Here is a 144179-nt window from a genome sequence, read left to right as displayed (position 1 = left end):
ATCATTAAACATAAAGGAAATTATCATATAAATGTAAATATGTAAATAGTAAATATCATATTTACATTTACATAATGGAAATGAGATTATAGTTTGCTCACAAGCCAGAAGGGCATAGAAAGTAGTTATCCTGGATAGATCAATGTGCTGCTTAATGTCAGAATCTACTTCCAAAGGGGAAATCTTTAAAACTGGGGCAGAATCTTTGCAGTATGTCACTGTTGTTGGCACTAGGATAAGCTCATGCCTCAGCCATTCAGAAGACTCCCTGGAGTCTTCCCAGAGACCCCTAAAACTATAGGTAGAGGTGGGGGATTGGGGTTGGGGTTGGGAAATTTTAATTTAATTTCATTAAACTTTTACTGAAATTTAGAACTCTCAACTATTTCAAAGGTGTGTTCTGATAAGGGGTTTATGGAATTCAGCAAACTTTCTACCAGGAAGTTCCACAACATACCAAAGTATAAGATTTTGAGATTCTCCATGCAGGCAGGTCTCTCCTGACAAGAGAAAGGTAACTACTTTCTCTTGACTCCTTCTAATTGCTGCTCTTGCTCCTGCTTTCTTGCCTCTGCCCCCATTCCACATGCCTATTCATTCTCCAGAGGACAGAGCAGATTCATTAAGAATGTTTAGAAGATGGGGTATATGGGATAATCATGAACAGGTCCAAGGAATCTGAATCTCGGAGGTTTTCTGGCACAAAGAACATCTGACCTCAAATATACAGATTTAGGTCAATGATACCACTTCCCTGAATCAGTGCCCATGGCATGTATATATCTTCAAGACTACTGGAAGACTGCCTTGGAAGAAAGAGATGAGGCATGGCTCTTTTGGTTCTGGGGTTCTCTAAGTATACCATAATATCATCAGCAAAGAGTGATAATTTGGTTTCCTCATTACCTACTCTAATTCCTTTAATCTCTTTCTCAGCTCTTATCACCAAAGCTAGCATTTCTAATACAATATTGAATAGTAATGGTGATAGTGCACAACCTTGTTTGACTCCTGATCTTTTTGGGAATGGTTGTGGTTTATCCCCATTACATATGATGCTTACTGATGGCTTTAAATAGATGCTACTGATTATTTTAAGGAAAATTCCATTTGTTCCTATACTCTCAAGTATTTTTAATAGGAATGGATGTTGGATTTTATCAAATGCTTTTTCTGCATCTATTGAGATGATCATATGGTTTTTGTTAATTTGGTTATTGATATGGCCAATTATACTGATAGTTTTCCTAATATTAAACCAGCCCTGCATTCCTGGTATAAATCCTACTTGATCATGGTGTATTATCCTGGGGATGATTTTCTGTAACCTTTTTGCTAATATCTTATTTAAGATTTTAGCATCAATATTCATTAGGGAGATTGGTCTATAATTTTCTTTCTCTGTTTTCAACCTACTTGGTTTAGGTATCAGTACCATGTCTGTGTCATAAAAGGAATTTGGTAGGACTCCTTTATTCCCTATTTTTTCAAATAGTTTATATAGCATTGAGGCTAATTGTTCTGAATATTTGGTAGAATTCACATGTAAATCCATCTAGTCATGGGGATTTTTTTTTTAGGGAGTTGATTAATAGCTTGTTCTATTTCTTTTCTGAAATGGGACTATTTAAGCAAGTTACTTCCTCCTCTATTAATCTGGGAAGCCTCTATTTTTGGAGGTAGTCATCCATTTCACTTAGGTTATCAAATTTATTGGCATAAAGTTGGGCAAAGTAATCCCTTATTATTTCTTTAATTTCCTCTTCATCGGTGGAAAGTTCTCCCTTTTCATTTTTAAGACTACTAATTTGATTTACCTCTCTCCTTTTTCTAATCAGATTTACTAAAGGTTTATCAATTTTATTGTTTTTTTTTTTTTTATAAAACCAACTCTTAGTTTTATTTATTTATTAGTTCAATAGTTTTTTTTTTACTTTCAATATTAATAATTTCTCCTTTTAATTTTAGAATTTCAAGTTTAGCAATTGACTGGGGGTTTTTAATTTGGTCTTTTTCTAGCTTTTTAAGTTGCAGGCCCAATTCATTGATCTTCCCTTTCTCTATTTTATTCAAGGAAGCCTCTAAGGATATAAAATTTCCCCTTATTACTGCTTTGGCTGCATCCCATAAATTTTGGTATGATGTCTCACCGTTGTCATTATCTTGAGTGAAATTATTAATTGTGTCTGTAATTTGCTGTTTCACACAATCATTCTTTAAGATGAGATTATTTAGTTTCCAATTACTTTTTGGTCTATTTACACCTAACTTTTTGTTGAATGTATTTTTTATTGCATTGTGATCTGGAAAGAAAGCATTTACTATTTCTGCCTTCCTGCATTTAATTTTGAGGTCTTTATGTCCTAATATATGGTCAATTTTTGTGTAGGTTCCATGAACTGCTGAGAAGAAAGTATACTCCTTTCTGTCACCATTCAGTTTTCTCCAGAGATCTATCATATCTAATTTTTCTAATATTCTATTTACCTCTTTCATTTTTTTTCTTATTTGTTTTGTGATTTGGTTTATCTAAATCTGAGAGTGCAAGATTGAGATCTCCCACTATTATAGTTTTGCTGTCTATTTCTTCTCGCAACTCTCAACTTCTCTTTAAGGAAGTTAGGTGCTATATCAATTGGTGCATATATGCTTAATACTGATAGTGCTTCATTGTCTATAGTACCCTTTAGCAAGATATAGTTTCCTTCCTTATCTCTTTTAATTAGATCAGTCTTTGCTTTTGCTTGATCTGAGATAAGGATGGCTACCCCTGCTTTTTTGACTTCACCTGAAGCATAATAGATTCTGCTCCAGCCTTTTCCCTTTGCTCTGTATGTATCTCCCTGTTTTAAATTGTTTCCTGTAAACAACAGATTGTAGAGTTCTGATTTTTGATTCAGTCTGCTATTCGCCTCCTCTTTATGGGAGAGTTCATCCCATTCACATTTATGGTTAAAATAACCAATTCTGTATTTCCTGCCATCCTAATATCCCCAGATTATACTTTTCTTTTTCTTGCCCTCTTTCCCTTCTTCCTTAGTATTAAACTTATTGGTCCCACTAACGTCACACAGCTCTCCCTCTTTAGTATCCTTCCCTCCTCCCTTTGAATCCCTTACTCTTTCTTTTACCCTTCCCTTATTATTCTTTTTCCTTCTCCCTTTTCCTCTCCCACTTTTTAATGAAGTAAGAGAAGGATCTCTGTAAAACAAATATGTCAATTGTTTCCTCTTTGAGCCAACTCTGATGAGAGTAGGATTCACACAATATTCCTCCCCCTCTCTAAGTTCCCTCTAAGTTCTCTCTAAGTTTGCCTCATTGTCGCATGTAGTTTCCCTCTTTTTATCTCCCCTCTTCCCTTTTTCTGACACTATCCCCTTTCCATTTCCCTTTACTTCCCTTTTTTATGTTATATTGGTAAAATCAAATTATACATATGGTTTTTATGGATATCCACAATAGAAATACAGTTCTCAAGAGTTCCTTTTATCTTTTTCTACTTTTCTTGAGTCCTGTTGTTGGAGATCAAATTTTTTGTTTAAGTCTGGTTTTTTCCTTAGAAACAGATGGAATTCCTCTATTTCATTAAATGTCCATCTTCTTCCATGGAAAAAAATACTCAGCTTAGCTGGGTAGTTTATTCTTGGCTGCATTCCAAGCTCTTTTGCCTTTTGGAATATCTGATTCCAGGCCCTTCAATCCTTTAATGTTGAGGCAGCCAGATCTTGCGTGATCCTTATTGTGGAATCTTGGTATTTAAACTGTTTTTTCCTTGCTGCTTGTAAAATTTTTTCTTTAGTCTGAAAATTCTGAAGTTCGGCCACAATATTATTTTAGGGTCTTTTTCAAAAGGTGTTTGATGAATTATTTCAACGCCTATTTTCCCTTCTGGTTCTATTACTTCTGGGCAGTTCTCTTTGATGATTTCCTGTAAAATAGTATCTAGGCTCTTTTTTTCATCATAATTTTTGGGTAGTCCGATGATCCTCAGGTTATCTCTCCTAGATCTATTTTCCAGGTCTATTGTTTTTCCAAGTAAATATTTGACTTTTTTTCCCCCAATCTTTCATTTTTTTGGTTTTGCTTGACTGATTCTTGATGTCTCAATGAATCAGTCATTTCTATTTGTTCAGTTCTGATTTTTAGTGAGTTATTTTCTTCATTAGCTTTTTTTTTTTTTTTTACTTCTTTTTGTATATGTCCAATTGAGTTGTTTTGCTCTATGAAATTTTTTTCCATTTCACTAATTTTTTTTTTTTTTTTAGTGAATTATTTTCTTTTTCCAATTCACAGATTCTGTTTCCCTGCACTTCTTCGGAGTTTTTTTATCTTTTCTAATTCACATTTTAGGAAGTTGTTACTCTTTTGCATAGCTTCTCTTTCCTTTCCCCATTTTTCTTCTAGTTCTCTTTTAAGGTTTTTAATAGTCTCTTCTAGGAGAGCCTTTTGTATTGGGGACAAATAATTGTCTGGAGACTGTCTGCTATTAGTTTCTTCAGGGTTGAAAAGCTCTTCTCTTTCTGTATAGAAACTATCAATCATTCTTTTGATTTTTTAAATCATTTTTTAAAGCCTGTAGGGTTTGCCTTCAGGGCCAGGAGGTTGCCAGCTTCCTCTGCAGAGCAGTGAAAGGTGTATGGACGGGTAGCTGTCCTGCCAGCCAATTACAAAAAACAGCGAGGTACTGGAGTGCTCTGGGAAAGAGTCCCCCACCCTGGAGTAACTCAGGCCTGCAAGGCTGGGCTGGGAAAGTGCCAGGCAAAGAACCCCTGCTGTGTGAGATAACGACTGCCCTGGGGCTAGACACTGAGCAGTGAGAGTTTCATTTCCCAAGCCAAAGCCTGTTCTGGGGCTGTGGGTGTTAGCGGCTGAGCACAGTCAGCTTGGGGAGGTTCTATTGCCCCAGGCCGAGCCCCCCACTCTGCCAATTAGAGGCTGCCCAGGCTGTGCCCCGCTACCGTGCAGATTTGTAACTGCCCCCGCAAAAGCCCCGAACTTTAGAATGTGGCTGCAGGGCTGTGTTATAGTCTGCCTGAGTCACTTCCGGGTTTGAGGGGTTACAGCCAGATCTCGTTAGGTTCTGGCATTTTTTAGAGTTCCCTCTGTTTTAGGCTTTAATTTCTCTGCCAATTTACTGCTTTGTAGTCAAGGCAGAACAGTTAGCCCATAGCAGAGCCGTCTCTATAACTTCTCTAGCCACAGAGATCATCCCTGCCCCTGGTCTGCTCAGGACTCTAGTCTCTTACTGCCTGTGCTGGTCTGTTCCTGACCCCTCAGGACAAACCTTTCCTGGTGAGCTTCCAGATTGACTTCGGCTGGTAAATTGTAGTGCTTCTAATCTTCATGAATGTAAGCAGTGAAGAGTTATTTTTGAGGCTGGATTAAATAGTTGGTTATGAGAGGAATGAGAGGAGCTTAGAGAGTCATGTGTGCCTGCTCCGCCATCTTGGCTCCGTCCCCATTTTGATAATTGAGTGCTGGGTGGACTATGAGGAAAGATTTGAGGCAGGCAAAAGAAATCAATAAAATTTTATTTTATTTTCCATTCCAAAATCTCTTCCTTCCTTCACATCCTCCTCCATCCATGGAGGAGACAAGTAATCCAATATTACGTCCATATGAAGTCAGGCATAACATAAGGCTATTTACATCATCGAGACATGAGGTGAAACAATGAGGGTCCCCATCAGGCTTAGGGCAGAGTCAGAGGAAATTCTACCAAACCATTTTCATGCCTGCTGCTTTATAGGACAGCAGTGAGGCCTAGGACTATGAGGTCTTGGATCTAAGGGGTAAGGAGAATTCCCTGTCATTGGTCACAGGATTCAGCCCCTCTATCAGCGGTCCTCAAACGTTTTAAATAGAGGGCCAGTTCACTGTCCCTCAGACTGTTGGAGGGCCAGACTATAGTAAAAACAAAAACTTTGTTTGTGGGCCTTTAAATAAAGAAACTTCATAGCCCTGGGTGAGAGGATAAACATCCTCAGCTGCTGCATCTGGCCCGCAGGACATAGTTTGAGGACCCCTGTGCTTTACTTTCCTTGTTGGAAGCAAGAAATCTTGTCCATGAAGGTGCAGCTATTAAAGATTCCAATTCCAGCCTTTGTCAGTGAATTGTGGGTCTGGAAGGAGCAGAGAAGATTCCTTTTGTTGGAGACTGGGGATCAGATCTTCAGTCCTTGATCTCTGGTATAGCCAGAAAGTTATGCTTTCAATCTTGAAGAGACCAAGCCCTCTAGTTCCACCACTGATTATGAGGGAATCCATTTATTATCCTGGGCCTTATGTCTGATTTTACACTACCAGTATTCTGATAAATCTGAAGCCCTTTCCCTAAGGTTTGAGTAGAGAAGCTTAGGTGTACTAGAGGCCACACCTCCCTCTCTGATGTTAGATATTAAGCATGAAATTTAGACCTACTTTATTTTCAATTCTTTCATAAAATATTGTCTCAGAATTGTTTTTAGCATCTTTTAGGGTTTAGCAGCTTGTGACCTCTACAGGAAAGGAATTCCCAACCTGCCCAACCTAGCAAAGGACACTTGAGGTGGCTTTAAGACCTCCAAGCACAGGAACCATCCCACATATGTGCCAACCAAGTTATTAAGATGTTTTTATTGCTATCAAGCAAAATTTTCCTCTCCACTACCCTCTGGGGTCAACCAGAGTAAATCCCCCCTAGCTTCCTCACTGTTTGGATTCTAGAAAATCTTGTACAGAGACAAGATTTAAACCTAGTTTTCCCGGCTCTACCACATACAAAACCTCATTAATTGGAATACTACAAGTCACCTTTAAAGATCACCTTGCTTGCATGGAAGTGATAGAGTTGGGATTAGAACTCAAGCCTGTGACTTACAGAACAGAGGTACACTGTAGATGCTCTTGTACATTTGCTTAGCTTCAGCTAAAGTCTTGTACTCTTCCATGTTGGAATCTTTACAAACTGCTAACTCATTAGAGTTGATGTCTGTAAAGATTCCAACACTTCCAACCCTAGAAATACTCCACCTTGAACTCATTCCACACTTTTGCTTAAGTTGTAACCCAATCCCAGAATGCCCTTCCCACCTTCATTTATCTGATGAAGTTCTATCCATATTTTATTTTTTATTTTATTTTATATTTATAATGAAAATGTAAATGAAAAAATCAAGATAGTCTAGGAAAGCTAATTTTCTTTTTGTAAGCTATTATGGTTGATAAGAATTTATATAATGACTCTCTTAGCTTTTTCAAACTGTTTTATTACCATAAGTTAAGTTCTCAACAAAGTTGTCTCAAAGTTTATTGTGAATGTCTTAAAAGATGCTAATTAGATTCGAGACAGGATAGATGAATTAACAATAGACTGTGACTTCACATTTTTCTATATGAACAGAATTTGGACTTCTGCCTCACAGAGGAAGGTAGTCAGTTTACATCAACAGTAATATTTCATCATAATTATATGCCATAACTTGCTCAGTCATTCCCCAATTGATGGGTATTTTGGCAATTTTTTTTTTGCAATCACAAAGAGAACTGCTATAGACATTTTAGAATATATGGGTTCTTTTCCTTTTTTCTCTAATCATCTCCAGAAATAGAACTAGTAGTGGTATTGCTGGGTCGAAGGATAAAGGGAGTTAAAAGGAGTCTGGGCATAATTGCAGAATAATTGGATCAGTTCAAATTGCACCAATAATGAAAGTGTCCCAATTTTTCCACATCTTATCCATATTTGTTATTTTGTCCTTTAATCATTTAGCTAAACTGTGGGGTGTAAAATGATATCTCAAGGTTGTATTCATCCTTTATGGCCCCAAAATCTCTACTTTATTCTTCCAGTCTTACTCATGAGGAATCTTACCCATGACTGATATTTCTTTCTTGTGTTTTTCAGTCATGTTTTCATGCAATCTACTTACTGGGATATGTTTCACAAAGTTGCACCCCATGGGCCATCCCAAGCCATAATTGATAGCAAAATGAAGATGTGTACTGAGGTCTCATAACTGATCACAATACAGCTTTGGGAAGCCTAGCTTCCCACTGGCTGGGTCCCCTGTAGCAGTACTCTTTGTGGTGTTAAAGAACTGGAAATTGCAGAGATACCTATTAATTCAAGAATGGTTTAACAAGTTGTATTATATGATTATGATGGAGTAATACAGTGCTATAAGAAATGATGTTCGCTAAGGCATAGGGAAAGGTTGTGTGCCCTTCCATTGGATGTGGTGTTCCACATAGTACAATGTTAATATCTCTTTAGTTGCCAAAAATACTCTTAATCACTGCTAATTTTCTGTTTTCCTTCCTTCCTTCCTTCCTTCCTTCCTTCCTTCCTTCCTTCCTTCCTTCCTTCCTTCCTTCCTTCCTTCCTTCCTTCCTTCCTTCCTTCCTTCCTTCCTTCCATTTGAATGGAGATTGGGGAATACAGGTGCTTGTCCAAGTCCATTGATGATCTGATGCTGATGTGAAACTATTCTAGGAGTTTTCCATGGCTGAAGTCATTCAAAGGGTGAGTGCAAATGCAGGACAGAACTTGGTTACTAAGCTTTACCTCTGGAAATAGAGTGCATCCTCATAGTAAAAAGAGAGCAGTGATTGTGGAAAAGAGAACCTGACATTTCTCCCTTTTGGCCAAAAGAAGGGAAGGTCTAAACCCCCACCCCCACCCCATTTTGGACAGTAAAAGAGAAGCAGACACTCACATGGGTAGCTCATATACTAAAAATTGGAATGATACAGAGATCAGCAGGGACCATGCTCTACTCCTACAATGCTCTTAAATCTGAAGCCCTTTCTCTCATGTCTTAGTGCAGAAGTTTAGATATGCTACAATTCACACCTCCCTCCTTGTTACATAGTAAGGATACACTTTGTTCTCAGTAGTCTCATAAAACATTCTCAGAATTGTTTCAGCACTTCTTACAAGGTTTCTGGGCTATTCCTGAGAAGCCAGGACAACTTGATCAGGAGAACCTGTCCTTGTCCCATCTTTAACAATAGGGTGGTCTTATCAAATTCCCCAGTCACCAGTAAGTCTGTCCTCATCAGGGACCTCTGGGAGTACCTGGCACTGTAAGTTTACAAAGGGATTCCTTGGAGGTAGTGAGTGGTGGTCTTCATGACACGTGGCACCTCTGCCTGCTTCCTTTGATCTTTCACTTCTGTGATGCTGGTCAATTAGATGATTTCTACTCTGTTCTTTGTTCTATGCTTTTAAAAATGTCTTGCCTCCTCAGTTTGGTGACTCTTGATCAGAGGCAGGATCATTAGATGTATCCTTTATTATCAAGTCACAGGCTCCTCATAGTAAATGACATCTTATTGGGAGATTTGCTTCCATCTTCCTCTTTGGTAAATTTCAAATAAGATCATTGGTGTTAGACGTGGGATTTGGATAGGAGAATCCTCCACTTTCAAAGCCTCACCCTTACTTTGGCCCAAGTGGAGCAGCCTCCCCAAAAGTAGTTTCTTTTAGGGACTCTGTGACTGTGGATAGGTTTTCCATTTGAATACTGAACAAGTCAGATCTTCTCTGAGGGAAAATAAGAAAACACCTAGTTCATTGAAAAAATTCTCCCTCTGTTAAGTCAAGATAATGTATTTTTATTAAAAAGTGCATTTCAGACTCTCTGATCTCTCTACATGTAGATTTCATGAAGACTCTGGAGAAGTAAGATCACTTTAATGCTGTGTTTAAAAGTTTAAGTGTTTAAAAGTTACTTCAGAAACCAAATTGTGATTATGCTTTTCCCAAGTCAAAAACAAGTAATCATAGATGCAACATTAAATTAGCTCTGATAGAAAGGGTAGTCCCTCACTTCAGATATATTTCTAATTGATCTTCAAAGCCCACAATGGAATCCCAATAACTCTGAAGATAAGCAAAGGTGAGACTGTGTGAATATTTGTGAAATAAAATTTCAGAGGCAGTGTAAGAGATGAAATCTGAATCACTTTTATGATGAACTGTGCAAAAGTGCCAAGCCATATGCTGGTGTAGACCCAATCAATTTTGCTCATGCGTGTTATCATTTATACCCATTTTGTACCCATTGATTCCCATGAGAAACCTGAGAACATTTCTATAATTGAGATCCTGGTTTGTACAATATGTCTATTGAGCCCATCAAGTGCATCACTTTATATGTTTTCTATGAATAAAAGGAATGAAAAGAGGGAGGAAAACAGGAATAAGAGGGATAGGAATTGAAGGAAGATCAGGCTACCATGTCATGATGGCAGGAAATCTCAGTCCAGGTTATCCAAGCTCCCTTTCCTGCTATCTCAGGGGCCCTGACACAGACAGTATTGCAGGAAAGTCTACATCTCAAGATCCACAGAAGTGTTTTCACTAAAGGAAGAAAGGATCATATTGCTTAAAATTATAGAAAGAAAAATAGAGCTCTATAAATAAAATGGAAATAAAAACAGTAAGTTTACTAAGGAGGAGTAATATATGAAGGAAGAGGGATAAAGAATGATGATCTCAAAGTTAGATTTTTTTTCCCACAGACCCTAGGATTCTAGTCTCTACTTTTCTCCATGTGCTCCCTTTATCTCTCCCTTTCCTCACCTTTCAAAAGTGTATTTATTTATTTAAAACTTAAATGCAAAATAAGAAAAAGTGACATAAGAAAGACAGAAAAAAATTGTCATGTGCCCAGCATGATCTCAGAAAATATTAAACATATCTAACAACAAATTTTCATTTCAAAAAGCATATATAATAACAGAAGGCATTATATGCATCACCATCCATCTTTGTTTCCTTGTAGATTTTCTTTTGTTCTCTCCTGTGCACTTTTTACTTTATTTTTCCCTCCTTTCCTCCTTCTTCTCTCTCTGAAGCAAACTACAGTTCCCTGTGGATACATTGATATAAACCCATATATATATATATATATATATATACCAGGACACATACATACATGTATACACTTAATATACACATATATAGACACATACACATAGACACATACATATACATATGCATATACATTCACATATAGCTAAAATAAAATTAATATGGCTGACATATGATGTAGATTTCTCTTGTTTGAATCTTTAAGTTTGACTTTCTCTATGATCAGTGATTACTACCTCTACTTTTTTCTCTAATAAGTTCTATTCTTGATCATTCATATTGTTTGTTCTATCTCTTATTTCCTGTCCTTGCCAAAGTCTTCTGCTTTATTTCTACTCCTTACTGTGCCTTGCTATTACTGAACTTCCCCACTTCTCCATAGATCCCTTCCTTATCTTTTCCCATCATTCTTTCCCTCTCTCTTTATCCCATTCCCATTGAACTACACACCATATTCCACTTCCACAAATTCACACACCATTCTATATTCCATTTTATCCTATTCCCTCTTCCCTGGGTTCTTTATAGATTTTTGGCGATTTTTTGATACATGTGTCCATTGTTCCATCTTTCACACATTCCTGATGTGAGGTTTTCAGAACTACTAGCCCTCCTCCTCCATCTAATTCCTCTGTGTCAGTTCTTGCTCTTGCACCTAATCCATCTAGTCAATTACTTTTTTTTTTTTACCTTTTCTAGACCATTTTGCTTTTTAGAGCATCATACTCAGCTCTATCCCAATCTTTCTTTTTTACTAAATTACTAATATTAATCTTAGACATATGTTTTATATTTTCATGTATAAAACATAAACATTTTGTCCCTGTTGAGCTCCTTTAAATTAGATTTTGATGTTGGCTCTTATATATTAAATTTTCTATTGAGGTAAGATGTCTTTAAGACAAAATCATAAAAATATGAAGTTCACTGAATGTCTATTTTTCCCATTAAATATTATATTTAATTTTGCTAGATATAATATTATTGGCCACAACCCTAGTTCATTTTATTGTCAATATATAGTATTGCAGGACATGTAGTCTTTTATTGTAACTATGATAAATCCCATACAATCCTAATTGTAGCGCCAATAAATTTGAATTAGGGTCTTTTTTGTTGCTTGTAAAATTTGCTCTTTAATCTGGGGATTTCAAAATTTAGCAATGATATTCCTATGTTTTCCTTGTAGGATATCTTTCAGGAGGTGATTAGGGGATTTTTTTGTCTATTTCTACCTTTCCTGCTTCTATTACTGCAGGTCAATTTTCTGTAATTATTTCTTGTATTATTGTGTCAAGGTTCTTTTTTTCTGGACATAGCTTTCACATTCTCCTCTATTTTGATTATTCTTTACATATATTGTTATTTCTTGGTCTCTTATAACTTCACTGGATTCCCCTTTCCAATTCTAATTTTCTTTTTTTTTTAATTTTTATTTAATAATTACTTTATATTGACACTCGTTTCTGTTCCGAATTGTTTTTTCCCTCCCTCCCTCCACCCCCTCCCCTAGATGGCAAGCAGTCCTTTATATGTTGGATATGTTGAGTATTTTTCTTCTTTAAGACTCTGGATCTCCATTTCTAGTTGGTTTACTTTCTTTTCATAATCTTGTTTTTCCTCAATAACTTATCTATCTATCTGTCCATCTGTCTATCTATATCTTAGTTTTTCCCAATCACTCTCATTTGATTCTAAAAGTCTTTTTTTTTTTTTTTTTTTTTTTGTTATTTTCTAGAAATTCCTTCTGGGCAAGTAACCATTTAAACATTAGTCTCTGGGATAGAAGAGGCATTTTTTTTTATTCCAGTATACCCCTCCAAAGATGAATCTTTGACTTCTTTATTCCCATAGTAACTATCTGTGGTTGGGTTCTACTTCTTTTGTCTGTTTTTTTTTTTTTTTTTTTTTTTAATAGGAACCTATTAAATAGGACTCTAGTCCTAGAGTGAGGGGAAATGGTGCCTCTGATTTGATTGCAGTTTTCCCTTCTGGCCAAGAATCCCAAAGCAAGAATTCTACTCACCTGTAACTACTTGCAGCCAGAATTATCCTGCCCCACTACTTCTGCATTACTTTGGTAGGCTGGTTCCTTCTTAATCAGGGCAGCATCTCAGCAGCACAATTGGGCCTGATATTCCTTATCAGAAGTACTCTCATTTTCCCCAGAGTCAAGTCCCCAACTCCCCACACTGTCCAGGAGATTAAAATTCCTCTGGTTCTGGCTGAGACTACCTCTGTATCTAGCTAACCACAGGGCTCCTCGCTAACTGTTTCAGCAGAGTTATCCAAGAACTGTTTTCACTTCACACTTGCTAAACCTGCATCTTGGCATCTTTCTTCTTCTTTGGTTGTCCCAGGAGGACCCCTATTCTGTTCCCATCTTATTTGTTTTTCACTGATCTACTTTAACCCTGAGGTACAATTCTGTTTTGTTTGTGGGGAAAATTTGGAGCGCTTGAAAATTTCTGACCTACTCTGAATCCTCCCCTCTCCCACACTATTTTTAGAAGTTGAATAATTATTCTTTCTATCCATTACATATCTATATGAAACTTAAGTGACAATTGACTAGCTGAAACTATGGAAATATCCAGGGCCATTGTTTTTGTAAAACAAGGGCATCCAGGGGCAGTTACTCAATATGGTGGATAAAGTATCAGTCTGGAAGTCAAGCAGACCTGAGTTCAAATCAGATAAAGACACCACTTCCTGGCTGTGTGACCCTCAGCAAACAAACAAACAAACAAAAAAAATAGGCATCTAAAGATTGCTGTGTGTCTAGAGCTTGAATGACAATGGAAATGACTTTCAACATTTGCCATATACCTGGACAGGTCATTATAAATTCTCTGGGATTCAGTAACTCCAGCAGTTCTAGTGCTCAGGCCTCTCATTGTCCATATAAAAGCAAAAATACATAAGAGAGGTAATGCCCTCTTGACCCGATTAAGGGGGCTAAGAGAATATCAGACATACATTATAAGGTGAACAAGAATAAGCAGAAGAAATGATAGTCATGGGGGGAACTTCAAGGGTTAAAGACCCCAGTTCAGAAAGACAGAAGGGTCTTGTTGAGGTTATTGCCACAGAAAAAGAATAATCCAGAATCCAGAGGAGGTGAGATGGAGAAATTTATGCAATTAGGCTTTAAAATGTACTTGGACCAGGTTGTGTAATCAAATTTTATCTGTGAATTTGATATGAGAAAAGCCATAGGGCTTTTTAGGGATCAGATTAAAGGTATGTGGTCTTTCCAGTGGACTGACTGATCGTCAGAGACATTATGGAAGACCCAGATATGTCCACAGGTAGGATCCCAGGCTATTGGAATGGGTTTGTTAGGAAACCTGCAATCATCTGGTTGTTCTGCAGTATAATAATATTTAGCAAGTGATATTTTTTCAGCAAAAGTCCTGTTGGAGTGGCCTTGGCAGTATATACTCCTTTCCCCCATCTGTGTTGTCTGAAAAAGGAGGATCAGAAGGTGGCATTAAGGGTTGCCTGTCCCAGTGAGATCACGACTCTCTGATCAACTTCCTTTGTGGTGGCCATGAAGTCCGTGCTGGAAATGCTAATGACACGGGAACACTGGAAAATGTTTAGAGAGCCTACATGTGATCCAGTGCAGTTGGCTTTATATGAAAAAGGAAAAAAGAGACTTTTTAAAATATCTGTGGCAGAAAACTGTGGTCCAGAAAATGGGGGATCATGCCATAACAAAATCTCAGCTATTCCCAATTGTGCTAAGTGGGAGAAATTGAGGACAACATCTTTGGGGAAGGAAGAGTGATCAGTGCTAGCAACCCCAAACTTAGAAAATACAGTATCCCCAGACTTGTGATAAGGAGAAAAGATGGGTTTCTGGGCAAAACTAGAAACCTCAGAACACAGCCAACAAGATGGGAGATTAAAAGCAGATTTTGCAACAGGGAGAGAAGGATATGGAGTTAGACTGTGAAAAGGGATAAGAAATGTATAGGATGCTTGCTGCATGAAAGCAAAAGACAAGCCCAGGTGTGGCAAAAATCCAGTATCCTAACTCCCATGGCAACATTCAGGTAGAAGGTGCCTTTCTCAATAACAGTTTCAGATCTTCAACACCCTAATTGAATACTGAGACTTTAGAAAAGATGAATCTCTAGAAGTCATGGGGGTTTTATGTGTATGTGATTAAGAAAATTTATTGTTTTGAACAAGATGGAGTGAGATTTCTCAAGATAGATGTGAAAATCAAGTAAGGCTAAGGCTTTATCTACCCCAGAGTTGGAGTAGGCCTGAAGGTCCTTGGGCATTGACTCAAGGGCATACCTAAGTCCCCTTCTTGCTATCCTCCCATGACATCATTTTCTTCCTACCTCCATCAAATATGGGCAACTATGTACTTAATGGCCAAAGTTCACTTTCCAGGGTAATTCCCATGTTTAGAATGTTAAGACCCTTAGTCAATGAGGATAATGGTCAGGGATGGGAGGGGTATTTGCATTAGGGACTATTTAAAGTGTAAAACATATCCCAAAAGGTGCCTCCTCCTTTTGATTGCTTGTCCAATTGGAGGGACTTCTGCTTCTTGAGAGAACATATAATAAACTTTCATTTTGCTCCTAGAGATATCTCTAGCTTTTTATTAAATGGTGACGACTCAGCATTCTGAGCCACACAGTTTGGATTCACACCTACAATAACATACACTTAAGAAGAAGATAGATATTTTATCGATTTGCAGAAAAGGCAAATGCATAGACATTTTGCAGTGACAGCAATAATAGCTAATAAGCCCCAATACTAATATAAATTATAGCAATACTAATGTAAATATAAAAAATAGAAGAAATATCACAAATTTGGGGAAGTACCAATGCCTGTTGCCCAGCTGGGGGATCCCAGATTCTAGTTCTTAAGTTCCCAAATAGGGAAGTCCCAGGCAAAAATCTTTTCTATGGTTGAAATTCCAAAGCTAGTACGGTGTCATGGTCATTTAAATACTACTTGAAACAAAGAGGCACGCGTCCAAGGATTGTGTTACAGAATTCCTCACTTGGGTCTGGCCTAGATCCAAGTGATACATGGTTCCTTTAGTGGTCAACATGTTTTTCAGAAAATTGATCCAATTCCTGCAAAACATCTTAGGGGAGCAATTGAGAAGTTGGCCAACCTCCTCCCTTAATCTTTCCTGCTTTACAGTCTATCTGCCTTTATCTCGCTTCTCAGAATTTATTCAGATTGGTATTCAAATATGTTTCTTTAGAGAGGCAGATATTTTCTTTAGACAAGGGAGTCATCCATAATATACAGCAGCTTATGCACTGGGACTTTATATATTCATGGAAGAACTTTTTAAAAGTTTTTTTTTTTTTTAAAGTAAGGCTTTTTATTTTCAAAATATATACATGGATAATTTTCACCATTCTCCCTTACCAAATCTTGTGTTCTAATTTTTTTCCTTCTCTTCTCCCCATCCTTTCCCTTAGACAACATGTAATCCAATATATGTTAAACATATCAATTCTTCTATATGTTTCCACAAATATCATACTGCACAAGAAAAATCAGATCAAAAATGAAAAAAATGAGAAAGAAAACACAATCTAAGCAAAGAACAAGAAGAAGAGTAAAAATACTATATTGTGGCCCACATTCAGTTCTCACAGTCCTCTCTCTAGGTGTAGATGGCTTTCTTCATCATCAGGACCTGCAAGACATAAATACCCCGGTCCTCTCCAAAGTACTAAGATTGGACCTTGGCCAGTGTCCTTCCTCATCCTTTCAAAGAACCTTTTGAATGTTCTGATGCTTAAAGTCCTGTTTTATCCACATCCACCCATCTGACTCTCTAACTTATATACTACAGCTGTGTCACTGGGCATGGTCACGGGCAAACATATCCTGACCCATGATGCATTCCTGCCTTCCCATCTCTCAGCGAGGCTGTTGAACCTTCCCTTGCGAGGCCTGGAAATCCTCACTTGTAACCTCTCCCTCAGAGATTACTGATTGTCAGCGTGCCCAGTCCCAGACCTTCGGTTGTCTCCCATCACTGCCTCACCAAAGAGTGGTTCTTGTCCAACAGAGCCCCCGGACACAGGAGCTGGCAAGCTTAAGTTTGGAAGACACTGAAGCTAACACTCTCACATCTTTTCATCATCTCCTCAAGGCTTGCGTCCTTAGCCAAGGACGACATGGTTTTCTGGCAACGAGCATTAGTGTTCTCTCTAGCCAGTTTCAGGATAAGAAGACCAGCTGCTTCTCCTTTACCTACTAACCTCTCAACAGCCACCTGTAGGCAAGCCACAAAATCAGGGAAAGTTTATACTGCCAGAGGCTAGGAGAGCCAGCAGCTCCTTAACATATGGAGATTTAACCCTGTATGTCTTAATTCTTTCCTTAAATTTCTTCCCCTGCAATGGCGCCCACGTTCTTTCCTGGGGGCTATCCAACATGCCAAATCCTTGCTTCCTGGTTCCCTCGTCTGTTGCCCTCTGTAACACGCATCCTAATTCTGACTGTAACTCATCTACTGCCTGCTTCTTTCCCCACTGTCTCTTCCTATGATATCACATCTACTTTTGGCTTGCTTTATCAGTCTTGGGGTCTTGTCTCCCTTCCCGTGATTGGACCAGCCAAACTCATGAGTTCTCTGGCCAATCCAGTCCCTGTTTCGGTGCCATTTGTAACCTCCTACTCGGAGGCTAGTGATTGCCGGGGCCATACATGCAGACCTTCCTCAGATAGACACAGAGATGAGACCAAGATTCAAGTGCCAAACAGCCTTTCTTTATCAGGGGTTAGCAGGAAGCAAGAGCAGGTTTATGTAAATCTCTGAGTCTCTCTCACTCTGCCTCTCTCTACTTCTCTCACATCTTTTTCTTTGCCGATGGCAAAGCTGCCCATTTATAACTACTCTTCTCTGGGATTACCTGTGCCTAGCCCACTCAGCACTGTGTAGGTGAATCCACAGAAGGGAGACACCTGGAACTAATGCTGTGTCCTAAGAAAAGATCTATCCAGAGGACACACCCCTCACTTTCTCAAGGAAACACCTGTAAGACACAACCTCCTGCCTCAGAGGCCAACCCCCTTCTACCTCCTGGATCCATGCTACCAGCTGATATGGCAAACATGGCAATTCTCAGAAGGAAAGTCTCTAACAGAGCTCAAAGATATTAGAAAAACACGGGGGTGAGGTCAAGATGGCAGAGTGAGGTAAGAACTTACCTTAGTTCTGCCCCAGACCCCTTCAAACAACTTTAAATACTAACTCTAAACAAATTTTAGAACATCAGAATACACAAAAAGATGGAGTGGAAAATTTTTCCAGATGAAGGCTGCTTGGAAGGATGGCAGAAGGAGGCTGTGGCATCAGGGTGGGTCAGGTGCCAATCTCAGGTCAGACCCAGGTTAGCACAACCCAGGACCCAGGAAACCAGGAAGTGGCAGTGATTTCCACATGTCTCAGCCCACAGGAACAAAGGATAACTCACAAAGGACTGATGTACTAGTGTGAAAGCAGTCTCAGCCCAGGATTTGGGAGACCCTGAATCAACAGCAGCAGCAGTAGGTTCTAACAATCTCAGCCCACAAGTAGAGGGGAAGGCAAATGGCCAGAGGGGACTTTTTGCTGGCACTGTGGCAGGACTCTGTTTCTTTGCCCATACTCAGATCTGGGTAGCAGTGTTGGTTCACAGTATAGGTCCCTAGGTGGATGTGTGAAAACAGCTGCACAGAAGTCCTGATGTTGGGACATTACACCCTGAAAACAGAGTTCTATTTTAACAAAGCGTTAGAAGTTAAGCAATAGGTTGGAGAAATATGTTAAGGGAGCCACCTGCTAATGGCTGCTGGGAATCTAATTCTGACCAGCAGAATAGATCCCTTTATGTGAGAGGATGATAATGATATAAGGAGACTGAGAGGCAGTTGCATTCTCTGACCTCTCTCATCTTCCTTCTTGCCTCCAATTTATTTCATTCCCAATTCACAAACAACATCTGTGTCAGTAAAGGCCGAGTTGAAACTCCTTCAAGTGTCGGGGCTTTTGGGGATTCGACCTGCCCCTTCACACTTAGGCATGGTCCTTAACAGAAATGAGTAAACAATAGAAAAAGATTTTGACCATAGAAACCTAATATAGTGACAAGGAAGATCAAAATATACACTCAGAACATGATAATACAATCAAAGATCCTACATCCAAAGCCTCCAAGAAAAATAAGAAATGGTCTCATGCTAAGGAAGAGATCAATAGGAATTAGGAAAATTTAGGAGAAGAAAAATTGGCAAGAAAAATAAATGAGAGTGATACACAGCATCTATTGAAGAAGTAACATAAACTTAGAACATAATATTAGAACAGTTATAAGAAATATATGTGGCAAGGTTTAACTCACATTGCTCTGAAACTCCTCTCTACTTGCCAAAAACTCATACACAACCTCTTGTTGTTAGTCTTTTGGTAGATATGGATATAGGTTTTACTGGGAGAACAACTTTGAATGGAGTTCTTGTGTTGTATGTGACAGCCTTTAATTTATCTTATCTAGCTTTTCCCAGTGGCCACTGTAGTAATCATATTTCAGAAGTCCTAGATATGCCCCAAATGAGCAAAGCCAGAACCATCAAATGTGACAGTTGAAAGAGGCTTTAGCAGCTCTTGAATGTGACCTCTACAGGAAAGGAATTCCCACTCTATACAACCCAGCAAGGAACCCTTGAGGTAGCTTTAAGGACCATCCCATTTATATACCAATCAAGGTGTTAAGATGTTTTTATTGAAATCAAGCAACATATTCTCCTCCACTACCCTCTGGGGCCACTTCCCCCTAGTCTCCTCACTATTTGGCTTCCAGAAAATATTGCACAGAGGCAAGGCTGAAACCTGGTCTTCCTGACTCTACCATGTACAATGCCTCATTAATTGGAACACTACAAGTCCCCTTAAAGATCACCTCACTTGCATGCAAGTGATAGAACTGGCATTAGAACCCAAGCCTGGGACCCACGGAACAGAGGTACGCTATAGATGCCCTTGCACACTTGCTTGGCCTTAGCCAATGTCTTGTACTCCTCCAACCCTAGAAATGTTCCACATTGTCTTCATTCCATGCTTTTGCTTACTTTGCACCCCAATCCCAGCATGCCTTTCCCACCTCCACTTTTCTAATAAAGTTTTATCTATACTTTATTTTTTATTTTATTTTATATTTATGGAACAAAAGAAGCATTTATATAACATAGCATATAAAATAGATGATTGCATGTGAGACTACACATTTACTATGTATAACTTGCTATTTGAATATAGAAATTATCATGTAAATTTTTTTCTTTCTTTTATTCTCTAGTGTTCTTGCCTCTCTCTCCATTAAATACAAATGGGCATATGTAAGTTTATATCTATGTAAAATTATTTAATAGCTATGTCTATTTATCAGTTCTTTCTCTAACTACAGATCACATCTTTCTTAATATGTTCTTTATACTTAATTTGGATATTTAAAATAGTAAAAATAATTTATTCAGTCAAAATCATTCTTAAAATGATATTGCTTTTACTGTATGCAATGTTCTCTTGGTTCTGCTCATTTCACTCTTCCTTATTCCATGCAAGTCTTGAAATATTTTCCCAAAAATCATTAAGCTCATCATTTCTTATAAAATAGTGACGAGATCAATATAGCATCACCTAGTTTGAAATAAACATGTGGCAAATTCGCAATTGCTATTCTCTTTGCCAAAAAGAAAGCTTATTTAGGAGAAGAGTTTACAGGCAAAATAGCTGAGCAACCAGAGTTAGCCAGAGCAGAAAGAACCATTAAAAGAAGGCGCTATGAGAGAGAGTACCTCATAGTGGGATTAGTCCTGAAGAGAACTTAGAAAAAATCTTCATCATAAGTAGATCTTTTATAGGGGAAATGTAACTTTGAGGGTTTCTCAGGTGAAAAGCTGGGAACTCAAGAGGAAGGTCAGAGAGCTTGATGGAAGCCATGTGGGAAACCATGTCCCGGATGTGTCTAAAAGCATGCCAATCAAGATAGTCTGAGAAAGTTAACTTCCTTTTTGTGTGCAATAAGGGTCGATAGAGTTTACATTTTGACTGTCTTAACTTGTGATAATAAAATAGTCTGGGAATGCTAAGTTTACATGAAGGTTGTCTCAAAGGTTGTTGTGAATGTCTTTAAAGAGACTATATTAGAAACAGGATGAATGAATTCACAATAGACTCTGACTTCACATTATTCTATACAAATAAGATTTGGGCTTTCTCCTGACAGGGGAAGATAAGTCAGTTCACATCAACATTAGTTATTCCATCATACTCATATACCACAACTTGTTCAGGCATTTCCAATTGATGGCTGTTCATACAATTTCCAGGTTTTTTGCATCCACAAGTAGAACTGCTATAAACATATTAAAACATATTGGTTCTTTCCCTTTTTTTCCTTAATCATCTTTGGAAATAAACCTAATAGTGGTATTGTTGGATTGAAGGATAAAGAGAGTTCAAAGGAATCTGGGCCTAATTCCAGAATAGTTGGATCAGTTCACAATTGTACCAACAATGAACATCTCAATTTTTCAAAATTTTCTTCTTCATTAGTTGCTTTTCCTTTTTATCATTTGAACCAAACTGATGGGTATAAAATGATATCTCAAGGTTATAGACATTCTTTATGGCCCAAGAATCTCAGCCTTATCCTTCCAGTCACATCTACAATGGACCTTGCCCATGACTGATTTTTTTCTTGTCTTTCATTCATGTTTTCATGTAATTCCAGTTACTAGAATATGTTTCACAAAGTTTCATCCTCTGGCCCATCCCAAGCCATGATTGAAAGCAAAATGAAATGATGTATTAAGGACTTATAACTGACCACAGTACAGTTTTGGGAAGCCTAGACTTTGCACTGTCTCTGTCACCTATAACAGTACTCTTTGTGGTGTTAAGGAACTGGAAATTGCAGAGATACCCATCAATTCAAGAATGGCTGAACAAATTGTAGTATATGATTATGAAGGAATACAACAGTGCTATAAGAAATGAGGTACCCTAAAGCATAGGGAAGGGCTGTGTGCCCCTATGTCTCTTCATATCTATCTCTTAGCTTTCCTAGATTCCTGTAAGAGTGACCTTAACTACCACCTTTTGCAGGAGGCCTTCCTTGCAACCTCCAATTGCTAATGTCTTCAGATTTGAGACATTTATTTCATTTACTCTCTAAGCCTCTTGCACGAAGTGAATCACTTACATGTTGCATCCTAAATGGAAAAGATTGTTTTTTACTTCCTTTGGATGTCTGTTATTCACCCTAGCTCTTGGCATCCAGAAGGAGCTCAATAACTGCTTGTGGAATGACTGCTTGCTTTTTCCATGGCATGTGGCCAGTCAACTAGTCAGACAAATTTGAGCTTCATATCAGGAAGTTTTCTTGACAAGTAGCATTATTTCAAGTAAAGCAGGGCAACCTTCATTCACTCCTTCCCTGGAAGTTTTTCACTGGTTTGTTCCACTATGGACTAGATTGATGATTAGAATCTTTCCTATTTAAGAAGGTGTGGGATTATGTGAAGGAAATATTCATAAGACCCCTCCCTCGCTTTTATTCTATGCAGGAACCCTGGGATGATAGATATCCTTAGTCACTTACATCAAATGTGTACTGGACAGAGAAATGCAGGCCTATATTCTTGAGAAGATTGAACTATATTTGGGATTGTAGGAAAAATTGGAAAAGTGATTTTCAGAATTTTTTGAGGAAGTACCAGAGACTTCAGAGACATTCTTTGACTCCAGCTTCCTGGTTCCTGTTCAAAGGTTCTTTTACTTCTATGTATACCACCTTTGTGAAGTTTTTTTCCCCCTGAGGAGTATTTAAATGTATTATGAATAAAGGGACTATTTCTTTAAACCCTTTTGTTCTGAGTTATGCAACATAGCAGATCTGAAAAGAATACAACTGAAATAACTGAATCTTGAACTGTTTAAATAAGATATCAATCATGAAAAGCAAATAAAAGACAACAGAGATAACTCGGTGTTAAATACACTAAACAGAACATCAAGTGTAACTGAACAAAATCAGTTGCCACAATCGAAAAGAGGAAAAGAGCCAAGAAACAACCTTAGTCAACATAAATTTGACCTTCTTTCTAAGAGAAGAGAGATGGGTTGTTTAAAATAATACCAATTTAGAAGAAAAAAGAAAGGAAAAATTCATCCATGAAACCATATGAAGAAGGCTGGTTGATTACTATCATAGTCTTTCATAGCAGGGATAACCAGTATAAAGAAAAGTTATTGAGAGTAACTTGATAAGATACCCAAGGAAGCAAGATCATGACAAAATATATTTAAGGAAGAAAAAGGAAAGAAAAAATGGGAAAGAAAACAGAAGGCTTCTCATGGCAAACTGTAGACTATCAAGGACAATACTCTTTAATATCAGGGTCCCTATTATGAGTCCTGAATGTAGATGTGTTGGGCAGAGAAAAACTAAAGAATTGTTCTTTAGGACAAGGTGGAATAAGGCACTGATAGAGATCAGTTTAGCTCTGTGGTTCTACCCTATGGGGAAATTGTTCAGTCAGAAGTCCTAGTTACTTCAAATGCCTTAGGCCCATCCTCTATAAGGGTCTTAGGCAGTCTTCCCTTACCATATTCGGTCAGAAATCTTAGTCATATCCCTGAGTTAAACTTTCCTTATAAAATATACTTATGGCCCATGCAAAATTCACTGTGTGTCTTTAAGTCAGTCTGCCATAACACTTCTATGCAAGTGGTATTTCCCTACTACATTTTGTAACTCCCACTTCTTCTGCTTAAAGCTAACTAACTCTTGGAGGGTGCTAAGTCCCTTTCAGAATTTAACCTGCCATTTAAAGTCAGGCCCCAACATCATGGAATATGTTTTTCCTCCTGGTAAATGGCAATCATAGCCAAACCTGTTTATAAAAATTAGAAACTCTATTTAAAATTAAAAATAAAAAAGTTATTAAAAACTCTAAATAAAATTGTATTGTATTGTATTGCTAGTATTTGGATAAAGTGATATACATACTGGAAAACATCACATAGTCTGAAATTTGAAATATACAAAGATTAAGGTAAACATTATTCCCTTGTAAAATTAGAAATAAAAAAAAGTGAATAGCTATAAAATCTTTTATTAAATCTAACACAATTAATAAAATGAAATATAAAAAGGAGACCATTATTACATTGCTTATATGTAACACATTCAGTGTCAGTCATATAATGTCAGTCATATAATCAGTCAGTCATATAATGAATTAGATTAGGTATGATGAGATCTTCAGTGTTGGGTGTGGTTAGTAGAGAAACTGATAAAGTTAATTCCAGAAGCAGGCAGGGAGAAGGCACTGATAGAGATCAGTGTAGTCCTGTGGTGTTGGGAGAAAATATGAACAAGTTCCTTTGGCGAGGTCCTCCAGTCTGAAATCCAAGTTATGACAAACCCTGAGACCCACCCCCTGTAAAGGTTTCAAGCAGTCTCACCTTGCCATGCCCAGTCAGAAATCCCAATCATGAATCTAAGATTAAACTTTCCCTGTAAGATCTACTTATGGACCATTCCATGACTGCTGCCCTCCTTTGAGTCAGTCTGCCAAGGTACTCTGCCTCCTGGTGCCTTTCTCCCATGCCACATGATATCTCCCCTAACCCCATCATGATTTTAAACCTTCTGAATGGTGTTTTGCACTGATGGAGATCAGTTTAGCTTTATGCTCCTACCTTTGGGGTGATCATCAATTCTGAAATCCAAGTTATGTCAAACCCCTGAGAACCATCCTTTATAGAGGTCTTGACCAGTCTCACCTTATCATGCCCTGTCAGAAATTCCAGTGAGGGCCCAAAGGTTAAATTTTCCCTATAAAATCTACTTATGGACCATTCCATGATTGATGCCTTCCTTTGGGTCAGTCCATGATGGCATTTTGCCTCATGGTGCCTTTCTCCTTAACCCCTCCCCCGCATGCCACATGGTGTCTCCCCTAACTAATTAGATAACTAATTTTTTAGGGCGCTAAGTCCTTTTTGGGCTTTAGTCTGCAAGCCTAAGGGCATGCTCCAATCTCATGGGGTGCTCCCTTTCTACTGGGTAATTGTGAGTTCCACTGAGGAATTTCTTTTTCATATGCTCTCCCAACTCTATTTAAAATTTACTATGCCCAGTGTCTACTGTGTCTCTTCATTTCATCTGTAACTTCTTCCCTAAATAAATCTATCTTTCCCCAAAGGGAATGGCCATTGTGAATTGTTCACATGACCAAATCCCAATTTGTGGTGCCTACCATCATCTAAAGTCTACATCAACCACATAATGTTAGTCCTCAAACAACATCATTTTGGTGCTCAAAACCCTTGGCTGCCTTCTTGTTGAAAGCTAAGTAATGTGCACCTCAGTATTTTTTTTCTGCTACTCAATTCCTGCTCCTCAGCTAAGGTGGGGAATGACCAGAAGCCCAGCAAACACCTGTTGCCTCAAAACCCACTATGATGTATGGTAGACTCCCCTCAGTTTCTCTCAAGATAGGAATCTCCTGTGTCCCCAACTTCCCAAGTCCTAAAATCCTCCTCTCAGGACCTGAAGTGAATAAAAGGGTATGGCTTATCAGCCCAGCTATCCTGCACCCCTAGAAAATCCTTTTCCTTTCAACCTTGGCTGCAGAAGAATTGAATGGTAAAATAGAAAATAAATTATTGTAATTGGAAGGACAGTTTTCTGCCACCTTTAAATTTGGGGCTATGTTGTTTAAATTGCAATTCTGTGGGCGTGGAGCCAAGATGGTGGAGTAAACATGTCTTTGAGTCCTTCTGATTTCTCTCAGATCAACACCAGATCAAGTCTCTGAACTGGTTTTGGAGTGACAGAACACACAAATATTTGGAATGTAAAAAATTTGCAGCAGAAATATTTTGAAAGAACTTCAGAAAAGATCTATTTCAATCAAGTGAGAGATTGGGGAGAAAGGAAAGGGGAGATTACTGAGCACAGGGAACAGAGTATGGACCACAACATAGCATTTTCACTCTTTCTCTTGTTGTTTGTTTGCTTGCATTTTGTTTTCTTTCTTTCTTTTTCTTTTTTTTTTTTTTTTACTTCTTGACCTTATTTTTCTTGTGCAGCAAGATTTTATAAATATATATATATATATATACATATGTTGGATTTAACAAATATTTTAACATATTTAACGTGTATTGGATTACCTGCCATCTAGGGAAGAGTGGGTGGGAAAGGAGGAGAAAATTTGGAACACAACGTTTTGCAAGGGTCAGTGTTGAAAATTATCCATGCATATGTTTTCTTTTTTTTCTTTTATAATAACTTTTTATGGACAGAACCCATGCCAGAGTAATTTTTTTTACAACATTATCCCTTGCACTCGCTTCTGTTCCGATTTTTCCCCTCCCTCCCTCCACCCCCTTCCCTAGATGGCAAGCAGTCCTATATATGTTAAATATGTTGCAGTATATCCTAGATACAATATATGTTTGCAGAACCGAACAGTTCTCTTGTTGCACAGGGAGAATTGGATTCAGAAGGTAAAAATAACCTGGGAAGAAAAACAAAAATGCAAATAGTTTACATTCATTTTCCAGTGTTCTTTCTTTGGGTGTACCTCATGCATATGTTTTCTAAATAAAAAGCTTTAATAAAAAAATAATTATATGCATATGCATACATATAATGGATTTAACTTATATTTTAACATGTTTAACATATATTGTATTACTTGCCATCTGGAGTGGGAATGGGGGGAAGGAGGGGAAAATTTGGAACAGAAGGTTTTGCAAAGGTGTGTTGAAAATTATCCATGCATATTTTTGAAAACAAAAAGCTTCAATTTAAAAAAAAAAATGCTGTTCAGTAAGGCATAGGAAAGGGCTGTGTGCCCCTGTGCCTTCTCAACTCTGCTTTTTAGCTTTACTGGAATCCTACAAGACTTGGCTTAAATGTCAGGAGGTATTTCTGCAGGAGGCTTCCCCAAAACCCCCAATTGCCAGTGTCTTCCTCTTTGAGGATTCCTTTCATTCATTCCCTATGCTTCTTACATGAACTGAGTTGTTTACATGTTACCTTTCACTTTATATTGTGAGCTCCTAGAGGGAAGACCTGTGTTTTTCTTTTCCTTTGAATCTCTGGCACTAAGCACAATGCTTGGCATCCAGAAAGTGCTTAATAAAAGCTTGTTGAATGATTGTGTTGTGATGAATCAACTATTCAGACAAATTCAAGCTTCATATCAAGAAATCTTCTAAACAAGAAGCACTGCCCAAAGTGCCATAAATGCCCTAAATTGGTCAGTCTTCCTTCACTATCTTCCCTGGATGATTTTGAAATCTCTCTTACCCCAGAAGATGTGGATTCTGTAAAATAAATATTTATAAGATTCCTCCCTCCTTTTTATTCCATGCAGAAGCCCAGTGGATGATAGATATCCTTAGCCTAACCTATTCACAAGGGTTCCCCACTTGGATCAAACATGTGTCTTACTGAACAGAGAAGTGCAGGTGCACATCCTTGGGCAGATTGAAATAGGATTAGAACTGTAGGCAAGACTGAAAAAGTGCTTTTCAGAAGTTTTGTGGAAAGGACAGGAGGCCAGAGGGACTACTCTGCCCCAGATTCTCGCTCCTAGCCAAAGGCTTTTAATTTTACTTCTGTGAATTACTGCCTCTGAGATGGTTTTTCCCTGATGGTATTTGTATATGTTTTGATTAAAAGGAGCACTTATTTGAACCCTTAGGTTCTTAGTAATACACCATATTATCTCTGAAAAGAAAACAACTGAAATAGCCAAATCTTCAAATATTTAAGCAAGATTTCTATTTTGGAAAGGAGATAAAGGACAACAGAGATAATCTCAGTGTTAAATACACTAAATAGAACACCAAGTATAAGTGATAGGAGTCAGTTACCACAACAAGAGGAAAAGAGCCAGTAAAGGCCCTTAGTCAGCAGACACTTGACCTTGTTTTCAAGAGAAGAGTGATGTTTATTTAAAATAATACCAATGTAGAAGAAAAAAAGGAAAAAAAAAAACTTCAGTGAAACCTTAGGAAGAAAAGAAGATTGGATGATTACTAGCATAGCATTTCCTATCAGGTAGAAGCAATATAAAGAAAAGCTATTGAGAAGATCTCGATATGATATTTAAGGAAGTAAAAGCATGGCAAAAAATATTTAAGGATGAAAATGGAAAGAAAAGAGGCAGGAAAAACCAGAAGACATCTCATGACAAACAGTATACTATCAATGATAATATATCATACTTAGACTCTAAAATCAGGGTTCCTGTTATCCAGAAATGGCAATAAAAGAAGAAAAATGGGGAAAGCATCCAGGTTGGATCAAATATATATATATATATATATATATATATATATATGAGATCTATGTGTGAAGCACGAGTTTGAAGATATTGTATACATTTATAAAGTCTCTGAAGGTGAAGAAGATAAAGAATTGTGAAGAGAGAAATTTCTGACCTTATTAAAACAAAGAAAAAGAGGGAAGGAACCAAGAGAACAACTATTACCAACTTAGCTGTGTAGTTTATACATTATAAGATTTGCCTATGTAAGAATTGTCCTAATGGAGGACATTAGTAGGGGAAAGTAGCTTTCCTAATGGGTATTTCACAAGGAATGACAGCTTTAGCATCACACAAGTGTAATGTCCAGGCTAGCTTTCTGGAGGTCCGCCAGACTGGCCTTGGTCTCAGCAGGACAGACACAAAGAGGATAGTCAAGAATAGAGTCTAAAGCCTTTATTGTATACTTCACATTGTGTGTCTGTCATAGTCTGACCCAGCCTTGATCTTAGTGCAGGAGTGCAGGAGGCAGGAGAACCACCAGTAAGATGGTCAAAGATGTAATGTCTCATTTCCAGTCTGCTCAGTCTTTGAATACCCTATTACAATTACATCATTACAGCACACTGATTATGTGTGAACTAGAGAACTATTACATCACCATGCTAAGTACTAAGTATATATGTGTACTACAGAACCATCATGTCATCAATTCCACTGAGTTAACACCTTGTTGCAAGTATCTTTGTCTCAAGTATACTTCTCCAAAGTTCTGGCCCTATACCCACAAGTAACTCAGAAATTCAGAGAACACCACATCCCACTATGTTTATCATTTGGTGTTTTGGGGGAAGATTTAGACTCTGTCCAGTGAAATGCCACCTTCTGGGCTTTTTCCCTAAAGGTAGCTCTCATGTGTACTAGACTAAAATTATTGAAAATGCCTTGGAAGATGCAACAACAGTATTAAGGTTCTGCAATAACATTAACAATAGGCATTAGATGAGGACTTATCCCTTTCTTATCTGAAGACATATTGTGTCCTGCTAGGAGAATCCTATATCCTTAAGGACACAGAGAATTTGCATTTGTTTTTGGTATGTCCAGTAGAAGCCTACTTCCCCAAATCAGTCCTAAGTCAGTTCACTCCTATTCTTTAGTCAAGATCCTAATTCTAACACCAAGGCACCTCAAACTCCAAATCCACACTTCAATTAATGAACGTAAGCCAATTTTAATGTTTATATTTCTCAGAATAGCTTTGTCATTTACATTTACTGTTTGAACAATAATCCTGTTACTGTATACATCATTCTCTTGGTTTTATTTGTTTCTTTTGCATGTATGTTTTTCTTCTTTTAATAGTATTTCATATTTTCCAATTACATGTAAAGATAATTTAATTTTTTCCCTCCCTCCCTGATCTACCTCCTCCCTAAGACAGCAAGCTATATGATACATGTTATGCATGTACAATCATGTGACACATATTTCCATATTATGTTGGAAAGGAAGAAACAGAACAAAAAGAAAAAAAATGAAAATAAAGTGAAAATAGTATGCTTCACTATGCATTGAAACTCCAGAGTTCTTTCTCAGGATATGGATAGCATTTTCCATCCTATTACCTTGGAATAAGCTGGGATCATTGTTACACTTGGGAAGAGTTATCACAGTTGATCATTACACAATATTAATGAGCAATAGCTCTGTACATGACATGCTTTGCCTTGCCTTGCCTTTGTTCCTTCCCTTCCCTTTCCTCTGTCCATACAGGTACTATACTCTTACCTCTAGATGCTCTGCCCAAAGGAATGTAAATTTTAATTGCTGAAACCTCACAAAGTATCTTGGTTGTATCAGCTAGTTAAAAGACCATGGCTTAAAGCCAGATCAGTCTGTTTCTCATTGACTGACCACCAATTAGTTCCTGAGCCAAGCCCCTCTTGGCCATTGTTTGGGCCCTGACTGGTTCTTGGTGCTAATTATAGCAGAACAAAATTGTGTAATTATGTCAGAACAAAATTAAGTTATTTTGCTTAAGTATACACAGCTAGTAAGTGTCTGAGGCTGGATTTGAACTGAGTTCCTCCTGCTTTCAGAGACACTGTAGGTCCTAGGTACCAAAGGAAGTTCTTACTAGGTGTGGGATCCTTGGAATCCACATAACTTCTGTTTCCCTGAGTTTCCTCATCTGTAAAGTAAGGATTATAATCATACCGATTCCCAAGCTGTGAAAATATAATGGGAAGATAAATATAAAATATTATACAAAAATATATATACATATATAGATATATACATTATATATGGATAGACATACACATATCATCTTGTAGCTATTATTATTGTTGTTGTAGTTGTTGTTATGTGAAGGAGGTTAGGCCCTTTTTCAACATGAATCCTTTGATTTTATAACTTTAATCTATTACTTATCATTAGGTCTTATTATTATTAGATTATTGATCCATTACTTATTATTATTTTGTTTAGAAGACAAAGTGTCCTCTAGTTAAAGACAGTCTTAAGGATTCAAATGGGTAGTTTATATTTTCTGAAGAAGAGGAAGAAGAAAAAAGGAAAAAAAAAGGAAGATGGAAGGAAGGAGGAGGAAGAGGAGGAAGAAGAAGAGGAAGAGGATGTCAAGATCATTCAGAAATTGCCTTGAGAACTCTCAATGACAGAGAAGAGATAGAGAATGGATATTCTGTGTTGGGAAGAACATAAAACGTTCTCAGCTCAGGGGAAAAAAATTGCAGGAATGTGGGTGGTGCTGATCAGAAGATTAATTCTACCAATCTACACACACACACACACACACACACACACACACACACACACACACACCCCATACCACACCACACCACCCTCATTGACTTCAAGGTTTATCAATTGATTATGGAATCAATGGAAAGTGGTTTACCTGCTCCTCATCTGAGACATATCCAAGTTATGTCAATGAATCCAGTTTGGTTCAGTTAGCCCCATTGTTAGAGATAATCCACTTTGGCCCTAGAGGTCAATATGGAAAAGCACTTTAAACTCTTCAGGATAAAAGTAATCTGTGTTCTTCTGGCTTGTGGGTAAACTATCATGTATTCGTTCACTTATATGAAAGTCACCAGAAAGGGATGATTTCCTTTGGGACTTGTGATGGATTTTGGCATCAGAATATGTTGAATGAAGAACAAAAAATTAGCCAAATGAAACTTTTTGGTGGTCATCATTATTGACTATGAATGTATTGCTTTTGTGTTAAGCTAAAAATAACAATGACCTGCCCTGAACTGTAGATGGGAAGTCCTGATGAGAAGCAGAGGTCCTTAGGACACATTGATCTGGGGAGTGAATCTAGGCATTTCTGTTGGAATGATTGTTGAGCCAATCAGTACTCCACCAGTCAAGGACAAATGCCAAGAAATATCTTCTAGCCTTTGAGGGGAAATGTTCAGAATTCAAGTCTGCCTCTTTCATATTTGTCATCAGAAATGTCTACATGCAGCCCTAGAAAATCTTAAGTAGATGGTCGTTCCTTCAGTCTCTCCTTTTGTGAATACAAAAAGAGGTTCCTGTGTAGAGACCAGACTGAGAAATGATTGTTGGCCATAGTGAGTCACCAGTAGCCTTAGAGAGAACCAAGTTCCCTAGAGCAGACCCTTTGGGTGTCACGGCTGTCCAAATGAGAGAATAATAGCAGCTCAGCAACAAGCTATTTACATTGAAGAAATCAGAGAGCTCCTATATATTATCACAAGCACAGTTAATGCTAATAATAAAATGACAAAAAGCTAACAGTGACCATAAGTAAAAGGCTTTCTTTATTCCATTTAAAGAGGAAAACAAGACACATGAACTCTGGGTTCTCTAGAGGAAACACCCTTTAATGTGGGCAAATCTCAATATTTTATCAATAAATCACAGTGAGCTGTAGCCCTAACCATGGAGACATAATAGCAACAATGCACAAATGGGATTCCTAGCGGGATTCATGAATGGATCATGAGGATTACAGGTGCCTCTCCAATCAGATCAGCTAATGGGGATATGGAATTATTCTCAGAGTTTTCTGTGGTTGAAGTCATCCAGAGGGTGAGTGCAAAGAATTGTTCTGCCAATCTCAGAATGCAGTTTGGTTGTTGGGCTTCAATTGTGGAAATATGCATCCTCATAGTAAAAAGAGACAGGGTAATTTATGTTATGGAGAACTTGACTTTTTTCCCTTTTGGCCAAAGGTAGGGAAGTTTATAGAACCACCAATCCCCTTTCCCCTTTCTGGCCAGTAAAGGAGAGGCTGGTACCCACATGGGTAGCTCATATACTAAAATTGGAATGATACAGATTAGCATGGTCCCTGCACAAGGATGACACAAAAATTCATGAAGTGTTCTGTAACGACCACACTTGTACCCAGGACACCCCAGAATCAGCCGGAGTCAGGATAAGCAGAAGTCCTCAATCTTTATTCTGGGTCCTCAGACTCAGAATTGAACAGGATAGAAGCAGATTCTTCACAACCTTCTCCCCTGAGAGTGTCTGGCTAGCTTTACTCCACTCCCTAGTCCCTCCTACAGTCCTCTATACACCAATCATTGAACCAGTAGGGATAGTGGAAAGGACCATTTTCCAAGCATATGCCCATAGAGTATCGTCCAATCAGAAGTTAGCCTCAAGCGCTCGCAATCCTAATCCCAGTGCATAGTTCCAGCCCTCTACAGTGTTCCATATTTTTTCCTTTTTGGTTATTTTCCTTGTATTCAATTCTTCTTGTACAAAACCATTATTATTCATACTATTATGATGCTCTTAAATATGAAGCTCATATTCTCATGGTTGGGTGGAGAAGCTTAGGTGTGCTAGAGTTCACATCTCCTTCCCTGATGTTACACACTAAGGATACAGTTGCCATGAGTTAAAGATATACTTTGTTCTCCACAGTCTCATATTGTCTCAGAATTGTTTCAGCACCTCTTGCAAAGTTTCTGGGCTATTCCTGAGAAGCCAGGAAAACTTGGCCAGGAGAACCTATCCTTGTCCCATCTTTAACAATTAGGATGATCTTATCAAATTCCCCAATTACCAGTAAATCTGTTGCCATCAGGATATTCTGGGAGCAGCTGGGACCTGTAAGTTTACAAAAGCATTCCTTGGAGGTAGTGAATGAGAGGTAGTCCTCATAACCTGTGGCACTTATGTCTGCTTCTTTGGAATCAGCCAATGATAATCTTTCACCTTTGGGATGCTGACCAATTAGAAGGTTTCTTCTCTGTACTTTGTTCTGTGCTTAGAAAAATGTATCATATCATTTATTATCAGGTCATATGCTCCTTATAATAAATGATGAATTATTGGGAGATTTGCTTCCATCTTCGTCTTTGGTAAATTTCGAATGAGATCATTGGTGTTAGAAGAGGGATTTGGTAAGAGAATCCTCCAGCTGCAAACCTTATCACCCTTACTTTGGCCCAAGTGAAGAAGTCTCCCCAAAGCCACCATACTGTTTCTCCTAGGGGTATACAAGAAAAAGAAAAAGAAAGCTTTTATTTTATTTATTTATTTATTTTTATTCTTTAAATAACTTTTTATTGACAGAACCCATGCCAGGGTAATTTTTTACAGCATTATCCCTTGTACTCACTTCTGTTCCAATTTTTCCCCTCCCTCTCTTCACCCCCTCCCTCAGATGGAAGCAGTCCTTTACATGTTGAATAGGTTACAGTAAAAAGAAAGCTTTTAGCATGGGTGTCAAACAAGGAAGTATGAAGAGAAAAACAAGCAGGGGGTTATGACTGTAGCCAAGGAGGTTGCAGCACATGGGAAGGAACTAAGGAAGTCTTTTACAGTATTTTGCTTATTTATGTTATTTGTATTGGGGCTGGGAAGTTTGAGGAGCGTGGCAAATTGGGGCAGAAGGAATATAAGGACTGTGCTGAGAAGTTTCTCAGCCTGCCTTCACTTCTGCCTAAGCCCAAGCATGTGCCCTTGGGATATCCTCTGCTTTCTATCCTCCTCCCTCAACTCTACCTTCATGAGTGGGAGAAGGAGGAGCAGGAGGGGCAATGATACATTGGGCACCTTCAGCACAGTTTTTCTTTCCCAACACCTGAAGCAAGGCAAAAGAGAAAAGGCATTTTACAGCTGTTGGGATTACAACTGAGCACTTCAGTTTTTTAGTCAGAGCTGCTGATGAATGTCTGCCAGTCCTTACCTCTATTCTCATCCAATTGAAAATTGATGCACCAGTGGGTGGAACAGTGGCCCTTACCCAGGAAAAATTCAGGCTTTATTACATATAATATAGGAGCAACTTGACCAAGGACACTTACAACCTTCTCTAAGTCCTTGGAATTCCCCTGTATTTTGCTCTATAAAAGAAATCTGGAAAATGGAGGATGTTGACTGATTTGAGAAAAGTGAATGAACAGATGGAAACTATGGGAACTCTTTAGCCTGGGCTTCCATCCCCTACTCAGTTGCCTAGGGAATGACCTCTGTGGGTTACACATATTAAGGACTGTTTCTATTCTATCCCTCTGGATAAGGAGAACTGTTAAGCGTCTTGTTGAAGGTTTAGCCTGAGAAAATGAGAAAATACCAATTTGGGTTAGTGCAGGGTCAACTTATGGGGTTGAAGGATGCTGTTATGGGAACAGGCAGGAATGCTGTTGGTACTTACAGACCTCATTGTGCATGTACTCAGGGCCTGTTTTCCATCAAATTGAGATTATGATTGTTGACTATTGTTGAGAACATCAGAGTGTTTGCTGTCATGCATGAGAATATCTTGACCAGTGATGAATGTGCAGGAGTGAGCACAAAGATCTGAGGAGATCCTCCCCAGCTGTAACTTGGCAATAGTTCCTTAGACTTATATGGGGCACTGAGAGCTATAGGATATAAAAAATGAGGCAGGGGGAGAGGCAGAGGAGAAGTTCCTGAATATATACCTGATTGGCAATAAAGCTGTCTTCTCTTTCCTGTTCCTCTGGCTTCTGGCTGCCCCCAGTGTTAGGATCCAGACAGAGAATATGAAAAGTTTTGCCTTTTCAGTGCCCAGCATTAATTTAGCTGAGTCCTATAAAAGATCTGAATGAACGGTTTTGCCAGAGGGATTGAAAAACAGCCCTACTATGTGTCAAATGAATGTTCTTACTCTAGTAAGAGAGCATTTTCAAAAGTTATGTTATTATGTTATTATATTAATAGATGATATCTTGAAGTGTGCCCCTGAGGAGCAAATGTTAGAAGGAAGCCTACAAAAGACCACAGGAACACTAAGGAACTACCAATTGTATACAGTTCCAGAAAAAAATTCAAAAAATATGTTCCTTTTCAATATTTAGGGTATGAAATATGCCCCAAGACAATTAATAGTACAAAAACTTTCTTTAGTGTAATGACCGCGTATTTAAAATCAGCTGGAGTCAGGAATTCAGGTTAAGGGGAAAATCTTCATCTTTATCGAAGTGAAGAGGTGAATAAGGATTGCGATAGCAATATGGGCAACTGCGACAGGAAGCCAGCTAACAGAGGGGGATCTGAGCTGAAAAGCCGCCGCAATCGCAATGCAAGCAGGCTTTCCTTCCCTGTCCTTTTCCACTCCCCTGCCTCCACCTACCAAAATCGTCATTTCCTATACAACACATCAGGACTTGCACAAAGAGTGGGCAGGGGCCATTCTTTCTCCAAGCTTATATATTAATAGAGTATGGTCCAATTACTATTTAGCCTCATGTGCTTGGGACCTCAGTACATCAACTTGAGCCTCAGCCCATTACACTTTAGGAACAGAGAAGTGGAACACCTTAAATGACTTTCAGAAATTGATAGGAGACATCCAATGGATCTGTCCAGTGTTAGGCTTAACTACTTATCAATTACAACCATTGTATGACATTTTAAGGGGAGGCACTGCTTTAGACAGATCCCACCAGCTAACAACAGAAGCCCAAGAGTCTCTGAAAGAGGTTGAGCTGGCTTTATCCAATGTGGTTGAAAGAGTCACTCAAAAACCCTTGGAAATATTAATTTTTGCTACACAAGAGGCATCCACAGCAGTCCTTCATAGGGAGACAGTTTAAGAGAGTGGGTGAACCTCCCAGCACAACCAGAACAAAGCCTTACTCCTTACCCAGTGCTTGTGGCTAGAATCTCTTTAAAAGCCATTAAATGAATAATACAGTTATCTGGGATAACTAATGTATGCTGGCAAAATTTATTGGGCACAGCTCCAAATTTTACATATGGGTCCTCTTAATGATAATCCAGCTATTACATTATTGGCCATGGATTTTTGAAGAAAAGAGTAGTCAGAACTCCTTTTCAGTCCACTCAGCAGGAGTTGTATTCAGTTATGCTAGTTCTTACTTATTATCCAGGAGATACAAATAGAATATCTGATTCAGCCCACTCAGTAGGTGTGGTACAAAGAATTGCCACAGCTCAGATAAAATTTGTAGCCTATGCCGTATTTGAGCTTTTTAAGGAACTTCAAGAGCAAGTGAGAAAACATCCAGTTAAGGATTACCTCTTCCACGTTCACTCTCATACTGGTATTCTAGCAACTATTTTTCTTGGAAACTCAAAAGGCAGATCTCACCATGTTAGTCAACATTCCCTAATTCAGCACGCTCAAGAATCTCATTTTAAATACTAGTGGGCTGCTCGAGCTTTATGTTTACATTGGAATAACAAGAGAGGAATCTAGGAGCATAGTAAAAGCCTGTACAGCTTGCCTTCCTTTCCAGGCTCCTATGCTCCCTCCAGGGAAGAACCCTCATAGTTTAAGACCCAATGAAATTCGGCAAATGAATGTGACCCATTATAAATCTTTTGGTGGTCTGTCTTTTATCCATGTTGTGGTAGACACTTTTTCAGGAATCACTTTTGCAAAACCAGCAACAAAAGAGACAGGCCAAGTGGTCACTGAATTCCTTATACAAGCTTTTGCAATCATGGGTGTGCCAAAAGCAATAAAAACAGATAATGGACCTGCATAGACTTTTATTTATTTATTTATTTATTTATTTTGCTGAGGCAATTGAGGTTAAGTGACTTGCCCAGAGTCACACAGCTGAGAAGTGTTAAGTGTCTGAGACCAGATTTGAATTCAGGTCCTCCTGACTTCAGGGCTGGAGCTCAATCCACTGTGCCACCTAGCTGCCCCTCTGCATATACTTCTAAACATTTTGCACACTTTTTTTGCACAGTATCAGGTTTCACACACCACTGGCATACCCTTCAATCCTTGAGGACAACAAATACTGAAGAGAAGGAACAGAGGCATCCAGATGCTTCTCCAAAAACCAGAGAGGGGGAGCCACAGATAACCCTAGAGAACTTCTAAACATAGCTAGTTTCTCCTATTAAAATGTAAACTTTCTGTACAGGGACTGTCTTGCTTTTGATACTTGTAACTCTAGTGCTTAGCAAAGTGCCTGACATAGACTGAGGGCTTAAATTCTGATTCATTAACTTTTCATTATTTTTATTCAAAATTGATTTCTTATATTAGGCTAATTCATCAGCTTGACACCTATACTTAAAATTTTATTTATGGACATGTGATAGCATAGCTTTCACTCCTTCCTTCAATTGTGTTTCCGCTGAATTCCTCAGTATCTCATCCTCTATTGTTTTTCCTAAATTTGGACTTCAGTAAGGTCCTAATTAATGAAATAACGAATTACATAAAGGCGTCCTATGCCTTCTAGGTGTCATTATTCAGTTATTATTATGAAAAATATATCCACTGGCTACAGCCCAATGGAAAAATGCAATGTGAATGTGAATCATGTGTGCATCTATGAGATTCATTCTGCACACTAACCAGGACCTGGCTATAATTCTCTATAGACTCAACTTTGGTCAATATAGGTGGACAGCTGTCTTTTTTTACCTTCCTTTAAAGCTTTTCAGGTTATATTTGCAAAAATCCAAAAAAAAAAAAAATCTCCTCACCAGCTTTCCTTATATGTAATGTATCCTTTTTTGCTGTTTACAGGTCACACAAGCAGCTTTGCTTAACTGTAAGGACATCCTGTTGTTGTTATTTTAAGCTAGAAATGTTCCAGAAACCAATGGATCAATGAAAAATAACTCATTTTGCAAACTATTCATCATTACTGAAGTCATTAAATTTGTTTCATCAAGGCAAGCATTATTTAACATTTCATAATCTCTTAGCATTATGAATTTGTTAAGAAATGATTACAGTCACCATCATCTCAACAGGTAGAACATGCCTACAACATTCAGCATTCTTTTATGTTTAAATCACAGGCTTAAAAGGACCTTTCCACAATAGCATGCAGAGTATGTGTGTCAAAGGTACAATTAGCATGCTGAGTAAGGGACCCACACTGGAAACTTTCCTTTGGGAAGTAGCCTGGATGTCCTGTCTCTCAATTCTAATTTTCTTTCTGCTAGTTATTGAAATAAGAGAATAAAAAGTAGAAGAGGGATGCAAAGGAGGAGCCAGAATTATCATTTGTTGATCATATATAGGTGAAATAGAGAATACCAGACATTCTCCATCTCAGCATTGATCCCATGGGAACAGATCCTGGTCCATCCCCTTCATCTTCTCTTGGTACTGCTTGCTGAATGTTTCCATTTGAGTCACTGTGAAGTGGTTTTTCCAGTCTCCACAGATTCCTGTCACATATGAAATGAGAGCAACAGGTGCTTGGGTCATGTCCTTAGTGATCATTTTTTCCCATCCCTTTCTCCTTCCCCCTTGACTCAGGAAGGAGTCATGGGTAGACTGCATTGACTGATATTTATGGGATAGCACACTCCCCTGCAACCAGGGAATTCTTCTCTTCATCCTTCATCTTTCATGCAGTATTGACAGGAAGGCTTACCTCTTCCTCTTACTCCTCCTCTATTTGTTTTTCCTCACTTACAGGAAAACCTGATAGAAGTTTTCTTGGAAACTCATGCAGTCTATCTCTGAGTGTGTCATTGCATAAAAATATACTACAGTCTATTACATTACTGGGACAAATTCTTTGGCTACCTCTTTTCTGTTGTACTGTTTTGTGCTTCACACCTTTTCTGATTCTGTTTCTGACTGCCTAGATGTCAATTGGGATGGGGGTGAGAGGGGGTGGTGTTAACCATCTACTTAACTCTCTAATGGTCCTAGACCATTGCTTCTCACCTTTTCTCATCAAAAAGTTTTTGACAGATTCCGTATTTTTTATAGGCATAGGTTCTTTGTTTTCCATGATGTGCTTTTTCATGACTTGGAAGGAAGCATTCTTCATGACTGAATTGATTTCTTCCTCACTCAGCTCCTTGCCCAAGAATTGGCAAATTTTTTCCACACTGACCTTAAGATTCTAGAAAAACATGCAACATTAAGAAATGAAGAGAGAAGAAAAAGATAAGACAAAGATAAAAAGGAAGATAGAAGAAGAAAGAGATAAAGGATGAACAAAACCATAAAAAAAGGAAAGAAGGAAGATCAAACAGGAAGGAAAATAGATATGGAAGTTGAGTAAGGAAAAGCTCAAGAGATTTCTGAGAAGGAGAAAAGACTTCCTTTTTATTCAGGATTTTGGGAGCTCTTCCCATCAGGTTTCCAAATCACACAGAGAAAATCTGACAGATATGGAGATGTCCTGCAAAGAACTCTTGATAAATGCCAGGATCTCCATGGAGGAGATTCAGAGTGAGCAGACTTAACTAGACCAGAGGATGGACCCAGGATCAGAACTGGCAGGTACTATAAAGCACACTTGATGGTCTGTTTTTTGTTTTTGTTTTTGTTTTTTTTTTAATAAGTTACTACATCATAGGTTGGTACTTTCAGAACCAAATACTGGCATATAGAGTCTGGTCTCTCTGAACTGGAATCCATTCCTTCTTTCTCTTTCTCAGCTGCTCTGTTGATGCAGTTTCTGACATGCTGGGTTGATACTCCACCTTTCTCCTTAGGTCTGCGTGCTCTGTCCCATTTCTAGATGTTTGTGTCTGCTTTCCCCTCAGCCTCTGATGAACACAGCCCTCCATGTCTTGGTTTTGGGTATTTGTTCTGACTTTCCCCCATGCTTGGAAAGTTCTCTACTTTCCTTGGCTTCTTTAATGTCCTAACTGAAATTCCCCCTTGTACAGGAAACCTTTTCCCAACCCTCTTCACGCTAGCCTGCCTGTCTCCTGAATGTGTCCAATTAATTACACAGTCTTATTCATACAACAAATTGCACATTTATTCCCAATTAGATTTTATGCTGTTTGAGGGCAAGAACTATCTTTTGCCTTTCTTTGTATTCCTAGCACTTAGCAAAATACCTGGCACATAGTCCTTAGAAAATAGTGTTCCTTTTCTGACTAAAACAATATGCAATCTGTCATGCAGAACTAAGATATATGCAAGATAAATTGGAAATAATTGAGAAAGGGAAGACAGTTACATTAATGGGGGCCCCTAGAAAGGGGACAAGAGAAAAGGACAGGAACCTTACTTGATGAAGTTCCTCATAGGTTAGGAACAAGAACTTCTCTGAATTTCTCATGGATAGCCATCCTTTGATGTGGTCAAACCAGGACCCATATAGAACTGGAAATGAATGGAAAAGGAAGGATGGGAGCCCAGGTTATTTCTGTTTCAGATTGATAAGCTGCTTACTCTGCCCTAGATGCTTGTCAGAATAAGAGTCATGATCAAAGAAGTTCTGCTCTTACCGTACAGTGTGTGTCTGGCAGGGAGGATAGGGAGAATGGTGGGGGTTGGAAGAGGAGAGGGAGCTTGATTCCCAGTCACAGAAAAATGTCAAACAAGAGAAGGCTAGCTAGGAGAAGAGCCCCAGGGAAGTCACGAGTACAACCCAGAACTCGGTTTAGGTGCTGGCCTTAGCCTGAGAGTTCTCAGCAAGACAAAAGGCCTAGGTTGGGCCCCCTGAAGTAAAAGACATTAAAACTTCACTATTGAGGAAGTAGGGGAATTTGAATAATTTGCATTTCAATCCAGGCCTTGAGCTGGTCTCTACAGACTTTGCTTTTCAGAAAGAGCACTAGTCTTAGATTCAAAAGGCCTGGGCCCCAATTATTGTCATCCCTGAAAATTTCTTAGTCATATAGTCTTGAAAAAATCACTTTCGCAGTTATCACATCTAACTCTCTTCTCTAAGGTGGGGGAGGCAGTCATTGCCCTGTCTATAGGGCTGTTGGAATAAATGTGCCTCCCAGGAAATGAAAGGATATCAAGAAAATAGGGATTTTCATTATGATGGCAAAAGGGTGTGGAGAAAACAGAGAAAAGGGAGGAGGGGAAGTAGGATGCAGCTCCATCATTCCTTCTTCACTCACCATTTCCCTGCAGGAAGTCTTCCAAGAAATGCTCAAAAGTTGGACATAACGGGTAAGATGGGACATGATTTTTAAAATGGTATAAAGACACAAGGATGTCCCTTGGATTCCTGGCAACATACAGGATCTGAAAGAGAAATTGGAACATTGGGTGGTTATCACATCCATTTTCCTTCTTCATGAAGCATCTCTAGCAGGGAGAACATTTGACCCATTTTTGGGAGCTGCTTTCTCCATGAATTTCTTATATCTCTTGTTTTACTACTGTGCTGGCAAGTAGCAGGTGCTTAATAAATCCTTTTTGGCTGGCTGACTAAATTATCTCTGGCAGTTGCTGCTAGTGGGTAAACTGTTTCTACTCTTTCCCCAGCTGTAATTACTCAGTAGAGTGGATCACTCATGTTGGTAACTTTGCATACTTCTGTTATGGTCATGGGAACACCTACTCACCCCATGGGCTAGATTGCTTTTCCCAACTGCTCTTATAATGTCAGATTCTCATAGAAAAACCACCTCAGGATTAGTGTTTCACTTAGACTTTGTCAAAATTCTATACGTGATTCTTTTGTGGAGAAAATAATTTCCTCTTTCATGACTTTAGTTTTTGAGTCCCTGCCAATGTCTTTCTATTAAAGCAAAGCAGCTACTCATGGTTATGACACTATTAGATATCAAATATAGTCATTTACTTAGCAATAAGGACAAAGAAGGAAAGAAAGGGAATAAGCATTTGTTAGACAATGGCTTAGAATAAAGGCATGACAATATCCTGGCTGAGGATGGCGTTCAAATAAAGAACAGATAGTACTGTGTATGATAGGAATCTTGTAACTTAAATTAAAATAGTTTTCAGCTGAAAAGTATGGGAAAGAGAAGTATCCAATAGAAGGGATGTCTGTTCTGGAGGGAATGGAAATTCTATACCAAAAAATCCTGAAGACACAAAGGGAAACAATTCTGGGGATAGATTGAATGCTTATCAGATGTTTCATTTGACTGACTAAAGGGATAATGTTCAGAAGAAGCAGATGAAGATACTCTGGATATATACTAATTAACACATTTAAAAGAGTGCAGACAATGCAAACAAGGACAAATCACAGAGAATGTACACTAAAAGTCAAAGTGGGCCCAGATGACATAAGTCAGGGAAAATGGAGGGGAAGGCAAGTGAAGAAGGAAGTCAGGACACTCTAATATCTTAAATATGACTGAACAACTTATTCAGACATCTTCCAATGAATATGGTGTTCCACACAGTAGAAATGTGAACATCCGCTCGGATATCCCAGACATTCAGCGTTCTTCGGAAAAGTGGTTGGATACAATATGTGACAGCCTTAATGTACTTCTCTTTCCAGCTTCAGCCTGAAAATCTCTATTCTTCTCTTTATATTTATTATGTCCTCCTCTTCAGGCATTTTCCTGGATTTCTTCTTCTCTTCTTCCTTTAACTCAAGTTATTCTTCAGAAAGCTCTAGCATTGCAGAATGAGAGAGGCAGAAGGGAAGAGAAGCAGCCATCCAGTCAAACCCATACATTAATGGAATATTTGTTATTTTAGTGCCATCTGCTCTGGATGCTGCTTCCTTCTCTTCCTCCTGTTATTCCTCTTCCCTCTTGCTCTCTTGCTTCCAATTCTCTGATTCACAACCTGTACAAAAATTTGGTTCAAGTACATGATAAACCTATTCTAAACTACTTGAAAGGTATTAAAGTGAAGTTCTCAGATGCTTCCCCAGATAAATCCAACGTTACAATTTCATTTTGAACCATGAAATCACAAAGGAATCCTTGATGAATAAAATATTAGTGGCTAGAGCAAGATCTTTCAGATCTCTTTGTCTGATGAACCAGAATAGGGGTTGCCCAGAGTGCTGAAAAGCTGGGAAACAAACATCACTTTAATGACTATAAAGAGATGAGCAAACACAGCAAAACTGACATTTCTACCTAAATTAATTTACATATTGACATAATAGCAAATTATTTAATAGAGCTGGAAAAAATTCGGTTGGAAGAATTAAAGGTCAAGAATATCCAGGACATTATTTTTTAAGAATGTGGAGGTAGGTGGCCTAGTCATAGCTGATTTCCAATTTCATTATGAAGTGGTATTTTTCAAAACACTTTGGTCCTAGCTAAGAAATAAACTGGTGGATTAGTAGAATTGATTAGGTATACAAGACATTATAGTAAATGACCACAGCAAGCTAATGTTTAACAAACCCAAAGATTTAAGCTTTTTGGACAAAAATTCATTATTTGTTAAAAAAAACTTCTGGGAAGACTGGAAAATAAAATGGCAAAAACTAGTTACAGACATACATTTCACACTGTATACCAAAAGAAGGTCAAAATGTATACATGACTTATTCAAAGATGGTGATACTAGTAGGAAAGTAGAAGAGCATGAAATAATTTAACTATGGGATCTATAGAGAATGGAAGAATTTAAGATGAAACAAGATATAGAGAGCATCACAAAATATAAAATGCATAATTTTGACTCTATAAAAATAACAAGTTTTTGCACAACCAAAACCAATACAACCAGAATTAGAAGAAAAACACAAAAGGAGAATAAAACTTTTTAATGAGTATCTATGATAAAGACCTCATTTGTCAAGTATGTAGAGTTAGGGTTATAAGAATACTAGTAATTCCTCAGTGAATAAATGGTCAAAGGATATGAACAGGCAGTTTTCAGATCAAGAAATCAAAACTATCTGTACTCATATAAACTTCTAAATCACTACTAATTAGATAAATGCAAATTAAAACAACTCTGAATATCACTTGACACTGATCAGATTGTCTAATATGACAAAATAATAGGAAAATAATAAATATAGGAGGGAATGTGGAAAAAGTAGGATACTACTATATGTTGGTAGAGTTGTGAACTGATCCAATTATTCTGGAGAGCAATTTGGAACGATGCCCAGTAGAATATAAAACTGCACCCTTTGATCTGACAGTGACACTACTTGGCCTATATACAACAGAGGTAAAAAAGGGGAAGGAATTATTTGTGCAAATTATTTATAATAGTTCTTTTGTGGTGGCTAAGATTTGGTAAAGGTATGCCCAAGATTTGGGGAATGGCTGAACAGACTGTGATATCTGATTGTAACGGCACATTATGTGGTATAAGACATGCCAAGCAGGATTATTTTAGAAAACCAGGAAAGATTTACATGAACTGGGAGAAATTGAAGTGAGTGGAACCAAGAGAATATTGTATACAATCATAACAATATAGTATGATAAACTGGTGTTGCTTCTCAGCAATATAACGATCCAAGACAATAATGAAGGACTCGTGATAAAAATACTATCCACCTCTAGAGTAGTTTGGTTTTTTGGTTTGTTTGTTTGTTTGTTTGTTTTGGGCTGTTTTTTTTTTTCCCTGAGGTAATTGGGGTTAAAAGACTTGCCCAAGGTCACACAGCTCGGAAGTCTTAAGTGTCTGAGACCAGATGTGAACACAGGTCCTCTTGACTTCAGGACTGGTGCTCTAGCCACTGCACCACCTTGCTGCCCCAGTACTAATGTTTTTTGAAGGCAGATTAAAACATACTATTCCCCCCTTCTTTCATTTCTTTTTTTATTCATTTCACCTTTATTTCCTTTTTTCTTTCTTTTTCTCTCGCTCTCTTCTTTCTTTCTTTCCTTCCTTTTTTCTTCTTGATTCTTTTTGTTTCTTTATTTTTTCCTTCCTTCTTTCATTTGCCTTATTGAACTTAATAAATAACAATAAAATTTTTTATGTGATAGTACATATGACTTATATAAGATTGCTTTCTGACTCAGGGTGGAGTAAGAAGAGGGAGAGCAGAGATAAAATTTGGAACGCAAAATTTTAATAAAAACCAATGAATGTTTTAAAATTATTGCTACATGTAGGTTACACATAGTTGGGGGAAAATAAAATGTTATTTCAAAAAATAGAAGCAGAAGGGATATCAAACAGTTTGAACTGGGAAAAAACTCTTTCACAAGTTTTTTCTCCATTTTTCCCTCCTAAACTAACTCAGAATAAAGTCTTTCATTATGATGTTGCAGATTCCAAAAATGATCAATTTACACAAGTCTATTTAAAATCACTTTTATGGTATTAGTATTGTCTATGTTGTTTTCTTAGCAGAGATACTGAAATGGTTTGCCATTTCTTTCTCCAGTGGAAGACCTTTTGTCAGAACTCTCCCCTGTGAGCTGTCTATCTTGAGTAATTCTCTAAAACATAGGTCATAATTTCATTAAGTTACAGAATTACCTCCTTCCACAACAATGTAATGATAAAAGGTCTGACACCTTAGATGATCCCTTAGATCAGGTGTCCAATATGCTCCTGGGGAAGAATGGAGGACAACTATAAGAATCTCTAGTACTAATGGAATGCTTGGGGCAAACTGGAAGGGAAGCTGAGCTATGAGTGCATCTAGTGAAAAAAAAAAGGAGCTGATATTATAAAGATAAATATTGCTCAAGAATCTGGAATATAAGATCTATGAACCAAGATAAGTTGGATATGGTCAAATAGGAGATAGAAAGATTAAACATTCACATCTTAGGTGTCAGTGAATTTAAATGGAAGGGAATGATTGAATTTGATTCACATGATCACTACATATGCTACTGTGGATACCGAGTGATATTTGGTCAAATCGAAAACAAACTATTCAAGGTCACAGTAACACAAGCTAGGTCTCTAACTACTGATGCTAAAGAGACCAAAGTGAATAAGTTCTATGAAGATCTATAACATCTTCTAGAAATAATACAAAAAATCACAATCACACTCATTAATTGGACTGGAATGTTAAAGTAGGAAGTTAAATGATAATTGCAATAACAGGTAAGATTGATTTTGGTATAGAAAACAAACCAGGGCAGAAGCTCATAGAGTTTTGTCAAAATAACCTATTGGTCATAGCAAACACTTCTTTTCAACAACCTAAAAAGAACCTCTACACACAAATATCACCTGATGGTTGATACAGAGATCTCATTGTTTATATATTGTGCATTCAAATGTGGAAAAGTGTAGTCAGCTAAAATAAAACCTAAAGCTGACTGTGGTTCAGATCCTGAGCTTCTTCTAGAAAAATTTATACTTAAAAAGAGGGGGAAACCATCTGACCCTATAAGTATGAACTAATTTACATCATTTATGAATATGAAATGGAGGTTAATTGAAAGATTTAAAGGATGAGAACTGATATATAGAGTGCGTAAAGATCTCTGGACAAAAGTTAGAAATATTGTCTGGGAGGCAGCAACAAAGAAAAAGCATTCCAGTATTCCAGATAAAAAGAAGTGTGAAAAAGCTAAATGGTTGTCTGCTGAAGTTTTACAAAAAGCTGAGGGAAAAAGGAAAGTGGAAGAGAAAAAGGTCAATTAAATATATGCCCAAATGAATGCAGAATTTCAGAGAACAGCAAGGACACACAAGAAGGTTTTCTTAAATGAGCAATGGAAAGAAATAGAAGAAAGCAATAGAGTAAAGTACACAAGAGATCTCTTCAAGAAAATTAGAGATTTCAGGGCAAGTTTGATGCAAAAATGGACAAGATAAAAGACAAAAATGGTAGGGGGTTAACAGGAGCAGAAGAGATTAAGAAAAGATGGTGAGAATATACAAAAGAAGCAGACGAAATCTCTCTTATCATTACTGATAACCAGGATGGTGTGGCTACTGATCTAGAGCTAGACCTTCTGGAGGATGAAATCAAGTGGGTCTTAGGAAGCCTTATTACAAAGAAAGCTAGTAAGAGGACTCTGGGAAGGTGGCAGAGTAGGTCAGAACATTTCAAGCTCTCCAGATTTTCTCCACAAACAGAACAAATTTGTGCCTCAGAGTGAACGTAGACTTGTGAAAAACAAAGATTTGTAGAACAGTGTTCCTTCTGAGAACAGAAGATGAGAAGAAAGTCCCCAGGATGAGATTTAACTTGGGTGAAGTGCAAACAGCTCCAGGCTAGCTCCACAGAAAAAGCAAGTGAAGAACCCTGGGGCTAGTTAAGTTTGGCAGGAGACTCAGTCAAAATCACAGGAACTTTCACATCCCAGACAGTGTGGGGAATCAGGGGTCTGAGTCCAGGAAATACAGGAAGACTGAGGGAACCTCTGCTGATTAGGAATGCCAGGCCCAGCTGTGCTGCTGAGACATGGCTCTGTAAAGAAGGAACCAGCATATCCAGTTAGTAGTATAATTCTTTGAAATATCTCCCTGCCCAGAGAGAATTTATAAAAGAACTCAAAAAAGAATTTTAAATCAAATGAGAGACAATGAGAAAACCAAAAAAATATGCAAGAAAAAACAAGAAGATTGTGGGGGAAAATGTTAACCAACTGAAAAAGGAGATAGAAAGTCTCAAAGATGAAAATAACTCTGAAAATTTAAATTGAGCAAGGGGAAGCCACTGAACATATAAGAGATCAGAAAATAACAAAATAAAATAGAAAAGGATGAAAAAATAGAACAGAATGGGAAACATTAGAAAAGTAGATGTGGGGAACAGATTAAGAAGAGAAAATATAAGAATAATTAGGCTACCTGAAAGCTGTGACCAAAAAAGCAACTTTGACACAATATTGCAAGAAATAATCAAATCATTTTTGAGTGACAGAATATGAGGGGAAAGTATAAGTGGAGAAAATCCACTTACCATCTCAAAGGGATCTTTCTGGCTTCAATTAGCACTATTTGTCACATCTCATTGTTTCTGGCTTTCTCATTTGGAGAAAAGCATAAAAAGTAACCTAACCACTTGTATATATGTGGTCCCATTAGATAGTGCAAGAACAGCTCTTCTGTCTCTCCTGAATCCCATCCTACTACTACTCATTCTCCAGGAAGCCTTTTAATTCCTTTCAAATTTCCCCATCTCCAGTATAGTTTTTAGCATTTCTTTAAATCTATCCAAATCCTCTTCATGCTTCCATTTTCTTTCCTTTCCTTTCTCCTTTATCTCATGCTCTTATCCTGAATGTTCTCAGATAATCTTTGCCCTTCCTCACCAGAGGTAGAAGTGAGCAGTGACACAGTCAGAAGGAACAAGCAGGAGAATTATGAGGCAGTGTGTAAAGGATGGAGAGCAGAGAGAAGCCTCCATCTGCCTCCTCCAATCCTTGAATTCCTATGAAATATGGAACAGAAATGTTGCTCCAGCTTCTCTCTGTCCCATCTTGCTGCCAACTCTGTTGGAATCTTTACAAACTGTTAAGTCATTAGAGTTGAGATGTTTTGGGCCAGAACCTGAAACAAGGTATACATGGTATATATAAATCCATCAATATGGGAGGCATTACACATAATTTACATAAGCACATAGCAATATAACACAGTAATGTAACAAATAACATGAATCAACCTGAGAATTTACACTTGTCCATAAGTCCAAGAAATAGTCCATAAGGAATCCATTGTCCATTAGTTTATGTGCCAGGAATCCAATAGTTCCCGTAAGCTCTGAAGTCCTGAAATAGTCTCATCAACAATTTTTTATCTCAAGGAATCCAATGATTCTTGCTGGTTTTTCAAGAACTAAAACAGTCTCATCTTATGTTAGGAAATCCAATGATTCCTGAAGATTTTTAAAAATTCTTATGACTTAACAGTTTGTAAAGATTCCAACACAACTCCTAGATATCTGTTCGTATGCTCACCTTGGCCTTGCTGGTGAAATACGACTTGGGGAAGAGATGGACTGGGAGATGGGAAGTGAAGAGATGGAAGTCTGCCTTATTCTTGAGCATTTCTATGTTATTTTTTGTCTCTATCCAGGGACAACGTTTCCAATGAGGGACAGATGTAACCCAAGTGGGGTCCCCTTTTGAGTAGATTAGGCTGAGGATATGTACCATCCAATGGGTTCCTGCATGGAATAAAAACCAAAAGCTGGGTTAGGTTTTCATGATTATTTTGTTCACAGAATCACAGACACTTTGAGGTAGCAGAGGCTTCACAGATTTCAGTCTTGCCCATATTTGAACCAGCCAGTGGAAAACTTCCACAGGAGGAGGGGAAAGGACTCCCCAGCTCTACCTGAGAGAGTGCTGCTTACTAAGTTGAGATGAAATTCGAATGTGCCTGGAGAGGTGGGTGGCTACACCAAAGAGACTATGGCGATTCCACAAGCATCTTTGGAGCACTTGCAGAGTGCCAGGAACTGTGCTGAATGCTAGGGATCAGAGGGAAGGCAAGTCTCTTACCACAAGGGGCTCATAATCTAAGGTAAGAGGAGAAAGGTGAATAACTCAGTTCCTATAAGTGACATAAAGAATGGATGCAGGGGATCTCAGAGAGGAAAGAGCAGGGAGTTGGGAGTCTCATGGAAAGCTTCCAGTAGAAGGTGATATTTGAGCTCAGACCTGCAGGAAGCCAAGGAAGGTATGAGACCAAGATAAAGAGGGGGAACCTTTCAGGCATGGGGGAGACGGCCCGTACAAAATCTAGGCTTAGTGTACAATATATCAGTGTATTGTGATCAGAGTTGGGAGACACAAGCACGTAGTCCCAGAATTGAAGTTGCTCACTATAATGGCGTGAGGTGGACCCAGACAGTGCAACTCTGTGAAACATATGCCACTAGCTAGACCTGCCTGGAAGTTTGCATGAGAGATGTAAGAGAAAAAGAGCTGTCATGGGGAAGATCCATCCCTGATGGGATTGAGAAGTTAAGGCAGAGACTTCTGGGACACAAAGAAGGAATAAGACTTCACCAGAAAGTTAGGGGTTTTTGTTTGTTTGGTTGGTTAGTTTTTTTTTTCCCCCTGAGGCAACAGGGGTTAAGTGACTTGCCCAGGGTCACACAGCTAGGAAGTGTTAAGTGTCTGTGACCAGATTTGAACTCAGGTTCTCCTGACTTCAAGGCCGGTGTTCTATCCACTGTGTCACCTAGCTGTCCCCAACTTTACCCGAGAGATGGGCATGGGAAGTGCATTCTGTGTTTTGAGTTCTGCATAAGCAAAGGTATGGGAGGAGGGCAGCAGGGAGCATTTCTAGGGCTGGGTCAGCAAGCTGTAGCACAGCATATGTACAAGTGCCCCTCTGCCCTGGGGTCTGAGGACTTGAGTTCTAATCCCAGTTGTACCATTTCCATGCAAGCTTGGTGACCTTCCAGAGATCTTGGAGTGTTGGAGTTAATGAAGTATTGGATGTAGAGTCAGGAGGCCCTGGGTGGGAACGTTGCTTCTCTTGAAGCCTTCTGCTGAAATGTCAAATCCAGTCTCAGTTGGAAACTGTCTGGAACATAGTCCCTTTCCACTCTTCCTACAAGTGACTCTTCCCCATCTACCAGTGACACTGACTTCTGGGAACAGGAGCGTGAATCTAGCCTGGCCCTCCCCGGGTGTCTCAAACACTTCTTCCTTTAAAGAGGATCAGGACACATTCCTGAGGGACAAGCACAAGCAAAGAGGGACTGTGGTGTCAGGATAATAAGACTTCTCTGTGTCTTTTTTGGTGGCCTTTTGGCTCCTGGCCAGCTTCTTTCCTTCTCAGACCTTGTTGTTGCTGTTCAATTTTTGAAGTCTTACTAAACACTTTCTGATGCCATTTGGGGTTTTCTTGGCAAAGATACTGGAGTAGTTTGCTATCCATTCCCCAAGCTATTTTACAGATGAAGAAACTGAGGCAAACAGGGTTAAAAGATATTCCCAGGAAAGCACTACAGCTGGGAAGTGTCTGAGTCCAGATTTGAACTCACAAAAATGAATCATTCTCACTCTACTGTACCTAAGTGTCCATGAATCTCCAGAGGTATCTATAGAGAGATTTCAGAAAATACATGAAGTTGAGGGCGACAACTTTGTTTTTAATAACTTCTTACGAAAGTTTAGCTTTCCATCTAATTATTTCACATTTTTATTCTGAAAAGGGGTCTATGAGCTTCACCAAACTCCCTGCCAGAGAGGCCAGGGTGCACCAAAGTTTAGGAATCTCTGGTCCCCAATGAGAAGGCTGGGCTACCTGCAGTCTAAAGTCTCTTTGTTCTCTGAGGTCTGAGCCTGGAATGTAGAGGAACAGAAGAAGAAAGCTCATCTCTTCTAGCCTCCTTCCCCATGTCCTGTTTCCTTCTCCTGCTCCTTACCTGATTTAGGGTAGGTCACTACTATGACATCTTCATCCTGAAACTCAAACTCATCTTGCATTCTGTGAATATGTTCCACATCATGAAAAGTGGGAAAGAGAGGGATTCCCTTGAAAAACAGGAATTTCTTGGGATTCTGCATGTGGTCAGTTGGCTTCTAGCTAGGTGACAGCTTTCTCCTGGATCTGTGTCACTGCTCCTCCTGTTCCTGCTGCTGTTTTCTTGACTCTGTGCAAGCTTTGGTCAATCACCCACCTATTGATTAACCAAAGGGAAGGTGGGAGGGTTAAGAAGCTTTGGGATTGGGTTTTCTGATATAAGAATGATCAAATCTAAAGACCCTTGGGTCTTTCTGGCAAGAAGTACAGCTGAACATGGTCACCTGGGATCAGAACAACAAATATTAGGGGAACAAAACCATATCCTGGGTCATTTTCCACGACATATATCCCTTTAAGGCTTCTTAAGGCATGTCAGAGAAAACAGAGAAAAATCTGTTTGTTTTAGTTTCGAGAACAGAGTGGAAAGTATATACAAAGGGTAATGGGGGCTACATGTCCAGAAATGTTTTCTAACAACTATAATTATCATTACAGGTTATTATTGATATGCAATCATCAGCCAAGAATTTTTGCAACAGAATAGTTCCTGATAAGATATAGCAAGAGCAGAAGTACAACCAAATTCCCCATAACTGGTACATATATTTCCCTCTACAACCTTTATCCTTATGGAGAGTTGGCTCCACTTTACCTGAAATGGTCCCCAACAGTTCACTTCTGAATGTGGCAAAGCTTAAGGGTGAAGCCAATTGAGCAACAGAAGCCCTTACATTCTGCTTCTCTTGCTAGAGAGACCACCCTACATTACCCAGCCCATAATAAGCAACTCTGGACAAATGAGAAATTCTCTGTCCTCTATTGAGTAGCAACAAAGCAAATCAAAGGCTCTTTTAAGAGTCATTACCATTCATCACAAATTCCCTTGCTGCATCTCAGGGCAAGCCACAGTTGTTTTTCAGTTTAACAGCAAAAGCAGTAAGTTTTCAATCAATAATGACTCCTTCTAAAACATTTCACTTGGTTATTTTTTTGTAATTTGTTTAGCATAATGTAACAGAAAAAAATCCATCATTAAACATAAAGGAAATTATCATATTTTGGTGACATTTACATAATGGAAATGAATTATAGTTTGCTCAAAACCCAGAAGGGCATAGAAAGTAGTTGTCCTAGATAGATTAATGTGTGGCTTAATGTCACTCCCTAGGCCCAAAGGGAAATCTTTAAAACCCAGGCAGAATCTCTACATGACTGCTTTTGGTACTAGGGAAAGCTCATGGCTCAGCCATCCAGAAGTCCTCTGGAGTCTTTCCAAGGACCCCCAGAATTATGGATAGAGGTGGGGGGTTGGGATGAGGATTGGGAAATTTTAATTTAATTTCATTAATCTCTTATTGAAATTTAGCACTCTCAATTATTTCAAAATCATGTTCTGATAAGGGGATTATAGAATTCAGCAAACTGTCTGCCAGAAGGTTCCATAACATACAAAAGTATAAGAATCTTTGCTGTCCAAATCTTTTGAGATTCTCCATGTAGGCAGGGTTCTCTAGGTTGGAGAAGTACTTTCTCTTGAATCCTTCTAATTGCTGCTTCTGCTCCTGCTTTCTTGCCTCTGCCCCCATTCCATATGCCTAATCATTCTGGAGAGGGCAGCGTGGCTTCATTAAGAAGGTTTAGAAGTTGGGATGTCTGGTATAACCATGAACAGGACCAAGGAATCTGAATCTCTGAGGTTTTCTGGCACAAAGAACAGCTGACCCTAAATACACAGGATAAGAACAAAACTATTAGCTCAATGACACCACTTCCCTGAATCAGTGCCCATGGCATGCATATGTCTTTAAGACTACTGCAAGACTGCCTTAGAGGAGAGAGAGGAGGCATGGCCATTTTGGTTCCAGCAGCAGAGTTAGAGAGGCTGATTTGGGCTGGGTGTCTGGAAACACTTTCTAATGACTAGTATCTTGGGCAGTGATTATCACTGCTAAGCAATCATCATTGATTAACTTTTCCAAAGGCATAATTCCTGAGAAGACTAAACCAGAACAGAAGCAGAACCACATCCCCTTGAACTGTGGACACACTTTCCCCTCTTGAACCCTCAGCCTTGGGGAGAGTGCACTTCAGGGTGTCTTTGCTGCTACTCTCATTTCCTCTGACCAGGTTCACATGTGAATGTGGCAGACCTAATGGGTGAGAATATTTAGCAACAGAAACCCCTGTGTTCTGCCTCTCCTGCCAGTAAAGCCATCTTGCATCATTTGGCATATAATAGGCAACTCTAGACAAAGGACGTTATATGATCCTGTATATACTATTCAGTTGCAAAGAGGACCCAGGAAGAGGCAAACCATTGCTTTTATAAAGTGGTTTAGATTTCTATTTTAGATAAAGAAATTGAATATATCATATATGAGCTTCCTAAAAAAAAAAAAAAAAAAAAATACCAGGACTAGATAGATTTACAAATGGATTCTATAAAATGTTTAAGGGTCAACTACTTCCAATATTAAATAAAATAATTGGAATAAAAGGCAAAGAAGGAATCTACCAAATTTGTTTTGTGAAACAAATGTCATACTGATATTCAAACCAGGAAGAGTAAACACAGAAAGAAAAATATGGGCTAAGTTCACTAACAAAATAACAAAATAATACCTAAAAAATTACAACAATATGTAACTAAATGAGATTTATACCAGCAATGCAGGTATGGTTTCCTATAAGGAAAACTATTAACATAATTAATTATATCAATAATAAAAGTAAAAAGGTATGATTATCTCGACAGATGCAGAAAATGTTTTAATAAAGTACAACATACAAATTATTTTTTAAAACCCTTGAAAATATTGGTATAAATGGATTTTTTTCTCAAATTGATAAAAAAAATCCATCCATCTAAAACCATTATCTATAATTTATAAAGGAATTAAGCAAAGAAATCTTCCCAGTATGATCAGGTATGAAACAAAAATACTCATTGCCACCAATACTGTATTGAAAATCCTAGCAATAGCAATACGAAAAAAAAGACATGAAAGAGATATGAATAGAAAACAAAGTGATAAAACTTTCTCTCGTTATAGACAATATGATATATTTGGAAAATGCCAAAGACTCAATTAAGAAGTTAGTGGAAACAATAATTTTAGGAAAGTAGCAGGATATGAAGTACATGCACACAATTCATCAGCATTCCCACATATTACAAACAAAATTCTGCAAGAAAAAACAGTAAGAAACATCCCATTTAAAATAGCTCAAGATAGTATAAAATACCTGGAAGCATGTCTGCCAAAACAAACCCAAGAAGTATATAACTAAAATACCTAAAAAACTTTTTATACAAATATAATCAAATATAAATTGGAAAAATATTAAATGTTCATGGGTAGACAGAAGCAATATAATAAAAATGATAATTTTACCCAAACTAATTTATACATTCAATGCCATCCTAATCAAATTATCAAAAAATCTTTTTACTGAATTGGAAAAAAATAACAAAATTCATTTCTAAGAATAGTCCAAGAATATCAAAGGAATTATTTTTTAAAATGTAAGGAGGGCAGTTTACTAGTACTAGTATCTTATCAGGCAGTAATTGTAAAAACTACTGGGTAGTGACTAAGAAATAGAAAGGCATATCAATGACAGAAAGTAGAAAGAATCTATAGCAGCAAATAAATATAGTACTTAGTAATTTTAAAAATGTGAAAACTTAAGATTTTGGCATAAGAAGTTATTTTCTGATTAAAAATTCTGCGGAAAGCTGAAAAACAGTATGGCATAGTAATAGGCACAAACCATTGTCTTACTCCATTTACCCTGATAAGATTAAAATGCATATATAATCTAGTTATATTACCAGAAATTTTGAAGACTATAAAACATGTCACTTATCAGACTTATGGATAGGCAATAATTTATGAATAAATAAGAAAGAGGAAACACAATGAAGTGTAGTTGTATTTATATTCAATTAAAAAAGGATTATACAAATAAAAGAAATGAAGCCAAGATCAGAAGTAAAGTCAAAAATCAGGAGCAGGAATTTTATAGAAAGTTCTCAGAAAAAAGGTATCATATCTCAAATATATATATATATATATATATATATATATATATATATATATATATATATATATATATATATAACATTGTCAAATATATATGAATATGAGTCACTATCCATCCAACTGATAAATGGTTAGAGGATGTGAACAGACACTTTTCTATTCTAGAAACACATTTATGATCATATGGAAAAATTATCTAAATCATTGATTAGAAAAATTCAAATGAAAACAACTTTGAGATGTCATTATAAAACAACAAGATTGATTAAATGATTGAAGGGAAAAGCTACAAGTGTTGGAGAGAATGTGGAAAAATTGGGATGCTAACTCATTTTTGATGAAATTGTGAACTGATTTAACCATTTTGGAGAGCAATATAAAAGTATAGTCAGAATTATTAAATTTCCTTTGACCCAGCAATCACTGCTTGGTCTATTTTTTGACATGATCAGGAAAAAAGGAAAAGATCCTATATCTTCTAAACTATTTAGACTAGCTCTTTGTGTGGTCCAAAGAACTGGAATTTGCAGACACCTATCAATTGGTAAATGATTGAACAAGTTGTGGTATATTATTGTAATTGAATACTACTGTGCTATAAGAAATGATGAGCTCAGAGGTCTTAGAAAAACTAGGGTAGACTTTCATCAAATAATGAAGAGCAAAAAGAGCAGAACCAAGAGAATATTGCATAAAGTAACAGCAATTTTGTTTTAAGAATAACTTTGGAACTTATATGAACTGATGCAAAGTGAAATGAATGAGTAAAACCAGGAGAAGATTACACACAGAAATAACAATATTGTATGATGATCAATTGTGAATAATTTAACTATTCTCAGCCATACAGTGATCCAAGACAATTCTGAAGGACTTATGATAAAGGACATGATCTATCTTCAGAAAAAGAACTGATAGAGCCTGGATACAGATCTAAGTTATTTTTTCTTTATTGTCTTTATTTTCCTTTTTAAAAATATTTTATCTTTCCCACTTACATATAAAACATTTTTTTACATTTGTTTTAAAAGTTTGGTTCCAAATTCTTTTCCCTTCTTCCTCTCTTCCCTCCTCATTGAGAATGCATATGAGAAGTTACATAAAATTTTGTCATAGAAATCATATTGCAAAAGAAAACATAGATCTCCCCCCCCCAAAAAAAAACTATCAAGATAAATAGTTTTCTTTAAAAAACTATTCTTCAACCTATATTTAGACATAATCTGTTCTTTCTCTTGGTGTGGAGAGGATTTTTCATCATAAGTCCTTCAGAGTAATCTTGGATTATTGTATTGTTGAGAATAGTGAAGTCATCCACAGCTGATTATCCCATAATTTTGCTATTACTATATATACAGTACATTTCACTTTGTTTGGGCTCATGGAGAGTTGGAAGCCACAATCTCTAAACTGATTGGCAAAGCTCAGCACTGAGATCAAATGTGCACAACAGTCATGCAGGAACAACATTTCCTTCTATGATTCTCATTGGTGGACTACTATTTCCTATATTATTTATAATTGGCTTAATTACAGCATTAAACATTATCTTTAAAAATCTGGTGGCAAAGGGAATTTGGACAGGTTAACTAGAAATGACTCCACATGCATATTCTGTGCTAATAAAACTAATTTCTCACTGAGACAAATGATAAAGGAAAGAACACCATGGAAAGCATTGTCATTACAGGAGAGATCCAAAGGAGTAGGAAGTAATGGTGTTACCAACTTAGACTCAGAAAAGATCAGTATGTGTAGGAACCATAGTTTTACATTTAATTTTTTTCTAAGTAAACTATGAAAAATCTTTCCATACTGCATGCATCTTAAAGCTTTGCCATTGCTACACAAACTTCTAATTTATCCCCTCTGTAGTTTTTTTTTTTTTCTGTACATTTGGTTGTTCATCATTTCCCCATTAAATTGTAAACTCCTTAAGGACAGGGCCTGTCCTTTTTACCTCTATTAGGACTCCCAGCGTTCATAACACAGTGCCTGGTACATAGAAGACACTTAATAATGTTTATTAATTGACGAGTAGATTTAGAGTTTGAGGTGGCACTGGTGTTAGGGTTAGGATCTTGACTACAGGACAGAAGTGAGTCTGAGTTAGGGCTGATTTGGGAGGAACAGCAGGTTGGCACTGGGCATACAAAGACAAACACAAAACACTCTGTGCCATTGAGGACATCTGATTCTCCTGGGAAAGCACAATATGACCTCAGATAAGATAGGGACAAGTCTTCATCTGATGTTTACTGTTAATGCTATTGAAGAAAAATGATTACTGTTATTTCATCTTTCAAGGGATTTTGAACAATTTTCATCAATTTCAAAGAGGGGATAGTGTTTACAAAAAGAGCCCACAAAGTGGCATTTTCACTGAACTGAGTGAAACACTTCCAAAAACAAAAATGATAAACAGAGTGGGATGTGGCATTCTCTGTACTTTTCAGTCACTTATGATACTTGTATGACATTAAACATGTGATTCATTATAAAATACCAATTAGGAAAGCCTTCTTTTTTCTACTAAAACCCTCCTTGAGGATATCCTCAAATTTCACAAAGCTTTGTATAAACTAGACAAGTAAGTTTGCAATAGTTTTTCTCTTGGCTATTTAGTTCTTTTTTAATTCATTTTAATAAGGTCAGAAATTTCTCCCTCCTCAATTAGCTATCTTCTCTATCTTCAGAGATTTTATAAATTGACTTCTTAACAAAATCAAACTTGTGTTTGACACATAGATCTCTCATAACTAGATTTGGTCCAATCTGGCTGCTTCTCCAATCTTTCTTCTCTTTACTGGCATTTCTGGACTCAATGATGTACCTAATGATGGTAAGCACCAAATATTGGGATGCAGTCATGGGAAAAATTCACCATGGTCATTCTCTTTGGCAAAAGTTAATTTATTTAGGGGAATAGGTTATAGAAAAAATTAGAGGGACACCAAGAATGGTAAATATAAAATAGGTTTGGGAGAGCATAGAAAGGGATTTTAATAATTAATGATGGAAAGGAAAGTTCCTAGAGGAACTTGCCACTTCTGAGAAGTAAAAAAATACTCCATGAGGTTGGGGCATACTCTTAATTGGCAAGCTAAATCTTGAAAGGGACTTACCATCTTAAAAGAGTTAGTTACCTAAAAGGAGGAGAAATGGAGTTGAGAAGTACTGTAGGATTAGGGGAAATACTACATGGCATAGTGGAAAGGTTAAGGGAAAATGATAGTGTGAGTGAGAGTGCTGTGGCAGACTGACCCAAAAGAGGGCAGGGAATATAGCATGAGCCATAGATTTTATGGGGAAAATTTTCTTCAGGGATATGGTTGGGATTTCTGATAAAACATGGTAAGGCAAGACTGACCAAGACCCCTATAGAGGGTGCAGCATTTGACGTAAGTTGCAATTCTAACTAGACAACCTCCCCAGAGAGTGGGATCACAGAGCTAAAATGATCTCTATGAGTGCCTTCTCTCTGCCTTCCTCAGCAACCAATTTTATCAATTCTTCAGTTTCTCTCTGCTACACATTCTCACACTCAGGGCCTCATCACAGGGACCCTGGTGTTACACTTCAAATACGATGGCTGTATTGTCCTCTATAGTGTATAGTTTGTCATGAGAAGCCTCCTGTTTTCTTTTTCTTCTTTTCTTTCCTTTTTCTTCCTTAAATATTTTTTACCATGATTTTGCTTCCTTAGATATCTTACTAAGATCCTCTCAATAGTTTTTCCTCATACTGCTTATCCCTAATATGAAATGCTATGATTGTAATCCTCAAGCCTTCTTAATATGGTTTCTTTTTTCTTTAAAATTGGTATAATTTCATTTTAAATTTATTTTATTTATAACCCTATAACCTTAAGTAAATTATTTATTTTAAATGATCATCTTTCTTCTCTTGGAAAGAACATCATGTGTCTGCTGACTAAGGTCCTTTCTTGGCTCTTTTCAACTCCTTTTGTTCTGACAGTGGACTGTTTAGTGTATTTGACACTGAGTTATCTCTATTGTCTTCATCTGCTCTTGACAATTGATATCCTATTTAAAGAGTTCAAAATTCAGTTATTTCAGTTATGTCCTTTTCAGATCTGGTGTGATGCATCATTCAGAACATAAAGATTTAAACAAATAGTCCTTTTAATCAAATATATTCAAATACCATCAGGGAAAAAACTTTTCAAAGATGTGCATTCACAAAAGTAAAAGAATCTTTGACCAGGAGCCAGCAAGCTGGAGGCAAAAAAGTCTGTGAAGTTTTCTGAAAAATTCTGAAAAGTACTTTTCCACTCTTGCCTACATCCCAAACATACTTCAGTCTTCCCAAGTTTGTATTCGGCACTTCTCTGTCCAGTAAGAGACATATTTGATCCTAATGCCTAAGGATATCTATCATCCTTGGGTTCCTACATAGAAAAAGAGGAAGGGAGGGATCTTATGAATATTTCCTTCACAGAAGGTCCACAGACCTTCTGAGGTAGGAGAGGTATCAGAGTCATCATAAACCATAGTGGAAAAAGCCAGTGAAAGACTTCCAGGAAAGGAGTGAAGGAAGGCTGCCCAATGAAATGGTTAGAAAAGCAAATAAGAGAAGAAGAAAAATTATATAAAGCAAGACAATCAAAAAAGAGTCAACAGCTCAAAACACTGAAAATAGAAAAAGTTGTACAAAGATTTACAAAAGAAAACAACTCCTTAAAAGTAGAATTTGTTGGAAGGAAAAGAAAGTACAAAAGTTCCCTGAAATAAACAACTGCCTAAAAATTATCAAATAGAAGAGGAAGTACAAAAAAATAATTCCTTAAAAATTAGAAGTGGGCAAGTGGAAGCTAATTATTATATTGACTATGTGTCAAATGTATGTTCTTACTCTAGTAAGAGAGCATTTCCAAAAGTTATGTTATTATGTTATTATATTAATAGATGATATCTTGGAGTGTGCCCCTGAGGAGCAAATGTTAGAAGGAAGCCTACAAAAGACCACAGGAACACTAAGGAACTACCAATTGTATACAGCCCCAGAAAAAATTCAAAAATATGTTCCTTTTCAATATTTAGGATATGAAATATGTCCCAAGACAATTAATAGTATAAAAACTTTCTTTAGGAACAGAGAAGTGGAACACCTTAAATGACTTTCAGAAATTGATAGGAGATATCCAATGGATCTGTAGTGTTAGGCTTAACTACTTATCAATTACAACCATTGTATGACATTTTAAGGGGAGGCACTGCTTTAGACAGATCCCACCAGCTAACAACAGAAACCCAAGAGTCTCTGAAAGAAGTTGAGCTGGCTTTATCCAATGTGGTTGAAAGAGTCACTCAAAAACCCTTGGAAATATCAATTTTTGCTACACAAGAGGCACCCACAGCAGTCCTTCATCAGGGAGACAGTTTAAGAGAGTTAGTGAACCTCCCAGCACAACCAGAACAAAGCCTTACTCCTTACCCAGTGCTTGTGACTAGAATCACTTTAAAAGCCATTAAATGAATAATACAATTATCTGGGATAATTAATATATGCTGGCAAATTTTATTGGGCACAGCTCCAAATTTTACATATGGGTCCTCTTAATGATAATCCAGCTATTACATTATTGGCCATGGATTTTTGAAGAAAAGAGTAGTCAGAACTCCTTTTCAGTCCACTCAGCAGGAGATGTATGCAACTATGCTAGTTCTTACTTATTATCCAGGAGATATAAATAGAATATCTGATTCAGCCCATTCAGTAGATGTGGTTCAAAGAATTGCCACAGCTCAGATAAAATTTGTAGCCTATACCGTATTTCAGCTTTTTAAGGAACTTCAAGAGCAAGTGAGAAAACATCCAGGTAAGGATTACCTCTTCCACATTCACTCTCATACTGGTATTCTAGCAACTATTTTTCTTGGAAACTCAAAAGGCAGATCATTTTCTCACCATGTTAGCCAACATTCCCTAATTCAGCCCGCTCAAGAATTCCATTTTAAATACCAGCAGGCTGCTCGAGCTTTATGTTTACAATTTGGAATAACAAGAAAGGAAGTTAGGAGCATAGTTAAAGCCTGTGCAGCTTGCCTTCCTTTCCAGGCTCCTATGCTCCCTCCAGGGAAGAACCCTCATGGTTTGAGACCCAATGAAATTTGGCAAATGGATATGACCCATTATAAATCTTTTGGTTGTCTGTCTTTTATCCATGTTGTGGTAGACACTTTTTCAGGAATCACTTTTGCAAAACCAGCAACAAAAGAGACAGGCTGAGTGGTCACTGAATTTGTTATACAAGCTTGTGCAATCATGGGTGTGCCAAAAGCAATAAAAACAGATAATGGACTTGCATAGACTTTTATTTATTTATTTATTTATTTATTTATTTATTTTGCTGAGGCAATTGAGGTTAAGTGACTTGCCCAGGGTCACACAGCTGGGAAGTGTTAAGTGTCTGAGACCAGATTTGAATTCAGATCCTCCTGACTTCAGGGCTGGAGCTCAATCCACTGTGCCACCTAGCTGCCCCTCTGCATATACTTCTAAACATTTTGCACACTTTTTTTGCACAGTATCAGGTTTCACACACCACTGGCATACCCTTCAATCCTTGAGGACAACAAATACTGAAGAGAAGGAACAGAGACATCCAGATGCTTCTCCAAAAACCAGAGAGGGGGAGCTACAGATAACCCTAGAGAATTTCTAAACACAGCTAGTTTCTCCTATTAAAATGTAAACTTTCTGTACAGGGACTGTCTTGCTTTTTATATTTGTAACTCGAGTGCTTAGCAAAAGACATAGATTGAGGGCTTAAATTCTGATTCATTAACTTTTCATTATTTTTATTCAAATTGATTTTTTATATTAGGCTAATTCATCAGCTTGACACCTATACTTAAAATTTTATTTAGGGATATGTGATAGCATAGCTTTCACTCCTTCCTTCCATTTTGTTTCCTCTGAATTCCTCAGTATCTCACCCTCTATAGTTTTTCCTAAATTTGGGCTTAAGTAAGGTCCTAATTAATGAAATAATGAATTACATAAAGGGGTCCTATGCCTTCTAGGTGTCATTATTCAGTTATTATTATGAAAAATATATCCACTAGCTACAGCCCAATGGAAAAATGCAATGTGAATGTGAAGCATGTACGCATCTATGAGATTCATTCTGCACACTAACCAGGATCTGGCTATAATTCTCTATAGACTCAACTTTGGTCAATATAGGTGGACAGCTGTCTTTTTTTACCTTCCTTTAAAGCTTTTCAGGTTATATTTACAAAACTCCAAAAAAAATCTCCTCACCAGCTTTCCTTATATGTAATGTTTCCTTTGTTGCAATTTACAGGTCACACAAGCAGCTTTGTTTAACTGTAAGGACATCCTGTTGTTGTTATTTTAAGCTAGATCTGTTCCAGAAACCAATGGATCAATGAAAAATATCTCATTTTGCAAACTATTCATCATGATCAGGTTGAAGTCATTAAATTTATTTCATCAAAGCAAGCATTATTTAACATTACATAATCTCTTAGCATTATGAATTTGTTGAGCAATGATTACAGTCACCATCATCTCAAAAGGGAGAACATGCCTACAACATTCAGCATTCATTTATGTTTAAATCACAGGCTTAAAAGGATCTTTCCACAATAGCATGCAGAGTATGTGTGTCAAAGATAAAATTAGCATGCTGAGTAAGGGACCCACACTGGAAGCTTTCCTTTGGGAAGCAGCCTGGATGTCCTGTGTCTCAATTCTAATTTTCTTTCTACTAGCAATAAGAGCAACAAGAGAGTAAAAGTAGAATAGGGATGCAAAGGAGGAGCCAGAATTATCATTTGTTGATCATATATGGGTGAATTAGAGAACACCATTCTCCATTTCAGCATTGATCCCATGGGAACAGATCCTTGTCCATCCCCTTCATCTTCTCTTGGTACTGCTTGTTGAATGTTTCCATTTGAGTCACTGTGAAGTGGTTTTTCCAGTCTCCACAGATTCCTGTCACATATGAAATGAGAGCAACAGGTGCTTGGGTCATGTCCTTGGTGATCATTTTTTCCCATCCCTTTTTCCTTCCCCCTTGACTCAGGAAGGAGACATGGGTAGACTGCAGTGACTGATATTTATGGGATAGCACCCTCCCCTACAACGAGGGAATTCTTCTCTTCATCCTTCATCTTTCATGCAGTATTGACAGGAAGGCTTACCTCTTCCTCTTACTCCTCTTCTATTTATTTTTCCTCACAGGAAAACCTGATAGAGGTTTTCTTGGAAACTCATGCATTCTATCTCTGAGTGTGTCATTGCATAAAAATATACTACAGTCTATTACATTACTGGGACAAATTCTTTGGCTGCCTCTTTTCTGTTGTACTGTTTTGTGCTTCACACCTTTTCTGATTCTGTTTCTGACTACCTATATGCCTATATGGAATGGGGGAAAGGGGGGGGGGGTGTTAAACACCTACCTAACTCTCTAGTGGTCCTAGACCATTGCTTCTCACCTTTTCTCATCAAAAAGTTTTTGACAGATTCAGTATTTTTTATAGGCATAGTTTCTTTGTTTTCCAGGATGTGCTTTTTCATGACTTGGAAGGAAGCATTCTTCATGACTGAATTGATTTCTTCCTCACTCAGCTCCTTGCCCAAGAATTGGCAAATTTTTTCCACACTGACCTTAAGATTCTAGAAAAACATACAACAACCTGTAATAGTGGGATGAAAAGTCTTAGAGAAAGAAAAGGAGGGAAAGGGGGAGGCAAAAAGTGTAAGAGAAGAAGAAACAGGGATTTTCGATGAAGAGAGAAAGAATAATCTGAAAGGAAAGATGTGAGGGAAAGAGTGAAAGCACTAAATACAGGGAGAAAAGAGATTGGAGTTGGTACGAGGGAGTAGTGGGAATGGGAAGGAAGACAAGATCTGAAGCAGGAGTGCAAAGGCAATCAAGTAGAGAAGAAGAAAAAGAAGAAAATCTGAAGGTAGAGTAGGGAAGAGGAACGGGGGTAAACTAAGAAATTATGGTGAGTGGATGAAGAGCTGGTATGGGAGGTAGAGATAAAGAATAGAAGAAAAGAGAAGAATTGAAGCAAATAAAAAAAGAAGAAAACAGTAGGAACAGATGAGGAGAAAAGGGAAAAGAAAACAGAAGCACTGGAGTAAAAGAGAAGAGGAAAAAAGCAGGAAAATAGAGCCAAAGACAAAGGAAGAAACAACAAAAAGGAGAGATGGAGAAAAAGAAAGAAATTAAATGGAAATAAAAAGAAGAGTTGAAGAAAAAGAAATGAAGAAAGAGAATAGAAAGAAGAGATGGAGGGAAAGAAAAAGAAAAATAGGGACAAGAAATGTAGGGAAAGAAAGAAAAGAAAAATTGGAAGAAGAGATCGAGTTAAAGAAAATGAAAAAAAAAGGAACAGATATTGGAATAAAAGGAAAAAAGAAAACAGAAAGGAGAGAAATGAAAAAGGTAGAAGAGGAGGTAGAAGAAAAGACAGAAAGGAAGAGAAAACACAAAAAAAGAGACAAAGAGAAAGAAAGAAAACAGGAAGAAGATATGAAGGGGAAAAATAAGAAAGAGCAAGTTGGAAGAAGAGTTTGAAGGAGAAGTGAAAGGATACTGAGTAAATGGGGAAAAGTGAATTATATGTTATTAAAGAGATGGAGTGGTTAAAGAGAGGAAGGCGAGAGGGAAAAGAGATTAGAGAAAATGGGGGAAAGAAAAGCAGAAAGGTTAGGTCATAGAGAAGAATGCGAGAGATCACTGAGGAAAATTTTTTAAAACTAAGAAATGGAGAGAAGAAAAAGATAAGACGAAGAGAAGAAGGAAGATAGAAGAAGAAAGAGATAAAGGATGAACAAAACCATAAAAAAAGGAAAGAAGGGAGATCAAACAGGAAGGAAAATAGACATGGAAGTTGGGTAAGGAAAAGCTCAAGAGATTTCTGAGAAGGAGAAAAGACTTCCTTTTTATTCAGGATTTTGGGAGCTCTTCCCACCAAGTTTCCAAATCACACAGAGAAAATCTGACAGATATGGAGATATCCTGCAAAGAACTCTTGATAAATGCCAGGATCTCTATGGAAGAGATTCAGAGTGAGGGGACTTAACTAGACCAGAGGATGGACCCAGGATCAGAATTGGCAGGTACTATAAAGCACACTTGATGATGTGTTTTTTTTTTTTTTTAATAAGTTACTACATCATAGGTTGGTACCTTCAGAACCAAATCCTGGCATATGGAATCTGGTCTCTCTGAACTGGGACCCATTCCTCCTTTCTCTTTCTCAGCTGCTCTATTGATGCAGTTTCTGATATGCTGGGTTGATACTCCAGCTTTCTCCTGAGGTCTGTGTGCTCTGTCCCATTTCTAGATGTTTGCCTGCTTTCCCCTCAGCCTCTGATGAACACAGCCCTCCATGTCTTGGTTTTGAGCATTTGTTCTGATTTTCCCCCATGCTTGGAAAGTTCTCAACTTTTCTTGGCTTCTTTAATGTCCTAACTGAAATTCCCCCTTGTACAGGAAACCTTTTCCCAACCCTCCTCATGCTAGCCTGCCTGTCTCCTGAATGTGTCCAATTAATTACACAGTCTTATTCTTATTCATACAAAGTTGTTTGCACATTTTTCCCAATTAGATTTTATGCTGTTTGAGGGCAAGAGCTATCTTTTGCCTTTCTTTGTATTCTTAGCACTTAGCAAAATACCTGGCATATAATTCTTAGAAAATAGTGTTCCTTTTCTGACTAAAACAATATGCAATCTGTCATGCAGAACTAAGATATATGCAAGATAAATTGGAAATAATTGAGAAAGGGAAGGCAGTAACATTAATGGGGACCCCTGGAAAGGGGACAAGAGAAAAGTACAGGGACCTTACTTGATGAAGTTCCTCATAGGTTAGGAACAAGAACTTCTCTGAATTTCTCATGGATAGCCATCCTTTGATGTGGTCAAACCAGGACCCAAAAACAACTGGAAATGAATGGAAAAGAAGGGATGGGAGCCCAGGTTATTTCTGTTTCAGATTGTTAAGCTGCTTACTCTGCCCTAGATGCTTGTCAGAATGAGAGTCATGGTCAAAGAAGTTCTGCTCTTACCGTACAGTGTGTGTCTGGCAGGGAGGTTAGGGATAATGGTGGGGTTGGGAGAGGAAAGGGACCTTGATTCCCAGTCACAGAAAAATGTCAAACAGGAGAAGGCTAGCTAGAAGAGCCCCAGGGAAGTCACTAGTACAACCCAGAACTTGGTTCAGGTGCTGGCCTTAGCCTCAGAGTTCTCAGCAAGACAAAAGACTAGGTTGGACCCCCTGAAGTAAATGACATTAAAACTTCACTATGAAGGAAGTAGGGGAATTTGAATGATTTACATTTCAATCCAGGCCTTGAGCTGGTCTCTAGAGACTTTGCTTTTCAGAACTGGTCTTAGATTCAAAAGGCCTGGGCCCCAATTATTGTCATCTCTGAAAATTTCTTGGTCATATAGTCTTGAAAAAAATCACTTTCGCAGTTATCACTTCTAACACTCTTCTCTAAGGTGGGGGAGGCAGTCATTGCCCTGTCTATATTGCTGAGCTGTTGGAAGGAATGTGCCTCCCAGGAAATGAAAGGATATCAAGAAAATAGGGATTTTCATTATGATGGCAAAAGGGTGTGGAGACAATAGAGAAAAGGGAGAAGGAGGGGAAGTAGGATGCAGCTCCATCATTCCTTCTTCACTCACCATTTCCCTGCAGGAAGTTTTCCAAGAAATGCTCAAAAGTTGGACGTAACAGGGAAAGTGGGATATGATTTTTAAAATGGTATAAAGATACAAGGATGTCCCTTGGATCTCTGGCAACATACAGGATCTGAAAGAGAAATTGGAACATTGGGTGGTTATCACATCCATTTTCCTTCTTCATGAAGCATCTCTAGCAGGGAGAACATTTGACCCATTTTTGGGAGCTGTCTTCTCCATCCATTTCTTATATCCCTTGTCTTTACTACTATGCTGGCAAGTAGCAGGTGCTTAATAAACCCTTTTTGGCTGGCTGATTAAATTATCTCTGGCAGTTGCTGCTAGTGGGTAAACTGTTTCTACTCTTTCCCCAGCTGTAATTACTCAGTAGAGTGGATCACTCATGTTGGTAACTTTGCATATTTCTGTTATGGTCATGGGAACACCTACTCACCCCATGGGCTAGATTGCTTTTCCCAACTGCTCTTAAAATGTCAGATTCTCATAGAAAAACCACCTCAGAATTAGTGTTTCACTTAGACTTTGTCAAAATTCTATATGTGATTCTTTTGTGGAGAAAATAATTTCCTCTTTCATGACTTTAGTTTTTGAGTCCCTGCCAATGTCTTTCTATTTATGCAAAGCAGCTACTCATGGTTATGACACTATTAGATATCAAATATAGTCATTTACTTAGCAATAAGGAAAAAGAAGGAAAGAAAGGGAATAAGCATTTGTTAGAAATGGCTTAGAATAAAGGCATGACAATATCCTGGCTGAGGATGGCGTTCAAATAAAGAACAGATAGTACTGTGTATAATAGGAATCTTGTAACTTAAATTAAAATAGTTTTCATCTGAAAAGTATGGGAAAGAGAAGTATCCAATAGAAGGGATGTCTGTTCTGGAGGGAATGGAAATTCTATACCAAAAAATCCTGAAGACACAAAGGGAGACAATTCTGCAGGTAGATTGAATGCTTATCAGATGTTTCATTTGACTGACTAAAGGGATAATGTTCAGAAGAAGCAGATGAAGATACTCTGGATATATACTAATTAACACATTTAAAAGAGTGCAGACAATGCAAACAAGGACAAATCACAGAGAATGTACACTAAAAGTCAAAGTGGGCCCAGATGACATAAGTCAGGGAAAATGGAGGGGAAGGCAAGTGAAGAAGGAAGTCAGGTCACTCTAATATCTTAAATATGACTGAACAACTTGTTCAGACATCTTCCAACGAATGTGGTATTCCACATAGTAGAAATGTGAGCATCCGCTCGGATATCCCAGACATTCACCGTTCTCCCGGAAGAGTGGTTGGACACATTATGTGACAGCCTTAATGTACTTCTCTTTCCAGCTTCAGCCTGAAAATCTCTATTCTTCCCTTCATATTTATCATCTCCTCTTCTTCAGGCATTTTCCTGGATTTCTTCTTCTCTTCTTCCTTTAACTCAAGTTATTCTTCAGAAAGCTCTAGCATTGCAGAATGAGAGAGGCAGAAGGGAAGAGAAGCAGCCATCCAGTCAAACCCATACATTAATGGAATATTTGTTATTTTAGTGCCATCTGCTCTGGATGCTGCTTCCTTCTCTTCCTCCTGTTATTCCTTTTCCCTCTTGCTCTCTTGCTTCCAGTTCTCTGATTCACAACCTGTACAAAAATTTGGTTCAAGTATATGATAAACCTATTCTAAACTACTTGAAAGGTATTAAAGTGAAGTTCTCAGATGCTTCCCCAGATAAATCCAACGTTACAATTTCATTTTGAACCATGAAATCACAAAGGAATCCTTGATGAATAAAATATTAGTGGCCAGAGCAAGATCTTTCAGATCTCTTTGTCTGATGAATCAGAAATTAAGGGTTGCCCAGAGTGCTGAAAAGCCTGGGAAACAAACATCACTTTAATGGCTATTAAGAGCTGAGTCAACACAACAAAACTGACATTTCTATCTAAATTAATTTATTTATTGCCATACCAATAATCATTTAATAGAGCTGGAAAAAATAAAATTCGATTGGAAGAATGAAAGGTCAAGAATATCCAGGAAATCAATGGAAAAAAAATTGTGAAGATAGATGTCCTAGTCATACTTGGTCTTCAATTTTATTATGAAGTGTTACTTATCAAAACACTTTGCCCCTAGCTAAGAAATGAACTGGCAGATCAATAGAATAGATTGGGTATACAAGACATTGTAGTAAATGAGCATAGTAATTTAATATTTAATAAACCCAAAGATTTAAGCTTTTTGGACACAAATTCATTATTTGATAAAAACTACTGGGAAGACTCGAAAATAAAATGGCAAAAACTTGTTACAGACATACATTTAACACTATATACCAAAAGAAGGTCAAAATGTATACATGATTTATTAAAAGATAGTGATACTAGTAGGAAAGTAGAAGAGCATGGAATAATTTAACTATTGAATCTATGGAGAATGGAAGAATTTAACATGAAACAAGATATAGAGAGCATCACAAAATGTAAAATGCATAATTTTGACTCTATAAAAATGAGAAGAATTTGCACAACCAAAACCAATACAACCAGAATTAGAAGAAAAACACAAAAGGAGGATAAAACTTTATAATGAGTATCTATGTTAAAGACCTCATTTGTCAAGTATGTAGAATTAGGGTTATAAGAAAACTAGTAATTCCTCAGTTAATAAATGGTCAAAGGATATGAACAGGCAGTTTTCAGATCAAGAAATCAAAACTATCTGTACTCATATAAACTTCTAAATCACTACTGATTAGATAAATGCAAATTAAAATATCTCTGAGTATTACCTGACACCGATCAGATTGTCTAATATGACAAAGTAATAGGAAAATAATAAATGTACGAGGGAATGTGGAAAAAATGGGATACTACTATATGTTGGTAGAATTGTGAACTGATCCAACTATTCTGAAGAGCAATTTGGAACTATGCCCAGTAGAATATAAAACTTTGCACCCTTTGATCTGACAGGGACACTATTTGGCCTACATACAGCAGAGGTAAAAAAGGGGAAGGAATTATTTGAGCAAATTATTTATAATAGCTCTTTTGTGGTGGCTAAGATTTGGTAAAGGTATGCCCATGAATTGGAGAATGGCTGAACAGGATGTGATATCTGATTGTAATGGCACATTATGTGGTATAAGACATACCAAGCAGGATTATTTTAGAAAACCAGGAAAGATTTACATGAACTGGTAGAAATTGAAGTGAGTAGAACCAAGAGACTATTGTATACAATGATAACAATGTAGTATGATAAACTGGTGTTGCTTCTCAGCAATATAATGATCCAAGACAATTATGAAGGACTCGTGATAAAAATACTATCCACCTCTAGAGGAAGTAGTTTTGTTTTGTTTGTTTGTTTTGGGCTGGGTTTTTTTCCCTGAGGCAGTTGGGGTTAAATGATTTCCAAGTTCACTCATAGCTCGGAAGTCTGAAGTGTCTGAGACCAGATCTGAACACAGGTCCTCTTGACTTCAGGACTGGTACCACCTAGCTGTCCCAGCACTAATGTTGTTTGAAGGCAGATTAAAACATACCATTCCTCCCTTCCTTCATTTCACCTTTATTTCCTTTTCTCTTTCTTTTTCTCTCTCTTCTTTCTTTCTTTCCTTCCTTTTTTCTTCTTGCTTCTTTTTGTTTATTTTTTCCTTCCTTCTTTCATTTGCCTTATTGAACTTAATAAATAACAAGGAAATTTTTAATGTGATAGTACAGATGACTTATATGAGATTGCTTTCTGCCTTAAGGTGGAGTAAGAAGAGGGAGAGCAGAGATAAAATTTGGAACGCAAAATTTTAATAAAAACTAGTGAATGTTTTAAAATTATTGTTACATGTAGGTTACACATAGTTGGGGAAAAATAAAATGTTATTTCAAAAAATAGAAACAGAAGGGATATCAAACTGTTTGAACTGGGAAAAAACGCTTTCACAAGTTTTTTCTCCATTTTTCCCTCCTAAACTAACTCAGAATAAAATCTTTCATTATGATGTTGCAGATTTCAAAAATGATCAATTTGCATGAGTCTATTTAAAATGTCTTTTATGGTATTAGTATTGTCCATGATGTTTTCTTAGCAGAGATACTGAAATGGTTTGCCATTTCTTTCTCCAGTGGAAGACCTTTTGTCAGAACTCTCCCCTGTGAGCTGTCCATCTTGAGTAATTCTCTAAAACATAGGTCATAATTTCATTAAGTTACAGAATTCCCTCCTTCCACAACAATGTAGTGATAAAAGGTCTGACACTGGAAGATGATCCCTTGGATCAGGTGTCCAATATGCTCCTGGGGAAGAATGGAGGACAACTATAAGAATCTCTAGTACTAATGGAATGCTTGGGCTGGAAGGGAAGCTGAGCTGTAAATGCATCTAGTGAAAAAAAAAGGACTGATATTATAAAGATAAATGTTGCTCAAGAATCTGGAATATAAGATCTATGATCCAAGATAAGTTGGATATGGTCAAATAGGAGATAGAAAGATTAAACATTCACATCTTAGGTGTCAGTGAACTTAAATGGAAGGGAATGATTGAATTTGATTCACATGATCACTACATATGCTACTGTGGCTACCAAGTGATATTTGTTCAAATTGAAAACAAACTATTCAAGGTCACAGTAACACAAGCAAGTTCTCTAACTACTGATGCTAAAGAGACCAAAGTGAATCAGTTCTATGAAGATCTATAACATCTTCTAGAAATAATACAAAAAATCACAATCACACTCATTAATTGGACTGGAATGTTAAAGTAGGAAGTTAAATGATAATTGCAATAACAGGTAAGATTGATTTTGGATAGAAAACAAACCAGAGCAGAAGCTCATAGAGTTTTGTCAAAATAAGTTATTGGTCATAGCAACCACTTCTTTTCCACAACCTAAAAAGAACCTCTACACACAAATATCACCTGATGGTTAATACAGAGATCTCATTGTTTATATATTGTGCATTCAAATGTGGAAAAGTGTAGTCAGCTAAAATAAAACCTAAAGCTGACTGTGGCTCAGATCCTGAGCTTTTTTTTTTTTTTTTCTTTAGCAAAATTTATATTTAAAAATAGGGGGAAATCATCTGACCCTATAAGTGTGAACTAATTTACATCATTTATGAATATGAAATGCAGGGTAATTGAAAGATTTAAAGGATGAGAACTGATATATAGAGTGTGTAAAGATCTCTGGACAAAAGTTAGAAATATTGTCTGGGAGACAGCAACAAAGAAAAAGTATTCCATTATTCCAGATAAAAAGAAGTGCGAAAAAGCTAAATGGTTGTCTGCTGAAGTTTTACAAAAAGCTGAGGGAAGAAAGAAAATGGAAGAGAAAAAGGTCAATTAAATATATGCCCAAATGAATGCAGAATTTCAGAGAACAGCAAGGACACACAAGAAGGTTTTCTTAAATGAGCAATGGAAAGAAATAGAAGAAAACAATAGAATGAGAAACACAAAAGATCTCTTCAAGAAAATTGGAGATTTCAGGGCAAGTTTGATGCAAAAATGGACAAGATAAAAGACAAAAATGATAGGGGGTTAGCAGGAGCAGAAGAGATGAAGAAAAGATGGTGAGAATATACAAAAGAAGCAGACGAAATCTCTCTTATCATTACTGATAACCAGGATGGTGTGGCTACTGATCTAGAGATAGACATTCTGGAGGATGAAGTGAAGTGGGTTTTAGCAAGCCTTCTTAAAAAGAAAGCTAGTAGGAGGACTCTGGGAAGGTGGCAGAGTAGGTCAGAACATTTCAAGCTCTCCAGATTTTCTCCACAAACAGAACAAATTTGTGCCTCAGAGTGAACGTAGACTTGTGAAAAACAAAGATTTGTAGAACAGTGTTCCTTCTGAGAACAGAAGATGAGAAGAAAGTCCCCAGGATGAGGTTTAACTTGGATGAAGTGCAAACAGCTCCAGGCTAGCTCCACAGAAACAGCAAGTGAAGAACCCTGGGGCTAGTTAAGTTTGGCAGGAGACTCAGTCAGAATCACAGGAACTTTCACCTCCCAGACAGTGTGGAGAATCAGGGGTCTGAGTCCAGGAAGACTGAGGGAACCTCTGCTGATTAGGAATGCCAGGCCCAGCTGTGCTGCTGAGACATGGCTCTGCAAAAGAAGGAACCAGCATATCCAGTGAGCAGTATAATTCTTTGAAATGTTTCCCTGCCCAGAGAGAATTTATAAAAGAACTCAAAAAAGAATTTCAAATCAAATGAGAGACAAGGAGAAAAACAAATAAAAAATGCAAGAAAAAACAAGAAGATTGTGGGGGAAAATGTTAACCAACTAAAAAAGGAGATAGAGAGTCTCAAAGATGAAAATAACTCTGAAAATTAAAATTAGGCAAGGGGAAGCCAGTGAACATATAAGAGATCAGAAAATAACAAAATAAATTAGAAAAGGATGAAAAAATAGAACAGAATGGGAAACATTAGAAAAACAGATTTGGAGAACAGATTAAGAAGAGAAAATATAAGAATAATTAAGCTACCTGAAATCTGTGACCAAAAAAGGAACTTTGACACAATATTGCAAGAAATAATCAAATTATCTTTGAGTGACAGAACATGAGGGGAAAGTAAAAAGATCCCATCTCAAAGGGATCTTTTTAGCTTCAATTAGCACTATTTGTCACATCTCATTGTTTCTGGCTTTCTCATTTGGAGAAAGGCATAAAAAATAACCTAACCACTTGTATATATGTGGTCCCATTAGATAGTGCAAGAACAGCTCTTCTGTCTCTCCTGAATCCCATCCTACTACTACTCATTCTCCAGGAAGCCTTTTAATTCCTTTCAAATTTCCCCATCTCCAGTATAGTTTTTAGCATTTCTTCAAATCTATCCAAATCCTCTTCATGCTTCCATTTTCTTTCGTTTCCTTTCTCCTTTATCTCATGCTCTTATCCTGAATGTTCTCAGATAATCTTTGCCCTTCCTCACCAGAGGTAGAAGTCAGCAGTGACACAGTCAGAAGGAACAAGCAGGAGAATTATGAGGCAGTGTGTAAAGGATGGAGAGCAGAGAGAAGCCTCCATCTGCCTCCTCCAATCCCTGAATTCCAATGAAATATGGAACAGAAATGTTGCTCCAGCTTCTCTCTGTCCCATCCTGCTTCCAACTCTGTTGGAATCTTTACAAACTGTTAAGTCATTAGAGTTGAGATGTTTTGGGCCAGAACCTGAAACAAGGTATACATGGTATACATAAATCCTCCCTCCTCCTGTGGAAGTTTTCCACTGGATGGTTCAAATATGGGCAAGACTGAAATCTGCGAAACCAAAGAGACTATGGCGATTCCACAAGCATCTTTGGAGCACTTGCAGAGTGCCAGGAACTGTGCTGAATGCTAGGGATCAGAGGGAAGGCAAGTCTCTTACCACAAGGGGCTCATAATCTAAGGTAAGAGGAGAAAGGTGAATAACTCAGTTCCTATAAGTGACATAAAGAATGGATGCAGGGGATCTCAGAGAGGAAAGAGCAGGGAGTTGGGAGTCTCATGGAAAGCTTCCAGTAGAAGGTGATATTTGAGCTCAGTCCTGCAGGAAGCCAAGGAAGGTATGAGACCAAGATAAAGAGGGGGAACCTTTCAGGCATGGGGGAGACGGCCCGTACAAAATCTAGGCTTAGTGTACAATATATCAGTGTATTGTGATCAGAGTTGGGAGACACAAGCACGTAGTCCCAGAATTGAAGTTGCTCACTATAATGGCGTGAGGTGGACCCAGACAGTGCAACTCTGTGAAACATATGCCACTAGCTAGACCTGCCTGGAAGTTTGCATGAAAGATGTATGAGAAAAAGAGCTGTCATGGGGAAGATCCATCCCTGATGGGATTGAGAAGTTAAGGCAGAGACTTCTGGGACACAAAGAAGGAATAAGACTTCACTAGAAAGTTAGGGGTTTTTTGGTTGGTTGGTTGGTTGGTTGGTTGGCTTTTTTTTCCCCTGAGGCAACAGGGGTTAAGTGACTTGCCCAGGGTCACACAGCTAGGAAGTGTTAAGTGTCTGTGACCAGATTTGAACTCAGGTTCTCCTGACTTCAAGGCCGGTGTTCTATCCACTGTGTCACCTAGCTGTCCCCAACTTTACCCGAGAGATGGGCATGGGAAGTGCATTCTGTGTTTTGAGTTCTGCATAAGCAAAGGTATGGGAGGAGGGCAGCAGAGAGCATTTCTAGGGCTGGGTCAGCAGGCTGTAGCACAGCATATGTACAAGTGCCCCTCTGCCCTGGGGTCTGAGGACTTGAGTTCTAATCCCAGTTGTACCATTTCCATGCAAGCTTGGTGACCTTCCAGAGATCTTGGAGTGTTGGAGTTAATGAAGTATTGGATGTAGAGTCAGGAGGCCCTGGGTTGGAATGTTGCTTCTCTTGAAGCCTTCTGCTGAAATGTCAAATCCAGTCTCAGTTGGAAACTGTCTGGAACATAGTCCCTTTCCACTCTTCCTACAAGTGACTCTTCCCCATCTACCAGTGACACTGACTTCTGGGAACAGGAGCATGAATCTAGCCTGGCCCTCCCCGGGTGTCTCAAACACTTCTTCCTTTAAAGAGGATCAGGACACATTCCTGAGGGACAAGCACAAGCAAAGAGGGACTGTGGTGTCAGGATAATAAGACTTCTCTGTGTCTTTTTTGGTGGCCTTTTGGCTCCTGGCCAGCTTCTTTCCTTCTCAGACCTTGTTGTTGCTGTTCAATTTTTGAAGTCTTACTAAACACTTTCTGGTGCCATTTGGGGTTTTCTTGGCAAAGATACTGGAGTAGTTTGCTATCCCTTCTCCAAGCTATTTTACAGATGAAGAAACTGAGCCAAACGGGTTAAAAGATATTCCCAGGAAAGCACTACAGCTGGGAAGTGTCTGAGTCCAGATTTGAACTCACAAAAATAAATCATTCTCACTCTACTGTACCTAAGTGCCCAAGACGAGGTCCATGAATCTCCAGAGGTATCTATAGAGAGATTTCAGAAAATACATGAAGTTGAGGGGGACAACTTTGTTTTTAATAACTTCTTACGAAAGTTTAGCTTTCCATCTAATTATTTCACATTTTTATTCTGAAAAGGGATCTATGAGCTTCACCAAACTCCCTGCCAGAGAGGCCAGGGTGCACCAAAGTTTAAGAATCTCTGGTCCCCAATGAGAAGGCTAGGCTACCTGCAGTCTAAAGTCTCTTTGTTCTCTGAAGTCTGAGCCTGGAATGTAGAGGAACAGAAGAAGCAACTCATCTCTTCTAGCCTCCTTCCCCATGTCCTGTTTCCTTCTCCTGCTCCTTACCTGATTTAGGGTAGGTCACTACTATGACATCTTCATCCTGAAACTCAAACTCATCTTGCATTCTGTGAATATGTTCCACATCATGAAAAGTGGGAAAGAGAGGGATTCCCTTGAAAAACAGGAATTTCTTGGGATTCTGCATGTGGTCAGTTGGCTTCTAGCTAGGTGACAGCTTTCTCCTGGATCTGTGTCACTGTTGCTCCTGTTCCTGCTGCTGTTTTCTTGACTCTGTGCAAGCTTTGGTCAATCACCCACCTGTTGATTAGCCAAAGGGAAGGTGGGAGGGTTAAGAAGCTTTGGGATTGGGTTTTCTGATATAATAATGATCAAATCTAAAGACCCTTGGGTCTTTCTGGCAAGAAGTACAGCTGAACATGGTCACCCGGGATCAGAACAACAAATACTAGGTGAACAAAACCATATTCTGGGTCATTTTCCATGGTATATATGCCTGTAAAGCTTCTTAAGGCATGTCACAGAAAACAGAGGACAGATCTGTTTGTTTTAGTTTCGAGGACAGAGTGGAAAGTACATACAAAAGTTAATAGGGGCTACATGTCCAGAAACGTTTTCTAACAGCTATAATTATGGTTACAGGTTATTATTGATACACAATCACCAGCCAAGAATTTTTGCAATAGAATAGTTCCTGATAAGATATAGCAAGAGCAGAAGTACAACCAAATTCCCCATAACTGGTACATATATTTCCCTCTACAACCTTTATCCTTATGGAGAGTTGGCTCCACTTTACCTGAAATGGTCCCCAACAGTTCACTTCTGAATGTGGCAAAGCTTAAGGGTGAAGCCAATTGAGCAACAGAAGCCCTTACATTCTGCTTCTCTTGCTAGAGAGACCATCCTACATTACCCAGCCCATAATAAGCAACTCTGTACAAATGAGAAATCCTCTGTCCTCTGTTGAGTAGCAACAAAGGCGCAAGAAGAGGGAAGCCACTGCTTTCCGAAAGTGACCTTGTGAAGGACTGTTCTGGAGAATTTGGAGCCCTATAAGGCTATTGGCTGTTCCTTCTAATTATCCTCCTTCACTCAACCTGGTCTGTAGCCAGAGACTTCCAGAAAAACATGGATCTTGCAGGACTAAGGGGAGAAACTGAAGAACCACTTGCTTTAGGTCTCCCAGAGCTGAATGCAGCCTGGACTGGGTCATTCATATAAGCAGCCTGAGACTGTGAGCATTTCCTCTGAAAGGCTGGAGAATACTTCTTGGCATTTGCCTTTGACTGCTAAAGTTGGCTTAACAACCATTCAAATAGAAATACTTGGATCTATCACTGAAAGCAAATCAAAGGCTCTTTTAAGAGTCATTACCATTCATCACAAATCCCCTTGCCTGCATCTCAGGGCAAGCCACAGTTGTTTTTCAGTTTAACAGCAAAAGCAGTAAGTTCCCAATCAACAATGACTTCTTCTAAAACACTTCACTTGGTTATTTTTTTTGTAATTTGTTTAGCATATTGTAATAGAAAAAATCCATCATTAAATATAAAGGAAATTATCATATTTTGGTGACATTTACATAATGGAAATGAAATATAGTTTGCTCAAAACCCAGAAGGGCATAGAAAGCAGTTGTCCTGGATAGATTAATGTGTGGCTTAATGTTAGTCCCTAGGCCCAAAGGGGAAATCTTTAAAACCGGGGCAGAATCTCTACAGTACATGACTACTTTTGGTACTGGGGAAAGCTCATGGCTCAGCCATCCAGAAGTCCTCTAGAGTCTTCCCAAGGACTCCCAGAACTATGGATAGAGATGGGGGATTGGGATGAGGATTGGGAAATGTTAATTTAATTTCATCAACCTCTTATTGAAATTTGGCACTCTCAATGATTTCAAAATTGTATTCTGATAAGGGGATTATAGAATTTACCAAACTGTCTGCCAGAAGGTTTCATAACATACAAAAGTATAAGAACTTTTGCTGTCCAAATCTTTTGAGATTCTCCATGTAGGCAGGGTTCTCTAGGTTGGAGAAGTACTTTCTCTTGAATCCTTCTAATTGCTGCTTCTGCTCCTGCTTTCTTGCCTCTGCCCCCATTCCATATGCCTAATCATTCTGGAGAGGGCAGAGTGGCTTCATTAAGAAGGTTTAGAAGTTGGGGTGTCTGGTATAACCATGAACAGGACCAAGGAATCTGAATCTCTGAGGTTTTCTGGCACAAAGAACAGCTGACCCTAAATACACAGGATAAGAACAAAACTATTAGCTCAATGACACCACTTCCCTGAATCAGTGCCCATGGCATGCATATGTCTTTAAGACTACTGCAAGACTGCCTTAGAGGAGAGAGAGGAGGCATGGCCATTTTGGTTCCAGCAGCAGAGTTAGAGAGGCTGATTTGGGCTGGGTGTCTGGAAACACTTTCTAATAACTAGTATTATGGGTAGTGATTATCACTGCTAAGCAATCATCATTGATTAACTTTTCCAAAGGCATAATTCCTGAGAAGACTAAACAAGAACAGAAGCAGAACCACATCCCCTTGAACTGTGGACACATTTTCCCCTCTTGAACCCTCAGCCTTGGGGAGAGTGCACTTCAGGTTGCCTTAGCTGCTACTCTCATTTTCTCTGACCAGGTTCACTTGTGAATGTGGCAGATCTACTGGGTGAGATCATTTAGCAACAGAAACCCCTGTATTCTGTCTCTTCTGCCAGAGGAGACATCTTGCATCATTTGGCATATAATAGGCAACTCTAGACAAAGGACATTATATGATCCTGTATCTTCTATTCAATTGCAAAGAGGACCCAGGAAGAGGCAAACCATTGCTTTTATAAAGTGGTTTAGATTTCTATTTTAGATAGAGAAATTGAATAGATCATATATGAGCTTCCTTAAAAAAAATACCAGGACTAGATTGATTTACAAATGGATTCTATCAAATGTTTAAAAGTCAACTACTTTTATCTCTCAGACTTGTAGAGGAGAAAGAAATTTGTGACCAAAGATGAACTAGAGACCATTACTGATCACAAAATAGAAAATTTTGATTACATCAAATTAAAAAGCCTTTGTACAAATAAAACTAATGCAACAAGATTAGAAGGGAAACAACAAACTGGGAAAACATCTTCACAGTTAAAGGTTCTGATAAATACCTCATTTCCAAAATATATAGAGAACTGACTCAAATTTATAAGAAATCAAGCCATTCTCCAATTGATAAATGGTCAAAGGATATGAACAGACAATTTTCAGAGGATGAAATTGAAACTATTACCACTCATATGAAAAAGTGTTCCAAATCATTATTGATCAGAGAAATGCAAATTAAGGCAACTCTGAGATACCACTACACACCTGTCAGATTGGCCAAGATGACAGGAAAAAATAATGATGAATGTTGGAGGGGATGCGGGAAAACTGGGACACTAATGCATTGTTGGTGGAGTTGTGAACGAATCCAACCATTCTGGAGAGCAATCTGGAATTATGCCCAAAAAGTTATCAAATTGTGCATACCCTTTGATCCAGCAGTGCTACTACTGGGCTTATACCCCAAAGAAATACTAAAGAAGGGAAAGGGACCTGTATGTGCCAAAATGTTTGTAGCAGCCCTGTTTGTAGTGGCTAGAAGCTGGAAAATGAATGGATGCCCATCAATTGGAGAATGGCTGGGTAAATTGTGGTATATGAATGTTATGGAATATTATTGTTCTGTAAGAAATGACCAGCAGGATGAATACAGAGAGGACTGGCGAGACTTACACGAACTGATGCTAAGTGAAATGAGCAAAACCAGGAGATCATTATACACTTCAACAACGATATTGTATGAGGACATATTTTGATGGAAGTGGATTTCTTTGACAAAGAGACCTAACTGAGTTTCAATTGATAAATGACGGACAGAAACAGCTACACCCAAAGAAAGAACACTGGGAAACGAATGTGAACTATCTGCATTTTTGTTTTTCTTCCCAGGTTATTTATACCTTCTGAATCCAATTCTCCCTGTGCAACAAGAGAACTGTTCGGTTCTGCAAACATATATTGTATCTAAGATATACTGCAACATATCTAACATATATAAAACTGCTTGCCATCTAGGGGAGGGGGTGGAGGGAGGGAGGGGAAAAATCAGAACAGAAACGAGTGCAAGGGATAATGTCGTAAAAAAATTACCCTGGCATGGATTCTCTCAATATAAAGTAATTATTAAATAAAATTTTTTTTAAAAAAAAGTCAACTACTTTCAATATTAAATAAAATATTTGGAATAAAAGGCAAAGAAGGAATCTACCAAACTTGTTTTATGAAACAACTGTCATACTGATATTCAAACCAGGAAGAGTAAACACAGAAAGAAAAATGTGGGCTAAGTTCACTAACAAACTAAAAAAATAATACCTAAAAGATTACAACAATATGTAACTAAATGAGATTTATACAGCAATGCAGGTATGGTTTCCTATAAGGAAAACTATTAACATAATTAATTGTATCAATAATAAAAGTGAAAAGGTATGATTATCTCAACAGATACAGAAAATGTTTTAATAAAGTACAACATACAAATTATTTTTAAAAACCCTTGAAAATATTGGTATAAATGGATTTTTTTCTTAAATGGATTAAAAAATCCATCTATTTAAAACCATTATCTAGTATTATTTGTAAAGGGATTAAGTAAAGAAATCTTTCCAGTATGATCAGGTATGAAACAAAAATTCTCATTGCCAGCAATATTGTATTGAAAATCCTAGCAATAGAAATCAGAAAAAAAAAAAAAAAAGACATAAAAGAGATCTGAATAGAAAACAAAGTGATAAAACTTTTTCTCTTTATAGACAATGTGATATATTTGGAAAATCCCAAAGACTCAACTAAAAATTTAGTGGAAATAATAACTTTAGGAAAGTAGCAGGATGTGAAGTAAATCCACACAATTCATCAGCATTCCCACATATTACAAACAAAATTCTGCAAGAATTATTTGAAATAAATTGGAGAAATAGTAAATGTTCATTGGTAGACAGAAGCAATATAATAAAATTGATAATTTTACCCAAACTAATTTATAAATTCAATGCCATCCTAATCAAATTACCAAAAAGTCATTTTACTAAATTAGAAAAAATAACAAAACTTATTTGTACGAATAGTCCAAGAATATCAAAGGAATTATTTTTTAAAATGTAAGGAGGGCAGTTTACTAGTACTAGTATCTTATCAGGCAGTAATTGTAGGTAGTGACTAAGAAATAGAAAGGCAATCATTATCAATGACAGAAAGAAAGAATCTATAGCAGCAAATAAATATAGTACTTAGTAATTGAAAAAGTGTGAAAACTTAAGATTTTGGGATAAGAAGTTATTTTCTGATAAAAAAAAATTTGGGGAAAACTGAAAAGCAATATGGCATAGTAATGGGCACAGATTATTGTCTTACTCCATTTACCAAGATAAGATTAAAATGCATATATAATCTAGTTATGCAGAGATATATTATCAGAAATTTTGAAGACTATAAAACATCACTTATCAGACTTATGGATAGGCAATAATTTATGAATAAATAAGAAAGAGGAAACACAATGAAGTGTAACATGAATAGTTGTACTTTTATTCAATTAAAAGGGGATTGTACAAATAAAAGAAATATAGCTAAGATCAGAAGTAAAGCCAAAAATCGGGAGGAGGAATTTTATAGACAGTTCTCAGAAAAAAGGTATCATATCTCAAATATATATATAAAACATTGTCAAATCTATATGAATATGAGTCACTATCCATCCAACTGATAAATGGTTAGAGGATGTGAACAGGCACTTTTCTATTCTAGAAACACATTTATGATCATATGGAAAAATTATCTAAATCATTGATTAGAAAAATTCAAATGAAAACAACTTTGAGATGTCATAGAACAAGAAGACTGGCTAAAATGATTGAAGGCAAAAGCAACAAATGTTGGAGGGAATGTGGAAAAATTGGGATGCTAACTCATTTTTGATGAAATTGTGAACTGATTTAGCCATTTTGGAGAGCAATCTAAAATTATACTCAGAATTATTAAATTTCCTTTGACCCAGCAAAACCACTGCTTGGTCTATTTTTTCAAATGATCAAGAAAAAAGGAAAAGATCCTATATCTTCTAATCTATTTAGACTAGCTCTTTGTGTGGTGCAAAGAGCTAGAATTTGCAGACACCTATCAATTGGGAAATGTTGAACAAGTTATGGTATATTATTGTAATTGAATACTACTGTGCTATAAAAAATGATGAGCTCAGAGGTATTAGAAAAACAAGGGTAGACTTTCATCAAATAATGAAGAGCAAAAAGAGCAGAACCAAGAGAATATTGCATACAGTAACAGTGATACTATTTTAAGAATAACTTTGAAACTTATGTGAACTGATGCAAAGTGAAATGAATGAGCGAAACTAGGAGATTACACACAGAAATAACAATATTGTATGATGATCAGCTGTGAATAATTTAGCTATTCTCAGTCATACAGTGATCCAAGACAATTCTGAAGGACTTATGATAAAGGACATGATCTCTCTTCAGAAAAAGAACTGATAGAGCCTGGATACAGATCTAAGTTATTTTTTCTTTATTGTCTTTATTTTCCTTTTTAAAAATACTTTATCTTTCCCACTTACATATAAAACATCTTTTTACATTTGTCTTAAAACTTTGGTTCCAAATACTTTTCCTTTCTCCCTCTCTTTCCTCCTCATTGAGAATGCATATGAGAAGTTACATAAAATTTTGTCATAGAAATCATATTGCAAAAGAAAACATAGATCTCCCCCCCAAAAAAAAAAAAACAACCCATCAAGATAAATAGTTTTTCTTTTAAAAACTATTCTTCAACCTGTATTTAGACACAGTCTGTTCTTTCTCTTGGTGTGGAGAGGATTTTTCATCATAAGTCCTTCAGAGTAATCTTGGATTATTATATTGCTGAGAATAGTGAAGTCATTCACAGCTGATCATCCCACAACTTTGCTATTACTATATATACAGTACATTTCTCTTTGCTTGGGTTCATGGAGAGTTGGAAGCCACAATCTCTAAACTGATTGGCAAAGCCCAGCACTGAGATCAAGTGTGCACAGCTCTCATGCAGGAACAACATTTCCTTCTATGATTCTCATTGGTCGACTACTATTTCCTATATTATTTATAATTGGTTTGATTACAGCACTAAATATTATCTAAAAAAATCTGGTGGCAAGGGGAATTTGGGCAAGTTAACTAGAAATGATTCCACATGCATATTGTGTGCTAATAAAACTAATTTCTCACTGAAACAAATGATAAAGGAGAGAACACCATGGAAAGCATTGTCACTATAGGAGAGATCCAACGGCCTAGAAAATAATGGTGTTTACCAACTTAGACTCAGAAAAGACCAAGATGTGTAGGAACCAAACGATGGTTAAAATATAACTAGGAATTGCCCTAAATGCCTATGTACACGGTTCCAAGTCAGGGAAATAGAGGCATCAAATAATCCTTAGGATTGACAAAGAAGACATAAGTAAACTAACAAAATTCACTGACATTTAACCTTATATAACATTTACCTTTCATTATTAGCTTCACATAATGTAATCAATAATTAACATTTTACCATAAAAAACTTATTCAAATACTAAATGTCAAATGTAGTAACATATAAAGTTCAATAAGTCAGACATATGTCTGAAGACTATGTTGACCTAAAGAAATGTATATAATCACGATATAGTATAAAAATAAAGCCTGAAGGAACCTCAGAAGTGGGAGCATCACTTCCATCAGTTCCTCACTCAAACTACCCCACGACTCCTGTCTTATCTTGATGCCGACCCTATTCCTCCTGCTCAGCTTCCTGAACCCCCTTGCAGAGGCTGGACCCCTGCAATGGGGAACTTTCCAGGTTTTTCTGATAACATCCTATTCATCATTTCCTACAGAAGAATATTTCTTCATAATCAAATACCAGAATTTATTCAATCTTTCTCCAATTGATATACATCTGTTGGAAGCCTTACAAACTGTTAAATCATTAGAATTGATAGAGACAATAATCATCTAATTTAGCATGGTTCAGTATCATTGCTCTGATCTTACAAGGAGATGTTATGGGCCAGAACTTGAAAAAAGATAATACGTAGAACTGATAGAAACAATGCTTGTGTTCATACCTTTAAAGAGCTCTTATAAGCAAGAAGCTCTTAGGGCCAAAGAGCACTCTGGGACAGACACAGAGCACTCTGGGAGATACAGAAGCCCTCTCCCGGAGGCAAGACAGATTCATTCCAACTTTCACCTTGGTGCTGGCTGGAGATATTTGGATGATGGCTGGCCTCCTGCACTTCCCCCACTAAGACCAAGGCTGGTCTGAAAGGCTCTTCAGAAAGCTGCCCAGCCCCAGGCAAGGAGATAAGAGACTCATTCCATCTTCCACCTTTGTTCAGGCTGGAGGCTGAAGGGAGCAGAGGCAAAAGATTAGTGGCAAGAGCTCTTGGAACCAAGCAGAGAGGCCACTAAGAAAGCTACTCGGGCCCAAGGAAGAAGAAAATAAACATTTTATCATTTTATCAGCTGGCTGTATTTGGAGTGATTATTACTTTCAACTGAAACTAAGGCTGTCTCCAGAAAAGCTCCCCAAGAAATCTGCTCCCAGAGAGAACCTTCATATTATATGAAAGAAGAAAAACACCATATACATCCACTCAATTTTCAGTTCTTTGCTCTGAAAAAAGAGCTGATATATATAGATACAGATATAGATATAGGTATAGCTATAGATATATAATTTGAATCTTACTCTAATCAGGTTTGGCTCTAAAAAAGAATATCAGACATATTTGATTTCACAGAGAAACTTATCTCACCTTATAGGGAAGTGGAAGGGAAAGGGGGAAAAGAAAAGGAAATTGGAGAGAATTGAATTGAAGAGAAAACAGAAGTAAGAGAGCAGTGGTTCTCATACTTTTGTTTTCAGTATCTTTATCATATTAAAAATTATTGAGGATCTCTCCAAAGCGTTTTTGTTTATCTGGATTATATTTATAGATATTTACCATATTGGAAATAAAAACTACTTTTGAATTTGTAGACCCTCTAAAGGAGTTTCTGAGATCTCCAGGATTTTCTAGACCATACTTTGAGAACCACTGTAGAGGAAAGGTATAAGTAAGGGGGAGGAGCTCTAAAGGGGGAAGAATGTTTGAGGAAGGTGGTCATCAAAAGAAAATACTGGGGAAGAGAGAAGGGGGAAGGGAAAGAGATAAGCAAAATTTAGGGTAAATAAGGTGGCAGGAAATATAGAATTAGTTATTTTAACTGTGAATGTGAATAGGATGAACTCTCCAGTAAGTGTTCTCATTGGTTTTCTGGAGGTCTTGGAGCAGCCTTTGTTTCAGTAGAGTAATTATCACAAGAATAGCCAGGGATAAAGTCCAAATTCTTTATTATCTTTTTGCCTGGGGCTGAGCAGCTTTCTAGAGAGCTTTTCAGAGAGGCCTCAGTGGGGGAAGTGCAGGAGGTCAGCCACCACGGTGGTATGAGATGAAGTGAATCTGTCTCTGAGTCCCAGGGCTTGTGCTTCAGCCTCCAGCCACCACAGAGGTGGGCGATAGAATGAATCTGGCTGAGCTTGTCCCAGCTTATATGCTCTATTCTAATTACATTATCATTCGTGTGAATCTTGTAGAATAGGTATGAATCTTGTAGAACTATATTAAGTACTAAGTACATGTACTGAAGTAGAGAGCTATTAATTACCATGCTAAACTAGATAACCCTTGTCTTATCAATTCCAGTGAGTTAGCAACTGGTAAGAATCCTTGTTTCAAATACAGAGTTCTGGCCCATAAAGCAGAGGCAGATAGCATACTAGATAGCCAGAATCCTACAATATGTTGCTTACAAGAAATGTATTTAAAGCATAGTGATACATACAGAGTAAAGCTAAAGGGCTGGAGGTATGGGTCCACTTGGACCTGCAGCTATTTAAGCAGAAGATCCTCCTACAGAAGGTCCCCTCCAGAAATCTATGGCAGCCTGTTCCCAGGGCACTCCCTCCTGAGGGCAAGTCTAGATCTGAAAGTTTCCACTTTCAGGACTTTCCAGAGTCACTCACATTACTCCCCAATAGAACTCCAAGCCAGGACCAGTGAGAATTCCTCCAGGAGCCAATGACCTGGGCCATGGATCCAGATAAACAGCCGGATACTGAAGAGAGAGCCTTTGTTAGGGAGCTCTTTGCCTTAAGGCAAGCTAGTTTTAAAGAGGAAAGAGTGTGACTCTAATAGTGCAGATATTCAGTCTCATATATGAATGACAGAAGTACTTTTGCCCAAAAGACTATTTTATGGAGAACTCCCATGAGACAAGCACTCACAAGGAGGACAGAGGAAGTCATAAAAGCTTTGCTAGGTTGTCTGCAGTAATCAAAATCAGAAAAGAGACAGATAAACATATGCAGAAACCAATGAAGAGACACACAGCGAGTTGGAGACTTGAGAGACAGAGAGAAAATGAGTAACACAGAGCGATAGAAATAGAGTCAGAAAGAGAGACAGAGAAACACAAAAAATAGAAACATAAGAGACTGAGAAATTGAGATGAGATAAAGAGAAGGCAGGAGGAAGGGAGAGAGAGGAAAAAAGGAGAATTAAATGCAATTAGAGATACTTTACACTGATATACCAAACCCAAGTAAAAGGCAATGAAAAATTAATAAAGATGCTCCCAAAAGAGCAAAAATGCAAACCTGTGCCTTCATTTTGATTTCTTAAAAAGAGAAAATTGGAATTGGTGGTCTGTCATTCAAGCTCATCAGTGTCCTGTGGTCACTTTTGCCAGTCATCAATGTCTCCACCATGTTCCAAATTTTAAGGAAGTATTGCAGATACTTAGAGAACCTCAGAAATTCTACTAAAAAGCTATTAGAAATAATCCATACCTTTAGCAAAGTTGCAGATACAAAATAAATCCACATAAGTCATCAGCATTCTTATATATCACTAACAAAATCCAACAGTTAGACATACAAAGAGAAATTCCATTTAAAGTAACTACCGGGAAAAATCGGAACAGAAGTGAGTGCAAGGGATAATGTTGTAAAAAATTACCTGGCATGGGTTCTGTCAATAAAAAGTTTATTTAAAAAAATAAAATAAAATAACTGCCAATAGTATGAAATAGTTGGGAATCTATCTACCAAGGAAAGTCAGGAATTATATGAGCAAAACTACAAAACACTTTCCACACAAATAAAGTCAGCTCTAACCAATTGGAAAAATATTAAGTGCTCTTGGATAGGTCAACCAAATATAATAAAGATGTCAATACTACCTAAACTAATCTATTTATTTAGCGCTAGACCAATCAGACTCCTCAAAAAACTATTTTAATGACCTGGAAAAAATAACAACAAAGTTCATATGGAAAAACAAAAGGTCAAGAATTTCAAGAAACTAATGAAAAAGAAATCAAATGAAGGTGGCCTAGCTGTACCTGATCTAAAATTATATTATAAAATAGCGGTTATCAAAACCATTTGCTATTGGCTAAGAAAAAGAGTAGTTGATCAATGGAATAGGTTAGATTCAAAGGACAAAATAGTCAATAACTTTAATAATCTAGTGTTTGACAAACCCAAAGACCCCAGCTTTTGGGATAAGAATTCACTGACAAAACTCCTGGGAAAATTGGAAATTAGTATGGCAGAAACTAGGCATTGACCCACACTTAACACCATACACCAAGATAAGGTCAAAATGGTTCATGACCTAGGCATAAAGAAGGAGATTATAAATAAATTAGAAGAACATAGGATAGTTTACCTCTCAGACCTGTGGAAGAAGAAGGAATTTATGACCAAAGAGGAACTAGAGATCATTATTGATCACAAAATAGAAAATTGTGATTATATCAAATTGAAAAGTTTTTGTACAAACAAAACTAATGCAGACAGGATTAGAAGGGGAACAATAAACTGGGAAAACATTTTTACAGTCAAAGGTTCTGATAAAGGCTTCATGACCAAAATATAGAGAGAATAGATTCTGATTTCTTTAAATTATGTAGTATAGTAGTAGATTCTAATTTAAAGAAATCAAGCAATTCTCCAATTGATAAATGATCAAAGGATATGAACAGACAATTCTCAGACAAAGAAATTGAAACTATTTCTAGCCATATGAAAAGATGCTCCAAGTCATTATTAATCAGAGAAATGCAAATGAAAACAACTCTGAGATACCACTACACACCTGTCAGATTGGCTAGAATGACAGGGAAAGATAATGCAGAATGTTGGAGGGGATGTGGGAAAACTGGGACACTGATGTATTGTTGGTGGCATTGTGGATGCATCCAACCATTCTGTAGAGCAATTTGGAACTATGCTCAAAAAGTTATCAGACTGTGCATGCCCTTTGACCCAACAGTGCTACTACTGGACTTTTATCCCAAAGAGATCTTTTCAAGAAGGGAAAGCGGCCTGTATGTGCAAGAATGTTTGTGGCAGGTCTCTTTGTAGTGGCCAGAAACTGGAAATTGAATGGATGCCCATCAATTGGAGAATGGCTGAATAAATTGTGGTATAGGAATGTTATGAAATATTATTTTTCTGTAAGAAATGACCAGCAGGAGGATTTCAGAGAGGCCTGGAGTGACTTACATGAACTGATGCTGAGTGAAATGAGCAGGACAAGAAATCATTATATGCTTCAAAAACAATACTATATGATGATCAATTCTGATGGGCATGGCCATCTTCAACAATGAGATGAAACAAATCAGTTCCAATAGAGCAGTAATGAACTGAACCAGCTACACCCAGCGAAGAACTCTGGGAGATGACTATGAACCACTACATAGAATTCCCATTCCCTCTATTTTTGTTTGCCTGCATTTTTGATTTCCTTCACAGGTTAATTGTACACTATTTCAAAGACCATTTCTTCTTGTGAAGCAAAATAACTGTATGGATATGTATACATATATTGTATTTAACATATACTTTAATATATATTTAGCATGTATTGGTCTACCTTCCATCTGGGGGAAGGGGTGGGGGGAAGGAAGGGAGAAAGTGGAACAAAAGGTTTTGCAACTGTCAATGCTGAAAATTTACCCATACATATAGCTTGTAAATAAAAAGCTATGATAAAAAAAAATAAAAATAAAAAAGGAAGTATTGCACAGAGTTGAAGGGAGTTTCTGGATGTCATAGAGAGAAGAGAAAACTAAGGGACATTGCCAGACCTGAGAGAAGAGAAGACTGAGGAGCATTGCCAGACGTGACAAGTTGTGGTCTCTGCTTTGAGAAACTCTTGTTTTCCTTCACAAAGCCAGACTTTGGAGGATTTTTAAAGTTGATTTCACAGATATGAAGCTGTATCCTTAAAATGTCTATGCAAATCTCCCCCCAATTTTCTGTTTTCCTTTTGATTTTGGTTACAAAAAAAATTGTTTTATTTATCAAAACCTTTTCATCTTCATGTAATCAAAATTGTACTTTCTATAGTGAACATTGTTACTTTGTTATTCATAAATTCTTCACCTATCTACAAATCTCATAAATAATTATCCTATGTTCTTGTAATTTTACTGTAAAATCTCTCTTTACAACTAGGTCATGTCTCCATTTTTACCTTATTTTGGTAAATGCTGTGAGATTGTTTGACCATACCCAGTTTCCTTGATCCTGTTGTTCAGTTTGCTCGACAATTTTTACTGAATAATGAATTCTTATCCCAAAAGCTTAAGTCTTTACACTTGTCAAATGCAATGTTATTGTGTCTTTTTTGTGCTGTGTATTGTTTATCTATTCTATTCTCTTGGTCTACCTTTGAAATTCCTTGAAATGGTTCAGACAAAAGATGTAGCACTTTACTACCCATCCTGTATTCTCTGCCTTTGTTTTCATCTTCTAAACATGCATTTTAAGAGTTCAATGAAGTAAATGATTTTTCTCTGTTTCTATATTGTTCTTTTTACAGTAGATGTCCTCCTCCTCAGCAGCATTACTTGTCTTTGTGAGTTTCTTGAGAGTTTCTCATTCTTTCCAGGTTGTATTCTCTCTCAGAATTTTAGTTCCTGAGATCCTGATTAATTTTCCTCTGTATTCTGTGAAGTCTGCTCTTTCAAATTCTAAGGTTTATATGTATAAACCTTATATATATATACTATATTTACCTAACTTTCTTCCCCTCTAGCTCAAACTCAGAAATGAATCAATTGGCTTCCCTCACCATATAATGTTCCCATATTGTCGCTCCAGGAACCAATTCTTCCCTCTTGATAAAGGTTGCATCTAGAATGAAATTTTCCCTTGTTGATTTCCCATCTGTTGATGGAGAAAGTTATAAATACTTGGTTGCCATCCCTTGCTTTCAAAGAATACCAGAATGACATCACTATGTTGGGGTCAGGGTATACTGTATCTGATTGTGGCTGATCAGATTAATAAGATCTCAGAAAGCTCTAACACAAGTTTGGTACAAATAATTCATGTGAACCCCTGCAGTTACAATGGCCCTAAATTTAGGCATCTCACATTTCTTTTGAGTTACCACAATTCTGCTTTTCTCAAAGAGCATATGATCTTCTTTGATGTGAACACAATATTCTGAATGGTCTGGTGCCTGTTTCCCATGTTTCATTACTGATTCCAAAAATTAAGGTCTTCAGAGAGACCTTAAAGGTGTCCTTGTATCATTTCTTCTGTCCTCCATGTGATCAGCTTTTTTGGATGAATACTTTAAAAATAATCTTTTAGAAAAGTTTACTTTTCGCATTTGAACAACGTGGTCAGCCCTTTGGAGCTGTGCTCTCTTCCAGGAGCATTTGAATGCCTGGCAATTTAACTCAATCAAAAAACCTCAGAAGGATAGCTAGGTGATGCAGTGGATAGAGCACCAACCCTGAAGACAGGAGGACCTGACTTCAAATCTGATTTCAGATATTTAACACTTCCTAGCTGTGTGATCCTGAGCAAAACACTCAACTTCAATTGTCCTCCACACACAAAGAACAAAGACCTAAGTGTCAGGTACCTTATCTTACCACTTGGTTTTCTGAATCTTCCTAAGATAATTCAAATGACATTTGATTGTCAATTCAAATGACAGGGTGACACTTTTTATATTCTCCAAGTTTCACAAACATACATTAAATATAAATAAATAAATAAATGAAATACAATAAAGTTAGCCCAGTAGCTCGCAAGTCTTTATTTTGGTAGACAATCTAATTCTTCTTCTTTCTCACACTTTCCTTTGAAGCCTCCCACTTCCTACAAATGCAGGCATTAACATCATCATCTGTGTGTACATCCCAGGAAAGTATTCTTCCAGGTAAGGAACCATATCCACAACATTCACTATTTCTCCATCTGCTGTACCTGCAAGTATTTCCATGTGGGAATAGTGTGGTGTGGGCTGGTGGAGAACCTGTGTTTTCTTGATGTTAATTGTCATACCAAAATGAGCACAAGCAGTAGAGGATCAATTCACACTTTGCAACATCTTAGCCTCAGACACTGCATTGAGTGTAGAATCAGGTGTGAGTCACTCAGCAAATCTCCCCCAATTTATTCTTGGTATGTAACTGTTCAGTTAAATAATTTTCTGTCAGTGCCATAGTTGATGTTGATTCTATTATTCATCCTATTTGAAGACATCTGATAGCGTTGATGAAAAGGTTACTAAGAAGTATGGGGATCTGGGCACATACCTTTGGTTCACATTATTGCTAATCGGTAAAATAGGAGAGTGTTGCCCATTATCCTGAACATATGCAAACAGGCAGTCAGGAAACTGAGGTAAAATATTGATGTAACTCTCCGAGCAACCAAATACTGCCATGCTTTTCTGTAAGACCTCATGAATGGCAGTATCAAAGGCCTTAATCAGAACAACAAACATTGTGTGGTAACCTCTGTGCTTCTCCTGGCACTTTTCCTGGAGTTGTTAAGCAACAAACATCATATCAAGCATTTCTCAGCCCTCTGAAGCCACACAGGCTTTCAGGTAGATGGTGACCACCTTTCAGGTGAAAGGTCAGCCTACCAAGGAGAACTTTGGCAAGAATTTTGTCAGCAGTGACTAAGAGAGAGCACTCCACTGTCATTATCTCAGGACAATCTATTTCCTTTTCTTTTAGAGATGAACAGCAGAGACTTCCCTTAACTCCTGGGGATAACCTCCTCTTGCCATTTAATCTAGAAAACTTTGCAGATTTGATCTGAGCAGTGGAACCCTTGACCTGTACATCACAGCTGAAATAGAATTAGCATCCGCGATGCTTTGCCACAGGAGAGGAGCCTCGTGACATTCAAAACTTCTGTTTTAATCAGAATTTTAGCTAGAGAGGAATTATCTTTAGCTTGAGTTATATGGTCAATGGCTTCTGCATTTGTTGATGATAGTCTACTCAGACCACCATGGAAGCATTCAGTCCATGTCTCCAGGGTCATGTACTTATTACTAATCCATGTGGCTCTGAGTAGGTGAAATGCACCAGAGGCATGAATGGCCCTCAGGGCATCATAATTAAACTTTGGACTGTTATTATCAGTGTGAAGCTACTTTCTTTCTGAGCCAAGAATCCTGTATCTCTCCTAGCTTTGCTTTGGACTAGAAAAAATAAATTCTTCTGGAGAACTGACCAAGTATTTTTTCAGTCCAGGAGTTGAAATGAGCTACGTCTACTCACACTAACCGTCTGTATTCCTCGATTACAGAAATGAAGTGATTGGTACTAATCAGCAAACAAGAGGTATTTTAACATTTGATCAGAAAAAAGACTATTGTATGATTATCTCGAAGATGATATTTAATGTTCCTATCTAATCATCTGCTTGTTTCATTTTAATGTTATCTGGAGATCTGGAAAAATATTCATCATATTAAGGACACTGTTTATCACTGCTATTTTTAGAAAAACAAGAGAATATTCCCCATGGCATTGCAAAAAAAAAATGGCCTCCCAACTTTTTACTGGAAACCTCCAGGGGTAGAGATTCTGTCACTTCTTGGGGAAGCCTGTCATTCTGTGACAGATCCTGTTATTAGTAAGTTGTTCCTGACATTTAGTCTCAATTAGCCCTACTTGTCACATCTCCTCATTGCTCCTGGTTTTTGCCTTTGTAGTCAGGCATTAAAAAAAAAAAAACCCTAACCATTCATATATATGTAGGCCCTTTAGATATTAGAATTAGAGCTATTATCTCTCTCCTGAGTCCCTTCATACTATGACTCATTCTCCAGGAAGTCTTTTAATTCCTTTCAAATTTCCCCATCTCCAATACAGTTTTCAGCATTTCTTCAAACCTATCTAAATTCTCTTCATGCTTCCATGTTTTTTCCTTTCCCTTCTTTGTCTCATGCTCTTACCCTGAATGTTCTCCAAATAACCTTAGCCCTTCCTCATCAGAAGTAGAAGTGAACAGTGACATAGTCAGAAGGGCCAAGCAGAGAATTATGAGGAGGATTAAAGGATGGAGAGCAGAGAGAAGCCTCCATCTGCCTCCTCCCATCTCTGAATTCCTATGAAATATGGACCAGAAATGTTGCTCCAGCTTCTCTCTGTCCCATCTTCCTTCCAACTCCTAGATATCTGTTTCTTTTTCTCTTAATTGGGGCCCTCATGTGCTCACCTTGGCCTTGCTGGTGAAATAGGACTTAGGGAAGAGATGGACTGGGAGATGGGAAGTGAAGAGATGGGAGTTTCCCTTGTTCTTGACCACTTCCATGATAGGTTTTATCTCTATCCAGGGACAACGTTTCCAATAAGGGACAGATTTAACCCAAGTGGGGTCCCCTTTTGAGTAGATCAGGCTGAGGATATGTATCATCCAATGGGTTCCTGCATGGAATAAAAAACAAAAGGGTTAGGCTCTCATGATTATTTTATTCACAGAATCACAGACACTCTGAGGTAGCAGAGGCTTCACAGATTTCAGTCTTGCCCATATTTGAAGAAGCCAGTGGAAAACTTCCACAAGAGGAGGGGAAAGGACTCCCCAGCTCTGCCTAAGAGAGTGCTGCTTACTAAATTGAGATGAAATTGGAATGTGCCTGGAGAGGTGGATGGCTACACCAAAGAGACTCTGGTGATTCCACAAGCACCTTTGGGGCACTTACAGGGTGCCAGGCCTGTGCTGAGTGCTAGGGATCAGAGGGAAGGCAAAAACTCAGTCTCTTACCACAAAGGGCTCATAATCTAAGGTAAGAGGAGAAATGTGAATAACTCAGTTCCTATAAGTGACATAAAGAATGGATGCAGGGGATCTCAGAGAGGAAAGAGCAGGGAGTTGGGAGTTTTATGGGAGTTTCTTCCAATAGAAGATGATATTTGAGCTCAGTCCTGCACATAGCCAAGGAAGGTATAAGACCAAGATGAAGAAGAGGAACCTTTCAGGCATGGGGGACATGGCCAGTACAAAGTCTTAGCTTAGTGTACAGTGTATCAGTGTATTGTGATCAGAGTTGGGAGAGCATGTGGTCCCAGAGTACATGTCACTCATTGTCATGGCTTGAAGTGAGCCCAGACAATGCAATTCTGTGAAACATATGCCACTAGCTAGACCTGCCTGGAAGATTGCATGAGAGATGTAAGAGAGAAATAGCTGTTATGAGGAAGGTCCATCCTTGATGGGATTGAGAAGTTAAGGCAGAGATTCCTGGTCCATAAAGGAGGAATAAAACTTCACCAGAGAGTTAGGTTCTTTTGTTTGTTTGTTTTTTTCCCTGAGAGAACTGGGGTTAAGTGACTTATCCAGGGTCACACAGCTAGGAAGCTTTGTGTCTGTGGCCAGATTTGAACTCAGGACCTTCTTATTTCAGGGCTGGTGAGCTATCCACTACACCACCTAGCTGCCCCCTCGAGATGGGCATGGGAAGTGCATTCTATGTTTTAAGATCTGCATAAGTAAACACATAGGGCAGAGATTCCAAACATGGCTACCATGTGAGGATCCTCTGTCCACTGGACCCTCTGTCCAGTGCCCTCCTTATCTCTACCTTCGCCTATACTTTAACTTTGCTTATCTAATCCCTTTGAATTCCAATAGAAGATCTGACCTGTTCCCAGCCCCACCCGGATATGAGCCAACTTTGGGGCTACATCTGAAAGCCCCTCGAGCTAAGTCTCCTATTATAAAAAGGCCACGCTGGGAACCCCTCTTGGCAGAGATTCCAAACATGGCTACCATGTGAGGATCCTCTGTCCACTGGACCCTCTGTCCAGTGCCCTCCTTATCTCTACCTTCTTCTATACTTTAACTTTGCTTATCTAATAATAAACCTCTTTTTATCAATCTAAAAAAAAAAAAAAAAAAGTAAACACATAGGAGGAGGGCAGCAGGGAGCATTTCTAGGCATGGATTAACAGGGCTGTACAAGTGCCCCTTTGCCCTATGGGTCTGAGGGTGTATAAGCAGGGCATGTGTACAAGAGCCCCTCTGCCCTGGAGTCTGAGGACTTGATTTGAATTCTAATCCCAGTTGTACCATTTCCATGCAAGCTTGGTGACCTTCCAGAGATCTCAGAGTGTTGTAGTTAATGAAGTGTTAGGTATGGAGTCAGGAAGCCCTGGGTTGGAATGCTGCTTCTTCTGAAGCCTTCTGCTGAAATGTCAAATCCAGTCTCAGTTGTAAGTCTCTCTGGAATATAGTCCCTTTCCACTCTTCCTACAAGTGACTCTTTCCCTGACTACCAATGACACTGATCTCTGGGAACAAGAACATGAATCTAGCCTGGCCCTCCTGGGGTGTCTCAAACACTTCTTCCTTTAAAGAGGATCAGGACACATTCTTGAGGGACAAGCACAAGCAAAGAGGGACTGTGATGTCAGGATTATAGGTCTCCTCTGTCTCTTTTTTTGGTGACCTTTTGGCTCCTACCCAGCTTCTTTCCTTCTCAGACCCTATTATTGGTATTCAATTTTTGAACTCTTATCTTACACTTCCTGACACCATTTGAGGTTTTCTTGGCAAGGATATTGGATTGGTTTGCTACCTATTCTCCAACTTATTTTACAGATGAGGAAACTGAGGCAAACAGGTTTAAATGACTAAATTGAAATGAAATGTCTAAGTCCAGATTTGAACTCACCAAGATGAATCACTCTCACTTTATTTTACCATCTAAGTGTCTTAAGATACTCTGTTTATGCCTTGGGTTCATAATCTGAGGTCCATGAAAATCCAAGGGTAACTATAAAGAGATTTAGAGGATCCATGAAGTTGAGAGGGACAACATTGTTTTTAATAACTTTTTCCTAATGTTTAGCTTTCCATCTAATTATTTTAACTGGTCACCAATGAGAAGGTTGAGCTACCTGCAGTCTAAAGTCTCTTTGTTCTCTGAGGTCTGAGCCTAGAATGTAGAGGAACAGAAGAAGAAAGCTCATCTCTTCTAGCCTCCTTCCCCATGTCCTGTTTCCTCTCCCTGCTTCTTACCTGATTTAGGGTAGGTCACTATTATGACATCTTCATCCTGAAATTCAAACTCATCTTGCATTCTTTGAATATGTTCCACATCATAAAATTGGGGAAGGAGAGGGATTCCCTTGAAAAACAGGAATTTCTTGGAATTCTCCATTGGTCAGTTGGCTTCTAGCTAGGTGACACTTTTCTTCTGGATCTGTGTCACTGCTGCTCCTGTTCCTGCTGCTGTTTTCTTGACTCTGTGCAAGCTTTGGTCAATCACCACTTGTTGATTAGCCAAAGGGAAGGTGGGAGGGTTAAGAAGCTTTGGGATTGGACTAAAGAAAGGAAAGGGACCTGTATGTGCCAAAATGTTTGTGGCAGCCCTTTTTGTAGTGGCTAGAAGCTGGAAAATGAAAGGATGTCCATCAATTGGAGAATGGTTGAGTAAATTGTGGTATATGAATGTTATGGAATATTATTGTTCTGTAAGGAATGACCAGCAGGATGAATATAGAGAGGACTGACGAGACTTACATGAACTGATGCTGAGTGAAATGAGCAGAACCAGGAGATCATTATATACCTCAACAATGATACTGTTTGAGGATGTATTCTGATGGAAGTGTGTTGGGAGTTCAAATGTTGTGATCTTTTTCTTCTCAAAAACACAGCCAGGTGATAAAAGTTCAGATCTTTTATTATCTCCAGTATAGCCCAGTTAGCTTAGAGGTCTATCTCTCTGCTTGGTTCCAAGAGCTCCCTCCGAATGTCGCCAAATCCAAAGGTCTGGTCCTTCAGCCTCTGCCTCTGCTTTCTTCAGCCTCCAGCCAGCTCCATTCTTCATGTCATTCCAGTGAAATCTCGACTTGTAGCTTCTTCACTATGAAGAACTTCCTCGACTGGCCCATTGAAGCTCTATTTATGCTCAAGAGAGGGATTGTGGGTTTTCTCCCATAGTGCTCTCTGGCCCAAAGAGCTTCAAGGGAGGTGTGAACTCATTGAACTCCAATGAGTAAAGGTGTGAACACAAGCCTTGTATTAATTAGTTCTACTTAGTACCTTGTTTCAGGTTCTGCCCAAAACATCTTCTTGTAAGATTAGATCAACTCTAATTAGTTAGCAGTTAGTAAGGATTCCAACAGAAGTGGATCTCTTCGATAAAGAGAGCCTTAATTGATCAAAGATGGAAAGAAGCAGCTACACCCAGAGAAAGAACACTGGGAAATGAATATAAACTGCTTGCATTTTTATTTTTCTTTCCAGGTTATTTATACCTTCTGAATTCAATTCTCCCTGTGCAACAAGAAAACTGTTCAGTTCTGCACACATATATTGTATCTAGGATATACTGCAACCCATTCAACATGTAAAGGACTGCTTGCCATCTGGGGAAAGGGGTGGAGGGAAGGAGGGGAAAAATCGGAACAGAAGTGAATGCAAGGGATAATGCTGTAAAAAATTACCCTGGCATGCGTTCTATCAATAAAAAGTTATTAAAAAAAAAAAGAAGAAGAAGAAGCTTTGGGATTGGGTTTTCTGATATAAGAATGATCAAAGCCAAAGAATCTAAATCCCTTGGGTCTTTCTGGCAAGAAGTACAGCTGAATTAAAATAACATGGGATCAAAATAACAAATATTACCTGAAAAAGACCATATCCTGAGTCAGTTTTCATGCTACATATACCTTTAAGACTTCTGAAGGCGTATCATGGGGAAGAGATGTCAGATCTGTTTGTTTTAGCTTCAAGGACAGAATGAGAGGGAGATACAAAGGGTAATTGGAGCCACATGTCCACAACTATAATTGTGGTTACAGGTTATTAATGATAAGCAATCATTAGCCATTAGTTTTTACAATGGAATAGTTTCTGATAAGATATAGGAGGAGCAGAAGAACAACTAAATCCCCCATAACTGGTACATATATTTCCCTCTACAACCCTTATCTTTGTGAAGAGTTGGCTCCATTTTTACCAGGAATGGTCCCCACCAGGTTCACTTCTGAATGTGGCAGAGCTTACAGATGAAGCCATTAAGCAACAGAAGCCTTTACTTTCTGCTTCTCTTACTAGAAAGACCACCCTACATTACCCAGCCCATAATAAGCAACTCTGGACAAATGAGAAATCCTCTGTCCTCTGTTGAGGAGCAACAAAGGCCCAAGAAGAGGGAAGCCACTGCTTTCCGAAACTGACCTTGTGAAGGAATGTTCTGGGGAATTTGGAGCCCTATAAGGCTATTGGCTGTTCCTTCTGATTACCCTCCTTTACTCAATCTGGTCTGTAGCCAGAGACCTCCAGAAAAACATGGACCTTGCAGGATTAAGGGGAAAAACTGAAGAACCATTTGCTTTAGGTCTCCCAGAGCTGAATGCAGCCTGGACTGGGTCATATTCATATAAGCAGCCTGGGACTATGAGCATTTCCTCTGAAAGGCTGGAGAACACTTTTTGGCATTTTCCTTTCACTGGTAAAGTGGGCTTAACAACCATTCAAACAAGTACACTTGGATCTATCACTGAAAGCAAGTAAAGGCTCGTTTAAGAGTCATTATCATTCATCACAAATTCCCATGCCTGCATCTCAGGGCAAGCCACACTTGTTTTTCAGTTTAACAGCAAAAGCAGTAAGTTCCCAGTCAATAATGATTGCCACTAAAAAAAATTTCATGAGTTTTTTTTTTTGTAATTTGTTTAGCATATTCTGATAGAAAAAAATCCATCATTAAACATAAAGGAAATGATCACATTCTGATGACATTTACATAACGTAAATGAATGAAAGATAGTTCACTCACAACCCAGAAGGACACAGAAAGTAGTTATCCTGGAGAGGTTAATGTGCTGATTAATTCAGAACCGAAGCCCAAAAGAGAAATCTTTAAAACTAGGGCCTAGTGAACCAAACTAGACTCACTATTGTAACCTGGACATATCCTGAATAAGGAGTAATCGAACCAGTTGGTTTCCATAGATTCCATAAGAAGTATTCAGAAAAGCAATCATATGGATAATTTTTCTGCCATATGGCAAACCTTGGAGCCAGTATATGTGTGTGTGTGTGTGTGTGTGTGTGTGTGTGTGTGTGTGTGTGAAAGAGAAAGAGACAGCAAGACAGACAGAGAGAGGTTAGTCTTGTTTAGAACTGACCTCTTCCAATTCTCCCATTTGTTGCTTGTGGCTTTGCTAACTTGGGGGATATCTAGGGACTGTGAAATATGGTCACTGCTGTGGTCACCAGGAAAGACTATATGAAATAAACTACAGGCTATCCCATATCAAGAGCTCCATTCAAAGTTGTTCCCTGAGTAAATCCTACATCAAATTTGATGAGCGAACTCCCAGGGCGGGGGGGAAGGATTGGGGAGGGGGGGGTTGATCTCTGAGAAAGAAGTACTAACAAAAATCACAAGGATACCACATGAAGTCTCTACACAGAGAGAAGTTCCAGAGAAGACAATGTGAGTCAAACCTTGCCACACATATTATTATGATATGTTTAAGACTACTTCTGCCACAAATGCTGACACTCTGTCAACAGGTTCTGTTGTGTGCTCCTCACATCCAGACATTTCCCTATTGTAAATGAGAAACTGTGTCAGTGATTTCCAAAACTGTAATGACAAGACTGTACCAGGATGTGGCAAATGCGCTTAAAAGTGAACCTCACTAAAGGTTCTTGGCAGATCTCTACTAGCCTGTCCTAGTGGGGTCAGTCACTGGCCGGCCAGCCAATAAAGGATGCTTTAAATTAAATAATCTGGTCTGAGCTGTCTATCTTGTGTCTGTCCATTTCATTTGAAGGTTCCACCGAGATAAGCCTTTGGCTCAGTCTGACAGCCAGTCCCTTTCCCTGTCCTTCTCCTTGGAGGGTGAAATTGGTTATGGATCCTAGGGGGTGGCCACCGAGAGATAGCCCCAGTTTCCAGAAATCTCTTTCTGTGGACCAGGAGAGTGAGACCAAATTTTTGATTCAGTTCAAAATTGGCACAGAACATCCTAAAAGCCAGTTCTGGTTAATAAGATTTTGAGGGGCCCCTGCAGCTGCCTAACTATCTTGCAGTCACCTGTCTGGTCTGGTGAGTACTCCTGTATTGGTAGCAAGTGGGGTAAACTGGATGCAGCGCTAAAGTCCCCTTGCCAACCTCCACAGGATTCTGTGTGATGGTCATGGGTGTCTAAATGTAGACACATCTGCTCTGATCTGATTCTGAGCCCCTTTTGGGGGCATTCTTCTAGTTGTATGTGTTCTGTGTGATTTGTTTGTCTGTTTTATTAAGTTAAGAGCTCTGTTAAGTTTTAAGAACAATGATTAAGAAATTTGCGATTGGCTATTTGAAAATTTGCTTGTGATTTTAAACTTTTTAACCTATTGTACTAATTTGCAAGTAAATGGAACTTGCCATTTTAAACTGACAGGAAAGTTTTTCCCTTAAAGCAGTTTTTAGAGTCTGCTAGAGTAGAGGACAATAAAGCTTTATCTGATGGAAACTCAGGATAGGAGAAAACATTTGATTAGGAATATTGGGAAGATTCTGAAATTATGGGAAATATAATTTTGCTATTGCCTTTGCATGCTGGATTGTTTATCTTGGAATTTGTTTAAATATTGATACCTTTATTACTAAAAAAAAAAAAAGTATCCTGATTTAAGGAGGAAGGGAAAGGGCAATACAATTCAAGCTCTGCCTGGATAGATAAGAGGCATGCTAATTGTGGTCAGACAAACACTCAGGAAGAGAAAAAAAGAAGAAGTTTGGTTTGATTCAGTTTATTTGTTAGCATTGTAAGTTATGTTTTATGGAGTTATCTAGCTATTCACTATATTGTGAATCTTAAAAGTTTGGAAGAGAACTGAAAAGAAGAATGCAGGTGATTTATGAAGGATTGGTTTGTAGGATCAATTAAAAGTTTGCATCATTTTAAGAAGTAAGAGAAAGGTTTTTGGCAACAGGAAGAAGAGGTGGGGGAGAGAGAAATGGGAAGAAGATCTTTTGTCTTCAAAGATAAAGATTCGACTCACCTGCCCCACCCCTACTGCTTTCTGCTACTTTAGCAGTAGAGCATCTAGTTAAAGTTGTTGGAACATGAAAGAAGGAGAAAGTTGGGAATCTGGTAGACTTGGGAATAAACCGATAGGCTACATCTTGAGAAGGATTCCTGTGTAAAAAAAGAAGAAAATTTTTGTCCAGGAGTGCAGGAGTGAGGGAAGGATGGCCACATGGAATCCTCTCCTCCCCTCACTCCCCTAAGTGTGTTCCAGCCATTTTTATTTTAATCAAGTTACTGCCAGTGCAGCAAACAGATTTAAAGGGACAGGCTTACTTGTAGGTTAATTGTTTCTTGGTACATAATGGTTTTTTTGTTTGAGGAATATGGTGATAAATGTGCTCCATATTTTGGCAGGATTGTGTCTAAAAGTTTAAAGAATTTTTCAGATTCTCTTATGTGGTATTTGGACATTCTGTATAAGTTTTAAATTGATTGTATTGGGTCATCCTGAGGTTATTTAAAGGCCCTCTGAAATTAATAGTTGTTGGTGTTCAAATGTTGTGTTCTTGTTCTTCTTTAAAATATTATAAAAGTTCTCTCTGGGTGCCTTCCCTGGAATCAGGATTTTGTCGGTCCCTGTTCGGGCGACAAAATGTTGGAGTTCAAATGTTGGAGTTCTTGTTCTTCTCAAAACACAGCTGGTTTAGCTTAGAGCCCTCCAGATGTCTCCAAATCCAAAGGTTCTGTCCTTCAGCCTCTGCCTCTGCTTTCTTCAGCCTCCAACCAACACAGAGATGGAATGAATCTCTTGTCTCGTTCACTTGGGGCTCGGCTAGCTTTCTGGTGAATCTTTCAGACCAGCTTGGTCTCAGTGGGGGGCGTGCAGGAGCCCAGCCACCAACTCCTCTCCAATGCAGCTGAACTCTCTTCTGCGACCAGCCAGCCAAGTGGAATATATATTCTCTCTTGCCTTGCCTCGGAGAGAGGGCTTCTGGCGTAACTCCACTGAAATCTGACCGAGAGCCTCTGTCTGTTTTTTTTATCCAAGAGGGAGGAATTGTGGGATATGAGAGAGAGGGATTATGGGTTTTCTCCCATAGTGCTCTCTGGCCCAAAGAGCTTCAAGGGAGGTGTGAACTCATAAAGGTACAAAGTTTACTTTGTGAGTCTCCCATACTTGTGAACTCCAATGAGTAAAGGTGTAAACACAAGCCTTGTATTAATTAGTCCTACTTAGTACCTTGTTTCAGGTTCTGCCCAAAACATCTTCTTGTAAGATTAGATCAACTCTAATTAGTTAGCAGTTTGTAAGGATTCCAACAAATAGTTTTTCTTTGTCCTTCTGAAAATGTTTCTGTCATGGACAATATGCAATTTGCGATATTTTTCTACGTATTGGGTATTTTAAAAACAAACTGATTTGTATGTATAACGTTCACTTATGAAATATCTACTTAGATAATTGTTTAAGTTGTGAACTTATTGGGACAAATTTCTTACTGTTATCACTAAAGGTTATGATAAATATCTGTTTAGGATTTATCTGAAATTTGATTAATGGAACCTGTTATGGGAGGTAAAGTTTCTTGGGCTTATAAATTAATTAGTTAATGCTTTATGGGAGTTTTAAAGCTCCACTCTCTGACAGTTAGTGGGACAATTTATTGGAATAAAACTGGGTTAAAGCTATTTTATCCTGTATGTGCTAAAGGTTGAATTTTGACTGTTCGTGTTAAGTTCTTGCAATTTTTCCTCCATAACTGATCTCTATGGTCAGAGCAATGGTCAACAGAATTGTTAATGCAATTCAATTATGTCATACCTTGCTGTTTTCAGCCTGATTATATATAATCATTGTATCCTAAATGCTTAGGAAAATAAGTATTTAGCCTGGTCATCTGTCTGTTATTGGGTATTTGTGTTTTGTTTTGTTTTTTAAGGTTTCTAAATGATAAGAGGACAATTAACAGTGGTTTGTGAGACCTAACTACTGTTAAGACTTGAATCTACAGCTGGTGTGTATCCTATAAAGCAGTCATCTCTTCACATAGGAAGCTGCTGGCTCTTCACATTTTGCAGCAATCTTGTGGACCAGTCTTTTTAATCTCAGACGTTCTAACTTTTATTTGTTAGATTTGTGTCAAATCACAGATATTGACTTGCTTCTGGGACCTTGATCAGCTTTGAATGTCAGCATGGCACACCCACCCTCTGCATGGAATGAGAGCCCCTGACCATTTCTCAACCTGCAGCAGTTTTTAAATGAAACTATGGACCCTGCTTCTAGTGAACTTTGGACTGATATGGAGGACTTTGGGAATGGTTGATGACTGACTGTTAAACCTTGACTGGGTCATCTGATTCTGTGTGTTTAAGATTTGGGTTGGAAATTGTTAAAACTATGTAACTGATGCTGTTATGTTTGAGGGATTTTTAGGAAATGATATTGCACTAGTCTGTTATGGATAGGGATTTTGATTCACTCTTGGGATTTATATGTGGATTGGTCATTTGAAAATTCCTTTCCATGAAAAAAAAAAAGGGAGAACATTGGGGAAACTGGTATATTTTTCTAATAGAAACCCCTTATTCTGTCAGAATTGCCCTAGCGAACTCAGTTTTGGGGATTAATTTTTTTTTTTTTTTTTAGAAACAACCAGAAATCAGACACCTGTCTTGGGACTGGCAGTCTCTCTGATCTGTTTTTCCAGTCCTGTAACCCCAGTTCATTAATTAGTATTTCAGCAATCTCAAAGAACCTTGTAATTTGATATCAGGCATCGAAAAGTTTGGGGTTTGCCTGTCTTGATGGTCTACCTGTGAACAATCTGCTCGGCAATTTGATCCTTTCTGCAGCCCTGTCTGTTCATCTGGGCAGGGACAGGTGAAGCTACTCCAAGCCTCACCTTTCTCTCATGGAGAGGGTTGCCCCTCTGAATGGGCCTTGACCATTGAGCCCTGCTGCTCTATAAGCAGAGACTAAGTTAAATGCACAAATGACTGCAGACCACTGAACTCACAGTGAACTGTCCATCTCAAACTGCATTCTCTGGCTGAGATGGTGCTCCAACAACAGAGGACCTGACATGTTTGCAACAGGGAGCCTTTGTACTGCTGTTAACTCTGGGGTTATCAGGGAGAGACTTGTCCTTGCATTTTTTTCCTTTTCTAATTTTATTTTGGTTTATTTGCTTCATGTAGGATTCAGAAGAGAGAGTGTGTAATGTTGTGCCACAGTCCTCTAAAGTGTTCTGCCTCAGTTTCCCTAAATTGTTCTGTCTCAGTTTCCTTAATTGTTCTGCTTCAATCCCCTTAGTTGCATCTGATTCATTAAGAATGAGAGCCACTTGCTCTAAGGTTATAAATTGTTAATGTGAGACTCAAGATAAGGGGGATCTCAGACTTCCTGGCTCCTATCAGAATGTCCAGTGTCTCCCACCACACTGTCAGAATCAGATTGCTATTCCCACTCTCAGTGTTCTGACCCAACCCATGACTTGGTCAAACTCACATTCACCACTGGATACTTTGAGAATAGAGTCCTGTCTGTTTGCATTTTTGTTTTTGTTCCCGGCTATTTTTACCTTCTGAATCCAATTCTTCCTGTGTAACAAGAGAACTGTTCAGTTCTGCACACATATATTGTATCTAGGAAATACTGTGAAATATTTAACATGTATAGGACTTCTTGCCATCTGGGGGAGGAGGTGGAGGGAGGGAGTGGAAAAGTTGGAACAGAAGTGAGTACAAGGGATAATGTTGTTAAAAATTACCCAGGCATGGGCTCTGTCAATAAAAAGTTATAATTATGAAAAAAAGAGAGAGAACAGAGTCCTGTCCAGTGAATCAAACTCTCCAATTAGCAGAATGTTGGGAGTTCTCTGATCTCTATCTTGCCTCAGTTTCTCCAGCCTTACATTTGCCTTCTTAGCTCTCAGGTTGATGCAGACTCTAGAGAGTCTCATCACCCATTTAGAAAAATCAGTGGGCTCCCTAGCAGAGGTTGTCAAGTCAGTCAAGGGTCATTAGGAAATCGCTCACTTCCTTGCGTAAGTGGTTGGATGACTGGGAGGCCAGTTGTATGTATGTATGTATGTATGCTCCCTGAGTATGACTTATTCCCTGTTGGCCTCAGATGAGTCACAACTATGAACATAAAAAGAGGGGAGTGAAATGGACTGACCCCCTCATCCCTGGGTCAAGGGGCCTCAGGCTTATAGGCAAATGTTGCTCAAACTAAATTAAGGGAAGTGTTATGTTCAGCTGGACCTCATCCGCCAGTTCATGAGACCATAGATTTTCCGAGAAATGTTTGAAGTCCCAGACTTTCCGAGAAGTGTGTACCTAACAGAGTCAGGACAATATTGCAAAACATGTCAACAGGTTCCGTTGTGTGCTCACTCATAGCCAGACATTTCCCTATTGTAAACGAGAAACTGCATCAGTGATTTCCAAAATCTGTAACCGCAAGGCTGTACCAGGATGTGGCAAATGCGCTTAAAAGTGAACCTCACTAAAGGTTCTTGGCAGATCTCTACTAGCCTGTCCTAGTGGGGTAAGTCACTGGCTGGTCAGCCAATAAAGGATGCTTTAAATTAAATAATCTGGTCTGAGCTGTCTATCTCATGTCTGTCCATTTCACTGTCATCAGGCTGACCACTTTGTACAACTCTGTCTCACTCAAATCCAGCTCATAAACCAGGGAACACACCATGTTCATGACATCATGGCTCATGGGCTGGTGGGGTCTCCTCCAACTCTCACATTTGGTGGTTCTGGGATGGCTAATTTTGGCAGAATCTCTGCAGTATGTCACTGTTACTGGCACTAGGGAAAGCTCATGGGACAGCCATCCAGAAGTCCTCTGAAGTCTTCCCAGGGGCCTCCAGAACTATGACTAATAGTAGGGGATTAGGTGGGGGTGGGGAAATTATAAATTTAATTTCACTAATCTCTTGTTGAAATTTAGCACTCTCAATTATTTCAAAATCGTGTTCTGATAAGGGGCTTAGGGAATTCAGCAAACTTTCTGCCAGAAGGTTCCATAACATACCAAAGTATAAGAACCTCAGCTGTCCAAGGAGGAGGATGAGCTAGCTGGAGTCTCAAGTCCCTTTCGTCTTTGAGGTCTAAGACCTAGGAAGAGGACATAGCTTATCTCCTCCAGCCTCCCCTCCCTCTGCCTGCTCTTTATCTGACTTTTGTAAGCTATATTATAATATTAATCTTTGTCCCCAAACTCAAACTCATCCACCTCCTTCCAATTGCCTCCACATTGGAGATCCTGGGAAAGAAGGGTACCCTTTTCACAAACACAAATCCCTTGAGATTCTCCATGTAGGCAGGTCTCTCCAGATGCAGCAAGTACTTTCTCTTGAATCCTTCTAATTACTGCTCTTGTTCCTAATTTCTTGCCTCTGCTCCCATTCCACATGCCTATTTGTAATGCCGGAGGTGTTAACTCAGTGGAATTGATAAAACAATGGTTATTTAGTATTACATGTACTTAGTACTTAATATAGTTCTGCAAAATTGACACCTATTCTACAAGGTTGACACCTACAATGATGTTATTATAATAGTCTGTATATAAGAACCAACAAGGACTAAACAAGAGACAATCACTCCATCTCCCACCACTGTGGTGGCTGGCCTGTCCTCCTTCATTTCTCTACTCTGACCAAGCTAACTTGGGCCCCAGGCAAAGAGACAGACTGTGAAGGAGACAATAAAGAATTTAGATTTTATCCCTGTCTGTTCTCATGATGATTACTCAGCTGAAACGAAGGCTGGTCTCAAGACCTCCAGAAAACTAACCATAACATTAGAGAGAGATTGTGCCGGGAGGGTGTGTTGCCTCCAGGGCAGATGTCCAAAGGATCCAGCAGAAAATGTGAGTTCCCAGAGACATATATCTGACTCTAAGCTAAGGTACACAAAGTGGGATGGAGTCCAAACTCTGGTGAGCTGGAATCTCCAGGCAGAGACCATCAATCCAATTCTAACAGGTTGGGGGTAGGACCATAAATTCTATTTTTTTTAAATAGCTTTTTATTTACAAGATATATGCATGGGTAATTTTTCAGCATTGACAATTGCAAAACCTTTTGTTCCACTTTTCCCCTCTTTCCCTTCATTCCCCTCCCCCAGATAGTAGGTAGACCAATACATGCTAAAAATGTTAAAGTATATGTTAAATACAACATATGTATACATATCCATACAGTTATTTTGTTGCACAAGAAGAATTGGACTTTGAAATAATGTACAATTAGCCTGTGAAGGAAATCAAAAATGCAAGTGGACAAAAACAGAGGGATTGGGAATTCTATGTAGTGGTTCACATTCATTTCCCAGAGTTCTTTCACTGGGTGTAACTGGTTCTATTCATTATTGAACAAATGGAACTGATTTGGTTCATTTCATTGCTGAAGAGAGCCACTTCCATCAGAAGTGATCATCATATGGTATTGTTGTTGAATTATATAATGACCTCCTGGTCCTGCCCTTTTCACTAAGCATCAGTACATTTAAGTCTCTCCAGGCCTTTCTGAAATCATCCTGCAGATCATTTCTTACAGAACAATAATATTCTAGAACCATTAGTTAGTATTTGTAAAGGTATTAAGCTAAGAAATCTTCCCAGTAAGATCAGGTATGAAACAAAGATACTCATTGCCACCAATATTATATTTGAAATCCTAGCAATAGCAATAGCAGGGAAAAAAAGATTTTAAAGGGATCTGAATAGAAAACAAAGTTATAAAACTCTCTCTGTCGTTACAGACAATATGGTACACTTGGAAAATCCCAAAAACTCAACTAAAAAGTTGGTAGAAACAATAACTTTAGGAAAGTAGCAGGATGGGAAGTAAATCCATATTATTTATCATCATTCCATGTATCACAAACAAAATTCTGCAAGAAATGGTAAGAAATATCCCATTTAAAATAACTCTAAATAGTATAAAATACCTGGAAGCATGCTGTCAACACAAACACAAGAAGTATATAACCAAATTATATTTAAAATTTTTATACAAATATAATCAAATATAAATTGGAGAAGTATTAAATGTTCATGGATAGACAGAAGCAATATGATAAAAATGACAAATTTACCCAAACTAATTTATAAATTCAATGCCATCCTAATCAAATTACCAAAAAAATCATTTTACTGAATAAGAAAAAATAACAAAATTCATTTGTAGGGCCAGTCAAGAATCTCAGAGGAGCTAATAAAAAAAAGTAAGGACAGCAGGTTACTAGTACTAGTATCTTATAAGACAGTCATTGTAAAAACTATCTGGTATGACTAAGAAATAGAAATGCAAATCAATGACAGAAAGTAGACACAATTTATAGCAACAAATAATTATAGTACTTGGTAATTGACAAATGTGAAAACTTGAGATTTCGGGATAAGAAGTTATTTTCTGATAAAAATTTTGGGGAAAACTGAAAAGCAATATGGCATAATAATGGTCATAGACTATTGTCTTATTCCATTTACCCAGAAAAGATTAAAATGTATATATAACCTAGTTATAAAAATATATATTACCAGAAATTTTGAAGCTATGAAATATGTCACTTATCAGACTTATGGACAGGCAATAATTTGTGAACAAATAAGGGAGAGAAAACACAGTAAAGTGTAAAATGGATAGTTGTAATTACATTCAATTAAAAAGGGCATTGTATAAATAAAAGAAATGTAGCCAAGATCAGAAGTAAAACTGAAAATTGGGAGGAGGAATATTATAGACAGTTCTCAGAAGGTCATACCTCAAATCTCTCTCTCTCTCTCTCTCTCTCTCTCTCTCTCTCTCTCTCTCTATATATATATATATATATATATATATATATATATATAAACAATTTTTTTTACATTTGTTTTAAAACTTTGAGTTCCAAATTCTTTTCCATTCTCCCTCCCTTCCCCTGTACAGATCTTCCCCTATAATGTTCTGGCTAGCTCTCTGGTGGTCCTCTGAATAGGCCTTGGTTTCAGCAGAATAATCATCACAAGAATAGTCAGGAATAAAGCCCAACATCTTTATTATCTCCTTCACAGTCTGTATCCTTTGCCTGGGACCAGGATAACTTTCTGAGGGATCTTCAGATTGGCTTTGGTCTTACTTGGTCCACGTATCCTTTGCCTGGGACCAGGATAACTTTCTGAGGGATCTTCAGATTGGCTTTGGTCTTACTTGGTCCACTTAGTGGAGAAGTGAAGGAGGACAGGCCAGCCACAACAAGGGTCTCTGTCTTCATGTTTCTTTGAGTCCTCCTCTAGGTCTGACTCTGACCTCTTAAATACTCGATTACAATTAAATCCCTTCATTATACTGAGTATAAGCCAATCATTATATCACTAGGGAATGATTATTTGTTGTAAGATTGAATCAATCATACTGAACTAGAGAACTATTAATCACCATGCTAAACTAGATCACCATTGTATCATCAATTCCACTGACTTAACACCTTGTTGTAAGAATCCTTGCCTCAAGTATATTTCTCCAAGGTCTTGTCCATTACATTTCCCCTCCCCCCAAAAAAAGAAAACCTATCAAGATAAGTAGTTTTTCTTTTAGAAACTATTCTTTGTTTGTGGCAGCCCTCTTTGTAATGGCCAGAAACTGGAAACTGAGTGAATGCCCATCAATTGGATTGGAGAATGACTGAATAAATTGTAGTATATGAATATATACACCTCCCTTGAAGCTCTTAGGGCCAGAGAGCACTATGGGAGAAAACCCATAATCCCTCTCTCTCATATCCCACAATTCCTCTCTCTAATATATAAGAGACAGACAGAGGCTCTCGGTCAGATTTCAGCGGAATTACATGAAGAGTGGAGCTGGATTGGAGGCTGAAGAAAGCAGAGACAGAAGCAAAGGACAATCTGTAAGAGCTCTTGGAAACAAGCAGAGAGATAGGCCTCAACTAACCAGGCTATTTTGGAAGGAGAAAATAAACGTTTGATTTTTACCAGCTGGCTGCATTTGGGTGATTATTACTTTCAACTGCAACTAAGACTGCATCCAGAAAACTTCCCCAAGAAACCAACTCGCTCCCAGAAAGAATCATCTTATATATTTTAAAGAAGAACAAGAACTCAACATTTATGGAATATTATTGTTCTGTAAGAAATGACCAGCAGGATAATTTCAGAAAAGCCTGGAGAGATTTATATGAACTGATACTGAGTGAAATGAGCAGGAACAGAAGATCATTATATACTTCAACAACAATACTATATGATGATTAATTTTGATGGACATGGCCCTCTTCAAAAATGAGATGAACCAAATCAGTTCCAATAGAGTACTAATGAATTGAACCAGTTTCACCCAGCAAAAGAACTCTGGGAGATAACTATGAACCACTACATAGAATTCCCAATTCCTCTATTTTTGTCCACCGGCATCTTTGATTTCCTTCACAGGCTAATTGTACACTATTTCAAAGTCTGATTCTTTTTGTACAGCAAAATAATTGTTTGGACATGTGTATATATATATTGCATTTAACTTATACTTTAACATATTTAACATGTATTGGTCAACTTGCCAACTGGGGAAGGGGTGGGGGCAAGGAGGGGAAAGGTTGGAACAAAAGGTTTTGCAATTGTCAATGCTGAAAAATTACCCATGCATATATCTTGTAAATAAAAAGCTATAATAAAAATAAAAATTAAAAAAAAACTATTCTTCAATCTGTATTCAGACACAATCAGTTCTTTCTCTGGTGTGGAGAAGATTTTTTCATCATAAATCCTTCAGAGTAGTCTTAGATCATTGGATTGCTGAGAATAGTGAAGTCATTCATAGCTGTGTGAACATCCCACAACTTTGCTATTAATATATACACAGTACATTTTATTTTGCTTGGGCTCATGGAGGACTTTCTAGTTTTTCTGATAGCATCCTACTCTGACAGCATCCAACAGAAAAATAATATTTCTTCATAACCAAATTCACAATTTATTCAGCCATTCCCCAATTGATGGACATTCTCTCAATTTTCAATTCTTTGCTCTGAGAAAAGAGCTGATATATATATATATATACATATATATATATATATACATATATATGTATATATATGTATATGTATATGTAAATATATATATTTGATTAAGTTCCCTATGCATTTGAGAAGTGAGGCCTTCATCAAAGAAACTAGCTTTAAAATCCTTTTCTTGATTACTATTGCTAACTGCATGCCACCCTTGTTAATTCTATTCTCTTTCTCCTTTCATCCTGTCCCTCCTCAAAAATATTTTGCTTCTGATCACCCCATTTCCCAATATGTTCTCTCTTTTATCACCTTCTCTGCTTCTTGTATCCCTTTCCTTTCCTACTTTCCTCCAGGATAAGATAGATTTCTATATCCGTATTGAATGTGTATATTATTCACTCTATGAAGCAATTTTGATGAGAGCCACTCACTCTTACCCTCCCCCCACCCTGGCCCACTTTTGTTCCATTGCAAAAGCTTTTTCTTGACTCTTTTATGGTAGATAATTTATTCTATTCCACTTGTCCCTTTCCTTTTTTTTTTCAGCACATTCCTGTCTTCCCTTAATTTTACTTTTTACTTTTCTAGATATTATCCCTTCATATCCCACTCAGACCTGTGCCCTTTGTGTACATTCATACATACATATATGTGTATATGTATTTATATATTTCTTCCAACTGTCCTAATAATGAAAAAAATGTTAAAAACATCATCTTTATAAGTATTAATGTAAACAGATTAGCCTATTTTAAGTCCTTTCTGATTTGCCTTATCTGATTATCCCCCCTATGCTTATTCTGAGTTCCATATTTGAAAGACAAAATTTCTATTGAGTTCTAGTCTTTTCTCCATGAATGCTTAAAAATCCTCTTTTTAATTGAATATCCACCTTTCCTCCAGAAAGATTATACTCAGCTTTGCTGGAGAGGTGATTCTTGGATGTAATCCTACATCTATTGCTCTCTGGAATATGATCATTCAATCATTCTGATCCTTCAGTATAGAAGCTGCTAAATCTTGTTTTATTCTGACTATGATTCCACTATACTTGAATTGTTTCTTTCTGAATACTTGCAATATTTTTTCCTTGACCTGGGAGTTCTGGAATTTGGCTATAATATTCCTGCAAGTTTTCATTTTGGGAACTCTTTCAAGAGATGATCAATAATTCAATTTCTATTGTACCCTCTGGTCCTAGAATATCAGGATAGTTTTATTTGATAACTTCTTTTTTTTTTTAAATTTTATAATAACTTTATATTGACAGAATCCATGCCAGGGTAATGTTTTTTGGCAACATTATCCCTTGCACTCCCTTCTGTTCCGATTTTTTCCCCTCCCTCCCTCCCCCCCCCCTCCCCTAGATGACAAGCAATCCTATATATGTTGGATATGTTGTAGTATATCCTAGATACAATATATGTGTGCAGAACCGAACAGTTCTCTTATTGCACAGGGAGAATTGGATTCAGAAGGTATAAATAACCCGGGAAGAAAAACAAAAATGCAAATAGTTCACATTCGTTTCCCAGTGTTCTTTCTTTGGGTGTAGCTGCTTCTGTCCATCATTTATCAATTGAAACTGAGTTAGGTCTCTTTGTGAAAGAAATCCACTTCCATCAGAATACATCCTCATACAATATCATGGTCGAAGTGTATAATGATCTCTTGGTTCTGCTCATTTCACTTAGCATCAGTTTATGTAAGTCTCTCCAAGCCTCTCTGTATTCATCCTGCTGGTCATTTCTTACAAAACAATAATATTCCATAACATTCATATATCACAATTTACCCAGCCATTCTCCAATTGACGGGCATACATATTTGATAATTTCTTGAAAGATGATGTCAAAGCTCTTTTTTTCATCTTGGCTTTCAAGCACACCAATAATTTTACCATTCTCTCTCCAATTATTTTCTTCAGTAAGACATTTCATATTGTTTTTTTATTTTTTAAGTTTTGGTTGATTTTATCTTAATTTGTCATGAAGTCATTAGCTTCCAGTTGCTCAATTCTAATTTTTAAGAAATCATTTTCTTCATTGCACTTTTGTGCTTTCTTTCCCAATTGGCCAATTTTGCTTTTAAAGGCATTTTTCTTCTCATTAGTTTATTTTTTACATTTTCTTTTGCCTTGCTCTCATTTCTCTTCCCAATTTTCCCTCTATCCTACTTGATTCTCAAAATCCCTTTTGAGCTCTTCTATTGTCTGAGATCAATTCTTATTTTTCTTGGAGGCTTTGGTTATTGCTACTTTGACTTTGTTAACGTCATCTGAATGTGTGTTTTGATCTTTCTTATCTCTTATCTGACCATATGGTCAGAATCTTTTTCTGTTGTTTGCTCATTTTCCCAGCCTATTACTCAGCTTTTAACTAAAATAGGACTCTGTTTCCAGAATGAAAAGTGTAATCTTCTGAGTTTCAAGGGTAAGCCAACGTTGCAATCTATGGAGTGAAAGCTCTGGAATCTGCCTCTGCTACTGCCACCATTACTGTTAATTTAGTGGCTTCAAGGATCAATCCTGGTTTTCTGGAGCTCCACTCTTACTCTAGTGTGATAAATCCTTCCTGACAAACTTTCAAAGAGTCCCTGGTAATCGTGGACTAATTCTGGATGACCACCACTGCTACTGCTGATTCAGAGTCCTCAAAGGCACACCTCTTAGTTGGTGGGTCCCTGGATATGCTAGCAAGGCCTGTACCAGGACTGTATCCTAATGCAGTCTTTCCTGCTGACCCTCCAAGTTGTCTTCAGCTAGAAAATTGTTCTGCTCCATCTTTTTTTTGGCTTCTGACACTCTAAAATGTGATTAGATTCATTATTTAAAGTATTTTGAGGGATTTTGGGAAAGTTTGGTTGAGCCCTTCCTTTACTATCCTGGCAAGAGAACAAGATGACACTCTACATAGGCCATCATCACCCCCAGTCTGGCTATTGCAGTAGCTGGCGGGGAGGGGTCTGCCTTCCTCAGGTCTCTCCCCTCCACTCCATTCTTCTTCCAACTAAAAACCTTATTTTCCTAAAGTAAGATCTCACTCTGCCACCTCTTTACTCAATAAACCTCACTTACTCTTTATTACCATTAGGATAAAATATAAAAGACTCAGTTTGGCATTGAAAACCCTCCATAACTTGCCACCTCCTACCTTTCCAGGCTTTTACCTCACTCAGCAGTATATACTCTTACATCCAATGATACTACCCTTCTGGCTATTCTACAAACAGAGCACTCCATATCTGGGTACCTTTGCTATTTCCATGCCTGGAATGCTCTCCCTCTGCTCCAGCTACTGACATTTCTGGGTACCTTTAAGTTTTAACCTAAAATCCAAACTTTTGAGTTCTACTATATTCCTTCTATGGCACAAATATGGTTTTGACACTTAAACCTGGGAGAACAAACTCAGAGGAAGAAAATGATAAGAAAATTTCCTAAATGAATAATAATGCAAAAGAAAACTATACAATGTATTGCAAATATTATGCACTATGACCAGGGCTGGTTCGATATCAGGAAAACTGTCAGTATAATTGGTCATGTCAATAGCAAGACAAGAGACGCAGAAAAAGCTTTTGAGAACATACAACATCCATTTCTATTTAAAACACTAGAAATCATAGGAATGGAGTCTCTCTTCAAATGACACTTAATTTCTATCTGAAACCAAGAACAACCATTACCTTTAATGGAATAAACTAGAAGCCCCACTAAGAAGTAAAGCAAGCCTGCAAGTTATTGCCACTTATTCAATATTGAATTAGAAATGCATGCTTATAGCTTTTCATGTCAAGATGGTGGAGTGAGACAGGAGCCTGCCTGAATGCTCCCAAATTCTTCTACAAACAACCTTACAATAATGCCTTAGAACTATTTTTGGAGCTGTGTATGGCTTGGAAGGTCAGCAGGAAATGCCTGTCTCCTTGGAGTGGGAGGGAAACACAGTAGATGAAATATCCAGTGTCAAGTCACACTCCAAGGGTCTACAGCAATGACCTGAGTCTTGGAACAAGCCAGCAACAATGTCTTACCCTCAGTGAGCACAAGAAGAAAGTTCCATACCCAATGCTAGTCAGTAGCAAGATTTTGTCCCTGGGACAGACCAGCAGTGAGGCTGCGCCCTCAGAATAAACAAGAAGCAAATCCCCACCCCTTGTTCAAGCCAATAGAGAGACCCCAACCCATGGGCAAGCTAGCAAAGACACTCCACCCTAAAGCATGCCAACAGGAGGTATACCATCAAGTATAAGCCAGTGCAAGCCAGGCCCCTGAGCCCTAGCCCAAGAAGCTTGGGTTTCAGTTTTTACATATAGTACACATTCACAAAATAAACAGAAAATGTGCAAAAGTACAAAAAAAAAAAAAAAAAAGAACCTGACCATAGAAAGTTATGCTAGTGAGTGGGAAGATTGAGACACAAAGTTAGAAGAGGATGTGTGATAATGTGATGATGGCTACAAGATAAGTTACAAAGAAAAATGTGAATTGATCTCAGTCAGGAAAAAAAAAAAAGCTCACTCTTGGAAGAGTTCAAAAAATGGTTTGAAAAGCAAATAAGAGAAGAAGAAGAAAAATTATATGAAGCAAGACAATCAAAAAAGAGTCAACAGCTCAAAACACTGAAAATAGAAAAAGTTGTGCAAAGATTTACCAAAAAAACAAAACAAAACAAACAAACAAACAACAACAACAACAAAAAAAAACCCCAACTCCATAAAAATAAAATTTGCTGGAAGAAAAAGAAAGTACAAAAGTTCCCTGAAGTAAACAACTGCCTAAAAATTGTCAAATAGAAGAGGAAGTACAAAAACTCACAGAAGAAAATAATTCCTTAAAAATTAGAAGTGGGCAAGTGGAAGCTAATGACTCCATGAATCATCAAATAATAATAAAACGAAATGAAAATATAAAAGAAAATGAGAAAAATATCTTCAGGAAAACAACTGAATTGGAAAATAGGCCAAGGAGAGAAAATTTTAGAATTATTAGATTACCCAAAAGCCACTTTGTAAAAAAAAAATATAGAAATCATATTTTATGAAAATATAAAGGAGAATTTCCCTGATATCTTAAAACCAAAAGGTAAAATAGAAATTAATACAATCCACTGGTCACCACCTGAAAGAGATCCCCAAATAAAATTTCTAAGACTATAATAGCTAAGTTTATGAATTCCCAGGTAAAAGAGAAAACCCTAACCCTACAAGCAGATATATCCAGCCACAAAATAAATTTTTTAAAAAGGTGAAAAAAATGTTGTTTTTCAGTTATGTCTGATTTCTTGTGACTGCAATCATGGTTATTTTGGTAAATATACTGGCTTGGTTTTAAATGGTTTTAGAAGCCATCTCATTCTCCAGCTAAATTTACAGATGAATTTAAGTGAATAGGATTAATAGGATTAATGACTTACCCAAGATTATACAGCTAGCAAGTGTCTGAGGACAGAGTTGAACTCTACTAATAGAAATCATCTTGACTCTAGACACAGTATTCGATCTGTACCACTACCAACTGCCCCCAAGATGAATAGAATTTTATAAAAAGTGAATATATCTCTGTAGAAAACTAAATAGGAATACAAAAGATTGTAATATTTTCCCAGTTATTCAAGATTTCTTAGCAAAAAACAAAATGGCATATGTTATGGTATAACTACTCACAAAACAAATTCAAAAAATTTTCAGACTATAATGCAATAAAATTACTTTCAGTAGCAGGTCATGTAAACATAAATTAAAAGTCAATTAAATGGCATCCCTAAGAATGTGTGGTTCAAAAAAACCCAAATTGACCCGTCCACCGGGCCATCAAAGTGTGGGCTCCGAGGCTGGCATTTGTCTGAAAGGCTAGGCCTGAAACGTAATGGGGTTAGAAATGAGGAGGGAGACCAGTTGGGGTGAAAACAAAATCTCAGTTTAATGAGTGAAGAGGGTCTAGTTATATACATTTTCTGAATAGGGGGCTGTAAAGTAAAAGGAGTGTTACACCAGATGTATGGCAGACATCCTGGAGCCTGGTCGCTATCTCGCACCTGGGCTGATAGGGCCAATTTCCTGGAACACACATTATCTTGTCTCAGGAGTTTGGGATGAATAGTTTCAGAATGTGTGGGAAAGTGTATTCTTCTTTGATTCCCAGGGCATGTAGCTCTTTGATTCCAAGGACATGGTCTCTGGCATGTCCCCCTTTTTTTATTTATGCACGGGTGGGAGGCCTGTCTTAGGCTATGTGACCGGCTTCCGGTTGTGGGGAGCGAGTGTTGACACACAACCAATGTTACAATGTCTTAGTATCGCCAATCATTGGAAAGGAGGATGCATGCCACCAAGTGCTGTCTTAGGTCGTCGGGGTCAGCCATACCAACTCGGGGGTACGCCAATGCGAACCCTGTCTTCAGTGGGTGGCCTGACCTCTCTAGGTTGCCCGTCATGGCACTTGCATGGTCTTACTGCTATGGCTCCAAAATTAAAAAATAATAAGTCAACCTCAAAGCATCCACCACCCGGGGTCACACTAATCCCGTCATTGGCTAGACCACTGCCTGCTGAAAGGGGGGCACAGCCTAGACCTGACCCGTCGGTACCAAGGCTCTTCTAGCAATTGGTCATTAAATCTCAGTGAGCCTCCGATGGGCTCTTTGATGTTGAGGTTTTAACAAAATAAGGGATTCTAAAACTAAAGCATCCAAATTCAATCTGAACTAGTGAGATAGGGGGTGGGGCAAAAGTGCTTAAGGCAAAGTGAATAGAAGCTGGGTGTTCCCATTCTTTCAGGTATTTTGAAAAAATATATACCAGGTTCCCCAATGTTCTACCTCTTCCTTCCCCCTTTTTTTTTTTTTTCTCATGGAAAGGAATTATCGAATGACCATTGCCCATATAAATCCCAAGAGTGAATCAAAATCCCTATACATAACAGACTAGTACAGTAGCATTTCCTAAAAATCCCTCAAACATAACAGCAATAATTACACAGTTTTAACAAATCCCATCCCAAATCTTAAGCACACAGTAATAGATGATCCAGGCAAGGTTTAACAGTCAGTCATCAACCATTCCCAAAGTCCCCCATATCAGTCCAAAGTACACTCGATGCAGAGTCCAGTCCATGGTCTCCTGTACAAACTGCTGCTTCAGGCTGTGAAGTGATAGGAGGCTCTCATTCCATGCAGAGTGGGTGTGTGCCGTGGTGACAATCAAAGCTGATCAAAGCTGATCCAGGTTCCAGAAGCAAGTCAATACCTGTAATTTGACCAAAATCTAGAGCAAAAACACAAATCTAGCACAAAGATTAGATCAGTCTCAGATAGAAAGACTCAGTTCATCAGGTTGCTGCAAAACATGAGGAGGCCAAAGTGAATTGTTCCCTATGTGAAGAAATGAGTTTGCTTTACAGGCCAAGCAAACGGGTGCAGTCTTACAGACCATTATTAATTGTCCTCTTATGTAGAAACCTTAAAGAAATAAAACACAAATATCCAGTAACAGACAGATGACCAAGTGAAATACTCATTTGCCCAAGCATTTAGGATACAATGATTACATATGAACAGACTGAAAATAGAAAGGCATGACATAACTGAATTATATTAACAGTTCTATTGACCATTGCTCTGATCAGAGAGATCAGTTACAAAAGGAAAAATGCAAGAACATAATAGAATTTTAACTGCTTATCAATTGTCCCAGTAATTGTCACAGGGTGGAGCTTTCAAAATTCCCAAATAGCATTAACTAATTAATTCTAAGCCAAAAAAAATTTTTACCTCCAATAACAGATGTCATTAATCAAATTTCTGATAACTCTTAAACAATTATTTATCATAACCTTGTAATAATAACAGAAAGAAATTTCATCTCAGTAAGTTCACAACTTAGAACAATTATCATATCTGGGTAGGAAAGAAATTTTGTCTCAGTAAGTTCACAACTTAGAACAATTATCATATCTGGGTAGATGTTACATGAGTGAACATTATACATACAAATCATTTTGCTTTTAAAATACCCAATACATAGAAAAATAACCCAAATTGCATATTGTCCATAACAGAAACATTTTCAAAAGGACAAAGAAAAAAACTATCATTTTCAGAGGCCCTTTAAATAACCTCAGGATGACCCAATACAATCAATTTAAACTTATACAAAACACCCAATTCCACATAAAAGAATTCAAGAAGGTTTTTTTTTAACATAGCAATTAAACTTTTAGAAATATTCGGACCAAAGTATGGATCACATTTATGACCATATTCCTCAACCAAGAAAATATTTATGTATCAAGAAACAAATATTCAATCAATTAACTTAAAAGTATGTCCTTAAAAATCAGTTTGCTGAACTGGCCGTAATCAGATAAGAAAAAAAAACGGCAGGAACATACTCAGGGGGGTGAGGGGAGGAGAGGATTCCACATGGCCACCCTTCCCCCACTCCTGCCCCCTGGGGAAAAAAAAAAAAAAAACTTCCCTCAGGTTCCCCATTCAAATTTCCTAATGGGGATCCTTTTCAAGATTTAACCCATCAGTTTCCCAATATCAGGTTTCTTCCCAAATTCACCCATTTCCAACCTTCTCTTTCTCCCTGGCTACATACTTAAACAATCTCCTTAAAGAACTTTCCTATCAGATGCTCCTGATGCTACTGTAAAGTAGCATAAGACAGTAGAGGTGGATGGCTCCCTCCCCCACCTCTTTACCTACTCCCAAAAGTCTTTCACCTTCCTTAAATCATGCAAACCTCTAATTGCCCCTACTAATCAGTCTTTCCTAAATCACCTGCATTCCTCTTTCCTTTTTCCTACAAAAACTTGTAAGATTCACACTATAGTGAATAGTCCAAACCTCCAAAAACCCACACATGTCCAGCAGAGCTGGTTTTAAAGTATAACTTATGTTAACAAATAACTCAATATATTTCAGAAGGTAACAAACTGAATCAAACTAATACAGCTGTTTTTAAAAGTTTTTCTTCTACCACATTTCTTCTAACAGCTATTAGCATCTTGCTATTAGCATCTTATCTCCAAAGCTTTTTATTGCCCAGGCCAGGCTGACCTTGAATTTTATTGCTCTTTACTCTAGTAGGCTTTTCCTTACTCACAAATTAGTACAACAGGTTAAAAGTTTTAAAATCACAAGCAAATTTTCAAACAACCAATTCCCAAATTTCTTAATCATTGTTCTTAAACTTGACAAAGCTTTTAAATCAGCAAAAACAGGTTAGGGGCTGTATTTTAACTTTCCGAAATTCCAAATCCCTTTCAATCTATTTTTTCATTTCCTTTTCTTCCTTTCTCTCACTTTTCTCCCTTTGTCTCACAGGCTGCTGCAGTCAGCCAGAGACAGAGAGAGAGAGAGAGAAAGATTTTTCAAGCTTCTTGATATTTGCTAAGCCTGCACACAGAGGCTGAATCCTTATCTCTTACAAGTTTGGTACCTTTTAACACAGACACACACAGACAGACATGGAGCTCCGTTTTAGTAAGCATAGTTGCAACGGTGTTCTTAAAAATTTTTCCAACCAATAAAACAGACAAATCACACAGAACATAGAACACACATCACACAGACTACACAGTTACAACATTAAACAAACATATAACACATAATATTCTTCAAGGGTCTCACCATTTTGGGTAATTAATTATCGGGGCAGTAAGAAAGGGCAAGGTGTAAGGAGGTGGAATATACCCTGCAGCCTCGCTTTCTGAGGCACTAAGGGCATTCTGAGTTTTTACAGGGAGTTTAGGTTGGGGGGCGGGGAAGACGGGGTATGCGAGATTGCTCTCTGTGGGGGGAGTCCCTACTTTGGGAAGCGGGGGGGTAGATAGACTTGACGGGGGGAGGGGGGGATCTCAAAGATCCCTGACGGGGAATTTTTACTCCTCTTTCTCTAAGGCCACTCTTAAAGGCCTGTTCTTTAGATAAACTAGTCCCCATGAATGCGGCAGATTATGTACTCACTTTTCAGTTGCGTGGCTCTCTGTGGAGCGATATGTGTGGCTCTCTATGGAGCGATCTCTCTGTGGAGCGATCTGCGTAGCTCTCTGTGAAGCGATCTGCGGGTCTCTCTGTGGAGCGATCTGCGCTGCTCTCTGTGGAGCGTGGCTCTTTGCGGTAGAGCTGACTGGTAGGGGTCCGGCCGGACGAGCTTCTTCTTACCTCTTCTTAATCTGCCGGACAAATGTTCAGTCTCGGGGCCCCACGTATGGGCGCCAATTGACCCGTCCACCGGGCCATCAAAGTGTGGGCTCCGAGGCTGGCATTTGTCTGAAAGGTTAGGCCTGAATTTAATGGGGTTAGAAATGAGGAGGGAGACCAGTTGGGGTGAAAACAAAGTCTCAGTTTAATGAGTGAAGAGGGTCTAGTTATATACGTTTTCTGAATAGGGGGCTATAAAGTAAAAGGAGTGTTACACCAGATGTATGGCAGACATCCTGGAGTCTGGCCGCTATCTCGCACCTGGGCTGATAGGGCCAATTTCCTGGAACACACATTATCTTGTCTCAGGAGTTTGGGATGAATAGTTTCAGAATGTGTGGGAAAGTGTATTCTTCTTTGATTCCCAGGGCATGTAGCTCTTTGATCCCAAGGACATGGTCTCTGGCACCAAATGCCATGGAAGAATATAGTATTTATGGGGAAATTTATATCTTTTAATGTGTACATCAATAAGATAAAAAGAACAAACTGGTGAATTAGACATGTAACTAAAAAGCCTTGAAAAATAATGAATTAAATATCCTCATGAAATCCTAAAAATTAAAAGAGAGATAAATAAAACTGAAAGTAAAAAAAAAGTAATTGAACTTTAAAACTTGGAACTTGTTTTATGAAAAAGCAAATAAAATGGATAAATGATTGATTTATTTGACTTTTTCAAAAAAAAAAAAGATAAGTATCAAAGATGGAAAAGGTAAATTCACCTCCAATGAAGATAAAATTAGAATAATTATTAGAAGTTATTAAGCCCAATTTTATGCTGGTAAAATTGACGATCTAAATTACTCAAATTAAAAAATTAATTAGAACATTTAAATAATTCTGTATTAGAAAAGGAAATTAAACAAGCAACAAATGAGCTAAATAAGAAAAATTGCTAGGACCAATGGATTTACAAGTAAATTCTCTGAAGTGTTTAAGGAATAATTAATCCAATACTGTGTAAAGTATTTGAAAAAAAAGGAAAGAAAGAGTCTACTAAATTCCTTCTTTGAAACACATGTAGTTTTGCCTGAAAACACTTATATGAACTGATATAAAATGAAATGAACAGGACCAAGGGAGCATTGTGTATAATAAAGTAAATATTTCACAGTGAAAAATCAAGAATGACTTACTTATTCTCAACAATACAATCATTCAAAACAGTTCCATTGGAGTTAGGATGAAAAATACTATCCATCTCCAGAGGAAAATATTGGTAAAATCTGATGCAAAATGAAGCTTATTTTTTAAGCTTTTTTTATCTTGGTTTTGTGTGTGTATGTGTGTGGCTGTTGTTTCTTTTTATTCTCTATTCTCTTTCACAATATGGCTAATATAGAAATATATTTTGTATGACTCTAAATTTATAGTATCTATAAAATCCCTTATCTTTTTAAGGTAGAAGACAAAAGAGGGAGGAAGAAATAGAATTGGGAACTCAATTTTAAAAAAAACCCATGTAATTGGAAAAAATAGATATTAAAAATATTGTTTTGATATGTAAATGAAGAAAAACAAATCAGAGGGAAAAAACCTTTATAGACCAATTTCCCTAATAAATATTAATGCAATCAAATAAAAGATTCAAGAGAAGCATTAAAAGGTAAAAAATGAAAGAAAAATCATAAGGGGGCTTTTTTAAAAAGGATAAATCATTTACATTCCTATATAGGAATTATTTGGAAAGTTGGATTCTTCATAGAAAGAATGAAAGCTAATTATGTTGAAATTATATAAATAAATTCATTAATGGGAAAAAATGCGCCAAGGTTGCACTATGGCATAGTAGAATTTATGCCAGGAATGGAGAGTTGGTCAGTATTAGGAAACTTAAACATAATTGACGTTACCAAATGCAAAAACAACACAAACCATAAGATTATCTCAAGATGCAGAAAAAGCTTTTGACAAAATATAAAACCTCTTCCTATTAAAAACATAAAAATAAATGAAGGCTTTCTTAAAATGGCAAGTCATCTCTATCTAAAAGGAAAAAGAAAACATTACCTGTAAAAAGTTAAATTAGAGCTCTTCCCAACAAGATCAGAAGTGAAAAGGACAAGTACTGGAGAAGATGTACAAAAATAGGGACACTAATGCATTGTCTATCTCTGCTGATTTGGAGACCCATTCATTGGGACCAATGTCATTTCATAGATGATCACGCTTGTTACAAATTTAACATTTTGAAGTCCATTATCTATAAAAATTTGTGTTAATATTAATTCTACATTTTCTTGCATTCTGATTTGGGGAAATCAACACATACAGAATTGCTATTGATTTGCAGGTGACTCTCAGGATCTGAGGCTGTTTGGTGGCTAGAAGGTTAACCCTAAGGGCAGGATTCAATTCCTATCTCAGAAGGTACTTGTTACACTTATAATCTCATTTGGCTTTTCTTTGGCAAAGATACTGAAATGATTTTCCATTTCATGAGAAGCAGAGGTCCTTAGGACACATTGATCTGGGGAGTGAATCTAGGCATTTCTGTTGGAATGATTGTTGAGCCAATCAGTACTCCACCAGTTAAGGACAAATGCCAAGAAATATCTTCTAGCCTTTGAGGGGAAATGTTCAGAATGCAAGTTTGCCTCTTTCATATTTGTCATCAGAAATGTCTACATGCAGCCCTAGAAAATCTTAAGTAGATGGTCGTTCCTTCAGTCTCTCCTTTTGTGAATACAAAAAGAGGTTCCTGTATAGAGACCAGACTGAGAAATGATGGTTGGCCATAGTGAGTCACCAGTAGCCTTAGAGAGATCCAAGTTCCCTAGAGCAGACCCTTTGGGTGTCACTGCTGTCCAAATGAGAGAATAATAGCAGCTCGGCAACAAGCTATTAACATTGAAGAAATCAGAGAGCTCCTATATATTATCACAAGCACAGTTAATGCTAATAATAAAATGACAAAAAGCTAACAGTGACCATAAGTAAAAGGCTTTCTTTATTCCATTTAAAGAGGAAAACAAGACACATGAGCTCTGGGTTCTCTAAAGGAAACACCCTTTAATGTGGGCAAATCTCAATATTTTATCAATAAATCACAGTGAGCTGTAGCCCTGACCATGGAGAAATAATAGCAACAATGCACAAATGGGATTCCTAGCAGGATTCATGAATGGATCATGAGGATTACAGGTGCCTCTCCAATCAGATCAGCTAATGGGGATATGGAATTATTCTCAGAGTTTTCTGTGGTTGAAGTGATCCAGAGGGTGAGTGCAAAGAATTGTTGTTCTGCCAATCTCAGAATGCAGTTTGGTTGTTGGGCTTCAATTCTGGAAATATGCATCCTCATAGTAAAAAGAGACAGGGTAATTTATGTTATGGAGAACTTGACTTTTTTCCCTTTTGGCCAAAGGTAGGGAAGTTTATAGAACCACCAACCCCCTTTCCCCTTTCTGGCCAGTAAAGGAGAGGCTGGTACCCACATGGGTAGCTCATATACTAAAATTGGAATGTACAGATTAGCATGGTCCCTGCACAAGGATGACACAAAAATTCATGAAGTGTTCTGTAACGACCGCACTCGTACCCAGGACACCCCAGAATCAGCCGGAGTCAGGATAAGCAGAAGTCCTCAATCTTTATTCTGGGTCCTCAGACTCAGAATTGAACAGGATAGAAGCAGATTCTTCACAACCTTCTCCTCGTCTACCCCTGAGAGTGTCTGGCTAGCTTTACTCCACTCCCTAGTCCCTCCTACAGTCCTCTATACATCAATCATTGAACCAGTAGGGATAGTGGAAAGGATCATTTTCCAAGCACATGCCCACAGAGTATCATCCAATCAGAAGTTAGCCTCAAGCGCTTGCAATCCTAATCCCAGTGCATAGTTCCAGCCCTCTACAGTGTTCCATATTTTTTCCTTTTTGATTTTTTTCCTTGTATTCAATTCTTCTTGTACAAAACCATTATTATTCATACAATTATGATGCTCTTAAATATGAAGCTCATGGTTGGGTGGAGAAGCTTAGGTGTGCTAGAGTCCACATCTCCCTCCCTGATGTTACACACTAAGGGTACAGTTGCCATGAGTTAAAGATATACTTTGTTCTCCACAGTCTCATATTGTCTCAGAATTGTTTCAGCACCTCTTGCAAAGTTTCTGGGCTATTCCTGAGAAGCCAGGAAAACTTGGCCAGGAGAACCTGTCCTTGTCCCATCTTTAACAATTAGGATGATCTTATCAAATTCCCCAATTACCAGTAAATCTGTTGCCATCAGGATATTCTGGGAGCAGCTGGGACCTGTAAGTTTACAAAAGCATTCCTTGGAGGTAGTGAATGAGAGGTAGTCCTCATAACCTGTGGCACTTATGTCTGCTTCTTTGGAAGCAGCCAATGATAATCTTTCACCTTTGGGATGCTGACCAATTAGACGGTTTCTTCTCTGTACTTTGTTCTGTGCTTAGAAAAGTGTATCATATCATTTATTATCAGGTCATATGCTCCTTATAATAAATGATGAATTATTGGGAGATTTGCTTCCATCTTCATCTTTGGTAAATTTCGAATGAGATCATTGGTGTTAGAAGAGGGATTTGGTAAGAGAATCCTCCAGCTGCAGAACCTTATCACCCTTACTTTGGCACAAGTGAAGAAATCTCCCCAAAGCCACCATACTGTTTCTCCTAGGGGTATACAAGAAAAAGAAAAAGAAAGCTTTTATTTTATTTATTTATTTATTTTTATTCTTTAAATAACTTTTTATTGACAGAACCCATGCCAGGGTAATTTTTTACAGCATTATCCCTTGCATTCACTTCTGTTCCGATTTTTCCCCTCCCTCTCTTCACCCCCTCCCTCAGATGGAAGCAGTCCTTTACATGTTGAATAGGTTACAGTAAAAAGAAAGCTTTTAGCATGGGTATCAAACAAGGAAGTATGAAGAGAAAAACAAGCAGGGGGTTATGCCTGTAGCCAAGGAGGTTGCAGCACATGGGAAGGAACTAAGGAAGTCTTTTATAGTATTTTGCTTATTTATGTTATTTGTATTGGGGCTGGGAAGTTTGAGGAGCGTGGCAAATTGGGGCAGAAAGAATATAAGGACTGTGCTGAGAAGTTTCTCAGCCTGCCTTCACGTCTGCCTAAGCCCAAGCATGTGCCCTTGGGATATCCTCTGCTTTCTATCCTCCTCCCTCAACTCTACCTTCATGAGTGGGAGAAGGAGGAGCAGGAGGGGCAATGATACATTGGGCACCTTCAGCAGTTTTTCTTTCCCAACACCTGAAGCAAGGCAAAAGAGAAAAGACATTTTACAGCTCTTGGGATTACAACTGAGCACTTCAGTTTTTTAGTCAGAGCTGCTGATGAATGTCTGCCAGTCCTTACCTCTATTCTCATCCAATTGAAAATTGATGCACCAGTGGGTGGAACAGTGGCCCTTACCCAGGAAAAATTCAGGCTTTATTACATATAATATAGGAGCAACTTGACCAAGGACACTTACAACCTTCTCTAAGTCCTTGGAATTCCCCTGTATTTTGCTCTATAAAAGAAATCTGGAAAATGGAGGATGTTGACTGATTTGAGAAAAGTGAATGAACAGATGGAAACTATGGGAACTCTTTAGCCTGGGCTTCCATCCCCTACTCAGTTGCCTAGGGAATGACCTCTGTGGGTTACACATATTAAGGACTGTTTCTATTCTATCCCTCTGGATAAGGAGAACTGTTAAGCGTCTTGTTGAAGGTTTAGCCTGAGAAAATGAGAAAATACCAATTTGGGTTAGTGCAGGGTCAACTTATGGGGTTGAAGGATGCTGTTATGGGTACAGGCAGGACTGCTGTTGGTACTTACAGACCTCATTGTGCATGTACTCAGGGCCTGTTTTCCATCAAATTGAGGTTATGATTGTTGACTATTGTTGAGAACATCAGAGTGTTTGCTGTCATGCACGAGAATATCTTGACCAGTGATGAATGTGCAGGAGTGAGCACAAAGATCTGAGGAGATCCTCCCCAGCTGTAACTTGGCAATAGTTCCTTAGACTTATATGGGGCACTGAGAGCTATAGGATATAAAAAATGAGGCAGGGGGAGAGGCAGAGGAGAAGTTCCTGAATATATACCTGATTGGCAATACAGCTGTCTTCTCTTTCCTGTTCCTCTGGCTTCTGGCTGCCCCCAGTGTTAGGATCCAGACAGAGAATATGAAAAGTTTTGCCTCTTCAGTGCCCAGCATTAATTTACCTGAGTCCTATAAAAGATCTGAATTGACAGTTTTGTCAGAGGAATTGAAAAACAGCCCTACTATGTGTCAAATGAATGTTCTTACTCTAGTAAGAGAGCATTTTCAAAAGTTATGTTATTATGTTATTATATTAATAGATGGTATCTTGGAGTGGGCCCCTGAGGAGCAAATGTTAGAAGGAAGCCTACAAAAGACCACAGGAACACTAAGGAACTACCAATTGTATACAGTTCCAGAAAAAAATTCAAAAAATATGTTCCTTTTCAATATTTAGGGTATGAAATATGCCCCAAGACAATTAATAGTACAAAAACTTTCTTTAGTGTAATGACCGCGTATTTAAAATCAGCGGGAGTCAGGAATTCAGGTTAAGGGGAAAATCTTCAATCTTTATTGAAGTGAAGAGGTGAATAAGGATTGCGATAGCAATATGGGCAACTGCGACAGGAAGCCAGCTAACAGAGAGGGATCTGAGCTGAAAAGCCGCTGCAATCGCAATGCAAGCAGTCTTTCCTTCCCCGTCCTTTTCCCCTCCCCTGCCTCCACCTACCAAAATCGTCATTTCCTATACAACACATCAGGACTTGCACAAAGAGTGGGCAGGGGCCATTCTTTCTCCAAGCTTATATATTAATAGAGTATGGTCCAATTACTATTTAGCCTCATGTGCTTGGGACCTCAGTACATCAACTTGAGCCTCAGCCCATTACACTTTAGGAACAGAGAAGTAGAACACCTTAAATGACTTTCAGAAATTGATAGGAGACATCCAATGGATCTGTCCAGTGTTAGGCTTAACTACTTATCAATTACAACCATTGTATGACATTTTAAGGGGAGGCACTGCTTTAGACAGATCCCACCAGCTAACAACAGAAGCCCAAGAGTCTCTGAAAGAGGTTGAGCTGGCTTTATCCAATGTGGTTGAAAGAGTCACTCAAAAACCCTTGGAAATATCAATTTTTGCTACACAAGAGGCATCCACAGCAGTCCTTCATAGGGAGACAGTTTAAGAGAGTGGGTGAACCTCCCAGCACAACCAGAACAAAGCCTTACTCCTTACCCAGTGCTTGTGGCTAGAATCTCTTTAAAAGCCATTAAATGAATAATACAGTTATCTGGGATAACTCATGTATGCTGGCAAAATTTATTGGGCACAGCTACAAATTTTACATATGGGTCCTCCTTAAAGATAATCCAGCTATTACACTATTGGCCATGGATTTTTGAAGAAAAGAGTAGTCAGAACTCCTTTTCAGTCCACTCAGCAGGAGTTGTATTCAGTTATGCTAGTTCTTACTTATTATCCAGGAGATACAAATAGAATATCTGATTCAGCCCATTCAGTAGGTGTGGTACAAAGAATTGCCACAGCTCAGATAAAATTTGTAGCCTATGCCATATTTCAGCTTTTTAAGGAACTTCAAGAGCAAGTGAGAAAACATCCAGGTAAGTATTACCTCTTCCACGTTCACTCTCATACTGGTATTCTAGCAACTATTTTTCTTGGAAACTCAAAAGGCAGATCTCACCATGTTAGCCAACATTCCCTAATTCAGCACGCTCAAAAATCTCATTTTAAATACTAGTGGGCTGCTCGAGCTTTATGTTTACATTGGAATAACAAGAGAGGAATCTAGGAGCATAGTAAAAGCCTGTACAGCTTGCCTTCCTTTCCACGCTCCCATGCTCCCTCCAGGGAAGAACCCTCATAGTTTAAGACCCAATGAAATTCGGCAAATGAATGTGACCCATTATAAATCTTTTGGTGGTCTGTCTTTTATCCATGTTGTGGTAGACACTTTTTCAGGAATCACTTTTGCAAAACCAGCAACAAAAGAGACAGCCCAAGTGGTCACTGAATTCGTTATACAAGCTTTTGCAATCATGGGTGTGCCAAAAGCAATAAAAACAGATAATGGACCTGCATAGACTTTTATTTATTTATTTATTTATTTTGCTGAGGCAATTGAGGTTAAGTGACTTGCCCAGGGTCACACACCTGAGAAGTGTTAAGTGTCTGAGACCAGATTTGAATTCAGGTCCTCCTGACTTCAGGGCTGGAGCTCAATCCACTGTGCCACCTAGCTGCCCCTCTGCATATACTTCTAAACATTTTGCACACTTTTTTTGCACAGTATCAGGTTTCACACACCACTGGCATACCCTTCAATCCTTGAGGACAAGAAATACTGGAGAAGAGGAACAGACACATCCAGATGCTTCTCCAAAAACCAGAGAGGGGGAGCCACAGATAACCCTAGAGAACTTCTCCAAAAACCAGAGAGGGGGAGCCACAGATAACCCTAGAGAACTTCTAAACATAGCTAGTTTCTCCTATTAAAATGTAAACTTTCTGTACAGGGACTGTCTTGCTTTTGATACTTGTAACTCTAGTGCTTAGCAAAGTGCCTGACATAGACTGAGGGCTTAAATTCTGATTCATTAACTTTTCATTATTTTTATTCAAAATTGATTTCTTATATTAGGCTAATTCATCAGTTTGACACCTATACTTAAAATTTTATTTATGGACATGTGATAGCATAGCTTTCACTCCTTCCTTCCATTTTGTTTCCTCTAAATTCCTCAGTATCTCACCCTCTATTATTTTTCCTAAATTTGGGCTACAATTAGGTCCTAATTAATGAAATGATGAATTACATAAAGGGGTCCTATGCCTTCTAGGTGTCATTATTCAGTTGTTATTTTGAAAAATATATCCACTGGCTACAGCCCAATGGAAAAATGCAATGTGAATGTGAATCATGTGCGCATCTATGAGATTCATTCTGCATACTAACCAGGACCTGGCTATAATTCTCTATAGACTCAACTTTGGTCAATATAGGTGGACAGCTGTCCTTTTTTTTACCTTCCTTTAAAGCTTTTCAGTTTATATTTGCAAAACTCCAAAAAAGTCTCCTCACCAGCTTTCCTTATATGTAATGTATCCTTTATTGCAATTTACAGGTCACACAAGCAGCTTTGTTTAACTGTAAGGACATCCTGTTATTGTTATTTTAAGCTAGAAATATTCCAGAAACCAATGGATCAATGAAAAATATCTCATTTTGCAAACTGTTCATCATGACCAGGTTGAAGTCATTAAATTTATTTCATCAATGCAAGCATTATTTAACATTACATAATCTCTTAGCATTATGAATTTGTTGAGCAATGATTACAGTCACCATCATCTCAACAGGTAGAACATGCTTACAACATTCAGCATTCATTTATGTTTAAATCACAGGCTTAAAAGGATCTTTCCACAATAGCATGCAGAGTATGTGTGTCAAAGGTACAATTAGCATGCTGAGTAAGGGACCCACACTGGAAGCTTTCCTTTGGGAAGCAGCCTGGATGTCCTGTGTCTCAATTCTAATTTTCTTTCTACTAGCAATAAGAGCAACAAGAGAGTAAAAGTAGAATAGGGATGCAAAGGAGGAGCCAGAATTATCATTTGTTGATCATATATGGGTGAATTAGAGAACACCAGATATCCTCCATCTCAGCATTGATCCCATGGGAACAGATCCTGGTCCATCTCCTTCATCTTCTCTTTGTACTGCTTGTTGAATGTTTCCATTTGAGTCACTGTGAAGTGGTTTTTCCAGTCTCCACAGATTCCTGTCACATATGAAATGAGAGCAACAGGTGCTTGGGTCATGTCCTTAGTGATCATTTTTTCCCATCCCTTTCTCCTTCCCCCTTGACTCAGGAAGGAGTCATGGGTAGACTGCAGTGACTGATATTTATGGGATAGCACCCTCCCCTGCAACCAGGGAGTTCTTCTCTTCATCCTTAAATCATTCATGCAGTATTGACAGGAAGGCTTACCTCTTCCTCTTACTCCTCCTCTGTTTGTTTTTCCTCACTTACAGGAAAACCTGATAGAGGTTTTCTTGGAAACTCATGCATTCTATCTCTGAGTGTGTCATTGCATAAAAATATACTAAAGTCTATTAGATTAACGGGACAAATTCTTTGGCTGCCTCTTTTCTGTCCTACTGTTTTGTGCTGTATACCTTCTCTGATTCTGTTTCTGACTGCCTAGATGTCAATTGGGATGTGGGGGAGGGGAGGCTAACCACCTACTTAACTCTCTAGTGGTCCTAGACCATTGCTTCTCACCTTTTCTCATCAAAACAATTTTGACAGATTCAGTATTTTTTATAGGCATAGGTTCTTTGTTTTCCAGGATGTGCTTTTTCATGACTTGGAAGGAAGCATTCTTCATGACTGAATTGATTTCTTCCTCACTCAGCTCCTTGCCCAAGAATTGGCAAAGTTTTTCCACACTGACCTTAAGATTCTAGAAAAACATACAACAACCTGTAATAGTGGGATGAAAATGTCTTAGAGAAAGAAAAGGAGGGAAAGGGGGAGGTGAAAAGTGTAAGAGAAGAAGAAACAGGGATTTTAGATAAAGAGAGAAAGAATAATCTGAAAGGAAAGATGTGAGGGAAAGAGTGAAAGCACTAAGTACAGGGAGAAAAGAGATTGGAGTTGGTACTAGGGAGTAGTGGGAATGGGAAGGAGGACAAAATCTGAAGCAGGAAGGCAAAGGCAATCAAGTAGAGAAGAAGAGAAAGAAGAAAATTTGAAGGTAGAGTAGAGAAGAGGAATGGAGGTAAACTAAGAAATTATGGTGAGTGGATGAAGAGCTGGTATGGGAGGTGGAGATAAAGAACAGAAGAAAAGAGAAGAACTGAAGCAAATAAAAAAAGAAGAAAACAGTAGGAACAGATGAGGAGAAAAGGGAAAAGTAAACAGAAGCGCTAGAGGAAAAAAGCAGGAAAATAGAGGCAAAGACAAAGGAAGAAACAACAAAATGGAGAGATGGAGAAAAAGAAAGAAATTAAATGAAAATAGAAAGAAGAGTTGAAGAAAAAGAAATGAAGAAAGAAAATAGAAGGAAGAGATGGAGGAAAAGAAAAAGGAAAATAGGGACAAGAAATGTAGGGAAAGAAAGAAAGAAAAACTGGAAGAAGAGATGGAGTTAAAGGAAACAGAAAAAAGGAAAATATATTGGAGTAAAAGGAAAAAAGAAAAAAAAAGGAGAGAAATGAAAAAGGTAGAAAAGGAGGTAGAAGAAAAGACAGAAAGGAAGAGAAAACAGGAAAAAAGAGACAAAGAGAAAGAAAGAAAACAGGAAGAAGATATGAAGGGGAAAAGTAAGAAAGAGCAAGTTGGAAGAAGAGTTTGAAGGGGAAGTTAAAGAATACTGAGTAGATGAGGAAAAGCAAATTATATGTTATTAAAGAGATGGAGTGGTTGAGGAGAGGAAGGAGAGAGGGAAAAGAGATTAGAGAAAATGGGGGAAAGAAAACCAGAAAGGTTAGGTCATAGAGAAGAATGCAAGAGATCACTGAGGAAAATTTTTTAAAACTAAGAAATGAAGAGAAAAGAAAAAGATAAGACGAAGAGAAGAAGGAAGATAGAAGAAGAAAGAGATAAAGGATGAACAAAACCATAAAAAAAGGAAAGAAGGGAGATCAAACAGGAAGGAAAATAGATATGGAAGTTGGGTAAGGAAAAGCTCAAGAGATTTCTGAGAAGGAGAAAAGACTTCCTTTTTATTCAGGATTTTGGGAGCTCTTCCCACCAAGTTTCCAAATCACACAGAGAAAATCTGACAGATATGGAGATATCCTGCAAAGAACTCTTGATAAATGCCAGGATCTCCATGGAGGAGATTCAGAGTGAGGGGACTTAACTAGACCAGAGGATGGACCCAGGATCAGAACTGGCAGGTACTACAAAGAACACTTGATGATCTGTTTTTTTGTTTTTGTTTTTGTTTTTTTTTAAATAAGTTACTACATCATAGGTTGGTACCTTCAGAACCAAATACTGGCATATGGAGTCTGGTCTCTCTGAACTGGGACTCATTCCTCCTTTCTCTTTCTTGGCTGCTCTGTTGATGCAGTTTCATGCTGGGTTGATACTCCAGCTTTCTCCTGAGGTCTGCGTGCTCTGTCCCATTTCTAGATGTTTGTGTCTGCTTTCCCCTCAGCCTCTGATGAACACAGCCCTCCATGTCTTGGTTTTGGGCATTTGTTCTGACTTTCCCCCATGCTTGGAAAGTTCTCTACTTTTCTTGGCTTCTTTAATGTCCTAACTGAAATTCCCCCTTGTACAGGAAACCTTTTCCAAACCCTCCTCATTCTAGCCTGCCTGTCTCCTGAATGTGTCCAATTTATTACACAGTCTTATTCATACAACAAATTGCACATTTATTCCCAATTAGATTTTATGCTGTTTGAGGGCAAGAGCTATCTTTTGCCTTTCTTTGTATTCCTAGCACTTAGCAAAATACCTGGCACATAGTCCTTAGAAAATAGTGTTCCTTTTCTGACTAAAACAATATGCAATCTGTCATGTAGAACTAAGATACATGCAAGATAAATTGGAAATAATTGAGAAAGGGAAGGCAGTAACATTAATAGGGACCCCTGGAAAGGGGATAAGAGAAAAGTACAGGGACCTTACTTGATGAAGTTCCTCATAGGTTAGGAACAAGAACTCTGAATTTCTCACAGATAGCCATCCTTTCATATGGTCAAAACCAGGACCCAAAAAAACCTGGAAATGAATGGAAAAGGAAGGATGGGAGCCCAGGTTATTTCTGTTTCAGATTGATAAGATGCTTACTTCGCCCTAGATGCTTGTCAGAATGAGAGTCATGGTCAAAGAAGTTCTGCTCTTACTGTACAGTGTGTGTCTGGCAGGGAGGTTAGGGAGAATGGTGGGGTTGAGAGAGGAGAGAGAGCTTGGTTCCCAGTCACAGAAAAATGTCAAACAAGAGAAGGCTAGCTAGGAGAAGAGCCCCAGGGAAGTCACTAGTACAACCCAGAACTTGGTGCAGGTGCTGGCCTTAGCCTCAGAGTTCTCAGCAAGACAAAAGCTAGGTTGGGCCCCTTGAAGTAAATGACATTAAAACTTCACTATGGAGGAAGTAGGGGAATTTGAATGATTTACATTTCAATCCAGGCCTTGGAACTGGTTGGTCTTTTGAGACTCTGCTTTTCAGAAAGAGCACTGGTCTTGGATTCCAAAGGCCTGGGCTCCAAATGAGTGTCAGCTCTGAAAATTTCTTGGTCATATAGTCTTAAAAAAATCACTTTTATAGTCTTCACTTCTAACACTCTTCTCTAAGGTGGGGGTGGCAGTCATTGCCCTGTCTATATTGCTGAGCTGTTGGAAGGAATGTGCCTCCCAGGAAATGAAAAGATATCAAGAAAATAGGGATTTTCATTATGATGGCAAAAAGGTGCAGAGAAAATAGAGAAAACTGATAAAGATGGGAAGTAAGATGCAGCTCCATCATTCCTTCTTCACTCACCATTTCCCTGCAGGAACTCTTCAAAGAAATGCTCAAAAGTTGGACATAACGGGTAAGATGGGATATGATTTTTAAAATGGTATAAAGATACAAGGATGTCCCTTGGATTCCTGGTGACATACAGGATCTGAAAGAGAAATTGGAACATTGGGTGGTTATCACATCCATTTTCCTTCTTCATGAAGCATCTCTAGCAGGGAGAACATTTGACCCATTTTTGGGAGCTGCTTTCTCCATCCATTTCTTATATCTCTTGTTTTACTACTGTGCTGGCAAGTAGCAGGTGCTTAATAAATCCTTTTTGGCTGGCTGACTAAATTATCTCTGGCAGTTGCTGCTAGTGGGTAAACTGTTTCTACTATTTCCCCAGTTGTATGTAATTACTCAGTAGAGTGGATCACTCATGTTGGTAACTTTGCATACTTCTGTTATGGTCATGGGAACATCTACTCATCCCATGAGCAAGATTGCGTTTCCCAACTATTTTTATAATGTCAGGTCCTGGTTCTCATAGAAAAATGACCTCAGAATCAGTGTTACACTTAAATTTTGTCAAAATTCTACAGTGATTCTTTTGTGGAGAAAATAATTTCCTCTTTCATGACTAGTTTTTGAGTCCCTGCCAATGTTTATTAATACAAAGCAGCTATTCACAATAATGGCACAATTAGATATCAAATATAGTCATTTACTTAGCAATAAGGGAAAAGAGGGAAAGAAAGGGAATAAGCATTTATTAGACAGTAGCCTAGAATAAAGGCATGACAATATCTTGGCTGAGGATGACATTCAAATAAAGAACCGATAATAATGTGTATGGCAGGGTCTCAACTGAAAAGTATGGGAAAGGGAAGTATGCAACAGAAAGGATGTCTATTCTGGAGGGAATTGAAATTCTATATAAAGAATGGACACAGAGGGAAACAATTCTAGGAGCAGACTGAGTGCTTATCAAACATTTTATTTAATTGACTAGAAGAAGTAAAGGGATAATGATCAGAAGAAGTAGATAAAGATGCTCTGGAAATATGCTAACTAACAAAAAGAGTGCAGACAATGCAAAGAAGGACTCATCACAGAGAATTTACCCTAAAATTCAAAATGAGTCCAGATAACATAGGGAAAATGGAAGGTAAAGGCAAGTGAAGGAGAGAGTCATGATACTCTAATATCTTCAATATTACTGAACAACTTCTTCAGAGATCTTTCAGTGAATGTACTGTTCCACCCAATAGAAATGTTAGTGTTTCCTCAGGTAACCAAGACATTCAGGGTTCTCCTGGAAGAGTGAGTGGTCACCATATGCGACAGGCTTGATGTTCTCTTTCTAGCTTCAGCCTGAAATTTTCTATTCTTCTCTTTATATGTTCATCATCTTCTCCTCTTCAGGCATTTTCCTGGATTTCTTCTTCTCTTCTTCTTTTAACTCAATTCGTTCTTCAGAAAACTCTAGCATTGCTGAAGAAGAGAGGCAGAAAGGAAGAGAAGTAGCCATCCAGGCAAACCTATACATTAATAGAATATTCGTTCTTTTAGTGCCATGTGCTCTGGGTGCTGCCTCCTTCTCTTCTTCTTGCTACTAATCTTCCTTATTTCTCTCCTGCATCCAGTTCTCTGATTCACAGCCTGTACAAAAATTTGGTTCAAGTACATGATAAACCTATTCTAAACTACTTGAAAAGTATTAAAGTGAAGTTCTCAGATGCTTCCCGAGATAAATCTAATGTTACAATTTCACTTTGAACCATGAAATCACAAAGGAATTGTTGACAAATAAAATATTAATGGCCAGAGCCATATCTTGCAGATCTCTTTTGGTGATGAACCAGAAATTAGAAGTTGCCCAGAGTGCTGAATAGCCTGGGAAACAAAGATCCCTTTAATGACTATTAAGAAATGAGCCAACACAACAAAACTGACATTTCTGTCTTAATTAATTTTCTTATTGCCATGGCAACAATTATTTAATAGAGCTAGAAAAAATAAAATTCAGGTGGAAGAATGAAAGGTCAAGAATATCCAGAGAATCAATGCAAAAATGTGAAGATAGGTGGCCTAGTCATACCTGATCTCCAATTTCATTACGAAGTGGTAATTCTCAAAAGACTTTGGCCCTAGCTAAGAAATAGACTGGTTGATCAATAATGACCGTAGTAATCTAATATTTAATAAACCCAAAGATTTAAGCTTTTTGGACATAAATTCATTATTTGATAAAAACTGCTTGGAAGACTGGAAAATAATATCGCAGAAACTAGTTACAGACATACATTTCACACTGTATAAGAAAAGAAGGTCAAAATGTATACATGATTTATTCAACAATAGTGATACTAGTAGCAAATTAGAAGAGCATGGAACAAAAATAATGATGAATGTTGGAGGGGATGCGGGAAAACGGGGACACTGATGCATTGTTGGTGGAGTTGTGAACGAATCCAACCATTCTGGAGAGCAATCTGGAATTATGCCCAAAAAGTTATCAAACTGTGCATACCCTTTGATCCAGCAGTGTTTCTATTGGGCTTATACCCCAAAGAGATACTACAGAGGGAAACAATTCTAGGAGCAGACTGAGTGCTTATCAAACATTTTATTTAATTGACTAGAAGAAGTAAAGGGATTATGATCAGAAGAAGTAGATAAAGATGCTCTGGAAATATGCTAACTAACAAAAAGAGTGCAGACAATGCAAAGAAGGACTCATCACAGAGAATTTACCCTAAAATTCAAAATGAGTCCAGATAACATAGGGAAAATGGAAGGTAAAGGCAAGTGAAGGAGAGAGTCATGATACTCTAATATCTTCAATATTACTGAACAACTTCTTCAGAGATCTTTCAGTGAATGTACTGTTCCACCCAATAGAGATGTTAGTGTTTCCTCAGGTAACCAAGACATTCAGGGTTCTCCTGGAAGAGTGAGTGGTCACCATATGCGACAGGCTTGATGTTCTCTTTCTAGCTTCAGCCTGAAATTTTCTATTCTTCTCTTTATATGTTCATCATCTTCTCCTCTTCAGGCATTTTCCTGGATTTCTTCTTCTCTTCTTCTTTTAACTCAATTCGTTCTTCAGAAAACTCTAGCATTGCTGAAGAAGAGAGGCAGAAAGGAAGAGAAGTAGCCATCCAGGCAAACCTATACATTAATAGAATATTCGTTCTTTTAGTGCCATGTGCTCTGGGTGCTGCCTCCTTCTCTTCTTCTTGCTACTAATCTTCCTTATTTCTCTCCTGCATCCAGTTCTCTGATTCACAGCCTGTACAAAAATTTGGTTCAAGTACATGATAAACCTATTCTAAACTACTTGAAAAGTATTAAAGTGAAGTTCTCAGATGCTTCCCGAGATAAATCTAATGTTACAATTTCACTTTGAACCATGAAATCACAAAGGAATTGTTGACAAATAAAATATTAATGGCCAGAGCCATATCTTGCAGATCTCTTTTGGTGATGAACCAGAAATTAGAAGTTGCCCAGAGTGCTGAATAGCCTGGGAAACAAAGATCCCTTTAATGACTATTAAGAAATGAGCCAACACAACAAAACTGACATTTCTGTCTTAATTAATTTTCTTATTGCCATGGCAACAATTATTTAATAGAGCTAGAAAAAATAAAATTCAGGTGGAAGAATGAAAGGTCAAGAATATCCAGAGAATCAATGCAAAAATGTGAAGATAGGTGGCCTAGTCATACCTGATCTCCAATTTCATTACGAAGTGGTAATTCTCAAAAGACTTTGGCCCTAGCTAAGAAATAGACTGGTTGATCAATAATGACTGTAGTAATCTAATATTTAATAAACCCAAAGATTTAAGCTTTTTGGACATAAATTCATTATTTGATAAAAACTGCTTGGAAGACTGGAAAATAATATCGCAGAAACTAGTTACAGACATACATTTCACACTGTATAAGAAAAGAAGGTCAAAATGTATACATGATTTATTCAACAATGGTGATACTAGTAGCAAATTAGAAGAGCATGGAACAAAAATAATGATGAATGTTGGAGGGGATGCGGGAAAACGGGGACACTGATGCATTGTTGGTGGAGTTGTGAACGAATCCAACCATTCTGGAGAGCAATCTGGAATTATGCCCAAAAAGTTATCAAACTGTGCATACCCTTTGATCCAGCAGTGTTTCTATTGGGCTTATACCCCAAAGAGATACTAAAGAAGGAAAAGGTACCTGTATGTGCCAAAATGTTTGTGGCAGCCCTGTTTGTAGTGGCTAGAAACTGGAAAATGAATGGATGCCCATCAATTGGAGAATGGCTGGATAAATTGTGGTATATGAATGCTATGGAATATTATTGCTCTGTAAGGAATGACCAGCAGGATGAATACAGAGAGGCTTGGAGAGACCTACATGGACTGATGCTAAGTGAGATGAGCAGAACCAGGAGATCATTATACACTTCGACAACGATATTGTATGAGGATGTATTCTGATGGAAGTGGATTTCTATGACAAAGAGACCTAACTGAGTTTCAATGGATAAATGATGGACAGAAACAGCTACACCCAAAGAAGGAACACTGGGAAACGAATGTGAACTATCTGCATTTTTGATTTTCTTCCCAAGTTATTTTTACCTTCTGAATCCAATTCTCCCTGTGCAGCGGGAGAACTGTTTGGTTCTGCAAATATGTATTGTATCTAGGATATACTGCAACATATTTAACATATATAGGACTGCTTGCCATCTTGGGGGGGGTGAAGGGAGGGAGAGGAAAAAAACGAAACATAAGCGATTGCAAGGGATAATGTTGTATAAAAATTATCCTGGCATGGATTCTGTCAATACAAAGTTATTATTAAATAAAATAAAATTTAAAAAAAATTTTGATATTATTTCTTGCTTGTTTATCCCCCTCTCTCTCTTACTCCCCACCCTTACTCTCTTCACAAGGGTTTTACTTCTGATCACAGCCTTCCCCAATATACCCTCCCCTTTTTCCAGTTCCCCCTTCTTTTTTACTTCCTTTTAGGATAAAATAGATTTTTAAATCCGAATATGTATATTACTTCCTCTTTGAGACTTTTTTTAGATGTAACATTTTTATTGAAATGTTTTATTTCCAAAACATATGCAAGTTTAATTTTGCAACACTAACTCTTGCAAAACCTTGTGTTTCAATTTCCTTTCAATTTCCTCCCCCTACCCCCTCTCTTGGATGTCAAGTAATCCAATATATATTAAACATGGTAGAAATATATGTAAATCCAATATAGGCATACATATTTATACAATTGTCTTGCCGTACAAGAAAAATCAGAACAAAAATGAAAAAGAATGAAAAAGAAAATATAATGCAAGCAAACACCAACAAAAAGAGTGAAAATGCTAGGTTGTGATCCACACCCAATTCCCACAGTCCTCTCTCTGGGTGCAGATGGCTCTCTTCATGTCAAGATCATTGGAAATTGTAATATTCTTCTCTAAAAAATGTAATGTTCTTTGTGAACAGGTTTCTTTGGGGGGCTTCTGGGAGCAGCCTTCATTTCAATTCTGTAATCACCCCAAATGCAGCCAGGAGTTAAAGTCCAAGTCCTTTATTGTCTCCTTCAAAGTCTTATCTCCCTCACTTGGTGCTCAGCTAGTTTTCTGGAGGCCTTCCGGGTCTTGGTTTCAGTGTTCTCCACAGGACAGCCTGCCACCACTTCTCTGTCTTCCTTCATTCTGCCCAACTGCCTTCTCTGGCTTCTGAATCTCTCCAGCTTCCAAAGGTTTGAGCCTTGTTATGTGAATTTAGGAAAGGTTTGGATTCGCCCCTATAAATGACACTTTCTGACTCAGTTTAAGCAAAAGTAAATTTTAATTATACAATACACGGAATAGATTGCTTACAATAACAGCCAACACAGTAAATAATACATAATAGACAAAGAAAAAAGGAGAAATATGATTAAAATGTAAAGCATCACCCGTTCGAAGGAGCACCATCTCTAAGTTGCAATTCTTAAGTTGCAGTTCTTAAGTTGCGATTCTTAAGTTGCAGCAGGCTGGGAAACCTCGAATGAACAGCCTTTGAGTTCCGAACGGGGAGAGATTCCAGGTGGGTGAGGTTCCAACTACAATTAAAAATGGCCAAAATTTATAGTGCTTGAAAACAAAGTCGGCACAGAGCCAACTTGCTTACATATAGAAAGGTAGGTATAGAAGAAAGAAATGCCAGATGGGCTTCCAAGATATGACTTGATTAATGTAGATGTCAGGGAGGGGACCAACCCTCACTGACATTCATTGTGTCCCATGGAGTGGCTAGTTCCCGGGATTGTGGAAGTGAAGCCAAACACATGTGGCATGTTCCCGGTCTCATAGGGTTAAAGAAAGGCTAGGTTCCCATGGAGAGAGTCCCGTTCTTGAAATGATTTGAAATGAACTTACTAATAAAAAGGCATTTCTTATTCAAGCCTCCAGCCACAACAAAGGCGGAAGATAGAATGAATCTGTCTCCTCCTCTGAGAGCTTCTAGTGGGCTTGTCTTCCTGGCCCTATCAGTTCCTCCTTATGTGCCTCACACGGAGTATACACTAATCATTATATCACTAGGAAACCATTATTTGTTGTAGGATTAAATCAATGCTGAACTAGATTTAACCATTGTCTCCCCAGTTCCACTTAGTACCTTGTAAGAATCCTAGCAGGAAATGGTCTGAATTGTTTCACTGTTGAAGAGAGCCACTTCCATCAGAACTGATCATTGTATAATCTTGCTCCTGCTGTGTACAATAATCTCCTGGTTCTGTTCATTTCATTAGCATCAGGACATATAAGTCTCTCCAGGCCTCTCTGAAATCCTCCTCCTGATCATTTCTTATAGAACAATAAGATTCCATAACATTCATATTCCATGACTTATTCAGCCATTCTCCAATTGATGGGCATCCACTCACTTTCCAGTTTCTTGTCACTACAAAGAGGTCTACCACAAACATTTTTGCACACGTGGGTCCCTTTCCTTCCTTTAAGATCTCCTTGAGATATAAATCCAGTAGAAACACTGCTGAATCAAAGGGTATGCACAGTTTGATAACTTTTTGAGCATAGTTCCAAATGGCTTTGAGCCAATTTTGTTGAATAAGGTTTAAATTTTGCCCATCCCCCATCTTTCCACAATTATAATACTTTTTTCATGCTTCTTTTATGTAGGATAATATATACCATTTAATTTCCCACCACTCCTTCTTCCAGTGCAATTTTCTTTCTCACTCATGTATTTTGATTTTTTGGGTATCATCCCATTAAAGTCACTTTATAGCTACACTCTGTCTATATATACTCCTTATAAAGCTGTTAATACTTACAAATATTACCTTGCCATATAGAAATACAATTTACACATATATGTAATGTACATATTATATATATAATAGAAATAGTTTAACCTTATTGAATTTCTTACATTTTTGCCTTCTTGTTTTTTTTTAACCTTTTTATATTTCTCTTGAATCATATTTGACTCTGATCTTTTAATTAGAAATGCTTGAAACTCCTTGATTTCATTAAATATCCTTTTTTCCCCTTGAATGATTATATTCAGTTTTGTTGCATAGGTGTTTCTTGATTGTAATCTTAACTCCTTTGTTTTCTGGCATATCATATTCCAAGATCTCCAGGTTTTTTTGTTTTTTTGTTTTAATGTAGAAAGTGCTAAATCTGTGTAAACTGACTGTAGTTCCATAATATCTGAATTGTTTCTTTTTGGTTGTTTGCAATACTTTCTCCTTTACCTGTGAGCCCTGAAATTTGGTTTTGATGATCTTAGAAGTTTTCATGGGATTTCTTTCAGGAAGAGAGAAGTGCAATCTTTCAACATCTATCTTTTTCTTTTGGTTCTAATATATCAGGATGCTTTACTTTGATAATTTCTTGAAAGATATTATCCAGGCTTTTTTGTGATCATGGCTTTCAGGTGATCCAATATTTTTTATATTATCTTTCCTTGGTCTTTTTTTCTAAGTTAGTTGCTTTTTCAATAAAAAATTTCACATTTTCTTCCATTTTTTTTTACATTTTTGATTTTGTTTTTTATCATATCTTGATGTCTCATAGAATCATTAGTTTTCACTCATTCAATTCTAATTTTTAAGGAAATATTGTACTTCCTTTAGCATTTGGCCAGTTGGGCCAGGGAGTTGTTTTCCTCAGTATATTTTTGTATATCTTTTCCCTGTGATTCTTTTTTATTAC

The 144179-nt window shown here is 37.9% G+C and overlaps 2 protein-coding genes, 1 long non-coding RNA gene, 1 other non-coding gene and 1 pseudogene across 4 annotated transcripts; 3 read left to right on the top strand and 2 right to left on the bottom strand.

The window, feature by feature from the left end:
* Window positions 1–32492: 32492 nt before the first annotated feature.
* On the top strand, window positions 32493–32594 carry LOC127558450 (U6 spliceosomal RNA). The gene has a single exon (XR_007952839.1). It is a non-coding gene; the product is annotated as a U6 spliceosomal RNA (small nuclear RNA).
* A 5868-nt stretch (window positions 32595–38462) lies between these two features.
* On the bottom strand, window positions 38463–51751 carry LOC127557689 (sulfotransferase 2A1-like). The gene is made up of 6 exons (XM_051990995.1): window positions 51610–51751; window positions 49184–49392; window positions 41510–41636; window positions 40666–40760; window positions 39360–39540; window positions 38463–38851 (listed from the first exon to the last, which is right to left on the bottom strand). The coding sequence occupies exons 1-6, from the start codon at window positions 51749–51751 to the stop codon at window positions 38733–38735; spliced, it is 873 nt and encodes a 290-aa protein (XP_051846955.1). The 3' UTR covers window positions 38463–38732.
* A 9523-nt stretch (window positions 51752–61274) lies between these two features.
* Window positions 61275–133813, top strand: LOC127556925 (uncharacterized). The gene is made up of 2 exons (XR_007952558.1): window positions 61275–63214; window positions 131722–133813. It is a non-coding gene; the product is annotated as an uncharacterized LOC127556925 (long non-coding RNA).
* Window positions 63211–97454, bottom strand: LOC127556915 (sulfotransferase 2A1-like). Its single transcript, XM_051990434.1, has 6 exons — window positions 97217–97454; window positions 94412–94620; window positions 67463–67589; window positions 66621–66715; window positions 64252–64432; window positions 63211–63745 (listed from the first exon to the last, which is right to left on the bottom strand). Exons 1-6 carry the CDS (start codon window positions 97356–97358, stop codon window positions 63627–63629), a joined length of 873 nt encoding a protein of 290 aa, XP_051846394.1. The 5' UTR covers window positions 97359–97454; the 3' UTR covers window positions 63211–63626.
* Window positions 125853–125953, top strand: LOC127558466 (uncharacterized; annotated as a pseudogene).
* Window positions 133814–144179: the final 10366 nt, after the last annotated feature.

This window comes from Antechinus flavipes, chromosome 3 (genome assembly GCF_016432865.1).
Source record: "Antechinus flavipes isolate AdamAnt ecotype Samford, QLD, Australia chromosome 3, AdamAnt_v2, whole genome shotgun sequence".
NCBI classification, from domain to species: Eukaryota; Metazoa; Chordata; class Mammalia; order Dasyuromorphia; family Dasyuridae; genus Antechinus; species Antechinus flavipes.
Note: the sequence above shows the minus strand (reverse complement) of the source record. Positions and strands in the feature narration are given on the sequence as shown.

What these genes read in the sequence shown, in the direction of transcription:
- LOC127556915 (XM_051990434.1), bottom strand. Translation starts at nt 97,358, where the DNA reads ATGGAGAATTCCAAGAAATTCCTGTTTTTCAAGGGAATCCCTCTCCTT. An exon ending in AGTGACCTACCCTAAATCAG is followed by an intron (nt 94,621 to 97,216) that starts GTAAGAAGCAGG and finishes TATTCCATGCAG; the next exon opens with GAACCCATTGGATGATACAT. An exon ending in AAACTTCCTGCAGGGAAATG is followed by an intron (nt 66,716 to 67,462) that starts GTGAGTGAAGAA and finishes ATTCATTTCCAG; the next exon opens with TTGTTTTTGGGTCCTGGTTT.
- LOC127557689 (XM_051990995.1), bottom strand. Translation starts at nt 51,751, where the DNA reads ATGCAGAATCCCAAGAAATTCCTGTTTTTCAAGGGAATCCCTCTCTTT. An exon ending in ATTTCACCAGCAAGGCCAAG is followed by an intron (nt 41,637 to 49,183) that starts GTGAGCATACGA and finishes TTTCTCTTTCAG; the next exon opens with ATCCTGTATGTTGCCAGGAA. An exon ending in AGACTTCCTGCAGGGAAATG is followed by an intron (nt 40,761 to 41,509) that starts GTGAGTGAAGAA and finishes ATTCATTTCCAG; the next exon opens with TTCTATATGGGTCCTGGTTT.